The following is a 144,179-nucleotide window of genomic DNA, read 5'->3' on the forward strand; positions in this document are numbered from 1 at the left end:
GAGGCCTCATTATGGGCCCCCATTGCATATGCGTCACGCGCCATGACCCCCACGGAACATCGCTACGCGCAGATAGAAAAGGAGTGCCTGGGCCTTTTGACCGGTGTCGTCAAGTTTCATGATTATGTGTACGGCCTTCCCCAATTCACCGTCGAGACCGACCATCGCCCGCTGGTCAATATAATACAAAAAGACTTGAACGACATGACACCTCACGTCCAGCGCATTCTGCTCAAACTCCGGCGATACAACTTCCAACTCGTATAGACCCCGGGCAAAGACCTGATCATAGCCGACGCTCTGTCCAGGGCAGTCAACACCCCGTGTGACCCAGCGGGATCCGTCTGCCAGGTTGACGCCCATGTGGCCTCCAATCTACCGGCCATGGATGAACGCCTCATCCAAATTTGCCGCGAGACTGCGGCTGACCCCCTGCTACAGCGTGTCATGCGCCACCTAATAGACGGGTGGCTCAAGGGCCAATGCCCGCAGTTCTACAACATCAGAGACGATCTGGCGGTAGTTGATGGTGTCCTCCTGAAGCTGGACCACATTGTTATCCCGCACAGCACGCGCCAGCTCGTCTTGGAACAGCTACACGAGGGCCATCTTGGCGCGGAGAAGTGCCGCCGACGGGCCCGAGAGGCAGTGTACTGGCCCGGCATCAATGACGACATCGCCAACACAGTGCTCAACTGCCCCACCTGTCAGCGGTTCCAGCCGGCCCAACCACGTGAGACCCTACAACCCCATGAGTTGGTCACGTCCCCTTGGTCCAAGGTCGGCATCGACCTGTTCCACACGCTGGGCAGGGACTATGTTCTGATTGTAGACTATTTTTCAAACTACCCGGAGGTGGTACCTTTGCATGACATCACATCGTCTGCAGTCATCCGTGCCTGTAAGGACATCTTTGCTCGTCACGGCATCCCACTCACTGTGATGTCGAACAATGGCCCCTGCTTCGCAAGCCAGGAATGGTCCAACTTTGACAGGAGATACAACTTTGTGCCTGTGACATCCAGTCCCCTGTACCCCCAGTCCAATGGCAAAGCGGAGAAGGGCGTCCAAATAGTCAAACGGCTCCTCTGCAAGGCTGCCGATGCGGGATCCGACTTCTACCTCGCCCTATCGCTCGGCCCCACTGTCTACTGGCCTGTCGCCAGCCCAGCTGCTCATGGGTCGCACCCTGAGGACGACGGTGCCGTCCATTCACGTCTCAGACCTCGACCACGTTCCGGTCCTTCAACGAATGCACAACGAATGTCTCATGCACAGCACAAGGCGGCTCATGACTCCCGTGTAGCTGATCTCCCTGCTCTGGCTCCAGATGACAACATCCACATCCATCTTCCGGATGGTGGCTGGTCTGCAACCGCTGTGGTTCTTCGGAAGGTAGCTCCCCGCTCGTTCCTGGTTCGTCTACCGGATGGTTCCATTCTGCGCCGTAATCGACGTGCCCTTCGTCTCGTTCCACACTCGCTACGTGATCCTCCGCCAGTGCCACGCCCTCCTGTTGTCCCTGACCTGGACTATGCAGAGATTCCGGTTACTCTGCATCCTCCTCACTCTGATGCAGTCCAGCCCACTCCTCAGCTGGTGGCTCCTGACCCACCCTTGAGGCGGTCAACCAGAATTTGTCGCCCACCTCAGAGACCTAATTTGTGAACTTTGTGCACTCATGGACTCTCTGGTCTGTTCTGTTCTTCCGTTTAATCGTTCAAGTGGTTTGTATATAGTGTTCATCGCGTTATTCGTGTGGCACACTGTTTTTTCTGCACCAGGCACCTTCCCATATAAATAGCTTAGTTTTATGTACATAGTCCTGTAAATATTTTGCACACACATAGTCAGGAACATTCACCACACACTATTTATTGTCACGCAGGCACATTTTTGTTATATAAAAGGGGGAATGTCATAATATACACCAGTATATCATGGTGCAGACACACACTGATGGACACACAGTAGGACCAATCAACATACACAACACCGCAGCCAATCACCGTGAGAGCACACGCACTATAAAGACAGGGGGAATCAGAGTTCCCGTTCATTCGAGTAGCAGCTAGCTAGGAGCACAGAGCTCACAGCCTGCAACACAGACATTCACCATGTGCTGAGTGCATCAACTGGTTAGGACAAGGCAAAGGTCTTTAGTTAAAGCTGGTATCATATTTACCCACAGTTGAAGTATGTTTAAATAGTTAACCTTTTAATAAAATAGTGTTGCACTACTTCAAGTGTTGGTGACCTGTATGTGATCCAGAACACCCAACACATCAGGTATCAGCCATTTAGCTCACTTTATGTTTTGTGTGGGTGTGGCATGGATCATTGTTCAGAATGATGGTGCGAATACTCACATGGATTAATTGTGTCCAGGGTGCAGTTACTGTTCTTAATGAAAAACATACCAACTGTGTTCAAATTAATTCTAGTTTCTAAGTTTGATTGTTAATGCTCTGTATTTAAATCCTCAAGTCATGCGACAAGTTTTGCATTGACATAAAAATGGTTTTCGCAGAGCACTGTTGTTAAACTTGAGGGGTAGAAATCTGGAGATATTGCCAGAACTGAATCTGAGATAAGGTGGAACAAGACTTCCTCTCTTGTGTCAGGTTGACCGCTGACTTCAAATTAAGATTGAATTGGTGTAAAGTGGTTTATCGTATGGACCACGGCTCAGCGGCCGCACACTTGCCATTGAGTCAGAAGTTTCCTTTTGGAGATTTGGGCGCAAAACTAGGCTGATGCTTCAGTGCATTACTGAGGGAGTGCTGCACATTCGAAGATGCCACGTCTCAAATGAAATGCTAAACTGAGGCCCTTTGGGCTGGTTAGTGTTAGTAATAAATAACTTAGTTTATAAAGCAAAGTCTAATGTTCTTTGTTCTCACTACAATATCAAGATTCATCATCAGCCCAGCAAAGGACATTACAACAATCACATTGCTCTTTGTGTAGTCTTACTGTAAACAAATTTGACACCACCTTTTCGACATTACAACAATGATGGCGCTTCAAAAGCTCTTCATTGTTTTAAGTGCTTAGGATGGCCCTCAGTTTGTGAAGAATGCTGTATAAATGCAAGCCTATTTTCTTGCTTCAAGTCTTTCTTCTTGCATGCATCCACCATTCCACAACCATAATAAGAGGTCTTAGATATTCCCTGTTGCAAAATATGGATCATTCCACACTGCTGACAGCCCAGGGACTGCCTTTCTGTGTTGGCAGGTTTACCTGATATCTCGCTAAACGTACTGCAATGTACACTTATTTTGCTTGATGCAAAACCATTGCTTTATTCAAAATTAAAGCATTGTTGATGCATAAGGCCCTGCAATAAAACATTATAGTTGCCATAGATGTGAACTAACGCCTATCATCTGCTTAAGGCTGAGCAACCCCACATCCCGCTTTGAACTGTTGTATCAGGTGAAATGAAGATCACATGGGTGTTATTTCCACATGAAGTTTGGTCCTATGTTTACTGGCAGTGCTGTGGAACAATTTAAACCTTCACAGAGTAATGAACTTTTAAGTTATATCAAATATTGAAGTAAACACCCCACATCATAATCTTTCAAAAGTCATTTTAGCCTGGAGATAAGGGTCTAATGTGATGGATCATCCTCTCCCCTACAGTCATTTCAAAACATGCAAACATTTAAAATCTGAAAGTTCAAGGATCTTTCTTGACAAAAGCTAACACAGCTGCAGTTGTATGTCAGCACCAGTTTGGAGAAGGATCAGCATTGAGTAGGAGTGGATGATAAGTACAAACTTACGAAAGCATTCAGCACATGATTATTCAACGCAAAGTTCTATACACTTATTCGCCACCTAAAGGTGTTGTGCAAACGGTGGATACATCCGAGGTGGACGATTTCAGCTGTGAGCCCAAAAGAAAACAGGGTTAAAAGTGACAGAAACAGAAAATAATGACCAATCTCAGTTGTCAGAGGTTTGACTAAGAGTCATCCAGGCCCAAAACGTCTGAGATTGTCCAGTATTTTGTGCTTTTTTTTCAGAATCCAGCATCTGCCGTAATTTGCTTTTTAAAGTGACAAACTGTGCTCATCACACAGATCGCAAAGGGCAATATTTAATGTTTGCTCCTTGCCCTGCTACCATTCATATGGCTGGTCCGAGTCACTCATTCTCATAACTAACAGACTAACTGAGCTGCATCTCCTAGTAGCTATCACCCAATTACCTATCACTTAGAGGGGATGAACACAGTTGTAGTAGAAAGGAAACCTCTGTGGTGCAAGCAGGAATAATCTGGGGACTAATTTGCAGAGCGTTCTTTATGTATTAGAGAAATTGGTAATAGTTAAGTTGTTGATTTCTCCTCTTTTGACTCGGTTATTCTGAGGCCTGTAGTTTTCCTTCATTTGTTCTCTGTGATTACGCAGTGCTAGCAAGGTCCCATTTTACTGCTCATTCCTCATTGCCCTGAGAATGGTCCTTTTCCTTGAATCACTTCAGTGGGCTTCCACAATGATGTTGGATAGGCTTTTTAGAATTTGGTCCAATGACAATGAAGAAACCGCAATATACGATATATGATTTAGAGCGGAATTTACAGATGATGGTATATAAACTACAACTGTTGAGAAAAATACTTGTGTCGAGACTTTCTAAAATCTGACAGCTTAAATACTGAAAGCTTCTTCACAGAACAGAGCCTACAATATATCAGGTAATATAGGTGCAGGAACTGTAGGGGAAAGTAACCAAGTTGAAGTACCTGAGCATTATGCAATTATCAGTAAACATCCCCATTCCTGACTGTATCGCAACAATTACTCACTCAAGTCGAAAAGAGATGAAATCTATCGAGGCTTTATTAAGCAAGACTTGTTCCCCTGCAGCTCAGTTACAGAATGCGGCTGCTGGGAGAACCCAAGCTCTTATACTCCGCCTTCTGGGCGGAGCCAGCAGGCGGCAGATCCAACCAGGACCCGGGACCTGTCAGCCAATAGCCTCTTGGCTTCACAGGTACCGTACTACCCCGAATACATACCACCACATTCACCCCTTGTTAAAAAAGAACCCGGCGGGGTGGTGGTTCGCATGGTGGTAGGCATTTACAAGGCTGGTCCTGGAACTACTTTCGTACAGTGGCTATGCATTTAGCCCAACAGTTAACTATATACAGGTTGTCAGAATTATTTACAAGTTTTTTTTTGTGTCACGCGGATTCCACGAGTCGAGCGGGTGCCCTGGTCGTCCTTGTCGATCGCCTCAGCCCCGGTGGTGGTGCAGGTGCTGGCTCAGGCACTGTCGTCTCTGGGAGCGTTGCGCTGTTCGTCCCTGTTTCTTTACTCCTGGACGGGCACGGGAGGAGGACCGATCCACCCGGGAAGGGAGCGGTCGTGGGGTGCACCGGTGGCAGGGAGGGGGTGATCGGTGTTGGGGGGGTGTGTGTGTTGCCGGCGGGTGCCAGGTCCCGCAGGGAGACCGTGTCCTGTCGGCCGTCGGGGTACGCCACGTAGGCGTACTGAGGGTTTGCGTGGAGAAGGTGAACCCTCTCGACCAACGGGTCCGATTTGTGCGCCCGCACATGTTTTCGGAGCAAGATGGGTCCCGGGGCCGCCAGCCAGGTCGGCAGCGACGTTCCGGAGGAGGACTTCCTGGGGAAGACAAGGAGGCGCTCGTGAGGCGTTTGGTTAGTGATGGTACACAGCAGCGACTGGATGGAGAGGAGGGCATCCGGGAGGACTTCCTGCCACCGGGAAACTGGGAGATTTCTGGGCCGTAGGGCCAGTAGGACGGTCTTCCAGACAATACCATTCTCCCTCTCTACCTGACCATTCCTCCGGGGGTTGTAGCTGGTCGTCCTGCTCGAGGCAATGTCCTTGCTGAGCAGGAACTGACGCAGCTCGTCGCTCATGAAGGAGGACCCCCAGTCGCTATGGATATACGCGGAGAAACCGAACAGTGTAAAGATGGTGCCGAGGGCTTTAATAACTGTGGCCGCTGTCATGTCAGGGCAGGGGATGGCGAAGGGGAAACGGGAGTACTCGTCCACCACGTTCAGGAAGTATGCGTTGCGGTCGGTGGAGGGGAGGGGGCCTTTGAAATCCAAACTGAGGCTTTCAAAGGGACGGGAAGCCTTTATCAGGTGCGCTCTATCTGGCCTGAAAAAGTGCGGTTTGCACTCTGCGCAGATCTGGCAGTTCCTGGTGGCTGTACGGACCTCCTCCACAGAGTAGGGGAGGTTGCGGGACTTCACAAAATGGTAGAATCGAGTGACCCCCGGGTGGCAGAGGTCCTCGTGGAGGGCTAGGAGGTGGTCTACTTGTGCGTTGGCACATGTGCATCGGACGGCTCGTTCAGCTTTTTGGGACGATACAAGATCTCATAGTTATATGTGGAGAGCTCAATCCTCCACCTCAAGATCTTGTCATTCTTAATTTTGCCCCGCTGTGCATTATCGAACATAAAGGCTACCGACCATTGGTGAGTGAGGAGAGTGAATCTCCTGCCGGCCAGGTAATGCCTCCAATGTCGCACAGCTTCCACTATGGCTTGGGCTTCCTTTTCCACTGAGGAGTGGCGGATTTCTGAGGCGTGGAGGGTCCGGGAGAAAAAGGCCACGGGTCTGCCCGCTTGGTTGAGGGTGGCCGCCAGAGCTACATCAGTCACTCTCGACCTGAAAGGGGAGGGACTCGTCGATTGCGTGCATTGTGGCCTTTGCGATATCCGCTTTGATGCGGCTGAAGGCCTGGCGGGCCTCTGTCGACAGGGGGTTGGTAGTGGACTGGATTAACGGGCGGGCCTTGTCTGCGTACTGGGGAACCCACTGGGCGTAATACGAAAAGAAGCCCAGGCAGCGTTTCAGGGCTTTGGAGCAGCGGGGGAGGGGAAATTCCATAAGGGGGCGCATGCGTTCGGGGTCGGAGCCTATCACTCCATTGCGCACTACGTATCCCAGGATGGCCAGACGGTTGGTGCTAAAAACACATTTTTCCTCGTTATATGTGAGGTTCAGGGCGTTAGCGGTCTGGTGGAATTTGCGGAGGTTGGCGTCGTGGTCCTGCTGGTCATGGCCGCAGATGGTTACATTGTCGAGGTATGGGAACGTGGCCCGCAACCCGTGCTGGTCAACCATTTGGTCCATCTCCCGTTGGAAGACCGAGACTCCGTTCGTGACACCGAATGGGACCCTTAACAAGTGGTAGAGCCGCCCGTCTGCCTCGAAGGCCATATACTTGCGGTCACTCGGGCGGATGGGGAGTTGATGGTACGCGGACTTGAGGTCCACGATGGAAAAGACCTTGCACTGTGCAATCCGATTGACCATGTCGGATATGCGGGGGAGAGGGTACGCATCGAGCTGCGTGTACTTATTGATGGTCTGACTATAGTCTACGACCATTCTCTGCTTCTCCCCGGTCTTCACAACTACCACCTGGGCTCTCCGGGGACTATTGCTGGCCTGGATTATGCCTTCCTTCAGCAGCCGCTGGACTTCAGACCGGATAAACGTCCGATCCTGGGCGCTGTATCGTCTGCTCCTAGTGGCGACGGGTTTGCAATCCGGGGTGAGGTTTGCAAACAAGTAAGGCGGTTCAACCTTGAGGGTCGCGAGGCTGCAGATAGTGAGTGGGGTATTGGGCCGCCGAATTGGAACGTTAGGCTCTGGAGGTTACACTGGAAATCTAACCCCAATAGAGTGGTAGCGCAGAGTTGGGGAAGGACATAAAGCCTATAATTCTTAACCTCCCTCCCTTGCACTGTTAGGTTCGCGATGCAGAACCCTTTGATCTCTACGGAATGGGATCCCGCTGCCAGGAAAATCTTTTGGGTGCTCGGACGAATAGAAAGAAAACAGCGTCTTACCGTGTCCGGGTGGATAAAACTTTCCGTGCTCCCAGAGTCGATTAAGCATGGCGTCTCGTACCCGTTGACCAGCACCGTTGCCGTTGCCGTTTGGAGCGTCCGGGGCCGCGATTGGTCCAGGGTCACCGAAGCCAGTCTTAGTTGCTGCACCGTGGCGCTTTCTTCCGACCCCGTGGAGCCGTCTATGCTGGGGTCCTTGGCTATCAGCCAAGATGGCAGCGTCCATGGATCGCACGCGGTCGGGAGTGGACAAAATGGCCGCCCCTTGGATCGCACGTGGCCGGGGGGGGGTCACAAGGTGGCGGCGCCCACCCTCCCCTCGTGGTGTCCGGGATCCAAAATGGCGGCACCCGCGGGCCGCACATGGAGCGCGGGGGGGTTGAGTCTGCTGTCCCCGTTCTCCCCCGGAGATTGCGGCGACCCCCCGGGACTGGCACACCACTGCATAATGCCCCTTTTTGCCGCAGCTTTTACAAATAGCTGAGCGGGCCGGGCAGCGCTGCCGGGGGTGTTTCGCCTGCCCGCAAAAATAGCAGCGAGCCCCACCGGGATGGTCTGGTGCTCTAGCCGTGCATGCTTGCGGGGGGGTGGGGGGTGCCGGGGAGTCAGTCGCAACGGAGGTCCACAGAGCCCAAGGGGCTGCCGTGCAGTGGGGGTGGTATGCGTGGGCATTTTGTGAGGCCACGTCGAGGGAGGCCACAAGGGCCTGTGCCTCTGTGAGTCCTAGCGAGTCTCTCTCTAACAGTCTTTGGCGAATTTGAGAAGACGTCATACCTGCCACAAAAGCATCCCTGATTAGGAGCTCTGTGTGCTCGATCGCGCTCACCGACGGGTAGTTGCAGTTCCTCCCCAAAATCAACAGCGCGCTGTAGAACTCGTCGAGCGATTCTCCGGGGATTTGCCATCTCGTCGTGAGTTGGTGGCGTGCGTAGACCTGGTTTATGGGCCGAATGTAGACTCCTTTCAGCATGGCGAGCGCTGTCGGGAATTCCTCCCCGTCTCCGATGAGCGTGTAGATCTCCGGGCTCACCCTGGAATGCAGGACCTGCATTTTCTGATCTTCCGTGGTCCGGCCGGGGGCCGTTCGAAGGTAACCTTCGAAGTATGCTAGCCAGTGTTTAAACACGGCTGCCGAGTTTGCTGCATGGGGGCTGATTCGCAGACACTCCAGGGCGATCCGGAGCTCCATAGTCTTTTAAGCTTGCTTAATAAACTGTAGCGCAACAATTACTCACTCAAGTCGAGAAGAGGTTAAATCAATCGAGGCTTTATTAAGCAAGACTTGTTCCCCAGCAGCTCAGTTACAGAATGCGGTTGCTGGGAGAACTCAAGCTCTTATACTCCGCCTTCTGGGCGGAGCCAGCAGGCGGTAGATCCAACCAGGACCCGGGACCTGTCAGCCAATAGCCTCTCGGATTCACAGGTACCGTACTACCCTTAATACATACCACCACACTGACCTTGTGATTGATGAAGCAGCTGAAGATGGATGGGCCTAGGACACTACTCTGACAGAGTAGGGATAATGGGAAATATCCAACTGGTAGAAAATGATTAATGGTGACCTATAAAGTTTTATGTTGAGGCCTGAACTATTCACCCTATTTATTAACGACTTATATAATGGGATAGAAAGTCTCATATTCAAATTTGCAGTTAGCACAGAGATAGGCGGTATTATAAGTAGTATAAAGGAAAGCACAACATTACAAAGAAATACTGATAGGCTAAGTGTGTGGGAAAAACTGGTAAATGGATTTTAATGTAGGTAAATGTGGAGATGATGCCTTAGTGGTAATGTCACCAACTAGTAATTCAAAGACCCCGTATAATGCTTTGGGGACACGGGTTCAAATCCCACCATGGCAGCTGGTAGAATTTAAATGAAAATAATCTGAATTAAAGGTTAGTCTCAGTAATGGTGACTGTGAAACCATCATCGATTGGCGTAAAACCCATCAGGTTCACGATGCCCTTCGGAAAGGAAATCTGTTGTTCATACCCGGTCTGGCCGACATGTGACTCCAAACCCACAGCAATATGGTCGACTCTTAACTGCCCTCTGAAATGGACTTGCAAGACACTTAGTTCAAGGGACAATTAGGGATGGCAACAAATGCTGGCCTTGTCAGTGATGCCCATAACCCGTGATAAAATTAAAAAAAGTGAAGTAACCTACTTGAGGCAACCCCCTCGTCCCAGGGGCCAATTTAGTGAACCTTTGCTATATCGCATCCAATGCAAGTATATCTCTTCTTAAATGTGGAGACCAAAATTGCACACAGTACTCTTATCCCATTTCACCAAAACCTTGTACAACTGTAACAAGGCTTCTTTCTTCCTGAGTGCCAAACCTCTTGTAATAAAGGCAACATGCCATTTGCCTTCTAATTGCTCGCTGTACCTGCATGCTAAATTCCTGCATTCCTTATGCAAACACACCTAAGGTCCCTTTGAACTTCAATACTTCCAGGTTTCTCACCTTTTAAAACATATTCTGATTTTTTTTAACTTCTTATGATTAAAGTGAATTATTTTATATGTCCTTATATTAAACTTGTTGCCATTCACTTCACCTGTCTATCTCTTTACACCCTCTCTGTCCTCCCCACTGCTTACCTTTCCACCAACTTTGGCATCATCAACAAACTTAGATTGCTCTCGGTTTCTTCATCTAAGTCATGAATCTAAATAGTAAATAGTTGAGGCCCCAGCATTGATCCTTGTGGAACTTTACTATTCACAACCTGTTTAAAAGACACTGACAGCAATCAGATCTGTGAAGGAACCCTGTGGAGTGCCAGAGTGCAGGCAGTCTTTCCTTAGGTCTGTAACACTTTAAACCTTTGTCTGAATGGGTGGGAAAAGCCCAAACTTAAGAATCTGTCTGTAATATAGTGGAGTTTCCAGTGATTCCTCAGGTATAAAGCTGCAGTAATTTCTCAGGGAGACGGGAGCTTCATCTGGTCGTTAAAGGTCAGAATTGCACAAATCTGAACCTTTTGTGTGAAACTCCATACGGTGGTTGAAGGACGCAACTGCATTTACCTGACTCTTGGATATATTTATTTCTCAGAGGCCACAACCTCAGGAGCCAAGATTAATCTCAGACCCCCTTTTTTAAATCCTCTCCTACCCTTAGTGTGTCTGTCTTGTGTGTGCCTGGGTGGAGGGTGGTATGGGGTTTTGAGATTAGTTAGATTGGTAGACAATTGTCCTGTTATTTCTTTATATATTCATCTTTTACTCTTATTATTAATAAACAGTTTGTTAATGTTTTACTTATAAATCTGGTATCTGAAACTCATTGGAGCAATCAAATTCTTGGGAAAACACAAATTATTGTTTAATTCACTTACGTTGGGACTCCGGAGTCTGTGGGGCGGGAACTGACTGCGCACTCGCCCAGGGTGTCGTAACAATCCTCTGTTTTGGGAATGGGGTACCCATCTAGTTTCACAGCCTGATTTACCATCAGCTTGTAATCTCCACAGATACGGATTGTCTCGTCTGGTTTGATGACCAACATAATGGGCGCTGCCCACTTGACAAATTGTACGGGCCCAATGGTGCCCAAGCCTTCCAGTTATTTTAGCGCAGCACATCATTTACCATTTGTTGTGGTGGCCATGAAGGACATGGGAACCATCAATAGATCTCCCTCTGGGCTTCGTGGAATATGAATTTCCCTATTAAGCAGGTGGTAGCTCATCCAATAGGAACTGTATGGCAGGAACTTAAAACTCACTTCTCCAACCTGGCCCATTTTTTCTGTAGGTCTTAGGGCTTGGACGCATGTATTGTAAAGTGCGGCAACGGCCTTTCTTGTTATTTAAAGAACGAGCTTCCTGTTGAAAGAGTGGCCTTGGCAAAGTTATTACACCACTGTTTTCTTGGTTTCACTGGGAATAGCACTTTGGCCTGCCACTGGCTGACCAGCCATTGGCTGACCATCCACTTCATTCTTTGGACAAACAACAGCACTACTTGCTGTCACATGACAGTTCTGATGATCACCCCCTTAAAGAGGTGACCATTCCTGAATCTGAGGAATTTTGGAAAATCATAGCTACTATCTCTGCAACTAGCTCTTTTCAACACCTTGGATTAGGCTACCAGGTCTTGGGTATTTGTTGCGTTTTAATCCTTTAAGTTTCTCCAATACTGTTTCTCTGTTGATATTGATTTCCCTAATTTCCTCACCCTCTTTAGCTCCTCAGTTATCATCTATTTCTTGTATGGAACTTGTCTCTTCTACTGTGAACGTAAGAAAATAAGAACTAGGAGCAGGAGTAGGCCATCTGGCCCCTCGAGCCTGCTCTGCCATTCAATGAGATCATGGCTGATCTTTTGTGGACTCAGCTCCGCTTTCCGGCCCGAACACCATAACCGCTTATTCCTTTATTCTTAAAAACACTACCTATCTTTATCTTGAAAACATTTAAAGAAGGAGCCTCAACTGCTTCACTGGGCAGGGAATTCCCTAGATTCACAACCCTTTGGGTGAAGAAGTTCCTCCTAAACTCAGTCCTAAATCTACTTCCCCTTATTTTGAGGCTATGTCCCCTAGTTCTGCTTTCACCCACCCGTGGAAACAACCTGCCCGCATCTATCCTATCTATTCCCTTCATAATTTTATGTATTTCTATAAGATCCCTGCATCCCTCAAAATTCCAACAAGTATAGTCCCAGTCTACTCAACCTCTACTCGTACTCCAACCCCCTCAACTCTGGGATTAACCTAGTGAAGATAGGCACAAAATATTCTTTCAATGGGAGATGGATAGATTTTCACTTGGTTAACTAATCTTCTTAGGTCTGCTTTCCTGCAAATCAGTAAGAATGTTGATTTGCAGCCTATTGGCAAGGGAATGCCGTGCAATGCCAGTGGAAAATGATGCTATCTTTCATTCTAATTATACACTTACAACCCCTGTCTGCCCGGGCAGCAGAATGCAAGGGTGGCTTCAATAGATATGCTACCATGTTGCATTTAGCAGTTAGGTCTTAGCCTGAGCATCTCACGAGTCCTTGGAGAGTAACAGCAATCTACACTCCCAACGGTGCAGCCACTGAGAGCCTTAGTGGAGGCTGCAGGTAGCGGTGTCCTCGGGTGACGGATAGGTCTTTTTATAAATCACATGTCATTAAAACACCAATCCTATTTTAAATCTGTGTGCAGAGAATGTTCCAGAAGTGAAAAATGAAAAATGAAAATGTTGGTGATCTTGCAATATTTGATGACGTGAATCTCAATGTTAGGCATCTGCTGGTTGTGGACGGATTGGGACAGAGATTGGACATGAATGCAATGCAGGTGATCTGAGATTATAAAGGTAAAGTTCTCTCAGCGAAGTGCTACTGAACAGCTCTGGCTGCAGGTAACTGATAGGCACTACCTATCCTCAATGTCAGCTGTATTCCCCTTCATCATGTGGAGCCTCCCGTAGACTCTTTAAATAAAGATACCCCAAGATACCCCCTAAATAAAGTGACACCCGCAAGAGACCCCTTAAATAAAGAGTCCCTCCCTCCCGAGAGACCCCCTAAATAAAGAGACCCCCTCACAGATACCCTAGAAGAGAGACTCCTGTCAGGAAACCTCCTCAGAAGAGAGACCCCTGTCAAGAAGCCCCCCCCCCCAGAAGAGAGATTGATGTCAGAAACCCCCCAGAAGAGAGACCCCTGTCTTGAAACTAGAGAGCAGTCCAGACAGAGGCAGTGAAAAAAAATCACTTCTTTACCACTCACCTGGGCAATACACCTGCTGGCTCAGGCAGAGGAAGCAGCACCTGTCAATACCTGGAAAGAGAAAACAAGTCAGCTGGGGTTAAACCCCCTCAGATCTTTGATCTGCAAGCCATTCATTCATTTATCTATATTTATGATTTTACTAGGCTGTGACAGCTTCCACACACACCCTGCTGTCAGCATTGTTCCATTCGTCTCCCTTCACAGTTGAGTAACTTTGAAGTGATCAGCTGTGAAACTAACCGCAATGTCTATAAACATCAAGCTTCGATTGACAGTTCCTGGACCACTTCAAACAAAGTTAAGTAATTTCCATTAATCTACATTTATGATTGCGTGATTGTGAAGTGGTCAACTGTGAAACTAACTGCTAATTCCATAGAAAGGGAGTGTTTCTTACCTCTTTGCACCCCAGTTACTGCAAGCCATTGCATCAGGGGGCGCACTTCGCTGTTCTTGTCTGACCCAGCTTGAGAGAGCAATGTTGGGTGAGACAGGGGCTTCAGAATATAAGTGTAGAACTCTCAATCAAATGCATGCTGTACATGACCTGAAAACACTTGAGGAAGCAGTGCAAGAGTGAATTTTCTCCGTCAAGAAAAATGTGATGTATGTATACAATTATTTATAAATATGAAAAATGCCAATGAAAAGATATGTAAAAAAAAGAGTGAATTTACTCTTTAACTACTGCCGTGTTAATTTGATAGCAACATTGGACTTCTTTACTGTAGGTGGACAGAAACTTCAGATAAAATTGAATTAGCTCAGTCCAGCGGGGTTCCTCGCCATCGCTGACATACCCCAGGTTCAGGGGGTGACGATGGGATGCATGTTCCCCTACGAGCATCTGTAGATGACAGGGTGCTCGACACCAACCAAAAGGGTTCCACGCGATGATCATGCAGCTGATATGTGACCATCAGCTATGCATCAGGCTCCCCACGGTAGGCTATTGCAGAAAATACAGAGACAAGGGATTCAGGGTGATTTAGCAGTTTGGATCAGAAATTGGCTAGCTGGAAGAAGGCAAAGGGTGGTGGTTGATGGGAAATGTTCAGCCTGGAGTCCAGGTACTGGTGGTGTATCACAAGGATCTGTTATGGGGCCACTGCTGTTTGTCATTTTTATAAATGACCTGGAGTATGGCGTAGAAGGATGGGTGAATAAATTTGCCAATGACACTAAAGTCGGCGGAGTTGTGGACAGTGTGGAAGGATGTAACACGTTACAGAGGGACATAGATAAGCTGCAGAGCTGGGCTGAGAGGTGGCAAATGGAGTTTAATGCAGAAAAATGTGAGGTAATTCATTTTGGGAGAAATAATAGGAAGACAGAGTACTGGGCAAATGGTAAGATTCTTGGTAGTGTGGATGAGCAGAGAGATTTTGGTGTCCATCCACATAGATCCCTGAAAGTTGCCACCCAGGTTGAGAGGGTTGTTAAGGCGTACGGTATGTTAGCTTTTATTGGTAGAGGGATTGAGTTTCGGAGCCATGAGGTCATGTTGCAGCTGTATAAAACTCTGGTGCGGCCGCACTTGGAGTCTTGCGTGCAGTTCTGGTTGCCGCATTATAGGAAGGATGTGGAAGCATTGGAAAGGGTGCAGAGGAGATTTACCAGAATGTTGCCTGGTATAGAGGGAAGATCTTATGAGGAAAGGCTGAGGGACTTGAGGTTATTTTCTTTAGAAAGAAGAAGGTTGAGAGGTGACTTAATTGAGGCGTACAAGATGATCAGAGGATTAGATAGGGTGGACAGTGAGAGCCTTTTTCCTCGGATGGTGATGTCGAGCACGAGGGGACATAGCTTTAAATTGAGGGGTGATAGATGTAGGACAGATGTCAGAGGTAGGTTCTTTACTAAGAGAGTAGTAAGGGCGTGGAATGCCCTGCCTGCAACAGTAGTGGACTCACCAACACTAAGGGCATTTAAATGGACATTGGATAAACATATGGATGATAAGGGAATAGTGTAGATGGGCTTTAGAGTGGTTTCACAGGTCGGCGCAACATCGAGGGCCGAAGGGCCTGTACTGCGCTGTAATGTTCTATGTTCTATGTTCTATCAGTCACGTCGACGCCTATACCCAGGCGGTGTGCATGACCCCTTCATCCTGACACACTTGACATGTTCAAGACCCCCCCCCCCCCCAGGCTGGGGGGTTGGTGCCTGGGCGACAGGGGTTATCCACTGCAGTCGTGGCTGATGATGCCTATCCGGAGGCCACAGACCGACACTGACACCTAGTACAACGCCTCCCATGCAGCGGCCAGGGATGTGATTGAGGGTGCTTCGGCCTCCTGAAGATGCGGTTCAGGTGCCTGGACCGTTCTGGATGGGCCCTCCAGTATTATGGTGAGATGGTCACCCGCATCGTGGTGGCCTACTGCGTCCTCCACAACATCGCGCAGCTGGAGGAGGAGGATGAACGCTGCAATAAGACCATAAGACCATAAGACATAGGAGTGGAAGTAAGGCCATTCGGCCCATCGAGTCCACTCCACCATTCAATCATGGCTGATTTCAACTCCATTTACCCGCTCTCTCTCCATAGCCCTTAATTCCTCGAGAATCAAAAATTTATCAACTTCTGTCTTAAAGACACTCAACGTCCCGGCCTCCACCGCCCTCTGTGGCAATGAATTCCACAGACCCACCACTCTCTGGCTGAAGAAATTTCTCCTCATCTCTGTTCTAAAGTGACTCCCTTTTATTCTAAGGCTGTGCCCCCGGGTCCTAGTCTACCCTGTTAATAGAAACAACTTCCCTACATCCACCCTATCTAAGCCATTCATTATCTTGTAAGTTTCTATTAGATCTCCCCTCCTAAACTCCAATTAATATAATCCCAGGATCCTCAGACGTTCATCGTATGTTAGGCCTACCATTCCTGGGATCATCCGTGTGAATCTCCGCTGGACCCGCTCCAGTGCCAGTATGTCCTTCCTGAGGTGTGGGGCCCAAAATTGCTGACAGTATTCTAAATGGGGCCTAACTAATGCTTTATAAAGCTTCAGAAGTACATCCCTGCTTTTATATTCCAAGCCTCTTGAGATGAATGACAACATTGCATTTGCTTTCTTAATTACGGACTCAACCTGCAAGTTTACCTTTAGAGAATCCTGGACTAGGACTCCCAAGTCCCTTTGCACTTCAGCATTATGAATTTTGTCACTGTTTAGAAAATAGTCCACGCCTCTATTCTTTTTTCCAAAGTGCAAGACCTCGCACTTGCCCACGTTGAATTTCATCAGCCATTTCTTGGACCACTCTCCTAAACTGTCTAAATCTTTCTGAAGCCTCCCCACCTCCTCCATACTACCTGCCCCTCCACCTATCTTTGTATCATCGGCAAACTTAGCCAGAATGCCCTCAGTCCCGTCATCTAGATCGTTAATATATAAAGAGAACAGCTGTGGCCCCAACACTGAACCCTGCGGGACACCACTCGTCACCGGTTGCCATTCCGAAAAAGAACCTTTTATCCCAACTCCCTGCCTTCTGCCTGACAGCCAATCGTCAATCCATGTTAGTATCTTGCCTCGAATACCATGGGCCCTTATTTTACTCAGCAGTCTCCCGTGAGGCACCTTATCAAAGGCCTTTTGGAAGTCAAGATAGATAACATCCATTGGCTCTCCTTGGTCTAACCTATTTGTTATCTCTTCAAAGAACTCTAACAGGTTTGTCAGGCACGATCTCCCCTTACTAAATCCATGCTGACTTGTCCTAATCCGACCCTGCACTTCCAAGAATTTAGAAATCTCATCCTTAACAATGGATTCTAGAATCTTGCCAACAACCGAGGTTAGGCTAATTGGCCTATAATTTTCCATCTTTTTCCTTGTTCCCTTCTTGAACAGGGGGGTTACAACAGCGATTTTCCAATCCTCTGGGACTTTCCCTGACTCCAGTGACTTTTGAAACATCATCACCAACGCCTCCACTATTTCTTCAGCTATCTCCTTTAGAACTCTAGGATGTAGCCCATCTGGGCCCGGAGATTTATCAATTTTTAGACCTCTTAGTTTCTCTAGCACTTTCTCCTTTGTGATGGCTACCATATTCAACTCTGTCCCCTGACTCTCCGGAATTGTTGGGATATTACTCATGTCTTCTACTGTGAAGACTGACGCAAAGTACTTATTCTGTTCCTCGGCAATTTCCTTGTCTCCCATCACAAAATTACCAGCGTCATTTTGGAGCGGCCCAATGTCAACTTTTGCCTCCCGTTTGTTTTTAATGTATTTAAAGAAACTTTTACTATCATTCCTAATGTTACTGGCTAGCCTACCTTCAAATTTGATCCTCTCTTTCCTTGTCTCTCTCTTTGTTATCCTCTGTTTGTTTTTGTAGCCTTCCCAATCTTCTGACTTCCCACTACTCTTTGCCACATTATAGGCTTTCTCTTTTGCTTTGCTGCATTCCCTAACTTCCTTTGTCAGCCATGGCTGCCTAATCCCCCCTCTGATAACCTTTCTTTTCTTTGGGATGAACCTCTGTACTGTGTCCTCAATTACTCCCAGAAACTCCTGCCATTGCTGTTCTACTGTCTTTCCCACTAGGCTCTGCTCCCAGTCGATTTTTGTCTTGTTCTTCGTAATGTTCTTGTTGGATGGCCTGATTTATATTACAGGAACATTGGAAGCTAAAGCTATAAACGATTTATTAACATCAATTGTGGATCAAATATATAAAAAAACAACAGATGAATAACAGTATTAACATGCACAACCAGTACCTCGCTTCCAGTTTTCCAGTCAGTCTGAGGTCACTTGACTCTAACATTCACTTATATACTAATGAGACTCCTAGTGGTCAGTCAGTGAATTACAACATAACCACGATATCACGACAAACGTCAGTCCTCGTCCAATGAGGAGGATACGGGGGAGGTCAAGAATGGTCAGGAGCTGGGGCCCTAGCAGGCACGGGAGGCTACATGACATGTACGTCAAGGCCAAGGTGCATGGGACGGTCTAATCGCCTCCAGGTTCACTGACTACAAGGGAGTGGGGGGGGGAAACTGACCTGAAGCACGGACACCGCATCCTACCACCACATTCCCCCCACAACACTGGGAGACAATTTAGCATGGCCAGTCCACCTAAGCTGCACAAAACCGACACAGGGGGAAAGTACAAACTCCATACAGGCGATCAGTCGAGGCCTGAATTCAACCTGGATCGCTGGAGCTGTGAGGTAGTAGTGCTAAGCACTGTGCCACCGTGCCGTGCCTAAAAGATACATACCTGCCGCACTACAGGGTACGGACTCTGGGTTGGCAGTAACACCGGGTCTGGTCAGTGGGATGGTGGATGATGCCAACTTGCTCTGCGATGAGCTCTGGTGCTACGTATCATTTGGCAATGTCTGACTCCTGCCCACGGTAGCACTTTCCACCGTCCACCAGGGTGATCCTGCAAGCGAGCTGGCTATTCCACCACATGGTCGCATCAAATCCCTAGGTGGCGGTGGTGGATGGCTGGGGGGAGGGTGGAGACCCCTAGCCACCCACAGTGTCCGCCCATTCCCTCCCACACCCCCTCTGGCCAGCCCAGATTAGCCCACCCCTCACACCCATCTGACAGAGCACCGAGGCTGGTTGTAACAGTGTTAACAGGTGTTTAATGTGACAACATGTACACAGATTTGTGCCCGAGCCCCTGTAAATAAACTGTGCCCTGCATCCGTGCCAACTTAACTGGTGTCTAACTTAATTGCCTTACGGGCCCTAACGCTACATTTAGGTGAATCCCCAGATGGTACAGCATGAGTGGAGGCAGCCTGCTGTGATTCCCTGCAACCTGGGTCCATGTTCGCTGCCATCTTCTGAGGCGGCCTGGCCTGGATGGGCCCGGCTGCTGCTCGGATGTCCCAGGTGGTGGGTGCTGCCCTATTCTGCCCGCTGCCCACCAGATGCGGCAGGGACAGGAGTCTGAAGTGATGCGACGTTCTGGCACCTCCCCTGCGGGAGTCACTTGTACAGGGCCCGTCACCTCCTTCTCCCTCAGGGTGCCTGATGGCCCCAGGGGTGCGAGCGGAGCTACTCCCTGAGGATCCCCTGCCACTTAACACTGCCAGTCCTGGAGTCACGATCTGGTCTCAACCAGGATTTGTACGCTTGCGGCCCACAGGGGTGGACCATCTCCGTCTGGGGCTGCGCCACATCACTCATTGACTGTGCCACCCCTCTCTGGGTCTGTGTCACTGCAAGTGACTGTGTCATCTCCCTCTAAGACTGGGTGATGTCCCTCTATGTCTGCGTCATGTCGGCCAGCACTTGGGTAATGTCGCCGACAGCACGCCATGACTGGACCACGTTCCGACACGGCGCTGCGATGTCCAGGTGGCTCTGGCACATGGCTGACTGTGAGGTGGCAACCCTGCCCTGGGCCTCGGCCACCGCCTGCACAGAATGCCCCAAGCCTTGGACATGCTGATCCATAGCTAAAACTGTCACCGCCAATGCCTCCACTGCAGACACCACACGTGCGGTGTTGGCCTGGGTGTCACGCATTGCTGGCACCACCTCCTGCTCCTGCAAGTGGTTGGACTCCTCCAACTGAATCTGGATGCCCGCTGACAACCCCTCATGTAGTCCCTGGCTCTGCGACTGCATTTCCATGAGAAATGGGACTGTCCATTCCAGAAGCCCAAAAACCCCTCTGGACTGCAGCTAGTCCCTGGGGTTGGCATGCCCTCCGACCGTTCTTTTACGTGGGGTGTTCCTACCGCCACCTACTGTACTGGATCTGAGTGAGCACCAGATAGTGTCCCAGGAGCCTCCACTGAAGTGCTAACTGAGGTGAATGTCTCTGGGATGGTGGAGGGTGGTGGAGACAGCTGCGACGGGAAATCCGTGTCATCCTCAGAATCGAGCTTCTGGGTGTCCTGAGTCTCGGGTGGAGGGATGGTGTCTGAGCTGCTCTCGCTGTCAATGCTCGGCTCATGAGAGGGGTCCGGCTGTCCCACTGGCTGGGGGCAGGGTCACTGGGTGGACCCGTACCATCTCCAGCAGGTCCTACTCGACACACGATAAGATGCATGATTAGACCGAGAGCCGAGGGGGTGGGGGGGGGGGGGGGGGGGATGGTGGCGGTGCGTGTGGTATGGGGGTGTGTGTGGTGTGAGGGTGGTGTGAGGGTGAGGGTGGTGTGGGGTGAGGGTGGGGCTGAGGGGCTGGTGAGGGTGGTGTGTGGATGATGTTGGGGGGGGGGTCACGTGTCACAAGGAACCACAACTCGGCAGGGGCTCACTTCCTGACCCGCGGCCAAACTCCACACCGGCGACCTCCTTTTCCACCGGGCCGCCAACCACGGCCAGGGCCCTCTGCTCTGCCACGCTCAAGGGCTGCAGGCCCGGCGGCCCCCTCCAGTTTTCTCCCGTTGCCAGTAGGGGGTGGGCGGGCAAAGGAAAATGACAGAGTTAGACTGTCCAATGCATGCAGCCCAGGGTGGGTAGCTGGTGGCCTCAGTGGCCAGGGCACCCGGCCATGGCAGCCGGTATGGGTGCCAGCATATAGTGCAGGGTCGGGTTCCGCCGGGTTGGGAGGGGGAAGAGGGTAGGGTTACGGGTGTATGGGACTGGGTTAGTGTCAGGAGCATAGTGCTGCCCACTCACCCTGGCTGCCCTGAGGAGATCGGGAAGTTTTTTCCAGCACTGCTGGCCGGTTCGGACGGTGTTGCTGGTGGCGCTGATTGTCTCTGCCATCTGCGCATTGACATGACAATATGGTGGCGGCTGGCAGCCTCCTTCCCGGGCTGGGGTACAGGGTCAACCGCCTCTCCTCCACCGTGTCCAGGAGGGTCTCCAGCATCCGTGAAACGGGGTGTAGCTGTTCTCGCTGCCATCTTGTTGGCCGGGATGGTGTGTGTGGGGAGTGAAGTGTGTATATGTGGCTGCAGCTTGTCAGCCTCCTGAGTGTCAATCGCGAAACTGGAACTCCACGAGTCCTGCGCTGGCGTCAATACTTAGTCTCAGGAACGGAGAATTCAGCCCAAGGTTCACAGTGCCAGGGACCCTGGTTCGATTCCTGGCTTGGGTCACTGCCTGAGCGGAGTCTGCACGATCTCCCCATGTCTGTGTGAGTTTCCTCCGGGTGCTCTGGTTTCCTCCCACAAGACCCATTTGGTGAATTGGACATTCTGGCCGGGATTCTTCCTTCTGGGGGGTTAAGTCCTCATGCCAATGGGAGAACCGGTGCCAACCACTCCGGTGTCAACCGGCACCCGAAAGTGTGGAATTCTCCACACTTTCGGGGGCTAGGTGGACGCCGGAGGGGTTGGCACCACTCCAGCTGGCGCCGAAGGGACGGCGCGAGTTCGCACGTGCACCAAAGGGCCTGTGTGATCTTGCACATGCGCGGAACCGCTGGCGTGGTTCTGTGCATGCGCAGATCGGCTGGCGTATTTTGCCGCATGCGCGGGGATTTCTCTTCTCCGCGCCGGCCATGGCAGAGCCTTACAGGGGCCGGCGCAGATGAAAGGAGTCCCCCCATGGATCAGGCCTGCTCGCGGATCGGTGGGCCCCGATCGTGGGCCAGGCCACCGTGGGGGCACACCCCCGAGGACCGCCCCGACGACTTACCTGCCAGGTCCCGCCGGTGTCAGAGGTGAGTGATTCACGCCGGCGGGACTGGCCAAAAACGGACGGCCGCTCGGCTCATCGGGGCCCGGGGTATCGCCAGGGGGGCCGCTGCCAACAGCCCCCGACCGGTGTGGCGTGAATCCTGTCCCTAACTAGGACAGGATTAGTTAATCCTGAAAAGCCCGAAAAGCGGCGCTGGAGAATATGGCAGCCGGCGTCCGTGCGGCGGATCGGGATTCACGCCGCCCCCCCCCGGGCATTCTCCGACCCGGGGGGGCGGTCGGAGAATCCCGCCCTCTGAATTCTCACTCTGTAACCGAACAGGCGCCAGATTGTGGTTACTAAGGGATTCTCACAGTAACTTCATTGCAGTGTTAATATCAGCTTACTTGTGACACTGATAAACATTATTATGAGCATATCCTGTCTACAGTCACAGGGTTATTGCAAAACCTTCTAAAGAAAGAGAAAATAAAGAATCATTTAATTCACATTCCACAAGCAAGAGAAACTAAAGAAGCAAAAGCACAGACTTTGAAAGTAAACCCTAGCTAGACTCAGTGAACGAGACGGGGTGAATCATGAAGTTAATGCTGGTTAGTAAATACTTACTGGCATGTTGCAGTTCCATGCTTTCTGGTTTTGCAATATTTAATTGAGGATATATTGACCTTGTGGCAGCTGGGAAGTTGCGACAACCTGTGATAAAAGTTTCTAGATTTCTCTTTCTGCTTTTTGTAATCACTTTTTCAAGTCTTGCTCCAAGCGTATGTTAACCATTGATTCCTCTTTGTTGTGAATATGTTGTAATAACGAGTCATATTTGTTGGATCGAAAGAGAAAATGCTGAAAAATGTCAGCAAGTCTGGCAGCATCTGTAGGGAGAGAAAAGAGCTAACGTTTCGAGTCCGATGACTCTTTGTCAAAGCTCATGTAATGTTGGATGCTGAGCAAGCTACACCTACACAGCCTCGTCGCTGTCATTGGCAGCGGTCCCTCAAAATTGAGGATGGCATTGCCCCATTAAGCACTTCTGTGTCAGGCATATCACTAGTTAGTTCCAGCACAAAGCTGCCACCTTAAACACTTCCAAGTCAGGAACAGTTCTTTATTAATCCCTCCTGGACCAGTTGCAGCAATGTTTGATGCAGGTTGCAGGATTATATGGCAGCATCTCACCTCTGAGTCAGAAGGCTCTGGGTTCAAGCCCCATTTAAGGACAAATGGCAAGTCTGACACCCTAGTGCAGTAATGAAGGAGTGCTGCACCGTTGGAAGTGCTGTCTTTGGATGGGATGTTTGCGGCACGGTGGTGATGCACGATCAATGACTACTAAAGCGAGGTTGTCGTCCAACTGAAGGCTTTAATAAGCTAGATGTTTCCCCCAGCAGCTCAGGTACAGAAAGAAGGCTGCTGGGGCGGCATCTGCTCTTATACTCCGCCTTGCAGGGTGGAGCTACCATACATCTTGACCAATAGGAAACATACAATATCTACCAATGGTGTTCCAGCATTACCAGGTACCGTAATACCTCTACACAGACTACCACATTCACCCCTGTTAAAAAAGAGTCCGGCGGGGGTGGTGGCTTGATATTACAACATGGTAACGTGGTAGAAATTATAGTTATGGAGGTACCGTAATACCTCCGTACAGCGTTTTTTAACTATTTACGGATTCACAATTAACTATATACTTTAAAATGAAGCAATCAGTCGATCGGGGGCCCTGGTCGTCCTCTGTGATCGTCGAAGCTTTGGTGGTGACGCCGGTGGAGGCTCGGGCGTCTGTGACTCCGGGAGCGTGGCCTCGATCTCTGTGGCAGCTTCAACACCCCTAGACGGCGCTGGTGGGGAAAACGGTTGACCTGGGAACGGAGCGTCTGCAGGGTGCGTCGGTGGGTGGGGGGGCCTAGACAGGGACTGGCGGAAGGACCGATCCTCCTGTAAGGTGCACCGGTGGGAGGGAGGGTGGGACTGGTGGCTGGGGTGTGCGTGGGGATCCGGCGGGCGCCAGTTCTGGTAGGGAGACTGTATCTTGTCGGCCGTCGGGGTACGCCACGTAGGCGTACTGGGGGTTAGCGTGGAGAAGATGGACACTCTCGACCAACGGGTCCGACTTGTGCGCTCGCATGTGTTTTCGGAGCAGAATGGGTCCGGGAGCTGCCAGCCAGGTTGGGAGCGAGGTCCCAGAGGAGGACATCCTGGGGAATTCAAGGAGATGTTCGTGACGTGTTTGGTTGGTTGTGGTACAAAGCAGTGACCGGATGGAGTGGAGGGCATCCGGGAGGACCCCCTGCCAGCGGGAGACTGGGAGATTCCTGGACCGTAGGGCCAGTAGGACGGTCTTCCAGACCGTTCCGTTCTCCCTCTCTACCTGTCCGTTACCCTGGGGGTTGTAACTGGTCGTCCTGCTCGAGGCGATGCCCTTGCTGAGCAGGAATTGACGCAGTTCGTCGCTCATAAAGGAGGACCCCCTATCACTATGTATGTAAGCGGGGAACCCGAATAGTGTAAAGATGCTATGGAGGGCCTTGATGATGTGGTTGCGGTCATGTCGGGGCAGGGGATGGCGAATGGGAACCGGGAGTACTCGTCAATCACTTTCAGGAAGTAGGCGTTGCGGTCGGTGGAGGGGAGGGGGCCTTTGAAGTCCATGCTGAGGCGTTCAAAGGGACAGGAAACCTTTATCAGGTGCGCTTTCTCTAGCTGGTAGAAGTGCGGTTTGCACTCCGCGCAGATTTGGCAGTCCCTGGTAGCTATCCTGACCTCCTCGATGGAGTAGGGCAGGTTGTGGGTCTTGACGAAATGGAAAAAGCGAGTGACCCCCGGGTGGCAGAGGTCCTCGTGGAGGGCTCGGAGGCGGGCCACTTGTGCATTGGCACATGTGCCGCGGGACAGGGCATCAGGAGGCTCGTTTAGCTTCCCAAGACGATACAAGATCTCGTAGTTGGAGGTGGAGAGTTCGATCCTCCACCGCAAGATCTTATCGTTCTTTATCTTGCCCCGCTGTGCATTATCGAACATGAAAGCAACCGACCATTGGCCAGTGAGGAGAGTGAATCTCCTGCCGGCCAGGTAATGCCTCCAATGTCGCTCAGCTTCTACTATGCTCTGGGCCTCCTTTTCGACTGAGGAGTGGCGGATTTCGGAAGCATGGAGAGTACGTGAGAAGAAGGCCACGGGTCTGCCCGCTTGGTTGGGGGTGGCCGCCAGAGCTACGTCAAACGCGTCGCTCTCGACCTGGAAGGGGAGGGACTCGGCGATGACGTGCATCATGGCATTTGCAATGTCTGCTTTGATGCAGCTGAAGGCCTGGCGGGCCTCTATCGACAGGGGAAAAACTGTAGATTGGATCAGGGGACGGGCCTTGTCCGCATAGTTGGGGACCCACTAGGCATAGTAAGAGAAAAACCCTAGACTGCGCTTCAGGGCCTTGGAGCAGTGAGGGAGGGGGAACTCCATAAGGGGGCGCATGCGTTCTGGGTCGGGGCCAAAAACTCCATTTCGCACAACGTAGCCGAGGATGGCTAGGCGGTCGGTGCTAAACACGCATTTATCCTTGTTATACGTAAGGTTAAGGATCTTTGCGGTCTGGAGGAATTTTCGGAGGTTGGTGTCGTGGTCCTGCTGGTCGTGGCCGCAGATGGTAACACTATCGAGATACGGGAATGTTGCCCGTAAACCGTACCTGTCAACCATTCGGTCCATCTCGCACTGGAAGACCGAGACCCCGTTAGTGACACCGAACGAAAGGAACTCTTAAGAAGTGGTAGAGCCGCCCATCTGCCTCGAAGGCCGTGTATTTGCGGTCACTAGTGCGGATGGGGAGCTGGTGGTAGGCGGACTTAAGATCCACCATGGAGAAGACCTTGTAATGCGCGATCCTGTTTACCAGGTCGGATATGCGGGGGAGAGGGTACGCGTCCAGCTGCGTAAACCTGTTGATGGTCTGACTGTAGTTGATGACCACCCTATACTTCTCCCCGGTCTTTACCACCACTACTTGAGTTCTCCAGGGACTGTTGCTAGCTTCAATGACTCCTTCCCTCAGTAGCCTTTGGACCTCTGACCTAATAAAGATCCGGTCCTGGGCAGTGTACCATCTGCTCCTGGTGGTGACGGGTTTGCAATCCGGGGTGAGGTTCGCAAACAGGGAAGGCGGATCGACCTTGAGGGTCGCGAGGCCGCAGACAGTGAGGGTGGGTATAGGGCCGCCGAATTTGAAAGTTAGACTTTGGAGATGACCCTGGAAGTCTAAACCTAGGAGTGTGGCCGCGCAGAGGTGGGGAAGGGCATAGAGCTGGTAATTTTTAAACTCCCTTCCCTGGACCTTGAGGTTTGCTACACAAAACCTCCTTATCGCCACTGAGTGGGAACTGGAGGCCAGGGAGATTTTTTGATTAACGGGGTGGACGAGGAGAGAACAGCGCCGTACCGTGTCGGGGTGTATGAAGCTCTCCATTCTCCCAGGGTCGGTTAAGCAGGACGTCTCGTGCCCGTTGATTAGTACGGTTGTTGTAGCAGTTGAGAGTGTTCGAGTCCGGGACTGGACCAGGGTCACCGAGGCTAATCGCGGCAGCAGTTGAGTGTTCTCTTCGGACGGTTTGCGGTCAGCCGAGCTGGAGTCCTGGGAGTCCATCCAAGATGGCGGCTCCCATTGGTCGCATATGGCTGGGGGTGCACAAAATGGCAGCGCCCAACCATCGAACGTGGTGTCCGCGGGACAAGATGGCGATGCCCGGGGGCCGCACGTGGCCCTGGAGGAGGAAGATGGCAGCGCCCGCTGGATGCACGGAGACCATGGAGAGGTTTGTGGTGGCGGTCTGCGTTCGCTACTGGAGACCGCGGCGACCGCACGGGCCTGGCATACCACCCGAAGTGGCCCTTTTCCCCGCATCCCTTGCAGGTGGATGCGCGGGCCGGGCAGCGATGCCGGGGGTGCTTGCCCTGCCCGCAAAGGTAGCAACGGGGCCCCCCGGGGTTGCCAGGCCACCTTGCAGCTCAAGCTTGTGGGGGGTTGGGAGATGTCTCGGGGTCGGCTGCGGAGGGTTTCCACGCTACCCAGGGGGCTGCTGCACGGTCGGGAACGTAAGCGCGGGCGTTTCGGGAGGCCACATCCCGGGAGCCTGCAAGGGCCCGTGCCGCCTTGAGACCTAGGGTGTCTTTTTCCAGCAATCACTGGCGGATTTGGGAGGATAGCATACCTGCCACGAAAGCATCCCGGATCAAGAGTTCTGTGTGGTCGCTCGCCGAAACTCAACTAATACTTTTCCATATTAAATTTATCAACTGTTGCTCCCTCTTTTGCATTTAATGCCTGTGAATGTAACTATTACAAACCAAGCTGATCTTAAATGTAGGGGTATCCTAAAACCCAGAAGGGTAATTTGGAAACACCAGTTTGTAGTGGTGTATATGTTTTTTCTGGTACAATGTGAGGAACGGTGTCCAACACAGGGAGGAACAGTCCAATCATTGTGCGAACAATGAATAGTGAATATTTATTAACTTAAAAGGAAGACAAAACACACACGAAAACAACTATGATACGTTATGATACTTAAGTATGCTGATGTCTGTACATAATTTTGCATCAAACTATCCCTTGGTTCCCAACTATTAAGTTGACCTGAATTCTGAGACACCCCTTTTCCCAATCAACATCCAATTTTTAGTAACTTTATGAGCTAAATCTAGCAAGTAATTGCCACAGCCAGGTTATGGTGGCCACATCTGGGAAATAGTCTTCTGGTTCAGCGAAGGCGGAAAATGGCTGCTTCGTTCGGGAGACAACGGTCAGGATTCTCCGTTTCCCACTGTTAAGATTGGGAGTCCCAATCGGGTAGAGAATCCGCAGTGGGACAAAATTGGGATTTGCGCTGGGTGGCAAACCGGTCACAAGCTCCGTGCCCGCCCCTCCGGCCGTAGCAGGATTCTCGACGGCCCAGCGGGCTTCCTGCTCCAACTGGGCAGGACCATGCAAGGAGCTCATTAGAGCTATTTTGCGTATCATTGGCAGGCAGGACGCACCATTCACCTGCCAGGTGTGATGCTATGGACCCCCCTCCAGCCGAAAGTCCCGCTGGAGTTAATTGGTGCAAGTCCTGAGGAGTGTGGACTTGGTTGCGTGCTGTCCTAGGAGTGGCAACATGGTAAGCACCCTCCCAACAATTGCTGTCATGGTGCTGAGGGGATCCTTCCTGGGAGGTGGGGGTCAGAGGAGCTTGTGCTAGGCTCAAGGGGCTCAGGTCAGGGGTCTTCCCTGAGTCGGGGCTCCTTTGGCTGCTCTCACCAGCTCCAGCCATTAAACCAATTAAACATTCACTCTGTATATAAAAGTTCAAGCTTTTCCATAATACAGCGAAAATGTGCTCATCTGTACACCTATACCATTTAGACAGTCACTCAATACCTCATAAATACACATCCTTAACAATGAAGTGAAAATGTTCTCATCTGCATCTCTAAAGCCTTAAACAGCAAGTCAGTATGTATAATATAATAAAGTGAAAGTGATCCCATCTGTACCCCTAGACCCTTTAAGAACTGTCAGTGTGCCAGATTTAAAGGTCTGTGAGATGAAGGTGAAAGTTATGCCTGTATGTGGTGGAAACCTTTGAAGTGGTTTACACACAGACAATTTAATTTCCTTTTGATGTATTGAAGGCGGTGTGTATGGTTAGGAGGCTGAATGCTTTGAATTGGATTGTTTACATTGAAATTCTTACTCCTTTGCTTGCTAAAAGAATCGTGATTGACAGCTCACTGGAACTTCAAAGGGGTGAATCAGATTGTTTATTTTTAAAGTTTTGCAGGGATCCATTAACTCGGAGTAGCAGCTGTTTCTCTAACCGCATTCTTTCAATAAGGCTGCCTCTGTTCGTGAGGAAAAAGCAGCTGAGAGGGCTTCCCCTTCACTTTCTATGAAAACAAAGAAGCCTGCCTGCGATCTGGGGTGGGTGGGGGGGGGGGTTACTGCAGTTAATGGAGATCAGAGTGCTCTTTAAAAATTATGCTCTTATTTCAGAGGTGCGGAACCTGTTTGAGAAATTAAGTCCCACCCCTCTCAGTTACAGCGCAGATCCCGGCGTGCCAGGGAGTGGCACGGAAAACCCAATTTTCCAAACAAAATTTTCCAAGTGCCGTGTAATGACACGTGAGGGGTGGTCTTAACGGCAACATGACCAGTCCCAATTTTCCACTGGCGGGAGCACTTAAACTCTTGAATGGAGAAGCCCGGCCTATGTCTGCAACTTAATGCAATTCTGATGTTAACTCTCTCTCTCTCGCCCTCTTTCTTTAGTTAGCTCCATAAGTTATACTATTTCTTTCCTTTTGATGTTATTCCCCCTGTGGAGCTGGCTTTTGGCAGGCATGTGTCCATTTCCTTATCTCTCCAGTTTGTAGTTACCACCTCTGTAGCCCCATTTTTTTCTCTAATCACATATGTACAGTACTTGTTTTCTACAGATGGGCGAATTTGCATCTCATCATTTCACCAAACGTCTGCCTCTAATCCACTCCCTGGTTCACTTTGTTTTTTTCTCTTTTTTTTCTCTTAATTTTCCCCAATTCTTGACAGTAACCAACAGGTGTCACAACACTGATAACTCATGCAATGCATTCAGCATTCCCTACCCATTACTCTGACTTGATTAATACTGACTGTGTACTATCCTTTGGTCACTTTCTTAAAAAACCCACTGAAATACTCAAAAAAGACATTCACATTATAAATCAATAGAAAAAGTAAGAAAGCAATGACTATTAGAGGGAATAATCTGCTTTGCTATTGGATCAATGGTTAAATGCATTAAGTGGTGTTCTGAGCCATTCAAAAACTGAGTTGGTGCTCAGGCTCAAAAAGCTGGCTAGAGTTTCACACAATCTGAATATTTTTCAGTGGTGTCAGGCTTGAATGTGGAAGCGCAAGAAAGAGCAGAATAGTTTCCTGTAGTGCCCCATGATCAAATGGTAACACCGTCTGACCAATCTCATCCATGAGGACCCACTTGGAGAGCAATACCTTCCCGTTGTATTATCCTCCATTGTTGATAAGGGAGAAGGACAAGAAAGGTGAGCACAGAAAGTTGAAACAGATGGTAGCAAGAGGAGATGATGGAGGGAATGATGTGGAAAATGAGAAACAAATCAGATCTCAAAATTGATTAATAACTCCTAAACCCTTGACTGAATGAACCTTGAACAGATTGAAGATAGAGCAAAATTTAAAAATATAGGTACAAAGAATATTTGAATAAATTAAGCAAAAGAAAACTAAGGCCAATAAAAGAGTTCAGCTATAGGAAAAAAGCAGAGAGAGATGAGATACAGAAAATCAAATGATGGATCATATGCCCCAAATTATTCTTGTTCACATTCTGACGTGTCTGATTTCAAGCAGAGGTCGACAAAGGCCTTCTTCTCTCCCTGTAACCCTGCTTGTTTAAACAAAGGTTTATTTGAATATATCTGAAGTGGGCTGTGTTTTGGTAAGTCCTCTTGTGAAATAGAACCCAAACAGGCCAACGTCAGTCTTATCTATCATTCTGCTAAAGTAGTCAGTTCTGGACCTTATAAAGGCAAGAGCGAGCACAGAAGCCCTCTCACAAGCCTGCTGCTCAGGTTTGTGACCGAAGTCCCACTACTTCTCTGTTCTTCAATCCACAATTTGGCAAGATGACTTTACTGCATGCTGTTTTACTCTTGGGAATTATTTGTGAGTATTAAACTTAATTTCAGATACATTCACTTAAAACAGACATGTATCATGGATTCAAGTATATCTTCCATAAACATTTAGTTCATTACATGAGAAAAACACAATTTGCTCCAATTGTGCAGAATCAATATGGTGCAAGTGTAGAAGACCCTTGGTAAACTCATTAGAGATCTTTTAAAGTATCAAGAAAAAGAGCTCGCAACTGCGAGGTGAAGAGTTAAAATTTAAGGTTGAACAGTTAACTGCTTTCAAACTCAGCAGGAGAAAAGGAATTCAATGGGCTTCATTCTCTAATTTTTAACTCTCTTGATAATAAGTCCCAGGAAATATATTTATGGAATAGATTTTGCAGATTGAGACGGAAATTCTGTACAATGCAAACAGAATGCAAACCAACCAGAGCAGTGAATGAACGTGGTAGTGGGACGATCAGAAATGGTTATTTGTTCTGTATCAGAATAAATGGTTTGGACACAGATCTTTTCCCAGTTCTAATGAAGGGTTTACTACGCAGAAAACGTGACCTTTTTAGTTTTTTGGATGCCAACTGAACTTCCAAAATGTTCTTGTTTTAATTGCAGCATTTGTAGCGATTTTCCTGTTTGTCTCCACAGCTCGAATAGATCTTCTTGTTTCAATATCTGTATGCTTCAAAATTACTACCTCAAAGGAGGTGTTGGGATATCATTATGTTGGGGCTTTTGGACACCTCCCAGGGAAAAATACACCTTTATAACATTGGGAAGAATTACTTTATTATAAATCACTGATATGTTCTTGGAACAACGCATCAAAATTCCATAATGTCCATTTATTGTATTGCAATGCATTAAAAAAAGCTGTTACTCTGCTTAAACTGGGATGGTACAATGCAAGAATTTTCCACAGTCATACCTGTGACCAATTGAAAATAATGTTACGGGAAGGTCTGCAGTTTCAGATATGACTAAGGTTGAAAAGAGAGAAAGCAATGAAATTTATGATTAAGTGGTTCCAAGTTTGGGGTTTGAAAGCTTATATATTGCAGAAACAATGGAAGATTGAGGGAGGTAAAAAGATTTGTAGTTTGGAAATTCGACAAAGAAAACGAGCTAGGGAAGATAAACTTTGATTCCAAAGTTGAAGATTTTCCTTTTGTACTATGTATGTGCGACAAAATGTTGCACAGTGATAGGTTTACAAGTGTGGGAAATCTGTCTCAATAGATTGAATGAAGAGAGCTGGAAGTGAGTCTAACAGAATATATGGATCTTAGAATGAACAAGAGAGTTCAGAAGTGCACTGATGATAATGGTGGAGCAGTTGGAAATGCTTCACAGATTATCTACAAGGAACAGGAAAATAAACCGCAATAGATCTTCAACTTCTTGGAGTTTTTACCTGCAGTTGATCACTTCCCCCAAGTGATTGAATCATTTTGGTAGAGTCCTCAGTGGAACTGATTGTTTCAGAATTGGCAGGGGGGCCACGGTGGAACAGTGGTTAGCGCTGCTGCCTCACAGCTCCAGGGTCCCGGGTTCAATTCCGGCCTCAGGTGACTGTGTGGAGTATACACTTTCTCCCCATGTCTACATGGGTTTCCTCCGGGTGCTCTAGTTTCCTCCCACAGTCCAAAGATGTGCAGGTTAGGTGGATTGGCCATGCTAAAATTGCCCCTCAGTATCCAAAAGGTTAGGTGGTGTTACTGGGTTACGCGGATAGGGTGGAGGTATGGGTTTAAGTAGGTGCTCTTTCCAAGAGCCAGTGCAAACTCGATGGCCGAATGGCCTCTGTAAGGGCACTGTAAAGTCTATGATTCTATGAATGAACTTGAAGGGCCAATTAGCCCTTTTTGATTCAATTTCATATGAAAAAGTAATTACGTGACATGGGACAATTGGGCTGACAGATCTTTCGGTGACAGCTGACTAAAGATAATCTGATTTAGGCACAACATTTACATTACCGTCTTTAACCAATCTCAGTACCACATACAGCATTCAGCTAGTCTCTAAAGCTGAGGCATTTCATTATGAACAGACAATGAAACAATGGCAATGTTAGAAGTAGGAATGCAAGTTCATGAGGACGTAAAAGAAAAGGCACTGGAGCGCATTTCAAGAATGATGGAATTGAAAAGTAGGGACATTACATTAAACCGTGAAATTTGGTTAGACAACACTTAGAGAACTGTGAACATATTATAAATGTAACCATAAATTTAAAACATAGATATAAACCATATTATATGGTTTCCTTATAATTAACAGGATTCAGGCACAGGAGAAGTGTTTCCACTAGCGGGGCAGACCAGAGCTAGGGCCATAAATAGTCACCAGTAAATACAGAATTCAGGAGCAACTTCTTCATCTAGAAAGTGAGTAGAATGTGGATCTTGCTACCACAAGGAAAGGTTGAGGTGATGCAATAGATGTATTAAGGGGAGGCTAGATAAGTACAGGAGTGGGAATAGAACAGAAGGATATGATCATGTGCTTAGATGTAGAAGGGTAGGTTCATAACCTCCAGAGATTTGAGCATCTAAATTATGCTGTATGTAAAGTGCTACATTGTTCAAGTACTCCATTTTGGAATAGATTCCATTTGCTCTGAGATAAATGTGAAACATAGCATTCCACTATTCGTAGAATAGCAGGAGAGTTCTTCCAATCTCTCAAACAACATCACTTTTAAAACTTACCTCATTGCTGTTTGTGGAATAATTGATCATGATATATTACATTACTTACATTATAACCTCAAAAAGAATTAATTGGAGACTAGGTGGTATAAAATGTAAAATTTCATCCTTTCTTTCTGAGTTGAGTTTTATAAAAACATATATAAATAAATTCTACAGCCTACCACACACGAGAGAATATAGCCGAATATGCTACCTGAAGACTTGAATGCTCCCCAGCTTCATAAATGGATGTATTGAGTTCAAGAATAGGAAAGTTATACTGAACCTGCATAAAACTTTGGATAGGCCACTACTAGAGTATTGTATCCACTTCTGGTCAATAGCCTTTAGAGGATGTGAGAGACCTCGAGAGGGTGTAGAGGAAATTTACCTTAATCATTCCTGGGATAAGGGATTTGAAGTACAAAGTTAGGTTGGAGAAACTGTGGTTGTTCTCCTTGGAGCAAAGAAGTTTGATATTTGGTGTGAGGTTTGACAGAGGTATGCAAGCTTTTGTCAGGTTTGATAAAGAAGACAAAGGTAGCTGTTTCCATTAACTGATGCGTGTGTGTGTACGTATGCTGGTTTTGAGGAAGAACGTTTTTATACAGTGAATGGTAATGACCTAGAGCGTGCTGCCCACAAGGTGATCGAAGCAGAGATGATGAAAGAAGTAGATGGGCATTTGAGGGAAGTAAACTTTCAGGGCTGTGGGGACAGTGAGGTGGAATGGGATTGATTAGATTGCTTTTCAGAAAGTCGGCATGGACTCATTGGACTGAATGGTGTCTTTCCATGCCATAATAACTGCGAGACTATAAATCTGTATGTCATAACCTGGGGAGTTCCTTTACTATTTCAAATAAGCTCTGTCTTGGAAGGTTGCAGAACCCCTCTGACATGCTGTAAACTGCCTGTAGGCACAGCATTGCTTCAAGCTGCTGTCGCCAACCCAACAAATCCAAAGGATGATTTAGTTTGTCCAATTATCAGTTGAACTGCTGATGCATAAATCCCCATTTCAAACTGTTCTCATTTAAAGAGCATGAAACTACAGCCTCTGTAATTGTAACTGACCGTTTGTTTTTATGACTTTAGCATAAAGCTTAGTGATGATTACTTAAGTGCTATCCTCTCTCCTATGGTATTACACTGTTTCCTCTGAATATCACTATGCTCTTTCATTTTATGAAATGAAATGAAATGAAAATAGTTTATTGTCACAAGTAGGTTTCAAATGAAGTTACTGTGAAAAGCCCCTAGTCGCCACATTCCGGAAATTACATTTCTCTCTCTTTGATAATCACCACTCTTCTGGGAAATCTACTGTTTCCTTTCTCTCTCCAGTATAATCTGTCTCCTATCTCCTGAGTAACACTACCTCTACCACTCGTATCTTGCTGTCTTCTCTGTCTGTACAACTACCGTCTTATTCTCAATCTTTCCTTTATACTCACTGCTAGATTCCACTGTGTTTTCCCTCCTGCATAACTACTGCTTCTCTCTCTCTTATAAATACCGTCCACTTTCCAGGATAAACGTTGTGCTTCATTTCTCTTTCAGTCATATAATCACTAAAAAGGAAACTTACAGCAGTGTCAGCTGAGGCTCTGTTGGTAGCCCTCTTGCCTCTGAATCACAAGATGACTCACTGATAACACACGATCACAATGCATTTTCTCTCTGTATAATCAGTTTTTTATGCCCCTCTGTTTTGTGTGCATTTACCCATTTACTTTCTCATGTATATCGTTATCATTTCTCTTCTCTAATTATGATGCACTCTATACATAAATGCTATTCCTCTCCTCTGTCACATTTTGGCTCATCTTCTCTCCATCTTTTAGAACATAGAACATACAGTGCAGAAGGAGGCCATGCGGCCCATCGAGTCTGCACGGACCCACTTAAGCCCTCACTTCCACCCTATCCCCATATCCCAACAACCCTCCGAACCTTTTTGAACACTAAGGGCAATTTAGCATGGCCAATCCACCTAACCTGCACATCTTTGAACTGTTGTTTATATACTCTCCTTCTCTCTTCTGTGTTAATGTATGTTACCTTGTATTATCAATGCAATTGCTCTTCCTCCGTGCACTGCATAATAAGTGTGTTTTAGTTTTTCTGCTTTTGTACAAGTGCTGTCCTCTCTCTTGCTCTTGTATGATTGACCACGGTAGTGCAGTGGTTCGCACTGTGGCTTCACAGAGCCAGGGTCCCAGGTTCGATTCCCGGCTTGGGTCACTGTCTGTTTGGTGTCTGCACGTTCTCCTTATGTCTGCGTGGGTTTCGTCCGGGTGCTCTCGAAGACGTGCTGTTAGGTAATTTGGATATTCTGAATTCTCCCTCCGTGTACCCAAATAGGCGCCGGAATGTGGTGACTAGGGGCTTTTCACAGTAACTTTATTGCAGTGTTAATGTAAGCCTACTGGTGACAATAAAGATTATTATTATCATAATTTACTGTTTGTTTGCTCCTGTATAATTTATGCCCTTCCTCACTTACTGTATGATCACACTTATATTTCTCTGGTCAATCATTGTTTCCGCTTTCTCCTGTATAGTTTGTGACCTTCCTACCTCTTTCCTGTATTATTGATGTTTTCCCTCACTCACTCTTCCCTAGCCCTTCCACATGCTAATCTTTCTCCCTGCCCTCTACTGTACCATCACAATGCTCTCTCTTTTACAATCATTGTGCGCTCTCTCTCCTTTACAATCGTCATGCTCTCGACCCATTCAATCACTGTGTTCTCTCCCCTGTACACTGGTTGTCCTTACTCTTTGGACCTATAGAGCATGCTTCTTTCCCTCTTCGTGATTATTGTGCTTTCACTTCGCTATATTACAGCTGTGTTTGCTTCACCTGCTGTATAATTGCTGGCATCTCTCTCTCTTTCCCATTAACATCACTGTCCAGTATCTGTACAACTATCGTACCTCTGTTCCAGGATTGCTGCGCTCTTCTCTCCCCATACAATTGCTGACTGACGTTCATTTCCTTTTTCCTTAGCCCTTTCATTTGCTGCTGACCCAGCTATCAGATGGTGTACAGTTTCTATACACGAGCAACAAAAATGCAATGATTTGAAAAGTAAAATGGCCACAGACTACCCCGAATTCAGTTGCATAAGGAAGGAAAGCCATGAAAGCTGTGTGAATGCTATTAAGGTAGGCCTTGATTTTATTTAGACTTGGACATGGGCAGAATTTACCGGCCGTTCACGCTGACGGTGCGTCCCAGTTCCACTGACAGCGCACGAGTTTCCCAGCGACGAGGGGTGCAGTCAACAGGAAATTCCATTGACAACGGCGGGACCGGAAAATCCCGCTGGCCGCCGAAAACACACGGCGGGTTGATCGGTAAATCCCGCCCAGAGATTGTAAACAAATTATTTTATTGCAAGATTGTCAGTCTAATCTGAACAATTAACCTGGTGGATGTAAGTCAATAGAAAGATCATAAATCCTGGAAAAATTGCACACTTGCCTCCATCACATGATTTGTGCCACATTTTGCTCTGGGGATCCTACCTAATTAACTGGGTTACTGGTATAAATAAAGCTTTGGTGCTGGCTTTAAAACATTTGATTGGTACAACCAAATTCCAGTGATGCAGCAGCAGCTGGAGCAGACAACAGTCCATTCGATGAATTGTTCACACAAGAACCTAAAAGTTGGAGCAGTAGTCAACCATACAGCCCATCAAGCCTGATCCATCATTAAATACAATCATGGCTGACCTTGGGCTCCAACTCCACTTTCCTGTCTATTCCCCGTATCCCTAGATTTCCTGAGGAATCAAAAATCTTTCCATCAACAGTGAAGCATGCACAACCCTCTGCAGTAGAGAATGCCAAAGATTCGCAACCGGTTGAGTGAAGTAATTTCTCGTCACTCTGTCCTAAATGATTGGCCCTTTATCTTGAGATTGTGTCCTCATGTCTTAGATCCCTGACCAGGGGGAACAGTCTCTCAGCGTCTAACCTATCAAGCCCTTGGATAATTTGTCTGTTTCAAGGAGATTGCCTCTCATTCTTCTAAATTTGCTTCGGCTCTCATCATAAGACAAGCCTCTAATTCCAGTGGCCAACTGGGTGGATTTCGTCAGCCTCCCCAATAGTTATCTGCTGCCCACTTCTACCAATACTTTCATGGGCAAGTGCTTCTGTGACATGTAATTTGGTAAGAAAGAGGTCAAGTACATTTCTTCCATAGAATCTAGAGATCCCAACAGTGCAGAAGGAGACCATCGGCCTATTTAGTCTGCTCTTCAAAAGAGCATTTTACCTAGGTCCACTGCCTCAGCCACCGTGCCCCATCTCCATAACCTAACATGCGAATCCCTGGACTCTAAGGGGCAATTTAGCATGGTCAATCCTCCTAACCTGCACATAGAGTCCTGGTGGTCTACAGCGCAGAACAGATCCTTTCGCCCATCGTGTCTGTACTGGTCAAAACAACTGCCGACGTATTCTAACCCCATTTCACAGCACTTGGCCCACAGCCTTGTTTACTTTGGCATCGCAAGTGCACATCTAAATACTTCTTAAATGTTATGAGGGTCTCTGCCTCCACCACCCATTCAAGCAGCGAGTTCCAGATTCCCACCACCCTTTGGGTGGAAAGGTTTTTCCTCACATCCCCTCCTGCCTCTTACCTTAAATCTATGGACTGTCTTTGGATTGTGGGAGGAAACTGGAGCACCTGGAGGAAACCCACACAGACACAGGAATAATGAGCAAACTCTACAGAGACAAGGCTGGAATTGAACCCGGATACCAGGCGTTGTGAGGTAGCAGTGCTAACCACTGTGCCATCATGTCCCACTTGTTAGTTCCCTCACCACTTGCTGCAGTCCCAGTCTGGCAGATATGTTCTTCAGGATATGATTAGCTTGGTCAGTAGTGGTACTGCCGAGCCAAGCGTGACGATGGACATTGAAATCCTCCCACTCAGAGGTCATGCTGTACATTTGCTACTCTCAGTGCCTCCTTCAACTGCTTTTCAAATTGAAGGAATATTGTTTCCATCAGCTGAGGAAGTGTGGTACCTGGTAATCAGCAGCATGCGCTCATGCCCAGAGAGTTCATAGGTTCCAGAGACAACGTTTAGACTTCCAGTGATGCTTCCTCCTGAAGGATATCACTGTGCTGCCTCCTCTGGTGGCTTCGCCCAGCTGATATTACAGGCCAAGTCCAGCAATGGCGGAGCTGTCTGTGATCTTGGTTGTAAGATTCAGTGAGTTTGACTACATCAGGCTGTTACTTGACTAGTCAGTGGGTAGCTCTCCATATTTTGGCAAAAGACCCTACTGCCACTATCATTAGTAAAGAGGGCTGACTGGTCCTTGTGTGTCGTTCATAAATTCCGTGCCTATGTCCATGTTCGGTGATCCATGTGGTTTTGTTATTGTAGCCAGTGTATGGGAACATCATCAAATGCACGTTCCCCTCCAGGTCACGCCCTATCCCCACTTGGAATGATATGTAATTCTCACTAGGCCGAAACTCTGAAACTCTCTCCCTAACAGCACTGTGGGTGTGCCTGCGCCACATGGATTGCAGCAGTTCAAAAAGGCAGTTCACCACCATCTTCTCAAGGGCCGGTAATAAATGCTGGTCTTTCCAGTGACACCCACACTTCATGAACGAATTAAAAAATTTAAAACATTTAACCAACATAAGGGCATTTCTAAAGTCGTAAAGAAAAAAACACCATTTAATGAAGAACAGCAAGAAATTAAAAACAGGCATCAATGTTTTGAATGTTAAGTTTAAAAAATAAAATCAGAGATTGGGCAGCACTTCACCCCAGGAGGATTCTTAGTACAGCATGAGGTAACTTTAAAAAAAAGATGGATGAAAGTTTGAATGGGGTAATAGCCCAAATAAATAAATTTACAAGGAGAAGAAGTGAGTAAAGTGAAACAAGAATAGCAACAAAGCTGAATATGCTATGGTGTGTTCACATTTAAAAACAAAGGTTGAAAAATCAGAGATATGTTTCTCAAGAAGCTCATTATAGGGTTATGATCAAATAGGAGAGGATGCAAGAACTCACAGAAGCAGTCAAAGGAATGGGGTTAACGTACCAGTCAATCGATATATCTCAGTGAAAAGGACAAGTTTGTGGAAACCTGAGAGTGAATTATCGTGGATTATAGGAGGAGACCAATATAATAATGTTCAAGGTTACTGGAGACCCAGGAAAGGGAGGGTGGTGACAAGATCAGTGCCGATGGCACAAAGGAAATGCAGCAATGAATGGGTTCTAGTTGGATAAAATATTAGAAAGGGTGCAGCAGCTTTTGAAGTTACACAGAGAGTACAGGAATGAGAAGATACCAGGCACTGGTCCATAGTGCAGAAATAGAGGTCGCAAAAGAACAGAGCAAAGCTGTTTCCCAACTGAAAGGCATATGGTCACTGCAGCTGTCAAAAAGGTGGACACCCATGTATATGATGATGACAATAGCTGTAGAATGGTGAACTTGAAGCAAAACAGTTCACGCTGAAAGTGTGAATTCTGAAAGTGGGCTTTTTCTGTACTATGAAGAGTTTGCACACGTAACTTACACTGCCTTGTGTAAGTTACACTGTCTTGCACAACTCAAATCAACATGTCAATTTGGAAGATATATAAATATTGCTATCTCACTGGACTTGGATCAATACATCTCATTATTGAGGATTTCAGGATAAAATTAGAGGGAAAAACAGGTAAAATCCTCGGTAATTGCACTCTTTGAAAAGAAGGAGACTTTCTATTAATAAAACACATATTTCTCATTCTCAGTCTGATCAAGCAGATGCTACAACTTTGGATGGTGGCGATATATACAAGGGAGGTCTTTTGCCATCACGACTGAAACCAATTGCAGCTGAAAATATCACAGGTAAATCGCTCATGAAGTCAACAAAACTGTTCAAAAAAAGGGAGTGCTATCACTTTATTTATAATGGACCAGTTACTCAATGTTCATCTCAGCTATGAATCTGCTACCATTATCTGTTGTATACATTGCCCTGGCCACGCTTAATGCATTGTCACTGGCTGATTACACAAAAAGATACAAATGTCATAGAATCATTGAACCCTCCAGCGCAGAAGGAGGCCATTTGGCCCACCGAGTCTGCACTGACCATCTGAAAGAACACCCTGCCCAGGCCCAATCTCTCATGGTACAGTCTAAATTTTGCATACATCGGAACCGCAACTCACCCAACCTTTGGACACTAAGGGGTAATTTGGCATGACCAATCCAACTAATCTGCACATCTTTGGACTGTGGGAGGAAACCAGAGCACTCGGAGGAAACCCACGCTGACACTGGGAGAATGTGCAAACTCCACACAGACAGTTACCCGAGGTTGGATTCGAACCCAGGTCCCTGGCGCTGTGAGGCCGCAATGCTAATCACTGTGCCACTGTGCCGTCTGTTCTGGATGTTTTGCAGCTTTCCCAGCAAGAAATATTCTGATTGGAAGTAGCATCTCCAATTAAAGATGTATCCACCATTTGGTGTGTCAAATAATTATTACTTCTGGAACTTATTCTGTTAAAATATTTCGCATCGATTCAGATTCTGATATGAAGTGCGTGGCTTCTGATCCCAGTCTTTCATAGAATGTACAGTGCAGAAGGAGGCCATTAGGCCCATCGAGTCTGCACCGGCCCTTACAAAGAGACCCTACTCAAGCCCGCACCTCTACCCTATCCCCATAACCCAGTAACCCCCACTTTATGTTTATTAACAATACTATTGTATTTTGGATTGGTGGGCTTGGGTCAAAGTTTCCTCGAAGATTTGTACATCTATAGAATGTCTGATGCACCCTGATCCAGTCCCTGCACTTGGAATGTGATCTGATTGGTGCCCTAATATGGACTTCTTCAGCTGAAGACAACTTACAGGTCTCTGGCTGTGTCATTCCAAGAGTTTCAGTTGGTTTATCGTAAAGGGTAGGCTCCATTTTAGCAACCCGATTCCTTTAAGAATCTCTCATGGTACAGTCTAAATTTTGCATATATCGGAACATGCTTCACAAATTACTGGTCCCACTAAGGGCACTACATCTAGAGGGACTGAACAAGAACATTAACCACAATCACCTTCTCATAAGACATGTCGACAGTTGGGTTGCTTTTCAGAGTAACATTTCAAAATTGTAGCTCTGTCGGGCCTTAGAGCCTTTGAACAAACAACTGGAAAATGATAGAACCTTATTTTGAGTGACCTGTGAGTATTTAGTATTGAGAGGCGTTTCTAAAATGAGCTCAACATCTTGTGATTAGCCCCTCTCCTGTGTGAAAGTTTGCTCCACAGTTGCCTCAGTCACCTGAGATAACAGCGCCCTCCCCCACCCACAGCAATCCAGCATATAATAAGTTTGCCCCTGTAATCATCTAAATAAACTATGATGCACCCCTCTCTATTGCAATCCTAATAACCTGTGCTAATAAGAACACAAGAACTAGGAGCAGGAGTAGGCATCCCCACTAATTAAATCTTGCCAACCAGAAAAAGAACCATTTGTCCTGACTCTTTGCCTTCTGTCGGTTAGCCAGCCTTCTATCCAAGTTAATAAATTCCCCTTAATACCATTAGATCTTACCTTGTGTATTAATCTTCTGTGTGGCACCTTATCAAATGCCTCCTGGAAATACAGATATCTTACATCTACAGGATCCCCATTATCCACTTGGATTGCTGCATCTTCGAAGAACTCTCGCAAATTAGTCATTTTTTAAAAAATGCTTTCATAGATTTTCACATTTTTAGGCTACACATTTTAATTTATACGTTAAATGACCAGCTTCTTAACTGCACCAAGCAAAGCAACCAAGGAAAAGTTAAAATTACAAAAGAGAGATAAACCAAAGAACGAGAAAAGAAACACAAACAAGCAAGGATCACTATAATATTCAGATCTACATGTTTCCCCCCCGTTCTGTGGCTGTGGACTCCATTTGGCTGATCTGTCTCAGTTTCACTGCCCAGTGTTGGCCCTAGCGTGTATTACCTGGCATATTGCTACTCTCTCTGGTTTTCTGCTTACCTCCGGGCCCATCCTCTCCGTTTTAATTGCATCCCTTGAACTCCTGAAGTTCCTGTGTAAGGAACTCCCTCTATTCGTTTGTCAGGGGAGGGAGCTTTGTGTGCGGCCTGGTGGTCCATCTCATTCAGGTGTGACCGAAGCCTCGCCGCCCCATGTGCTTGCCATCTCCTTGTTCCTTCTTTCCAGGTTTTTGCTGCTTTTGCTGTCTTTTTGGCCCTTGCTGCTGCTTGGCATGTCTTGTCCTGATGGTGTTGGAGGTGGGTGAGGGGTGTTTCCTCCCAATTTTAGTGGGCTATTTTGGATTTACAGTGCCTAGTTCCAAGTTTTCAGGAGGAGAGACACTTTTTGTGCATCCGCTCAGCGCATCCCCGTCACCAGAAGTCAACCTCTTTGGTGTAATTCTGCTGGAAGTTGGTGCAATGTTTTAAAAGTGCAAATTAATCAAACACGATTACCCTTCATAAAACCATGCTGACTCTGATGGATTGCGTTTTGACTTTCCAAATCTCCTGTTATTCCTTCCTTAATAATGGATTCTAACAATTGTCCAATGACAGATGTTAAACTAACTGGTCTACAGTTTCCTACTTTCTGCCTCCCTCTCTTTTTGAATAAGGGCGTTACATTACATTTTTACAACCCACCGGAACCTTTACCACATTGAGGGAATTTTGAATATTATAACCAATGGATCCACTATCACCACTGCCACTTCCTTTTAGACCCTAGGATGTAGCTCGTCAGGGCCTGGGGACCTGTCTGCCTTCAATCCGAATAGTTTGTATAGCACTTTTTCCCTATTGATGATGATTGTTCAAAGTTCCTCCCTTTCTATTACCTCTGCATTTCTTGTTACTTTTGGGATGATACCAGTGTCTTCCACCGTGAAAACTGAGGCAAAATATTGATTTAGCGTCATTTTTATGTTCCCCACTATTAACTTCCCAGCCTCATCCGCCAGGGGACCAACATTCACTGTAGCTACTCCCTTCTCTTTAATATACTTACAGAAGCTTTTGCTGTCCTTTTTTATATATTGTGCTAGATTTCTTTCATAATTTACCTTTGCTCATTTTATTACTTCTTTTAGTCACCCTTTGTTGATTTTTAGAAGTTTCCCAATCTTCCAGCCTGCCACTGGCAGGGGCGCTGCCCTGCAGCCATTATAATAATCGATGATGACACTTCTCTGTAGGAATCCCAATAATTGTGATAGATATCCTTCAACAATGATCTAAGCACCTGATGACTCTTGGTAGTGGCCTCAACATGCAATAGACCCCTCACCACAACTATTTCAATGTCCATGAGAAACTGTGCTCCACAAGAATTTCAATGTGTGTGATAGACCTGACTCCAAAGTGGTCTCAATAACTTGTGTATCTTATTCTACTTTCCATTACTTAAGACATTTGAAAAGCATTATTGCCTCAGGGCCATCTGCAGGAACTGAACTTATTCCATTAACAAGTTACCATTAAGATTAAAGCAATTGATGCAGATGCGTAAGGTATGAAATGGAAACGCGATTTCTATGGAGTCTAATAATCGGCAATGTGCTGTGTATTACAGGGGAGTCATGCTACTATGCTGTAGCAGTGGTAAAGAAAAGCAGCAGTATTACGATCAATAACCTGAAAGGCAAGAAATCCTGTCACACTGGTCTGGGTAAATCTGCAGGTTGGATTATCCCGATTGGAACCATTGTACAGCGGACGCGAGATGAATGGAACAGAGAGGACCCTATTGAAAAATGTACTGTACTGTTTTGCTTTCTTTTGTCAGAAAACTTTAAATGGCTGTGGTTAAACTAGATCAGTGAAGATCAAAAGGTTACTGAAAAGTTATCTGGAAATTGATTACTAATACCAGACAGACCACATCTACCACAGGCCTGTTGGGCAGCCCCTCAGGGTCGAGGATGACTTGTTCCACTCTGGGGAAGTGGGTTCTGCGGTGGCTGCATAGTCCGATCCTGGATCCGCAGACTCTGCTGCAGGTTTGACAGGTGGTGTTTGATGCGGTGGGTGGGTGGGAAGCTCTGGATTCTGCGCTCTCTTTCCGCTGTTCACGCTTGGCCTCCGAGTGCTCCACCCACGACGCTCGAGGTGATTGGCGTCTTCGCGGATGCTTTTCCTCCAGTTTGTGCGTTCTGAGGCATGCGAGTCCCACGTGTTGATGGGGATATTGCATTTATTTAGGGAGGCTTTCAGAGTGTCCTTGTAGAATTTCCTCTGCCTTCCGAGTGATCGCTTGCCATTGCTGAGCTCGGAGTAGAGCACTTGTTTTGGGACTATACTGTTTTGCATTCTTTTGTCAGGAACATTTAAATGGCTGTGTTTAAACTAGATCAGTGAAGGCATCAAAAGATTACTGAAAGTTTAGCCAGAAATCGATTACTAATACCAGGCAGACCAGATCTGCCACTGGTATTTGATGAATGGACGAGGTCTGTCTGATGGGCGGGAGGGGAGCAGATACCAAAGGGCTTTTGAAAGCAGGCCAACAATGGGCTAGAGTATTTTTATAGGGCTTGGAGGAACATATTTGATTCCGCAAACATCATAAAAAAAACCTCAAAAGATTGACCGTTTTGAAGATTCGGCCAATGATCTCTTTGAAATTTGCAGCTGAAGCTTCTCAATGAGAGGAAAATTGCGACAAACATCTAGGACTGAATTTTTAAGATGGCGAGGACACCCCCGGCACTCTCTGCCGACGCCAACATCCCCAATGCTATATTACGCTGTAATGAACAATCAGATTGGCCGGTAAATCGGCAGTCCCTCCAAGCACAGTGCTGCAGTGGGTGGAAGAGGCACTGCAGGGAGCTGCCTAGAATTAAGTCTGGATCAGAGGGGGTCTGGAGGTCACAGGGCCTTAAGGGGAGGGGATGCCTTCATGTTCTGATGGAAATGTCCACTCCCCTCCCCCTTTCCACCAGAGATTGAACTTCCTTTACTTCCAACCTTCTCTCCCTCTGAAATATCTTTAGTCATCAACCTAAAAATTGAGGCAGGATAGGAAAATGCCTTAATTGGGACAAGGACGGGCTTCCTGTCCGCGACCCTACCTGCCTCAGCGTAAACTCTCAACCATGTTCGGTCTGATCAGGAAGCCGGGGGGAATCCTGTCCTGCAATTCCATGCTCTTCTGGCCTCAAAACCCACCAGGGGTAGGAGACGTAAAGTTCTGGCCCACCTGATGTGTAAGTGTGGTAGTCAGTATTAGAGGTATTATGGTACCCTGGAATGCTGTAAGACCATTGGTGTAGGAGGTACTGTTTTCATTGGTTAAGCCTGCCTGCTGGTTCCACCCAGTAAGGCGGTGTATAAGAGCCCGTGTCTCCCCAGCAGCTGCCTTCTGTACCTGCGCTGCTGGGGGAAACAGCTAGTGTAATAAAGCCTTCAATAGCCTCCAATCTAGCTTCTGGAGTTATTGATCGTGCATCAATTTATTACACTAAATTATCAAGAATGGAGCTCCGAATCAAGCTGGAGTGTCTGCAACTCAGCCCGCACGCGGCAAACTCAGCGGAACTTCAAGCACTGGCTGGCGTGTTTCAATGGATATCTCAGGACGGCCACAACTACAACCACGGAGGACCAGAAAATGCAGGTTCTGCACTCGAGGGTGAGCCCAAAGATCTACACTCTCATCGAGGACGCGGACGATTTCGAGGCCGCAATGAATCTACTGAAAGGACACTATATTTGCCCTGTAAACCAATTCTACGCCCGACATCTACTAGCGACGAGGCGACAAATTCTTGGGGAATCGCTGGAGGAGTTCTACCGTGCGCTCCTGGTGTTGGGGAGGAACTGTAACTGCCCGCAAGTTTCGGCCAGCGACCACACAGAACTTTTGAGCCGGGACGCATTTGTTGCAGATATGCTGTCCTCCCAAATCCGCCAGCGATTGCTGGAGAAAGAGACACTAGGCCTCAAGGAGGCACTGCCCCTTGCTAGCTCCCTGGATATAGCCTCCCAAAATGCCCGCGCTTACATCCCCGACCACACGGCAGCCCTTTGGGCAGCGTGGAACCCCCCCGCGACCGACTCCGATGCATCCCCCATCCCCCTACAAGCTGGTGCTGCAAGACTGCTAGGCAACCCTGGGGGGCCCCGCTGCTATTTTTGCGGGCAAGCCAAGCACCCCCGACAGCGCTGTCCGGCCCGCTCATTCCTCTGCAAAGGATGCGGCAAAAAGGGCCACTTTGTGGTGGTATGCCAGGCCCGGGCGGTCGCTCCGGTCTCCGGAGGCGAATCGGGACCGCCACCACAACCCTCTCCATGGGCCATGTGCGGCCTCCGGGCGCCGCCATCTTGTCTCTCGGACACCACATGTGATGGATGGGCGCCACCATCTTATGCACCCCCAGCCATGTGCGACCAGTGGGCGCTGCCATCTTGGCTGGACTCTCAGGACCCCGACTCGGATGACCACACACCGCCCGAGGAGAACATCCAACTTCTGCCACGACTAGCCTCGGTGAACCTGGACCAGTTTCGGCCCCGAACACTCTCGACCGTGCTCATTAATGGGCATGAAACATCCTGTCTGACCGACTCTGGGAGCACGGAGAGCTTCATACACCCCAACAAGGTAAGGCACTGTTCTCTCCCCGTTCACCCAGTTAACAAAAAAACCGCCCTGGCTTCCGGGTCTCATTCAGTGGAGATCAAAGGATTCTGCATAGCGAACCTCACGGTCCAGGGAAGGGAGTTTAAAAATTACCGGCTCTACGTCCTTCCCCACCTCTGCGCTGCCACGCTCCTAGGGTTAGATTTTCAATGCAACCTCCAAAGCCTAACCTTTAAATTCGGCGGTCCTATACCCCCCTCACTGTCTGTAGCCTCGCAACCCTCAAGGTCGATCCGCCTTCCCTGTTTGCGAACCTCACCCCGGATTGCAAACCCGTCGCCACCAGGAGCAGACAGTACAGTGCCCAGGACCGGACCTTTATTAGCTCTGAGGTCCAGTGATTACTGAGGGAAGGTGTCATTGAGGCTAGCAACAGTCCCTGGAGAGCTCAAGTAGTGGTTGTAAAGACTGAGAGAAGCATAGGATGATCATCGATTATAGCCAGACCATCAACAGGTATACGCAGCTTGACGCGTACCCTCTCCCCCGCATATCCGATCTGGTCAACAGGATCGCACAAAGAAGGTCTTTTCCACGGTGGATCTAAAGTCCGCCTACAACCAACTCCCAATCCGCCCTAGCGACCGCAAATACACTGCTTTCGAAGCAGATGGGCGGCTCTACCACTTCCTAAAGGTTCCCTTCGGTGTCACTAATAGAGTCTCGGTCTTCCAATGAGAGATGGACCGAATGGTTGACCGGTACGGTTTGCGGGCAACATTCCCGTATCTCGATAATGTCACCATCTGCGGCCACGACCAGCAGGGCCATGACACCAACCTCCGAAAATTCCTCCATACCGCAAAAATCCTTAATCTCACATATAACAAGGATAAATGCGTGTTCAGCACCGACCATCTAGCCATCCTCGGCTACATAGCGCATGATGGAGTTATTGGTCCAGACCCTGAACGCATGCGCCCCCTCATGGAGTTCCCCCTTCCTCACTGCTCCAAGGCTCTGAAACACTGCCTGGGATTTTTCTCTTATGCCCAGTGGGTCTCCAACTATGCGGTCAAGGCCCGCCCGCTAATCCAATCCATGGTTTTTCCCCTGTCGACAGAGGCCCGCCAGGCCACGATGCACACCATTGACGAGTCCCTCCCCTTCCAAGTCGAGAGCGACGTGTCCGACGTAGCTCTGGCGGCCACCCTCAACCAAGCGGGCAGACCCGTGGCCTCCTTCTCACGCACCCTCCACGCTTCAGAAATCCGCCATTCCTCAGTTGAAAAGGAGGCCCAGGCCATAGTAGAAGCTGTGCGGCATTGGAGGCATTACCTGGCCGGCAGGAGATTCATTCTCCTCACTGACCAATGGTCGGCGGCCTTCATTTTCGATAATGCACAGCGGGGCAAGATAAAGAACGACAAGATCTTACGGTGGAGGATCGAACTCTCCACCTACAACTATGAGATCTTATATCGTCCTGGGAAGCTAAACAAGCCTCCTGATGCCCTATCCCGCGGCACATGTGCCAACGCACAAGTGGACCGCCTCCAAGCCCTCCACGAAGACCTCTGCCACCCGGGGGTCACTCGAATTTTCCATTTAATTAAAATCCGCAACCTGCCCTACTCCATCGAGGAGGTCAGGACAGCCACCAGGAACTGCCAAATCTGCGCGGAGTGCAAGCCGCACTTCTACAGGCAGAGAAAGCGCACCTGATAAAGGCTTCCCGTGCCTTTGAACGCCTCAGTATGGACTTCAAAGGGCCCCTCCCCTCCACCGACCGCAACACGTACTTCCTGAATGTGATTGACGAGTACTCCCGATTCCCATTCGCCATTCCCTGCCCCGACATGACCGCAGCCACCTTCATAAAAGCCCTCCACAGTATCTTTACCCTGTTCGGTTTCCCCGCCTACATACACAGCGATAGTGGGTCCTCCTTTATGAGCGACGAACTGCATCAATTCCAGCTCAGCAAGGGCATTGCCTCGAGCAGGATGACCAGTTACAACCCCCGGGGAAACGGACAGGTAGAGAGGGAGTACGGAACGGTCTGGAAGACCGTCCTACTGGCCCTATGGTTCAGGAATCTCCCAGTCTCCTGCTGGCAGGAGATCCTACCGGATGCCCTCCACTCCATCCGGTCACTGCTGTGTACCATGACCAACCAAACACCTCACGAACATCTCCTTGTCTTCCCTAGGAAGTCCTCCTCTGGGACCTCGCTCCCAACCTGGCTGGCAGATCCTGGACCCATCCTGCTCCGCAAACACGTGCGAGCACACAAGTCGGACCCGTTGGTCGAGAGGGTCCATCTCCTCCACGCTAACCTTCAGTACGCCTACGTGGCGTACCCCGACGGCCGACAGGATACGGTCTCCCTACGGGACCTGGCACCCGCTGGATCCCCACACACACCCCCACCACCAATCCCACCCTCCCTGCCACCGGCGCACCCTACAGCCACCCCCTTCCCAGGTGAATCGGTCTTCCCACCAGTCCCGTCTAGGGGTGATGAAGCTGCCGAAGAAGCCGAAGCCACGCTCCCGGAGCCACAGATGCCCGAGCCGGTGCCTGCATCACCACTGGAGCTACGACGATCGCAGAGGATGACCAGGGCCCCCGATCGACTAATTGCTTCAATCTGAAATGTCAATAAACTTTGTAAATATTTGCGATGTAATGAGGCAAAACCACTGTACTGATGTATACTGGGTACCTCCATAACCTTTAACCTCTACCACTGTGTAATGCGAGGCCATCACCCCCGCCGGACTCTTTTTTAACAGGGGGTGAATGTGATAGTCGGTATTAGAGGTATTATGGTACCCTGTAATGCTGTAGGAGGTACTGTTTTCATTGGTTAAGCCTGCCTGCTGGTTCCGCCCAGTAAGGCGGAGTATAAGAGCCCGTGTCTCCCCAGCAGCTGCCTCCTGTACCTGCGCTGCTGGGGGAAACATTTAGTGTAATGAAGCCTTCAGTTGTCTTCAATCTTGCTTCTGGAGTTATTGATCGAGCATCAGTAAGTTCTGCCCATTTCTCTTTCAAGATTGCAACTGGGGTCCCACAACAAACATAGGATGTCCATTCTTCCCATTTGTACATTTAAACAGCCTCCTTCCAGCTTTGAGAGCTTGAATGACCCTGTCAAGCAGACTTAAAGTTAATTCAGGCTGGCACCTGGGCACAAAAGATCTCCAGCTGTCCTTCAACAACCACTTGTCCAGTTTACAAGTTAGAAGCGGAACTCCCATAATTCCTATTTCTATAAGAGGGGAAAATCTGACCTAGGAGACTACAGGCCATGTCTATAACCATTAAATTAATGGAAATAAGAGCTGGGAGCTGAAGTATCAAATAGACAAATTCTCACATTGCAGTTCATTAGATACTTCAGAAAGCTTTTGACCTAATTTCACATGAAAGACTTCTAAAGTTATGAGGAATGAGAATCTAGATTAGTGCATGGCATAGGAGAAGGTGCCCATAAAAAGAAAGATAAAGAAAATGTTCTGTGAGGGGATTTGATCAATCATGCCGTTGGGTACATGACATATTCAATTTAATCCTGATAAATGTAAAGTTTACACAATAGGATAAGATGTGTCATGAGTATATGATGAATGGAACACCATTACTAAAAGGAAATGCAGAATGAGCTGGAAGTAACAGTACACCTGTCATTTGCAATGTGTGGATGTATTGATCAATGATAAAGTTAATACAACAGGGATGTGGAAACCGTGCAGTCCAAAGATAATTTTACAAACTGACACTGAAAGGAAGCAAGCCTTGCCAGCTGTCAGGTCTTCCTAGAAATTTGAACACCTGCTACCCTTGTTTTTGTGACCAAAGTACTGGGGTCAGCATGCTCCTAAATTTCTATTGTGCCCGTCAATGCTCTGCCTGTATGGTGTCTCCCTCCTTCCTCTCTTTGCCTAGAATTCTCTCTCTTTTGACTCCTTCTGTTTTCTGTTTCTCAATCCTGCCCCCGCCCCCCCAACCCCCCCCCACCCCCACCATCACCACCACCACCTTTCATTTTGATTCCCTTCTGTATCTCTCTCTCTTTCTCTCTCTGATCTTGTGGGTGTATTTTACAAGCCATCCGCACGCAGATGGGCCTGTAAAATAGGGCACTGTGCCATTGGCGGTGTGTCTCTCTTTGCCTGGCCCACATCTGCTGCTATTTTCCGAGTGGTGGGCGAAATGTCTGGTGGGCCTTAGCTGGACCTGAACCGGCTGCTGCTCAGCAGGAGAGGCCCGCCCAATTAAAAGAAATCTGCCTGATTATCTTCCATCCATTTCCAGGGACGGAAAATCAGGTGGGTTCCTTTAGAGGCATTGCTCCCAACCTTTCAATATTCACTGTGCCCAAATAATCCTGCGTCGTTGGATGTCGACTCGGGAAAATCTCTGTTATGGATTTATATCCTTCTGTTATTGCACATTAATTTCCACTTTTCTTTCCCCCCTAGTTGTGGAAAAGTTCTTTTCCTCTAGCTGTGTTCCAGGAGCCGGTAGTCAGTTCCCTGGGCTATGTAAGCTGTGCAAAGGATCTGGAGCAAATAAATGCCAACGATCACACCACGAACCCTACTACGATTATTCAGGTGCATTTCAGTAAGTATTCCGTGGTTCTCGAGTCTGAAGTTAACAAATCTTTATTAAGAACCGCAAGGTCCACCCAATTCCCTTTCTGCCAGGGAGCAAGTTCCACTGGTTAGTGGGTGCAGTTCAGTTACAAATGAATTGTCATATCTTCACCCGAATACTGATGATGTCTTGAGCACAATGTATAACTGGAAATGAGGGATCAATGCACTTGAGCTTATCCATCCAGGATTTTCCTTTTAACCAGATGGGAAACTAGTCACCCACGTTATTCTGAAACGGGTAAGAGACTATTCACCATGTATTTACATAAGAACATAAGAATTAAGAGCAGGAGCAGGCCATCTGGCCCGTCGAGACTGCTCCGCCATTCAATGAGATCATGGCTGATCTTTTGTGGACTCAGCTCCGCTTTCCGGCCCGACCACCATAACCCTTAATACCTTTATTCTTCAAAAAACTATCTATCTTTATCTTAAAAACATTTAAAGAAGGAGCCTCAACTGCTTCACTGGGCAAGGAATTCCATAGAGTCACAACCCTTTGGGTTACGAAGTTCCTCATAAGCTCAGTCCTAAATCTACTTCCCTTTATTTTGAGGCTATGCCCCCTAGTTCTGCTTTCACCCGCCAGTAGAGACAACCTCCCTGCATCTATCCTGTCTATTCCCTTCATAATTTTATATGTTTCTATAAGATTCCTCGCCCCCCCCCACAGCCTTCTAAATTCCAACGAGTACAGTCCCAGTCTACTCAACCTCTCCTCGTAATCCAACCCCTTCAGCTCTGGGATTAACCTCGTGAATCTCCTCTGCACACCCTCCAGCACCAGTACGTCCATTCTCAGGTAAGGAGACCAAAACTGAACACAATACTTCAGGTGTGGCCTCACTATCACCTTATACAATTGCAGTATAACCTCCCTAGTCTTAAACTCCATCCCTCTAGCAATGAAGGACAAAACTCCTTCTTACGCCTTCTTAATCACCTCTTGCACCTGTAAACCAACTTTTTGTGACTCATGCACTAGCACACCCAGGTCTCTCTGCACAGCAGCATGTTTTAATATTTTATCATTTAAATAAGAATCCCTTTTGCTGTTATTCCTACCAAAATGGATAACCTCACATTTGTCAACATTGTATTCCATCTGCCAGACCCTAGCCCATTCACTTAACCTATCTAAATCCCTCTGCAGACTTCTGGTATCCTCTACACGTTTTGCTTTACCATTCATCTTAGTGTCGTCTGCAAACTTGGACACATTGCACTTGGTCTCCAACTCCAAATCATCTATGTAAATTGTGAACAATTGGGGGCCCAACACTGATCCCTGAGGGACACCACTAGCTACTGATTGCCAATCAGAAAACCACTCAATAATCCCCACTCTTTGCTTTCTATTAATTAACTAATCCTCTATCCATGCTACTACTTTACCCTTAATGCCATGCATCTTTATCTTGTGCAGCAACCTTTTGTGTGGCACCTTGTCAAAGGCTTTCTGGAAATCCAGATATACCACATCCATTGGCTCCCCATTATCTACCACACTGGTAATGTCCTCAAAACATTCTACTGAATTAGTTAGGCACGACCTGCCCTTTATGAACCCATGCTGCGTCTGCCCAATGGGACAATTTCCATCCAGATGCCTCACTATTTCTTCCTTGATGATAGATTTCAGCATCTTCCCTACCACCGAAGTTAAGCTAACTGGCCTATAATTACCTGCTTTCTGCCTACCTCCTTTTTTAAACAGTGGTGTCATGTTTGCTAATTTCCATTCCGCCGGGACCACCCCAGAGTCCAGTGAATTTTGGTAAATTATCACTAGTGCATTGCAATTTCCATACCCATCTCTTTTAGCACTCTATCAGGGCCAGGAGACTTTTCTACCTTTAGCCCCATTAGCTTGCCCATCACTACCTCCTTAGTGATAACAATCCTCTCAAGGTCCTCACCTGTCATAGCCTCATTTCCATCAGTCACTGGCATGTTATTTGTGTCTTCCACTGTGAAGACTGACCCAAAAAACCTGTTCAGTTTCTCAGCCATTTCCTCATCTCCAATTATTAAATCTCGCTTCTCGTCCTCTAAAGGACTCTTTTTTGTTTTACATATTTGTAGAAACTTTTACTATCTGTTTTTATATTCTGAGCAAGTTTACTCTCATAATCTACCACATCTCTTCTTTATAGCTTTTTTAGTAGCTTTCTGTTGCCCCCTAAAGATTTCCCAGTCCTCTAGTCTCCCACTAATCTTTGCTACTTTGTATGCTTTTTCCTTCAATTTGATACTCTCCCTTATTTCCTCAGATATCCACGGTCGATTTTCCCTCTTTCTACCGTCCTTCCTTTTTGTTGGTACAAACCTTTGCTGAGCACTGTGAAAAATTGCTTGGAAGGTTCTCCACTGTTCCTCAACTGTTTCACCATAAAGCCTTTGCTCCCAGTCTACCTTAGCTAGCTCTTCTCTCATCCCAATGTAATCTCCTTTGTTTAAGCACAAAACACTAGTGCTTGATTTTACCTTCTCACCCTCCATCTGTATTTTAAATTATTTCAGAGGGCTTTTGAAATAAGTGAAAGACTATTCAACTTGTATTTCAAGGTGCTCCTGAACCAAGTGGAAAAGAGTAAGTATTTGAAATTGTAAAGCACCATTCATGACTTCAAAATGTTCCAACTTGTTTCACAGCCAAGGTATGTTTGAAGTATCGGCAATTCAGTTCAACTCACCTGTAGTATTGGGCGGGATTCTCCCAATGGGAGTCTAAGTGCCGACGCCGGAGTAACAACCGGATTGTTTTACTCCGCTGACGGCGCCCGTTCCCAGACCTCTATTCGCCACCCTCCGTTGGGCTAGCAGGGGCATTGTGCGATTTACGGGGTCAGGGCCTCAGCATGGCGTCAGAGACCCAGCGCCGCGTAAAAGACACGGCGCCTTGGGTCCCGCGCATGCGCAGTTGGACCGGCGCCAACGAACGCATGCGCAATGGCTCCGGTGCCAACTGACGCATGCGCGGTAACCTCGCGGAGCGCTCCGGCCCCTCACCAGCATGGCGCCGGGGTTCTGGGGCCGGTCGCGCAAGGAAGTAGGCCCGGGGAGGAGAGGCTGGCCCGCTGATCGGTGAGCCCCGATTGCGGGCCAGACCCCATCAGAGCCCCCCCCCCCCGGGAACGGATCCCCCCCCCCACCGCCCCACAGGCCGCCCCCCAAGCCTTTGCGATGAGTACCCGCTGGCAGCGACCAGGGGGGAAATTCTCCTAATCGGCGCGATGTCCGCCGACCGGCGCCAAAAACGGCACAAATCAGTCCGGCATCGCGCCGCCCCAAAGGTGCGGAATCCTCCGCATCTTGAGCGGCCGAGCCCTAACCTTGAGGGGCTCGGCCCGCGCCGGACTGATTTCTGCCCCGCCAGCTGGCGGGAAAGGCCTTTAGTGCCCCGCCAGCTGCCGCGGAAATGACATCGCTGGGCAGCGCATGCGCGGGAGCGTCAGCGGCCACTCACGGCATCCCCGCGCATGCGCAGTGGAGGGGGTCTCTTCCTCCTCCGCCATGGTGGAGACCATGGTGAAGGCGGAAGGAAAGGAGTGCCCCCACGGCACAGGCCCGTCCACGGATCGGTGGGCCCCGATCGCGGGCCAGGCCACCGTGGGGGCACCCCCCGGGGCCAGATCGCCCCGCGCCCCCCCCAGGACCCCGGAGCCCGCTCGCACCGCCTTGTCCCGCCGGTAAGAGAGGTGGTTTAATCCACGCCGGCAGGACAGGCATTCTAGCAGCGGGACTTCGGCCCATCCGGGCCGGAGAATCGCCGGGGGGGGGCCCGACATCCGGCGCGGCGCGATTCCCGCCCCCGCCGAATATCCGGTGCCGGAGAATTCGGCAACCAGAGGGGGCAGGATTCATGCCAGCCCCCAGCGTCCCGCACCAGGCGTGGACGGCGCTGGCGGGACTAGGCCATTTACACGCGGCCGCTCGGCCCACCCGGGCTGGAAAATCGGCGCTCGCCGTTTGCGGCAATTCTCCGAGCAGCCCGGCGCGATTCTCGCGCGCTGGTTTTTGGGGGGTGGGAGAATCGTGTGCGGGGGTCGGGGCAGCGTGGTGCGATTCGCACGGCACCCCGGCGATTCTCCCACCCAGCGGGGGGGGGGGGGGGGCGGGGGGGAGAATAACCCCCATTATGTACTGTTTTGGCCTTGTTATCTAAGGGCAAAGGAATGAAGATTAACCAGACTGATTCCCGGGATGGTGGGATTGGCCATGAAAAGAGATTTAGGAGAACTGGCCTGTATTCTATAGCGTTTTGAAGAATGAGAGGCGACCTCTGTGAGACATACAAAATTCTTACAGTGGTTAGCACTGCTGCCTCACGGCGCCAGAGATTTTGATTCAAATCCGGCTTTCGGACACTGTCTGTGTGGAGTTTGCACATCTCCCCATTTCTGCATGGGTTTCCTCCAGGTGCTCCGGTTTCCTCCCATAGTCCAAAGATGTGCAGTTAGGTGGAATGGCCATGCTAAATTGTCCATTAGTGTCTAAAAAAGATGTGTAGTGGTTATTAGGAAGGGCAGGGGAGTGGGTTTGGATGGAGTGCCCTTTTAGAAGGTCGGTGCAAATTCGATGGGCTGAATGACTGTAGGGATTCTATGATACTCGATAGGGTGGACAGATGTGCAGGTTAGGTGGATTGACCACGCTAAATTACTCCTTAGTGTCCAAAGATATGCAGGTTAGGTGGATTGGCTGTGATCAATGAGTTGAATAACTGTGATGGGGTGGGTGAGTGGGCCTAGGTCAGGTGCTCTTTCAGAGGGTTGGTGCAGACTTGATCAGCCAAAGTCCATGCATGGGTTTGGATGGAGTGCTCTTTCAGAGGGTCAGTGCAAACCCGATGGGCTGAATGGCCTCCTTCTGCACTGGAGGGATTCTATGGAACTCTGTGGATGTTTTCCTGGTTGGTTGGCAGTTAAGAACCAAGGTATGCAGTCTCATATTAAGAGGTAGATCATATAAGACTTTTGATGTGGAGGAATTTCTTCACTCGAAGGCTTGTGAATTTTCTGCCCTGAGGGATGTGGAAACTCAACGTATGTTCAAGACAGTGATTGTTAGATTTCTAGGTCTTAAAGATATCGGGATAGTGCCGGAAAATAGTATTGAGATATCGTAGCCATGATCTAGTTGAATGACAGAGCCAGCTCGAGGGGTCAAGTGGCTTACTCCTGCAAAGTAACATGTTTCCCATATCCTCATGGAATTTCGCTGTGGGGACAATTGCTTATGCAAATGAGGAAGAAAAAAATTGCATAGTAATGTGACAATCCATGTCACTACAGCACAGCATCAACATCACAACCAAGAGAATAAAAAAGATAAATATCGAAAAACGTTTTAGGTCTTCATGCTACAATTGGGGCGGGATTCTGTTCTACTGAAGCTAACTGTTGACGCCGTCGAAAACGCCGTTGTGTTTCTCTTCAGCGTCCACACGGCCTCAGGATCAGCAAATCTGGCCCCTACATGGGGCCAGCATGGCACTGGAGCGGTTCACACCGCTCCCGCTGCTGATCCTGGCGTCAACTGGGCACCGCGGGATCCGCGAACGCGCAGTGGCACCGGCGTCAACGCGCGCATGCGCAGTGCCTTCCTTCAATGCGCCGGCCCCGACACAACGTGGCGCAGGACTACAGGGGCAAAGAAAGGAGGCCCCCAGCCAGGGAGGCCGATCAGTGGACCCCCCCGGGGTCGGACCCCCCTCCCCCCACACAGGCCGCCCCCCGACCCTTCCACGGCGGGTTCCCGCCGGCTGAGAGCAGGTGTGGACGGCGCCGGCGGGACTCGGCCTTTTTACGACGGCCGCTCGGCCCATCCCAGGCTGAGAATCGGTGGGCCGGCCACATAGAGTGGCTCCCAACCGCGTCAGCCATGCCGGCGCCAATGGCGCTGATTCTCCGCTCTACGGAGAATCGCGTGCCGGCGATGGGGCGTCATGGCACGATTCGCGCCGCTCGCGGGGATTCTCCGGCCCGGCCCCGGCCTGAGAGAATCCCGCCCCTGATAACTATATCTAACTCGGTGTTATGACTGTGTCCTTCAGACTGTCTGCTGCACCAGGCATCGGTGGTGTACTGGGGGAATAGAAATGAGGGAAATACGCAGTTTTAAGAAACTCTCTGATTCTGGGTAGTCCGGTCCTTTGGTAGACATTCAGAAATCCTTCATATCCTGCTGTCTCAACGCTAACAATTTTTGCTGGCCCTACCCAAAATCTCCCTGTCCCGATGCAGCCAAACCAGGCCACTCCTGCATGCCACTTTACTGGGAGCACCAACTCCCCATCCACACTGAGAATATTTTGAAACAACCGCCATCTTAATATATTAATAGCTTATAGTCACAAGTAGGCTTCAATGAAGTTACTGTGAAAAGCCCCTAGTCGCATATTCGGGCACCTGTTTGGGGAGGCCGGTACGGGAATTGAACCTGTACTGCTGGCGTGGTTCTGCATTGCAAGCCAGCTATTTAGCCCGGGAACCGAATCTCATCCAGAAAGGGTGAGAAAGATATTTAAATGATTTTGAATGAATTTCAATCTCATTAACGAGATTAAAGTCAGATCTTCTTGCCTCATGGAATCTTCCCACCCAATAGCGGGATGCCAGCCAGATGCGAATCACTATGTGTCCTTGTAAGCATGGACCGGGTACGATGGACTCAGAGAGGGAGGAAGGAGATGAGTACCCCTCTCGACTTGCCCCCGGGAAGCACAAGGGCACAGCAGATGCCATGAAGAGGGGGTTGGGGTGGGACATCATTCAAGGGAGCTGGGCTTTTAGAGGCTCGGGGTGGGCTGGAGGGGCCAGGTCAGGGTCTCCCCTGGGATAGGGTCGCTTTGTGTCTGGGAAGCTTTGACACCTTCTTTCTTTCATATTTAACACCCCATAACAGCGCAAAGTACAGCTGCAACCTATTGGTCCTACAATCCTCTTACAGGACAGAGCAACTCTGCAGCTTATTTTTAGGAGAAGTATTTCACTCCCCTTGAAGTTTCAATAGGCTCTGTGGTTTCACTGTTGTAGTATGCCTGTTATATTCCTTTGTACTTGGTTGTATACATTGAATTTCACACCCCATTAACTTTTACAATCCTTTTAATTGACACCGTGGGCTCTCTCAAAGGAGGGTTAGCTTTGGTTTTATAGCACTTCATGGTCCATTAACTATGAAGTGCTTCCTCTTTTGAGCAGGTGTTCTGCCTGACTGCATTTTCTATAGTGGACTTTTTCTACTCTGAAGTGTGTCTTAGAAAGAGCAAGTGCTCTGTCTCACAGCAATTTTTTTTAGATTCGATATTTAAAAACGTTTGATGCCTGAATACCATAGAAGCAGTTGGCACTACTTAGATATTAAAGTGCAAGGGTTCCTCACAACCACTCTTGAATTCTCTGGATAGAGATGGTGACCACGTCAGGTGGGGGGGGGAGGGGTGCTTGGAGGTCTTGGTAGCCTCCGGTTGGGCAGGAACATGACTGGACAGTGCCATGGCATTGCCCTGTCACCCTGGTTGGCACTGATAAGTTGGCACTGCCAAGGGGCAGGGCCTGAAGGGAGGATGAGGTGGCTAAAGGGGAGGGGGACCTTTGGCAATTCCATGGTGTGGTCTCACTTACTTGGGGGGGGTCTTTGCCGGCGACTGGGGATGGTCTTTGCTGGTGACTAGGGCCAGGCCTTTGTTGGCGAGAAGTGTGAGGTCTTTGCTGGCAAGAAGGGTGGGGGCTGTCGGGTTATTCTGAGATCAGGGATCTCTGAGGGCCTAGCTTTGCCGGTATCTTCAAGTCCCACACATCACATTTCAGCACAATTCACCCTGGGTGTAAAAAAATGACCGTGTGGGAAGATCGTGATAAGGATCACGCCGGAACACAGCTTTTCCCACCCAACATGACACTTGAGTCATTTTTGGGGGGAAATTCCGCCTGTGGCATCAGAGAAAGTGAGAGTTGTTCTTAATGCAGCTGGTGTCAGATAACTCTTTCAACATTTCTAAATAGAGAGGCAGCCTAAAATAAGTTTTGACATGCAAACTGAATAGAGAGCAAAGTTAAATTGGAATTCTGTACCCCAGAGGATTATGGTTGAGTTTGTTCAAGACTGGGATCGATGGATTTCTACATTTTAAAAATACGAACGATACAGGGATAGTATAGGAAAATGACTTTGATCGATTGGTGGAAGGGGCTCGAAGGGCTGAATGGCCCACTCATGCTCCTGTTTCTTATGTTCTTAAAACAGAATCATGTTGGGATTGACAATTCCCCAAAATGTTCGGTTCATTTGCCAATCATTATTGTGGGAATACATTGGGATTTTGCTTTTTTAATAGGACTTTTTTGTAGATGCTATCGCAGAGACTTTGAGAAACATCAAAATGTGTAAGCTTATTCCATCTTACATTATTTATTAATATTTTCTATTTTCTACAAAAGTATCTAAACTTCAGTAACTGGGCGTTACCGGGAAGCTCATTCGCTCTTTATAGGTCTTGTACCCGCGACAAGGGCCTTTCTTCTTCACAATTGTTCAGTACTTTGAATAAAAAATAAAAATAAATAGTAATAACGAATTGTTGCCCAATATGTAACTTGAACATAGAACATAACAGCGCAGTACAGGCCCTTCGGCCCTCGATGTTGCGCCGACCTGTGAAACCAATCTAAAGCCCATCTACACTATTCCCTTATCATCCATATGTTTATCCAATGACCATTTGAATGCCCTTAATGTTGGCGCGTCCACTACTGTTGCAGGCAGGGCATTCCACGCCCTTACTACTCTCTGAGTAAAGAACCTACCTCTGACATCTGTCCTATATCTATCTCCCCTCAATTTAAAGCTATGTCCCCTCGTGCTAGCCATCACCATCTGAGGAAAAAGGCTCTCACTGTCCACCCTATCTAATCTTCTGATCATCTTGTATGCCTCTATTAAGTCAGCTCTAAACCTTCTTCTCTCTAACGAAAACAGCCTCCAGTCCCTCAGCCTTTCCTCATAAGATCTCCCCTCCATACCAGGCAACACCCTGGTAAATCTCCTCTGCACCCTTTCCAATGTTTCCACATCCTTCCTATAATCCGGCGACCAGAACTGCTCGCAAAACTCCAAATGCGGCCGCCCCAGAGTTTTGTACAGCTACAACATGAGACAATGGGTGGAATATTACCAAGGGGTGGGGTGGGGGTGTCTTGGATGGATTGTCCCCCCCCCGGTCCCCAGAAGCAAGGTCAGCGTGGAGCCCACCCACTCCATGCCATCCCGCCCCGCAACCATAGTGCATTGCGTTATTGGGAATTCTCCCACCCTCACTGGGGAGGAGGTCCCACCCTCAGGAATGTTGGCCGATTTGATTGCTGACGTGGGATTTCTATGCTGCAGTGACTGTATGATTTAGACATGGATTTGCTTATGTTGCGTCAGGATGGAACAAGAGAGGAAGCATTGTGAACAGCACGGTAGCACAAGTGGCTTGCACTGTGGCTTCACAGCGCCAGGGTCCCAGGTTCGATTCCCTGCTGGGTCACTGTCTATGTGGAGTCTGCTCATTCTTTGTGGGTTTCCTCTGGGTTCCTCCCACAGTCCAAAGACGTGCAGGATTGGCCTTGCTAAATTGCCCTTAGTCCAAACATTTTTTGGAGGGGTTATTGGGTTACGGGGATAGGGTGGAAGGCTTAAGTGGGTCGGTGCAGACCCGATGGGCTGAATGGCTTCCTTCTGCACTGAATGTTCTATGTTCTATATTCATTGCTTATAGTGCACTGTGTTCGCTTGCAGCACCTATCTATGGTTTAAAAAAGTTTGTACAAAGAAGATTTGTTTATGGTGCTTGGGTCCGATTGTGCAGAGAGTCAGTCAGAGTGTTAATTTTTGAAATCATATTTCTTTTTATTGTGCTATTCCATTGGAAGTAAATCTAAAATGTGTAACATTCGATATTATGTCCTGGTTGCATATTGTTCTATGTCCAAACCTTCAGTAGGCTCCTTTAAAGGGTTTGCCAGGTCACAAAGCCCCCATGGCAGTTTCCATTAGGGTATGACAATGGCACTGTATGATGATTTGACTGGTATGATTTTTTTTTGTCTAGATGTTTGAAGGATGATGCTGGAGAAGTGGCCTTTGTGAAACACACCACTGTGCCAGGTAGGTGAATGTGTGCAATCAATTTGTAACTCAATAAAACCTTATTGCACACCTTTGAGTCAACTTTGGCCAGAAAAGAGAGACTTAATAGCACAGTGGGTTAAACAGCTGACTTGCAATACAGAACAAGGCCAGCAGCGCCGGTTCAATTCCCGTACCGGCCTCCCCGAACAGGCGCCGGAATGTGGCGACTAGGGGCTTTTCACAGTAACGTCATTTGAAGCCTACTTATGACAATGAGTGATTTTCATTCATTTTTCATTTCATTTTCATTTACCATGAGTGGTGCCAATCTAACCCCATCACACTGTAATTGTATAATTTGTCCACACATTTCTTAAAATGCTCTCTGAAAGTTTGTCATCTGAAAAATTTGAGCTGCCATCTTTCGTCAGTAAGTGAAATTTCTAATGTCCAAAATGAGGGTTGAAACAATTGTTCTTATAAAATACAAAATAGTGTTCATTTCCTAAACGTATAACAAACAATTCCATTAATAAATTAATCATGTGCTTTCCTCTGTGCGTTGAACTTTTTATTGGAAGACTTCAGTCTTTCTCGAAAGCTTGGTCTTGATATTTTTTCATAACATCTAATAGCCTTTCTCATTTGGCTTTTTTCAAATAACTTTGAAAAGCAACATTGAGGTTCCCATTTACACCTGATAGTCCCCCCACGCCCCCATTAGAGCATCCATTCACCTCAACGTCAGGGCATGCCGAAGTGAGTCACGACAGGTCTCCCACAACGAAGAGTTAGGGTGAGTGCTCGGAGAGAATCATGCTCAAGCACTGACCCCTGGGTGTTCTGTGTGGAGGGGCTGGGGGTGGTTCTGTTGGTTGGAGTTCTGTGGTGTGGGGGAAGCTGTTCGGGGTGAGAGTACCGGGATGGGTGGAGGGCAGACTATTCCCTTCTTGCATTGGGAGCCAATATTTTAAAATCAATGTTGCTGGCGGGGCAGGCTCAATCAGACCCCGTTCCACCAGCGTGATTTCATGGGACCTGCCCCTTCATTTATTTTTTGACTCTTTGCCGAACAATTCGACGGGGCAAGGCGCCTCTGGGCTGGCGGCTTCCTCACTCTTTTCCCCGCCCGCTGCGCCACTTTGCAAACGTATGAGTGTGTGTGAGTTTATGACCTAAGAACAATTGAAGAAATAGATGGCTTATTAAAAGCCAAGGGGCTGGATGTTTCTGCAGGTTTTGGGACCCGATGGTGGCAACAGATAGGAATGCCAAGCCCGCACTTGCTAGTTATGAGACAGGCACAGCAACCTTCCAAGAGGCAGCTTCACAATTAGCTGCCTCAGCATCCTGCTGTCCGATTAAGAACCACAAGGAGGTTTCCAATACTGCAAGCCCCATCAGAGGAACAGCAGCTCTGGTGTCATACGTCCTACCAGGAGTGATCAACATGCCGAGACAGGTCAAGTCCTGTGAGGGAACCCCAATATGATAGTGCTTTTGCTGGCCAGAACCACAGTGACGACATAAATAAGATTTAGGCTAGTAGACCCCGAGGGGATGGAAGGGAAATCCTTATGCTGGATCAGTATCGATTGCAACTTCGACTCTTCATGCTTGCAGAGCTGTCAATAGGGCATAGAGACTCCAGCTCTGATAACCCTCGCATTCCGATGGCTCCTCCCAGCTGTAGGTAGATCCTTTCCATTGAGCTGTTGGCCTCCTCAAACAACAAGGTGGGAAAATGCCAGCAAGGTCACAAAATCATCCCTCCTTGGCGTATAAACCAGCATAATTGTTTGACCGTCTCTGCAGAGTGGAATGGAAATATATACAGCTCTGTCAGCACACGGGTTTACAGATAAACAGGGATAAACTTTAACTTAACCCATATCTCCTGGTTTGGCCCGTAAGTTATTTCAGGGCCCCTGCACAGATTTCTGGGTTGGAAATCATTATACATACACTGGGTTCCCACAACATGTTGGGGAGCGGGGGGGGGGGGGGGGGGCGGGGTGCGGAGGATGGTGGCTGATCCCAGTGCTTTCCAATGAAGATGAAAATCTACCATATCAGCTCTGTGCCTGCACACACAATATAACTTTTTGGGTTTCTGATACACTTTCCCTTTGTTGAACCTGCAATCATTGTGCCATTATTCCACTGATAAATTTACATTATGAATTTATGTTTATCAAATTCTGATATACACTTGTCTTTCCATGATTGGGACTAAGACAAGGATTGAGAGGAGTGCACACACTTGTCTGATAATGTATCTCTTTGGATTGTTGTTCCCAGCTGCTGAGAGGCAAAACTATAAGCTCCTGTGCCTAGATGGTACTACACAGCCAATCAATAATTACAAGGCCTGTCACTGGGCAAAAGTGCCAGCTCATGCGGTGGTGGTGAGAAGCAGAAATGTGGATGATGCCAAGAATGACGCAATTTGGAGATTCCTTTCATTAGCTCAGGTACGCCCGAATCTGCAGAAAGGAACTTTTCGCTCAATGTCAACATTCCTCGTTAATAAATTTCACGGGGGACACTAAAAAGATAGATTTATAATTTGCACTGGCTCAGAAATTCTCGCAAACATCCTGATTCATTTTACATGGAATTAAGTGCAATTATTGTTGTTTATACAGGCAAACACGGTTGCCAGTTTGTTCATGTCAAGATCTGGGAAACACTAATTGGATCATTAATTAGTTAATCGGTCACCAGTGCTGCTGGGATAAATGTTGATAAGGGAGTTTCTAATTATAGACAACAAAACATCCTTTGGCAAAGGGCTTTGGGTAACGTACCTCATGGTCACTGGCCTCTTTAGAGGTTGGTTTGTACCCCTGAATTTCCCATTACTTTCTCCCCTAAGGTTCTTTTTCTGGGTTTTTTTCACCTCTCCCGGACCATGTAGCAAACAGTGGATATGATGATGTTCCACTGCACCATGAAAATATGGGGCGGCCTTAATGGGCCAATTCACATTTACTCGTCTGTTGTTTTTGTATGCATACTCGCTGAGATCAAATACAACCCAAAATTCACAAATACTGAGAGTATGTATTTGATTCTTGCCCATGAAACTATCTTTGCAACTTGTGGTTATTTCTATGAGATTATTTTTAAGGACAGGAGAAAATAATACATCTTGCCAACCATCACTTGTTGGCATTGCTGTTTGTAAGGTAGGGCAATTTATGTTCGGAACACCCACCCACCATGCTAAATGCCCATGCTAAATTTGCTGAAGTTGCAAAGATAGGTACAAAAATAAGTTGTGAAGAGTAAATAAAGAGGTTACAAAGAGAAATGGATAGGTTAAGTGAGTGGGAAAAGATCTGGCAATGGAGTATAATGTGAGAAAATGTGAAATTGTCCATTTTGGCAGGAAAAATAAAAAAGAAGCATGTTCTCTAAATGGTGAGAGATTGTGGAGCTCTGAGGTGCAGAGGGACCTGGGTGTCCCAGAGCATGAATTGCAAAAGGCTAATATGTAGGTACATCAAGTAATTAGGAAAGCTAATAGAATATTATTATTTATTGCAAGGGGAATTGATTACAAAAGTAGGGATGTTGTGCTTCAGTTAATAATAACAATAATCTTTTATTGTCACAAGTATGAAGTTACTGTGAAAAGCCCCTAGTCACCACATTCCGGCGCCTGTTCGGGTAAGCTGGTATGGGAATTGAACCCGCACTGCTGGCCTTGTTCTGCATTACAAACTAGCTGCCTATCCCACTGAGCGAGACCACACTGGACTACTGTGTTCGGTGTTGGTCTCCTTATTTAAGGAAGGATGCAAATGTGTTGAAAGCAATTCAGAGAAGGTTCATTACACTAAAACCTGGAATAGTTGGGCGTTCTTATGAGGAAAGGTTGGACAATCTAGTCTTGTATTCACTGGAGTGTGGAAGAGTAAGAGGTGACTTAATTGAAACGTATAAGATCCTGAGGGTCTTGGCAGGGTAGATGTGGAGAAGATGTTTCCCCTTGTGGTGGAAAATAGGTGGTCACTGTTTAAAAATAAGGGGTCTCTCATTTAAGACAGATATGTGAAAAATCTTTTCTCTCACACGGTCGTGAGTCTCTGGAACTCTCTTCCTCAAAAGGCAGTGGAAGCAGAGTCTTTGAATATTTTTAAGGCAGAGGTAGATAAATTATCTTTTAAATATAAATTTAAAGTACCCAATTCATTTTTTTTTTCAATTAAGGGGCAATTTAGCGTGGCCAATCCACCTAACCTGCACATCTTTGGGTTGTGGGGGTGAGGCCAATGCAGACCCGGGGAGAATGTGCAAACTCCACACGGGCAGTGACCCGGGGCCGGGATCGAACCCGGGTCCTCGGTGCTGTGAAGCAGTAGTGCTAACCACTGCCCCACCGTGCCGCCCTGGGTAGCTAGATTCTTGATAAGCAAGGAGGTGAAAGGTTACTGGGGTAGGCTGGAATGTGGAGTTGAGGTTACAATCAGATCGGCCATGATCTTATTGCATCGTGGGGCAGGCAAGAGGGGCCAAATGGCCTACTCTTGCTCCTAATTCATATGTTTGTGTGTTCATGCTCAATTTATATAGCCCCAACTTGGAGTTCAGAGAGGAGATTTTCACCTCCCTAGTATGAGCTGGATCAGAACACAGATTTGAAAAGATAAGGCTCACCCTCTCTGGTCAAAGTAATTCCGCTGATATGACACTGTAACAAAATACACTGGCATGATTCTGAACGGCAATTACTTAAAGATTTTTGAAAGCTATTTGCTAACATGACTGGAAATAACAACACATCAGAACTATTCCATAGTGAACTTGTGGCATTAGTCCCAGCTCAACTAACTTTCTTTTTGAGCCGCAAACAATTTCTCTAAAACCTGTTAAACGTTATTGCGGCAGTAGGTTTTGGCTTGCGAAAATGTTGTCCGTCACCAAACATGAGTCAGTGTTGCGTGCTTTGGTCGGAGTATGTTGCAGACCAAGTTTGTAGCACAGTCTTAATGGAGATCGAACCAAACACCTGGATGTGCTGGTATCAAATGATAACATTGAAAATGTGGCAGAGTGAAATATTCCAGCCGCTTGTTGATGGCCGAGGTTGTGTTCAGATATTCCAGCCAATGTGTTAACTTGAATGATAATTGATAGTCTTAAATTTGAAAATGGTTAGTTTAATGGATGTTGCCTGGGCTGGAGTGTTTCAGCTATGAAGAGAGGCTTGATAGGCTGGGGTTGTTTTCCTTAGAGCAGAGGAGGCTGAGGGGAGAACCTAATAATAATAATCGCTTATTGTCACAAGCAGGCTTCAGTGAAGTTACTGTGAAAAGCCCCTAGTCGCCACATTCCGGTGCCTGTTCGGGCAGTCCGGTATGGGAATTGAACCAGCGCTGCAGGCATTGTTCTGCATTACAAGCCAGCTGTTTAGCCCACTGTTCTAATAGATAGAGTAGATAGGAAGAAAACTTTCCCCTTAGTAGAGGGGTCAATAACCATGGTGTATAGTTTTAAGGTAAGGGGCAGAACATTTAGAGGGGATTTTAGGAATAAGCTTTTCAGCTACAGGGTGGTGCGGATCTGGAACTCACTGCCTGGAAGGGTGGTAGAGGCGGGAACCCTCACAACATTTAAGAAGTATTTAGGTGAACACTTGAAACACCGCAGCATACAAGGTTACTGACCAAGTGCAGGAAAATGGGATTGGAATAGATATGTGTTTGGGCCGAAGGGCCTCTTTCTGTGCTGTAATGACTCTATGACTCTATGACTCCAATAGTTGAGATTAATGAGGATTTGTGTAAACACCACTTGTTCTCCTAACATCATGTTTTACAGAAAAGATTTGGACCACACACTCAGGGACAATTTAAACTCTTCAGTTCAGGAACATATCAACGAAAGGATTTGATGTTTAAAGACGCAACAGAAGAGCTGATTCACCTTCCCAAAGAAACTGATTACCTTCTGTACCTTGGCACTAACTACGCAAATGCTCTAAAGTATATTCGCAAAGGTAGGAATGTGTACTCGTGAGAATCAAGAGTAACTGATAACTTGTTTGAACTAGCATTACCCATTTTCCTCTTGGTTCCATCCCATTCCAGGATTTGTTATGTGATATTTTTAGCTGAGGAAGCTGGGCAACTCTCTACATCTGGTAGAAGACTGCTGGATGCCTATTCAGAGAGCCTAAGATCAAATCTCAGCCTCAAATGACCTCTGACTGTGACTAAACTTTGTGAGCACAATCCATTAATGGGGACGCTTTTCCATCAATTAATCTGTCACCCCAAAGATATGTGGCGTCATTCTCCAGCCCGCCGCACACTTTTTCTGGTGTGCGGTGCGCCACCGCCGGCAGCAGGATCCTCTGTCCCAGCAGTCGGCCAATGGGGTTTGCCATTGTGGGCACCCCCATGCCGCCTGGAGATCCATTGGCGTGAGTGCGCTGCCAGCGAAGTGGAGGATCCCACCAAAGGAGAATCCAGCCCATGAGGCCCAGCCTAAACAAGGGATGGAATCCAAAACTGAAGCACTATGGCTACTTCTTTGTCACCTAACACCAATCAAAAGTGGATTGGACTTGAGGCATGATCCTAGGCCACATTGACTGATATGGTCAAGTGGCTTTATGGGGTGTCAACTCCAAGTTGAATTCATAGAGGCTAGATTAAAAACTGTTGGCATCATCATTAAAGGGGAGTTGAGGAGAAATATTTTGATCCAGGGATTGGCGGTGGTCTGGAACTCACTGTCTGAAAGCGTAGCAGAGGCCGAATCCCTCACTGTATTAAAAAAAATAACTACTTGGATAAACACATGAGGTGTTGTAACCTACAGCTGGGCTATGGAGCAAGAGCTGGAAATTGGGATTGGGCTGGATAGCTCTTTTTCAGCTAGCACAGACTTTATGGTCTCTTTCTGTGCTATAGGGAAGGCAGTGGTGCAGTGGTATTGTCGCTGGGATAGTAATCCAGAAAACCAGAATGATGCTCTGGGGACCGGGTTCAAATCTCATCATGGCAGATGGTGAAATTTGAATTCAGTAAAAACCTGGAATTAAAGTTCCAATGATGACCATGAAACCAGTGTCGAATGTCCTAAAAACCCATGTGGTTCACTAATGCCCTTTAGGGAGGAAATCCATCGTCCTTACCTGGTCTGACCTATATGTGAAAACACAGAAAAATACTCTGCCCTTGAATTCGACTTCAGAATAAAAGTAGCAATGTGATAATTGTGCAAGTCATTCAGTGCACATATTTCACGGGACTTTAATTTTATCGAGCAGCTAAAATTGTCAGAAACACATGTTACAAGACTTGATGGACATCCTCACCCTCTCTCCACAGATGCTGCCAGACCTGCTGAGTTTTTCCAGCATTTCCTGTTTTTATTTCTGAACGTTTCATTGTCTATTTTCCAAAAAAATGGGAGCTGGTGATGAAGGCTCATCGCATTCATGATATCAGTGACACCGTGTGTTAAAGTTCACTCAGCACAAATCTTGGGTAGGAAGGGAACGCTCAATTGGGATTTTTCAAGGAAACTCCATGGGCACTGCCATGAAGACAGTCATGGAATCATAGAATCCCTACAGTGCAGAAGGAGGCCATTTGGCCCATCACGTCTACACCACACTCCAAAAGAGCGCCCTACCTAGGCCAAGCCCCCACCCTTATCCCGGAAAGCGGAGCACCCGGAGGAATCCCATGCACCCACGGGGAGAAAGTACAAACTGCACAGAAACAGTCACCCAAGGCCGGAATTGAACCCGGGTCCCGGGCACCGTGACGCAACAGTAATAACCATTGTGCCACCATGCTGCCCCAAAGTAATTGAATGTTTTAACGTCCTCCAGCTGCCAAAGTAGGATTTGAACTCATGTTCACAAGATTACTAATCTAGTGACAGCATCACTACACCACCATCTTCCTATTCTGTATAAAGCAACAAACAGTCTTTCATTCCTGGTTAGATGAATTGCAATGGCATTCGAACACTGCCACAATGATCACATTGATAGAACCAAAAAGACAATTACACAGTGAACTGTTCACCTTCAAATAATTTACAACAATTATTAATCCTTTGTCCTCGTGGCGGATGAGTGGCCAGGCCAAAATCATAAATATTGGGCACGATTGGGCTTTGTTTTTCTGCTGTGCCCGCCTGAGACCGGAAATTCTCACCTGAGGTCAACAGACCTTTAAATGGTCCCTTTCCCACCCGTGACAGTTCTTGCAGCAGGCACGGCCAAAACATTCTGCCCCAGCTGTCATTTTGGGCAGGTTTGGCAGGGTGTTTTCCCCTCAGCTTTTTGGGTGAGATCCAGACCTAGATTCACCCACACTTAATAGTTTTTCGGGGTTTGGGGGAGTTTCTCGCCAGTCTAACCCACTCTTAGAATTTTTTTCAGCAGTGGGGAGCTGAACTCGCCGGTGAGACCAGCTCCTCAGAGGTTGGGCCATTTTGAAAGGGTGTCCGTCTCTAAGTGAGCTTGAAGGTCCCTTCCCCCCCACCCATGGGCAGACATGGGCATTAACCCCACCCCAAATGATAGCACCCCGTTATGGTATCGCTAAGACCTCTACCCCTTTCAGGCATTCCCACCCCTCCCTTTCAGTACCCCCCCCCCCTCCCCCCCTTTCAGGACTCTCCCTTCACCTCTCAACCTTTATCAAGTTCCTTCATACCCCTCTTTCACTCCCCCTACCCTCATACCCCTTTCACCCTCCTTTCATGGGCATTGCTCACCATGTTCTCCAACCCTTGGCAGTGCCAACCTGGCACCCAGGCACTGCCTAATGGCTCATTTAAATATGATTATCTAGATCACACCCAGTGAGGGCATGATCCAGATTGCACCGGGCACCGTGGGTCGGGTGACCCACAGCGCCCGTGGTTTTGCGCATGTGCGAAGTCTGATTTGGGACTCTCTCGCTATGCTCCTGGCGAGCCCAGATTGGCCCCGGGGGCAACATGGTGGGAAAATCGCTTTCATTGTTTTAAACATTTTGGTTAGATTTAATTTCAAACACATCTGTCTGATTATGAGATCCATGAAGGTGGTAGCTTCATGTGAAGCTTCATGTTAGTAAGAACTGTGAAAATAATTGTTCATTATCATTCAGCACGATTTTTCAGTCTTTTGCTTGCTTCTGAGTTTTAGTGATTTTCCAAGTGGTAGCTTTTTACTTTTTTTCAAAATTTACTCTTCAATTATCCTTATGTATACCTAACAGAAACCTGTCCTCAGTTTATATTCAGAGTCTTTACTGTCCTTGTGCTGTTCAAATTGTACCCCATTCCCTGGAGTGAGATGGCTGGGAGTATGCCTTTTCTTCAGTCACATGCTAATCTCAAGCTACACCACTGCCAGGAGCTATACGCAGTTCAGGCACCATCCTGTCTGACTACAAGTGTGTGGATAGTAGAAAGGAACTAAAAATGAAGATGTGTTATCCTGTCTGAAACAGATTGCAGTTGAGTCCCACTGTAGTTGCTATCCTGCTCAGAACATGACCCTGCCTATTCTCTCTCCTACATGCAACATAAACCTACGCATTAGCTGTGAATATTGCACATCGCAGTGATTGTATGTAAAGCCATTGTAACATGTCTTGACTATTATCCAATGTACCATTGTTAGTTGATTGTGCACAGACAAAGTATGCAGCAAGCCCTTGAGATTCGGATTTGGATTTTCATCCTCGGGACAGGAATTACAAATTGGGTGATTTCTTGACGTCCTGATCCTGACTTCTGAAACACGGAATTTTCAACTTCCAGAACTGGGATGGGGCTGAAGTCATGGCAGCCAATTCCTGAAGCAGGCCTGAGGGGGCAATAGAGGCAGGCAGAAGCTGAGATAGGCAGGTTAGAAAGCCAGCCTCTGTTTGTTGGGATTTAGCCCAGTTTCCCACATAGTTGTTCATTTTCCTCACCACCCTCAACTCCCAAAACTCTATAAATCCTCAAACCCTGTTCACATTCTCCATGACCCATGCATCCTCCAAACCCACTCACCTAGTATCCACATATATACAGAAATTCTGAGCTATTTTAAAACACTGGGAAGTCTGTGAAATGCTCATGTTGGGATTCTATTGCGCAGCTGAATAAGCAAACCCTGCAGAGCTTAATACAATAGAATCTTTAAAGTTTCCTGACCAGGTGTTCAGCTATCTGTTCCTTTTTTTTCCAAAAGCTCATTAGATGCAGTATCAAGCAAAGAAGTTGGCATTAATTCAATTTTTTCAGAGACTTTTCTGATGTCAGGACTTGAAATCAATGTAAAACTCAAAGCAGTGTCCAGATGACCCATTCAAATCAAATTCTCAATGCTAATGAATGCATAAGAGTAATTTTTCCACTTCAGAACTGAAGAAGAGCTGTGTTTGACTTGAACTACTAACTCTAATTCTCTTTCCAATGACTGAAAGAGCAAGAGACAATAAAGGTTCCTATTCCTTCACTATGTGGAGCTTTGAGGTTGTTACTTTTTGTAGTCTTTCCAGACTTTTATGTAGTATTACCAGACTGTTTATATAGGGGCTCGCAGATTGAAAGTTGCTCCAGTCTGCCAATTATAGTTTATGGGAGGATAACAACCCTTTGGAATTCTTGTGTTGTAGAGACTGGTACCTCAAGTAATACGTTGCGCTGGTGTACCATTGGGGATCCTGAAAGGAGGAAGTGCGACACATGGACAGCAGTAAACTGCGTCGGGGGCACTAACGCTGAGGACTGCATCAAACAGATCATGGTAAATGACAGCAGTGTGTTACAAAACATTTTAATCATGTTCATCAGGTTAAGGTTAGCAATGGCACAGTTTTCCATTTCATTTTACCTCAGGTTCAAGTGCAACAGGAGAATAGTTACAGAGCAAAGCTGCCTCAAAATACTTGGTGCCAAAACTGGTTAGGTACAGAGTATATTCTTTCTACACTGAGGCAGTGGGAAAGAAAATATCCACTTGAATTATACTAGACCTGATGGGGGCGATTTTGAGCCCGCGCTCACCGCCTGGGGGCAAGTACCGCAAGAATCGGGGATCGTGGTTCTCGCCGGCAAGATCGCATTTCCCGATTTTCATTGGCCCTCGCCGGTGGCGTCACAAGATTCAGGAACATTATTATAGTAAATATCAATACATTTCAATACTGTTAACTGCCCCCCCTCCCCACCAAATTCTGCCTGCTCATGAGATTTTCAAACCTCACCAACGTGACGTCACGTCGGCAAGGTTTACAACAGGTTTGGCCAGACATGAGGCAGTCAAAGGGATCCTTCCAGGGACGTAGCGGCAAGTATGGCCCCTGGGATGGGAAGGTGAGGGGAGGAGAGAGGGACATGCCTGGGCATTGCCCTGGCACAGGTTAGCACTGCCAGATGGTACTGCCTGACAATTCCAACCTGGCAGTACCATTATGTGCCGGCGACAGTGACAAGGGCGACCCCCATGGGAAACGGGGTACATTGGCGTGTGGTTGGGGGAGGGGGGGAGGAGATCGGACATTGGGGAGAGGCGATGGTGGGGTGAGGGTGAGGGGGCGATGCCACGATGATGATCGGGGGGGGGGGGAAAGACTGCGGCGTTGTGGCGGGGGATGGGGGGAGAACTCTCAAAAGCTCCGTGTTGGGTATGTGGGCCGTTTGGCTACTGCACTGAGGGTAGAGCCTTTTAAAATGGGCACCTCGATCACTGTGGAGCCAGTTGCCAGCTCCAAGTGTCCCCGCCCACCTCACCAGAGTGACGGCGTAAACCACAGCCACTAATTTATTTTCGGCATAGAGGCTCAAGATTTGGAGAGAAAACCGGTCTGTGTAACTGGAGAGTTACTCGCCAGTTTTCAGAATGACCTGATACTTTGCCATTTTGTTACAAGATTCCACCCGATAAGTTACACCTATTAGGAAGAATTGAATTGACTGCATCTGCTTCTCTACAAAAGAGAAAACTGTGCGGTGACTGGTTTTTAAGATTATGCAATAGTTTGAAAAGGTAAGATGCAGCGAAGATGTTTTCACTTGTGAGTAATACCAGAGCTAAGAATCATAAATTTAAGATAGCGACTAGTGAATCCAGGAAGCAACTCAAAAAAAACGTATTTATCCAAAGAGCACTTAGAAGGTTAAACCTGCCACCACAAAGAGTAGTTGAGTAACCGGCATAGGTGCATTAAAAGGGAGGCTGATTAAACAGAGGGAGAAAGAGTAAACAGATCTGTTGAAGGGGTTGCACTGAGTGAACGGAGGCTTGTGTAGAGTATGAACACCAGCTAATGCTGCTGTGTTTCTGTGCTGCAAATATTGTTTAGTACACTGCCTTATAAAACATTCCCAGGTCAAGTGTAGGATGGACTAGATACAGAGAAGCCAAACACTCCTCCAGTCAGGTACGGTACGTGTTAGGCACACTGTCCCATCAAACACTCCCAGGGCAGGCAGAGCATGGGTTAGATAAAGAGCAACGTTTCCTCTACCAAGAGCCATCAAACATTCCAGAGCGGGTGCAGCATGAGTTAGATAATGAGTTAAATCCTCTCCACATTAAAGACTAAAATATATAGGGCTTTTCATGACCAGCAGTTATCTCAAATTGCTTTGCAGCTAATGAAGTATCTTTTTGGGGACATGATCTAACTGAATCAGAACAGAGTCCCGATACGAGCACGTTTAGCCAGGCGGTTCCTGCCGCTCGTGTATCTGTGCTGTCCCAGTACAGAGACAGACTGTATATCTGTGCAGTCCCAATGTAGAGACAGACTGTATCCGTGCTATCTCAATGCAGAGACACGTGTATCTGTGCTGTCCCAATGTAGAGACAGACTGTGCATCTGCTATCTCAATGCGCAGAGAGAGACTGTGTACCTGTGCTATCTCAATGCAGAGACAGATTGTGTATCTGTGCTATCTCAATGCAGAGAGAGACTGTGTGTGGTAGTCTGTGTAGAGGTATTATGGTACCTAGTAATGCTGGAACACCATTGGTAGATAATGTATGTTTCCCATTGGTCAAGCTGTATGGTAGCTCCGCCCTGCAAGGCGGGGTATAAGAGCCCGTGCCACCCCAGCAGCTTTCTTTCTGTACCTGAGCTGCTGGGGGAAACATCTAGCTTATTAAAGCCTTCAGTCGGACTACAACCTCGCTTTAGTAGTCATTGATCGTGCATCAATTTAATAAGCTAGATTTAAAGAATGGAGCTCCGAATCAAGCTGGAGTGTCTGCAACTCAGTCCCCACGCAGTAAACCCGGTGGCGACTTTCAAGCACTGGCTGGCGTGCTTCAACAGTTACCTCGGAACGGCAGAAAACACACCCACAGGAGAACAGAAACTGCAGATCCTGTACTCTAGGGTAAGCCCAGAAGTCTACACCCTCATCTAGGACACGGGCGACTTTGATGCCCCGATGGAGTTGCTGAAAGGACATTACATTCACCCTGTAAATCAGGTCTACGCCCGGCATCTACTAGCGACGAGATGACAAATTCCTGGTGAGTCACTGGAAGAATTCTACCGTGCGCTCCCGGTCTTGGGGAGAAACTGCAGCTGCCCGCAAGTTTCAGCAAACGACCACATTGAACTGTTGATTCGGGACGCTTTTGTTGCGGGTATGCTGTCCTCTCAAATCCGCCAGCGTTTGCTGGAAAAAGAGACTCTTGGCCTCATGGAGGCAAGGGCCCTTGCCGGCTCCCTGGATGTGGCCTCCCGAAACGCCCGCGCCTACGCCCCCGACCGCGCGGCAGCCCTCTGGGCAGCGTGGAACACCCCTGCAGCCGACTCCGAGGCAACCCACATCCACCCACAAGCTTGCGCTGCAAGACGGCCCGGCAACCCCGGGGGGCCCCGCTGCTATTTTTGCGGGCAAACCAAACACCCCGACAGCGCTGCCCAGCCCGTTTGTCCACATGAAAAGGGTGCGGCAAAATCGCTGCGGTCACCGGAAGCAAATGCGGGCCGCCACCACAACCCTCTCCACGGACCCCGTGCGGCCAGTGAGCACCACCATCTTCCTCCCCCAGGGCCATGTCTGGCCTCCGGGCGCCGCCATTTTGTCCCACTAATGCCACGTGTGATAGATGGGCGCCGCCATTTTGTGCAGCCACAGCCATGTGCGACCAGTGGGCGCCGCCATCTTGGATGGACTCCCAGGACCTCGGTGCCGATGACCACACACCGCCCGGCGAGAACACCCAGCTGCTGCCGCGATTAGCTTCGGTGACCCTGGACCAGTCTCGGCCTCGAACACTCTCAACTGCAACAACAACAGTACTAATCAACGGGCACGAGACGTCCTGCTTAATCAACTCTGGGAGCAAGGAGAGCTTCATACACCCCGACATGGTAAGGCGCTGTTCTCTCCCCGTCCAACCCGTTAATCAAAAAATCTCCGTGACCTCCGGTTCCCACTCACGGTCCAGGGATGGGAGTTTACAAATTACCGGCTCTACGTACTTCCCCACCTCTGCGCGGCCACACTCCTAGGGTTTAGACTTCCAGTGCAATCTCCAAAGTCTAACTTTCAAATTCGGCGGCCCTATACCCCCTCTCAGTGTCTGCAGCCTCGCGACCTTCAAGGTCGATCCGCCTTCCCTGTTTACGAACCTCACTCCGGATTGCAAACCCGTTGCTACCAGGAGCAGATGGTACAGTGCCCAGGATCGGATCTTTATTAGGTCAGAGGTCGAATGGCTACTGAGGGAAGGAGTCATTGAAGCCAGCAACAGTCCCTGGAGAGCTCAAGTAGTGGTGGTAAAGACCGGGGAGAAGAATAGGATGGTCATCGACTACAGTCAGACCATCAACAGGTTTACGCAGCTGGTTGCGTACCCTCTCCCCTGCATATCCGACCTGGTAAACAGGATCACGCATTACAAGGTCTTCTCCATGGTGGATCTTAAGTCCGCCTACCACCAGCTCCCCATCCCCACTAGTGACCGCAAATACACTGCTTTCGAGGCAGATGGGCGGCTCTACCACTTTTTAAGGGTTCCCTTCGGTGTCACTAACGGGGTCTCGGTCTTCCAGCGCGAGATGGACCGAAGGGTTGACCTGTACGGTTTACGGGCAACATTCACGGATCTCGATAATGTCACCATCTGCGGCCATGACCAGCAGGACCACAACAGCAACCTCTGAAAATTCCTCTAGACCGCAAAGATCCTTAACCTTACGTATAACAAGGATAAATGCGTGTTTAGCACTGACCGCCTAGCCATCCTCGGCTACATAGTGCGAAATGGAGTTATAGGCCCCGACACTGAACGCATGCGCCCCCTTATGGAGTTCCCCCTCCCTCACTGCTCCAAAGCCCTGAAGCGCTGCCAAGGCTTTTTTTCTTACTATGCCCAGTGGGTCCCCAACTATGTGGACAAGGCCCGTCCCCTGATCCAGTCCACAGTTTTCCCCCTGTCGATAGAGGCCCGCCAGGCCTTCAGCCGCATCAAAGCAGACATTGGAAAGGCCACGATGCGTGCCATCGATGAGTCCCTCCCCTTCCAGGTCGAGAGCGATGCGTCCGACGTAGCTCTGGCGGCCACCCTCAACCAAGCGGGCAGACCCGTGGCCTTCTTCTCACATACCCTCCATGCTTCCGAAATCCGCCACTCCTCAGTCGAAAAGGAGGCCCAGGCCATAGTAGAAGCTGTGAGACATTGGAGGCATTACCTGGCCGGCAGGAGATTCACTCTCCTCACTGACCAATGGTCGGTCGCCTTCATGTTCGATAATGCACAGCGGGGCAAGATAAAAAAACGATAAGATCTTACGGTGGAGGATCAAACTCTCCACCTATAACTACGAGATCTTGTATCGTCCCGGGAAGCTAAACGAGCCTCCTGATGCCCTGCCAACGCACAAGTGGACCGCCTCCGAGCCCTCCACGAGGACCTCTGCCACCCGGGGGTCACTCGCTTCTTTCATTTTATCAAGACCCACAACCTGCCCTACTCCATCGAGGAGGTCAGGATAGCTACCAGGGACTGCCAAATCTGCGCGGAGTGCAAACCGCACTTCTACCGGCCTGAGAAAGCGCACCTGATAAAGGCTTCCTGTCCCTTTGAACGCCTCAGTATGGACTTCAAAGGCCCCCTCCCCTCCACTGACCGCCACACGTACTTCCTGAACGTGATTGGCGAGTACTCCCGATTCCCATTCGCCATCCCCTGCCCCGACATGACCGCAACCACCGTCATAAAGGCCCTCCATAGCATCTTTACGCTGTTCGGTTTCCCCACCTACATACACAGTGATAGGGGGTCCTCCTTTATGAACGACGAACTGCATCAATTCCTGCTCAGCAAGGGCATTGCCTCGAGCAGGACGACCAGTTACAACTGCCGGGGTAACGGACAGGTAGAGAGGGAAAACGGAACGGTCTGGAAGACCGTCCTACTGGCCCTACGGTCCAGGGATATCCCAGTCTCCCGCTGGCAGGAAGTCCTCCCGGATGCCCTCCACTCCATCCGGTCACTGCTGTGTACCACGACCAACCAAACACCTCACGAACGTCTCCTTGTCTTCCCCAGGAAGTCCTCCTCTGGGACCTCGTACCCAACCTGGCTGGCAGCTCCCGGACCCATCCAGCTCCGAAAACATGTGCGGGCGCACAAGTCGGACCTGTTGGTTGAGAGGGTCCATCTTCTCCACGCTAACCCTCAGTGTGCCTACGTGGCGTACCCCGACGGCCAACAAGATACGGTCTCCCTACGAGACCTGGCGCCCGTCGGATCCCCACGCACACCATAGCCACCAGTCCCACCCTCCCTCCCACCGGTGCACCTTACAGCCGCCCCCCTTCCCAGCAGGATCGGTTCTTCCGCCGGCCCTGTCTAGGCCCCCCCACCCACCGACGCACCCCGCAGACGCTCCCTTCCCAGGTCAATCGGCTTCCCCATCAGCGCCGTCTAGGGGTGTTGAAGCTGCCACAGAGATCGAAACCACGGTCCCGGAGTCACAGACGCCCGAACCTCCACCGGAGTCACAGACGCCCAAACCTCCACCAACGTCACCACCAAAGCTTCGACGATCACAGAGGACGACCAGGGCCCCCGATCGACTGATTGCTTCATTTTAAAGTGTATATAGTTAATTGTGAAATTGTAAATCGTTACGATAATAAGACAAAATGCTGGACGGAGGTATTACGGTACCTCCATAACTATATAACTTCTACCACGTTACCATGTTGTAATACCAAGCCACCATCCCCGCCGGACTCCTTTTTAACAGGGGGTGAATGTGGTAGTCTGTGTAGAGGTGTTACAGTACCTAGTAATGCTGGAACACCATTGGTAGATAATGTGTTTCCCATTGGTCAAGCTGTATGGTATCTCCGCCCTGCAAGGCGGGGTATAAGAGCCCGTGCTGCCCCAGCAGCTTTCTTTCTGTACCTGAGCTGCTGGGGGAAACATCTAGCTTATTAAAGCCTTCAGTCGGACTACAACCTCGCTTTAGTTGTCATTGATCGTGCATCACTGTGTACCTGTGCTATCTCAATGTAGAGAGAGAGACTGTGTACCTGTCCTATCTCAATGCAGAGACAGATTGTGTGTCTGTGCTAACTCAATGCAGAGACAGACTGTGTATCTGTGCTATCTCAATGCAGAGACAGATTGTGCCTGTGCTTTCCCAATGTAGAGGCAGATTGTGTATCTGTGCTGTCTCAATGTAGAGACAGACTGTGTATCTGTGCTATCTCAATGCAGAGGCAGATTGTGTCTCTGTGCTTTCCCAATGTAGAGACAGACTGTGTATCTGTGCTATCTCAATGCAGAGACAGATTGTGTCTGTGCTTTCCCAATGTAGAGGCAGACTGTGTATCTGTGCTATCTTACTGCAGAGACAGACTGTATCTGTACTATCTCAATGCAGAGACAGATTGTCTATCTGTCCTGTCTCTATGCAGAGACCGATTGTGTCTCTGTGCTGTCCCAGTGCAGAGGCAGACTGTGTATCTGTGCTATCTCAATGCAGGGACACATTGTGTATCTGTGCTGTCCCATTGTAAAGACAGACCGTGTATCTGTTATCTCAATGCAGAGAGAGACCATTGCAGCTGTGCTATCTCAATGCAGAGACAGATTGTGTGTCTGTGCTATCTCAATGCAGAGAGAGAGACTGTGTATCTGTCCTATCTCAATGCAGAGACAGATTGTGTATCTGTGCTATGTCAATGCAGAGGCAAATTGTGTGTCTGTGTTATCTCAATGCAGAGAGAGACTGTGTACCTGTGCTATCTCAATCCAGAGACAGGCAATTTCAAGTAAACCATTTAGCCTCTTTAAACATATGGAAATCACTGACTCACTCCCAGAAGTGAGGTCTGAGTTTCTGGGAAAAGAGGAAGAATTTTTAGTCTCACCATTGCTAACAAAGAAGTGTGGTTAGCACTGCCACAGTGCCAGGGTCCTGGGTTCGATTCCAACTTCAGGTCACTGCCTGGCTCCCCAATCCTTTAATACAATTTAAAATTCAATCCTTTTTGAAGATTCCCATCAGAATTTGACCAGTTTCCTCAGAAATTACTTGAAGGGATTCTTGTTACCTGAACCCTGAATGTTTCTGCTCACAGAATTGTTACAGTGCCGACAAAAGCCATTCGGCCCATCGGGCCTACACCAAACCTCCGAAAGAGCACCCTACCTAGGCCTAATCCACCGCTGTTGTAATGATGTAATCTAAACCATGATATAATTCATCAACTGACCACTAGGAGTCTCATTAATATATAAGTGAATGTTAGAGTCAGGTGACCTCGGACTTACTGGAGAGCAGGGGGGGGGAGGTTGCTTGTGCATGATCATTCATCTGTTGTTTTGTATATAGTTGACCCACAGTTAATGTTAATAAATTGTTTGTAGCATTAGCTCCAAGTGATCTTGTAATATAAATCAGGACATCCGACAAGAACATTACAGCTCTATCCCTGTAACCACGTAACCCCACCTAATCTTAGGACACCAACTGGTAATTTAGAACGGTCAATCCACCGAACCTGCACATCTTTGGAATGTGGGAGAATGTGCAAACTCCACACAGACAGTCACCCGAGGTTGGACTCAAACCCGTGTCCCTGACGGTGTGAAGCAGCAGTGCTAACCACACTGTTTTTGGTGCGACTAAAAGTTCTTCCTCTTTTTCCAGAAACTCAACCCTCACTTACATAAGAACTAGGAACAGGAGTAGGCCATCTGGCCCATCGAGCCTGCTCCGCCATTCAATGAGATCATGGCTGATCTTCTGGGGGTTTGTCAGTGACTTCCTTCATGAATAGTAAAGCTGTTCAGGTTATCTGGCAATTCATTGTTTCACATTTCAATCTACCCATTTGTGTATTTCCTCACCAAACTTTGATTGTTGATGCATTTAAAGAAAGTTTTTACATTACTTTTATGTTTACTGCAGTCTTAACCCTGCTGTCCAACCAGCTTTTTAAACAATTTTTGCCATGTTTGTATACTCCCTGAGCATCCACCACTCAACCTGCAAGGCTGGGAAATAGCGCCTTGTGAGTGTCAGCCTGGGAAATCCCACTTTAGAGACAGACTGTGTATCTGTGCTGTCTCAATGCAGAGACAGATTGTGTACCTGTGCTGTCCCAGTGCAGAGACCGACTGTGTATCTGTGCTATCTCAATGCAGAAACAGATATTGAATCTATGCTGTCTCAATGTAGAGACAGACTGTGTATCTGTGCTATCTCAATGCAGAGACATGATTGTGTGTCTGTGCTATCCCAGTTTCCGAGATGGACTTTATTCAAAACGGGTTCAATCATTTTGCAGACAAGCCTCCTGTAAAGGGTAAGCTTCTGTGGACTGTTTTGAATGCTCTCAATGGCTGATAAGGAAAAGCAATAGGCCTCTTGGCAAATCTAGACAGGTCAAGGTCTGGAGCATTAATGCAGCAGAGAGGAAGACCCCTCAGAAAAGAATCTCTGCTGACTGCCCATACCTAATGCTTGCTTCATGCATTGGGTGCAAATTTGAAGGGAAATCTATGGGTTTATGTTTTGGGAGGAAAGGAGATAGAGACAGAAATGCACACCCGCACACTAAACAAATTCTCTTTTGCAGTCTGGTGTCGCTGATGCAGTAAGCCTTGATGGTGGGCAAGTCTATGTTGGAGGAAAATGTGGCCTCGTCCCTGTCATGGCAGAGTATTACAACAAAGGTAGGTGTTCTGTACAAACTTTAAATCGTCACCTTCATTGCATGGATCTCGGGTTTAAATGACATATGGCCTCATGTAGAGATAAGGACATTAGGACCTGGGCTTCATTTCATATTGGCCGGTGCAAATTTATCGCCTTTGGGACTGTGTTGCCTTTGAAAAGTAGAGACGTGCACCATAGGTGATTGTTGATTTGGAAGGATGTAACCTGTAACAGGCTCGTCTGATATCATTATACTGTAAACCAGAACTTAATCTTCAAGACCTCTGGTTGGGTTTTCCCATCCTAAACAATGTCTCTATCTCTCTCCTTGGGGCTATAAGGTTTTTATAAAGTCTTATATAGGGGGCTGGATTCCCCACCCCGCCACGTCACATTTTTGCCTCGATCCGCCAGTGGGATTCTCCGTTACGCCGGCCGGTCAATGGGGTTTCCCATTGTGGGGCAGCCCCACGCCGTCGGGAAACCCCCGGGCGCCGGCAAAACTGAGAATCCCGCTGGCGGAGAATCCCATCCAGGATTTTTAAAACCGTGCAAAGTCAGTGAATCATAGAATTTTACTGCCCATGTAGAACATTTTTATAAGATAGTTCAGATGTCTCTGCAGAGCTTCAGGAGCATCACATTAGAAGAAACTCTTTTTGAAACATAAAATCACAATTCGTAGTATCGTTCAAAGGTTTCACCCAAAAATTAAGAGACTGTTGAAATGTTGAGGGATTGGACAGGTCTCCCACAGTAAAACATATGCCTTTGCTCCATTATTGATTTCTGTGTGGAGGCGAAGCTCTGCGATTTAGTCGACATGCATGCGGTGTTATTGGGATGAAGGATACTTGATTTGGTCAATGTGTTGGGCTGGGTGCCTTTATTTCTGTGTACACAGTATGTGTAGAGCTGGAGGAGGTAGAAGCTTATATGTGTTGCAGGCTATGAGCTTGTGATTATTTTAATTTTAAATTATACTTCTTCCATTCCACTCTGCAGGAGATCGTAGTCCATGCAGAACAAGAAGTAACATAATACGTAAGTGTTAAAGCACTTATTACATTGACAAGTCTCTCTGAATTTATGTAATCATTTGGCAGACCTTTGGGGCAGCACGGTAACATAGTGGTTAGCACTGAGGCTTCACAGCATCAGGGTCCCAGGTTCGATTCCCGGCTTGGGTCACTGTCTGTGCGGAATCTGCACGTTCTCCCCACGTCTGCGTGGGTTTCCTCCGGGTGCTCCAGTTTCCTCCCACAAGTCCGGAAGACGTGCTGTTAGGTAATTTGGACATTCTGAATTCTCCCTCTGTGTACCCGAATAGGCACCGGAGTGTGGCGACTCGGGGATTTTCACAGGAATTTCATTGCAGTGTTAATGTAAGCCTACTTATGACAATAAAGATTATTATAAATATACGTTCAAGAAGAAACACTGTCACACCAGGAATGAACTCCACACGCAGTGAACATTAAGGCTGCTTTCCCCGGAAAAGTTTTATGTTTAATGGTTACTGGAACAGGCAGATCAGGCCTTGGTTAAACATCACTGGTAATGGACAGCATCTCCTGCATTGGAGGGACAAATCATGTCAGGGGTGTGATGGAATATTTTCCACTTGCCTGGATGAGTGCAGCTCCAACAGCACTCAAGAGGCTTAACACCATCCAGGACAAAGCAGCCCAATTGTATGGTACCCCATCCATTGCCTTTAAATTAGCTTTGCGGTAGCATGTATACCATCTACACGATCCACTGAGTATCACTCCTTTGACAGCACATTCCAAACACATATCCTCTGCCTTGTAGAAGGACAAGGGTAGAAGACGCGTGGAACACCACCACCTGGAGGTTCCCCTTTAAGCCACATATCATCTTGACTTGGTAAACTGTCACTGAGTCGAAATCCTGCACTCCCTAACAGCATCGTGGGTGTGCTGACAGCAAATGAACTACAACGACTCAAGAAGGCAGGTTACTACTGCATTCTCAAGGGCAATTAGGAATGGGTGAAAGTTGAGCTTTCTCAGGACATCCCATGAACGAATAAAATTAAAAGTACAACCTGAGATGGATCACCTTATCTCTTCCTGGCAATATTTCAGTATAATCTGAACAGCAGTGGATCAGGCACAGATACTTTTATGTCTGGGCTGTTTTTACGCACTCTGATTTGCATCTGGATGTAATGGGTGCTCTTCAGGAATTCTGTACTCAGATGGGATGACATGTTTTAATATTCGTGTAATGGAAATATGTTGAGCAACATGCATTCTGTCACAGTAATGTCAGATACAAGGGATCTCTGATCATTACTGGATTCCAGCATTGCTATGGGGAGGCAAAGTAGGGACGGGAGAACGTCACAATTCTAATTGTTTTGCAGAGGTTTTACCAACAGCGCAGCAGCTGCTGGTCATGACGTGCAGTCCAAACCTTTTCCACCCTTCCAGACAGACTGGCTAGTCCCCCACTCCTGCAATCTACTGTTCTCTGCTTCCTTAGGTGGTGCTGTCTGAATTAGAGACACCCAAATTAATTTAATCCAAGGCCAGAGGGTATCTTTGATATAGGGAAAAAATATCCATGGAACAGTACAGCCATTGTCTGAGAGCATTGCACCAAAGGGTCAAATTAGATTGTGATCAATAATTGGAGTTTGAACCAAGTTTTGGAGGAAAATTGTCCTGCTGGAACTTGGTATTGATGGAACAATAGAACAAAGAAGCTTAGTGCATAAAAGAAAGCCATCCAGCCTAACAGGTCAACGACCACTCAATACAGGAGCAATCTCAAACCAACACGCTTCCCACTGCCCTTAATCCTGTTCTTCTTCAAATGTTTGTCAATTTTTTCACTGAAAATGTTACATTTGTATGTATTTCTCTCACAGCGTCTTACTATGCCGTGGCGGTTGTGAAGAATCCACAAGCGACCTGGGAATCACTCAGAGGGAAGAAATCCTGTCACACAGGTGTCGGCCGGACAGCTGGCTGGAATGTTCCCATGGGATTCCTGATTAAAAATAACAAAATCAGAGCTTGTGATGTTTATAATTGTAAGTATCATTCCACATTTCTCTCCCCTTGTACAATATTAAATTGTTCAAGCTAATGCTTCTGTTAAAATGCTCAAGCGCATGTGAGTATCTGTCTCTTGCTCCAATTTTTCCTGTTTCTTTACTCTATTTTTCTCTTTCTTATCCCTTTTCCTCTTTGTATGCTGATCAAACACTTTATTTCTTAGTATTTGCTGCCTATTGCCTTTGATTCTTGGTGCGCGATAAGTTACACAGATCCTTTATTCTATTATCCTCTCTTCCCAGCAGACTCCCACTGCTGGTACAAGTGCTTAGTTATGAACTTTTTTATTTTGTTGACCAGGAAAATTAATGTGTTTTCTTTTTTGAATAAAGCAACCTATTTCAGTGACAGTTGTGCTCCTGGGGCAGATAAGACTCTTCATCCCCATCTGTGCTCCCTGTGTATTGGTACCGGAAAAACCCTGCATTCAGAAAACAAATGTGATGCCAACAGCAACGAACGATACTTCAGCTACAGCGGTGCCTTCAGGTACAATGCAGAATCCTCATCTGGCTTAAATCCAGCTGTACAATATTAGTGATAAAATGTTATGTGCTCATATGAAATTCCCCTCTTTCTTGCTTAAATCATGCCATTGTTATATCAAACAACCAAAACAAAAAGGTTTTGATCTATTTACTCTTGTGAAGTGCCATTCTCTCTTGGCATCTCAACCTTTCTAACCTATTCTCGTCATATCTCACAATCCTCACCCTCTCTTATTTGCTCTGTCTCTTCTCTTGCATGCAAGAGTGCTGAACATTCATCTACAAAGAGTCAAATTTTAAATTATTCTGTTTTTCCCTTTACCTAACTCATCTCTTAGCTTGTCTTTTGCCAAAATAGACCTTTATCTTCCTCTTTTGTGTATATTCCTTGTTACTTGGTGTTGTATTTTTCTTTAAGTCAAGGCTGATTTACCTGATCAATAAAACTGCCTGGAATCTGTAAGACAGGTTTTAAAGGCTCTCACCTTAGTGGGGCCAGGAAGGGCAGGACATGGCTTTAAAACTCTGCACTTCTGCTCCCGAGGGCCTTCTCCCAGCTCCCAAACTTGCGCAACGATTGTCCTCCTGAACCACTTTGATGTCAGCTGTCCTTTGTTGGGACTAATGCCCAATCCTCATTCTCCTTCCTTGGACAATATCTGTACAAAAATTGGTCCGGCAACATTCAGATCAGACGACTATTCCCATTGAGAGTATAAAGCCCTCTATTGTTAGGAAGGGGGATAGTGCGGTTGACAAAATCTCAATCCGATTTGCTACTCTGATCAGCAGCCAGTGTCCAACTGTGAGGTGAATGAGTGGTTGGGACTGAAGATAAAGTTGGACTCAGCTGTGACGAACCATACGGTTAAATAGTCTTGTGGCATTCACTGGGAGGGGGGCAGAGAAAATTGAAGAAGGGGGGAAATATCGAATGCAGTTAATTTTGTAATTGTGCTTGGTGAATTAACTTGCTTAAATTTCCTTCAGGTGCCTGGCGGAAGCGGGTGATGTGGCTTTCGTTAAACATATCACTATTATCGAGAACACTTTCCGTACGTGTAACTTTCTCAATTAATTTGATTTGTACTGTCCAGGACTGTAAAAAAAAATCTAGTTTCCAACGTAAACTTCTGCTCTGTCCTGAATCTGCTGATTATTGTGAGAGGGAGCTGGTCACACCAGGCAGATTTTCCGGTCCTGCCGATGGTGCACCCCCACCGCGCATGGGTTTCCTGCCGGCATGGGGTGGATTCAATGGGAAATCCCATTGACAGCGGCGGGACCTGAAGATCCTGCTGTCGGCCAATGGCGGGCCATCTCCCACTGCCGGGAAACACGCACCGGGGAGGCCAGGGAACCTTGCACAAGAAGTCTCTGCTTCCTGAGGAAACCCATCGGTATTTATCACTGTTTGCTGCCACCTGACTGGTTGTGGCTGTAAGAGTATCCACTGCAATGTCACAGGCTCAATCCAAGTGATAACAAAGCTTATTTCTCAGATTGCTGCCTATGGTATGTCAGTATGTTGATATTATATATGAGTAAGTAAGCCAGTTTTACAGCTTCCTCATCATTCCCTCGCATCAACGTGGGAAGGTCATACAATTTTATCATAGAGTTATAGAATTTACATTGCAGAAGGAAGCCATTTGGCCCATCGAGTTTGCACCGGCCCATGGAAAGAGCGCTGTACTTAAGTCCACGACTCCACCCTATCCCCGTACCCCAGTAACCCCACTTAACCTTTTTGGACATTAAGGGCAATTTAGCATGGCCAATCCACCTAACCTGCACATCTTTGGACTGTGGGAGGAAACCGGAGCACCCAGAGGAAACACACGCAGACATGGGGAGAATGTGCAGACTCTGCACAAACAGTGACCCAAGCCGGGAACTGAACCTGGGATCTTGGAGCTGTGAAACAACTGTGCTAACTATTGTGCCACCATGCTGGCCTTATCCAGTGGCTGGACTCCCCAAGGATCAATGTTCTATAGGACAACAGTAGTTATATATTATGGTAACACTTGCTTGCCTCATCTACCTTAAATGCTTAAGCCAACAAGAAAGGCTACTACCCTGTTAAGGCCAGGTGATCAGTCATCATCAACATTGCGTGAATGTTTGTTTTCCGGAAAATTGCTCCAAGTATTTTATATTGGGGCAACCTATCATACTGTCATTCTTTGAAACCAAAAAATATACTTGGTTGAGTTCTGGCAGACAGATTAGCAGTAATAATTACTGGAATAATTTTTACTCATAGCGCTTGGACAGCTCGATTGGAACCGGAATCTGCAGTCTTCTGATTATCGCCTCTTGTGTAAGGATGGCACCACAGCTCCAATCGTAAATTACGAAACATGCAACTTGGCCATGGTCCCAGCCCATGCTGTTATGACACGACCAAATATGAAACAACAAGTTCTCGAACTGCTGAAAAATGAACAGGTGAGTGTGTGAACATATTACAAAATTCAGAGGAGTCATTCCAGGTTTCATTGGTGAATTATGACCAGCTAGAAACCAACAAAACAGCAAATCATAACTAAAATTCCAAGTCTGCCACATCACTCTGCAACCATTATATTCCACAGAACCCCTCCAGTTGACCAATTAGAGTTGGCAATTCAAGCCACTGTTTGCTAATAATTAAATTTCATGCTTCGACTACTGGAGTGTGACCACTATGGAAAGACAGGACAGGCGAGAGACAAAAGCATAGCTCTGACCCCGTACATAGGTTTATGTGCTGCCAATTGGCTCATCAAGTTGGCAGATAGTATTACCTTTTGAATAAGGACTCCAATCTTGATGTGGGAGCTCTGAACAGCTATTTTGTCTGTTTAACTAAACCCACTTGCCTCAAGTGTTGAATGAAAATCCATTCTAATCCCAGCGTGCGAACTGCACTGGGTACAGTCCTAAAACCCCAACTTCAGGACTTTTACCGCTGTGAACAAATTCACATTTTCAGGGCAGAAGCACAACCGACACAATGTTATTTTCCACTCCAGATGAACCGACAGCCTTGTGCTCCACCCTCTCCCTTCAACTAACTCAAAAACGATTTTCTCATGGGTAATTATCATCTGTGATCCTGCCTCAATCCGGTCTCAGCCTCCCACTATTCGGCAGCACCATGTTCCCTCGGTGCCACTTACTAGATTTGAACGGGTTACTCAGGCACTCCTTTCGACACCTCAACGCCAACATCAGCTTTCCGATTAGTTGAAAACACATAACCAACATTTTTAATTGACCAGTGTTGCCAATTCCCCATCCATACTGAATAGACACTATCTTTTAAACAATAGCGCACCAGGGGTGGCATAATGGCACAGTGGTTAGCACTGCTGCCTCACAGCGCCAAGGACCCGGGTTCGAACCTGGCCCCTGGTCACTGTCCGTGTGGAGTTTACACATTCTCCCCATGTCTGCGTGGGTCTCATCCCCACAACCCAAAGGTGTGCAGTGCAGGTGGATTGGCCACGCTAAATTGCTCTTTAATTGGAAAAAAAAGAATTGGGTACTTTAAAAAAAATAATTAAAAAACAATACCACGCCAGTGACCGATGAAGCAATCTTGTATTTAAAGAGAGTGACGACTACCAGATTCGAGAAAAGTGCTGAATGAACTGAACCGCTCTGAACTGAACCACCACATCTCCTAAAGGTGGCGCAGTAGCAATGTCACTGGACTCGTAATCAAGAGACACAGGTAATGATCTGGGGACCTGGGTTCAAACCCCACAATGGCACCTTGTGAAATTTAAATTCAGTTAATCAAATCTGGAATGGTGACCGTGAAATCTGGAACAGTGACCGTGAAGCTATCATTAATTGTTGTAATAACCCATCTGGTTCACTAATGTCCTTTTGGGGAAGGAAATCTGCCAGCCTTACCGTGTCCAGCCTGCTTGTCACTCCAGATCCACAGCCAATGTCGCTGACGCTTAACTGCCCCTCTGAAATGGCTTAGAATGCCACCCAATTTAAAGACAATTTGGGATGGGACACAAATGCAGCAACACCCACGAAATAATAAAGAAAAGAAAATCCAAGCTGTATCAAGATCTTGGAGGAAAATAATGAGACAACTGGGATGGGCAGATACATGACGCTTTATAAGTCTTATTTGCAGGAATGGCGATGAATTTTCTGGGCGGAAATGTGGAGATGAATTTATCGTTGTTATGGGTAATGTTTGACCTTTGCTTGGCAGACTGTGTCAGTTGTTAGTGCACCCATGATCTTCACAGACCCATTGATGTTCCAACCTCATCATAACTCTGTGTTTAATTATAAATCAAATGGCTAACACAGGAAAATCAAACCCAACCTTAAAAATATTAGAAAACAAGAACACAGCAAGGCATGGTAAGTAACCTCAGTAGGGTGATGCCCATAGAGTTTCAAATCTTATCATAAACACAGGCATACGAATTATGAGCAGGAGAAGGCCATTTGGCCCCTTGAACCTGCTCCCCCATTTAATAAAATCATGGTGATCTGCTTGTGGCCTCAGCTCTACATTCTGCCTACCCACGATAACCTTTGTACCTCAGAATGGTGACATCTACTGACATGACATTCCTGCCAAGAAAACAGGCAGGTGGCTCTCCAGTGATCTAAACAGTGTTCTACCTCCATCCTAGTTCATCCTATTTAACCAGAGAATATATGAATCATAAACCAGGGAGACCACCGAATCGACCAGGGGGTCTTGTGCCGAGCAAGCAGATGCCAAGGAAGTGAATGGAGAAGCGCCGCTATTTGTGTCAGGGTCCTGACTCAGCGACAAAAAAATTAAGCAAGCTTTCCAGCTCTCCATCTCCAAATATTGTTCCTTGTTGAAATGATGTGTGTGAAGATCAGATGAACATGGAATTTGGCTTGGGTATCAGGTCTCTGACCCATTAGTCCGCTGACACCGTCAAGGACGCCGCCTGAATAATGGCCCCTTGAATGTGGCTAGCAGAGGTCCTGGGCAACTGCATTCTAGAAGGGAAATAATGGTTCCACTAAAAGAGATGCGCTAATGACATATCGATAAATTTGAATCATTCCCTGAAATGAAGCACCTCATAAAAATATAAGCACATTGAGAAAGACTGAATCATTCCCACCTGAAGATGAAGATTGGATGGGGAGAGGAGATTGCCTACATTGAGTAATAATTAAGGAAGCATAGTCATTCAGTACCCCTTTTACTAGAAGTCTCATATTTGACCTGGAGGGTGGAGGCAGGATTCTGAGCACCGAATTCCAGCAATTGAATTTGATTAGATAAAGAAGTTGAAATATCCAAACAGAATTCTTATAAGGAAGTGGGAGCACCAAAGAAGGTGTAGGCGAGGAAAAGGTGGCTATTAAAAAGTTGTGAATCCTGGATGAACGTAAAGCTTCGGGATATCACTACTTATTTTCATGTTACTGCTCTGCCTGAAGTGAAGCTAACTTTGGGGGGATAAAAAGTTGTTATATGGCCTGTTGGTTTTAAGTTTGTTTACTTTTACTGGTGTCAGACCATTTCAGAGGGCGTGACTAGCTGACTGCAGTTGTGCAACAGTCTGCAATCCGAATCAGGTTCACTTCATTGAGTACCAACAGTAGCGATATAGCAACATGCTTGGTAAAAACATTCCTTCTAAATTGAAACAAAAGTAAAATACTGTAGATGCTTGAAATATGATATAAAAGTAGAACATTTCACAATATACATTAATGATCTGGAAGAAGGAACTGAAGGCACTGTTGCTAAGTTTACAGATGAGGGACAGGCAGAGGGACAGGTAGTATTGAGGAAGCAAGGGGGCTGCAGAAGGATTTGGACAGGCTAGGAGAATGGGCAATAAGTGGCAAATGAAATACAATGTTGGAAAGTGTGAGGTTATGCACTTTGGAAGGAGGAATTTAGGCATAGTCTATTTTCTAAGTGGGGAACTGCTTAGGAAATCAGAAGCACAAAGGGACTTGGGAGACCTTGCTCACGATTCTCTTAAGGTTAATGTGCAGGTTCAGTCGGCAGTTAAGAAGGCAAATGCAATGTAAGCATTCATGTCAAGAGGGCTAGAATACAAGACCAGGGATGTACTTCTGAGGCTGTATAAGGCTCTGGTCAGACCCCATTTGAAGTATTGTGAGCAGTTTTGGGCCCCGTATCTAAGAAAGGATGTCTGGCCTTGAAAAGGGTCCGGAGGAGGTTCACAAGAGTGATCCTTGGAATGAAGAACTTTCGTATGAGGAACGGTTGAGGACTCTGGGTCTGTACTCGGAGTTTAGAAGGATGAGGCGGGATCTTATTGAAACTTACAGGATACTGCGAGGCCTGGATAGAGTGGACGTGGAGAGGATGTTTCCACTTGCAGGAAAAACTAGAATCAGAGGACATCATCTCAGACTAAAGGGATGATCCTTTAAAACCGAGTTGAGGAGGAATTTCTTCAGCCAGAGGGCGGTGAATCTGTGGAACTCTTTGCCGCAGAAGGCTGTGGAGGCCAAATCACTGAGTGTCTTTAAGACAGAGATAGATAGGTTCTTGATTAATAAGGTTATCAGGAGTTATGGGGAGAAGGCAGGAGAATGGAGATGAGAAAATATCAGCCATGATTGAATGTTGGAGGAGACTCGATGGGCCGAGTGGCCTACTTCTGCTCCTATGTCTTATGCTGGAAATACCCATCAGAGGTGAAAGGTCATCAAAATCTGAATTGTTAACTCTCCTTCCCTCCACAGATGCAAGGGTCTGGTCGGCTGAATATTCCAACATTTTTTGTATTTATTTATTTTTTATTGGCTTATTTTCTGTTTTCTACCCTCGTGGTTATCCTGAATGCCAGAACATTAAGGCCAGTAGATCTCAGATGTACCCTTGCTTCTACTTTGTATATTGGGCGAGATTCTCCGGTCCCCAGGAGGCAGGATTCTATCTTCACGCCATTTGCAAATGGGATTTCCCATTATATCCACTTTACACTGTCGCGTAACCCACAGGTGGGGGTGCGCTGCTGGTGGGAAAAGTGAATCGCAACGCCCGGAGAGTTCTGACCATTGTCTCCTCCTCGTTCAGTACAAGTAAATCCAATATTGCATTATTCCCACTGGGTTCTTCAATGCACTGTTTTAGAAATGAGCCCTTCATAATTTTAAGTTTCTGCCTCCATGCAGACTGCCCCCATTTTAATTGTGAGGACTATTGGAACCCCCAGGATTACAATTGAAGCTTTGCTCATGCATCTTATTCTTTGCCACAAAGCTGTAGTGCTGTAGTGTATTCCTGTTCCTAACGTTTTCCCTTTCAGTGTAGTTAATTAAGTCTATCCAAACTCAGCACTACTTCCAAAATTCAGCTCTGTCCTATCTAGTACTTCTCTAACAAATAATGCACCTACCGCCACCTTCACAACTACCGCAAGTTAATTACCCAATCACCATTTGATTCAACTAGGTTTCAGTTACTCCTCAACACTTATTTTCTCCTGACCTATCAGCGTTTTCCGCTCCCCCATTTCAAAGAAAAACAGAGAACAAAAAAAGTATAGCACAGGAACAGGACCTCCAGCCCTCCAAGCCTGTGCGGACCATGGTGCCCGTCAAACTAAAATCTTCTACACTTCCTGGGTCCGTATTCCTCTATTCCCATCCTATTCATGTATTTGTCAAGATGCCCCTTAAATGTCACTATCGTCCCTGCTTCCACCACCTCCTCCGGCAGCGAGTTCCAGGCACCCACTACCCTCTGCATAAAAAAACTTGCCTTGTACATCTACTCTAAACCTTGCCCCTCTCACCTTAAACCTATGCCCCCTAGCGATTGATCCCTCTACCCTGGGAAAAAACCTCTGACTAGCCACTCTGTCTATGCCCCTCATAATTTTGTAGACCTCTATCAAGTCGCCCCTCAACCTCCGTCGTTCCAGTGAGAATAAACCGAGTTTATTCAACCTCTCCTCATAGCTAATGCCCTCCATACCAGGCAACGTCCTGGTAAATCTCTTCTGCACCCTCTCTAAAGCCTCCACATCCTTCTGGTAGTGTGGCGACCAGAATTGAACGCTATACTCCAAGTGTGGCCTAACTAAGGTTCTATACAGCTGCAACATGACTTGCCAATTCTTATACTCAATGCCCCGGCCAATGAAGGCAAGCATGCCGTATGGCTTCTTGACTACCTTCTCTACCTGTTTTGCCCCTTCAGTGACCTGTGGACCTGTACACCTAGATCGCTCTGACTTTCAATACTCTTGAGGGTTCTACCATTCACTGTATATTCCCTATCTGCATAGACCTTTGAAAATGCATTACCTCACATTTGTCCGGATTAAACTCCATCTGCCATCCCTCCGCCCAAGTCTCCAAACGATCTAAATCCTGCTGTGTCCTCTGACAGTCCTTATCGCTATCCGCAATTCCACCAACCTTTGTGTCGTCTGCAAACGTACTAATCAGACCAGTTACATTTTCCTCCAAATCATTTATATATACTACGAACAGCAAAGGTCCCAGCACTGATCCCTGCGGAACACCACTAGTCACAGTCCTCCAATTAGAAAAGCACCCTTCCATTGCTACTCTCTGCCTTCTATGACCTAGCCAGTTCTGTATCCATCTTGCCAGCTCACCCCTGATCCCGTGTGACTTCACCTTTTGTACCAGTCTACCATGAGGGACCTTGTCAAAGGCCTTACTGAAGTCCATATAGACAACATCCACTGCCCTACCTGCATCAATCATCTTTGTAACCTCTTCAAAAAACTCCATCAAGTTAGTGAGACACGTCCTCCCCTTCATAAAATCATGCTGCCTCTCGCTAATATGTCCATTTGCTTCCAAATGGGAGTAGATCCTGTCTCGAAGAATTCTCTCCAGTAATTTGCCTACCACTGACGTAAGGCTCACCGGCCTGTAGTCCCCTGGATTATCCTTGCTACCCTTCTTAAACAAAGGAACACATTGGCTATTCTCCAGTCCTCCGGGACATCTTCTGAAGACAGTGTGGATCCAAAGATTTCTGTCAAGGCCTCAGCAATTTCCTCTCTAGCCTCATAGAATTTCATAGAATTTACAGTGCAGAAGGAGGCCATTCGGCCCATCGAGTCTGCACCGGCTCTTGGAAAGAGCACCCTACCCAAGGTCAACATCTCCACCCTATCCCCATAACCCAGTAACCCCATCCAACACTAAGGGCAATTTTGGACACTAAGGGCAATTTACCATGGCCAATCCACCTAACCTGCACATCTTTGGACTGTGGAAGGAAACCGGAGCACCCGGAGGAAACCCACGCACACACGGGGAGGATGTGCAGACTCCGCACAGACAGAGACCCAAGCCGGAATCGAACCTGGGACCCTGGAGCTGTGAAGCAATTGTGCTATCCACAATGCTACCGTGCTGCCTCCTTCAGTATTCTGGGGTAGATCCCATCAGGCCCTGGGGACTTATCTACCTTAATATTTTTCAAGACGCCCAACACCTCGTCTTTTTGGATCTCAATGTGACCCAGGCTATCTACACACCCTTCTCCAGACTCAAAATCCACCAATTCCTTCTCGTTGGTGAATACTGATGCAAAGTATTAATTTAGTACCTCGCCCATTTCCTCTGGCTCCACACATAGATTCCCTTGCCTATCCTTCAGTGGGCCAACCCTTTCCCTGGCTACCCTCTTGCTTTTTATGTACGTGGAAAAAGTCTTGGGATTTTCCTTAACCCTATTTGCCAATGACTTGGTTGTGATCCTCCAAAATGCCCTAGATTCTGGAAAGGTCCCAGTGATTGGAAAACCACAAATGTAACACCACTTTCAAGAAAGGAGGGAGACAGGAATCTGTAGGCCAGCTAGTCTAACATGTATCATTGGAGATATGCTGTGATCCATTATTAAGGAACTAGTAACATTTAGAAAATCATATTATGATCAGGCAGAGTCAACATGGTTTTGTGAAAGTGAAATCATGTGTGACACATTTATTAAAGTTCTTTGAGGATGTAAAAGCAAGGTGGATTGTAGACAGACCTGAAACGTTAACTTTGTTTTTCTCTCCACAAATGTTGCCTTACGTGACTACAATAGCAAATTTTGCAACATTACATTGCAACAGCCTGATTGAAAACTTTGACTGCTTAACTCTATTTGCATATTGATTCAGTTTTAAAAGGACAAAGTCGTATTTTGTCACAGCCGTGGATATGTTGCAATGCAGAGTGACAGTATGCCATAAACCTTAAGTATGCTTGACACAAGCAGGATCTGCTCTTCTGTATAATGCTAATGGACTGTGTTAGTGGGTGATGCTGACAAAGCTTCATTTATTGTCAATCCTTAGTTGCGTTCAGGAGATGCCAGTTTCCATTTCCTAAGATAATTCACAAACAGACCATTGGCGTGTTTTTGCTGTCACCACTGTAAGAGGTTTGCTTTTTATTACAGCTGAAACACGGCCGTGAAGGATCCGAGAAAACCACATTCAACATGTTCGACTCAGCGACTTTTTCGGGGAAGGACCTCCTTTTTAAGGACTCCACTCAGTGCCTCATTGACGTTACTGCTACTGATTACAAAGGCTTCCTGGGTCAGAGTTATATTGCCACATTGGAAGGGCTCCACTCCTGTAAAACCCCTGGTAAATATCATTTGAGAATAATGGACTTCAATCAATGTGATGTTTCTTGAACAATGTTGGATATGTTTGTGATTATGTGTTTCAGACAGGAAATGTCCAGTTTCTGTTCAAGCACTTACTTCCTGCATTCCACAAGGTGGTCATGGTGTTTGGCTGGGCAGTTGAGGCAGTTTAGGGGGAGGTGGTGGCGTAGTGGTAGTGTCACTGGACTAGTAAACCAGAGACCAAGAGTAATGCTCTGGAGACCCAGATTCAAACCCCACAAGAAAGGTACGGTGATTTTCATATGCACATAGACTGGAGGAATCAAATTGGCAAGAGTACGTTGGAGGCAGAGTTCATTGAATGATTAGAGATTGTTTCCTGGAACAGTATGTTGGGGAACGAACCAGGGAGGAACCAACCAAGGAGGAGGCCACTCCTCCTTATTCCACACGCTGGGATTCAAATTTCACTCCCAGCTTTGTTGGAACTTCACTGAATGCAGCCTTTTATACCTCTGTGGATCATAATAGCTGAGATCAGGGGGTCAGTGCATCATGATGGCCATTGATGCGAGAATACAGCAAGGCACTGCTGTTGAGACATTATTGATCTTGATGAATTTACTGAAGACTTTGCTGGCATAGTCCTGCTCTGTAATTGACGCGAGCCAATGGAATGTGAAGATTTCATACATGGCTGTAAATTGTTGCAGTACTTTTCCCCAGTCTCCTGATACAGGACCTGGCTTATGTCTAGTTGAGGTCAGGCTTTCTTCAATGCGACAGCTCCAGTATCAGAATTCTAGCTCTTCTATTCTGCCTTCTTGGCCTTTCTAAATTTTTAGCATTTGGCAATTACTGACCACAATATTATCAATTAAAACATTGAAACATTGTTCCCTCTAAGATGCATGAGTATACAGCTGTGCAGTAGTTCAGTGCCGTGGACAGCCAGGCAATGTACAGGAAGCAGTCTCTTTAAGATTTACGCAATTGTGGTTGCACAATTCTTAAGGAACTGCACAGAATTGCAATAAATATGCCAGTCAGAGTGAAGGAAAATTAGAGGGAACTTTGCCTTGAGAATTACTTTAGCATCCTCCAAAGCATCAGCTGGGATCATATAATTTACAGTGCAGAAGGTGGCCATTCGAAAAGGTCACCCTACTTAAGCCCACGTCTCCACCCTATCACTGTAACCCAGTAAATCACCTAACCTTTTGGACACTAAGGGCAATTTAGCCAATTTGGCCAATCCACCTAAGCTGTACATCTTTGGACTGTGGGAGGAAACCAGAGCACATGGAGGAAACCCATGCAGACACAAGGACAAAGTGCAAACTCCACACAGACAGTCACACAAGACTGGAATTGAACTTGGGTCCCTGGAGCTGGCAGCAGGCAACATATTTCGTATGTTGGCATGGTTCTTCAGCCTTCATGAACTCATTCTATGCACTATTGCTGTAAATTTGGTTTGCCTCGTCTACATGGAGATCAAAGTACCGTGTGATTACTGTATACCCTTTCTTTATATTCTTCTCTACAGTACAGTGACTATTAGAGACCTATACATAATTACCATCAAAGTTTCCTATCCCTTGTTTCCTACCTCTACCCAAACTGATCTTTTTTTTCATTTGTTCCTGAGATCACCCATAGACTCAGTGCAGTTTAGAAATAATTGGAACAAATAATTTAAAAATCTGTACCAAGGTGTAATCAGGGGGAGTAGGGTTCTATAAAATCTTCTCGGAGTCCTGAGAAGGTTACACAAACAAAGGTTTATTTGGCAAACAACAGATAAGGCCGCAGCATTTCAGTCCCAGCCGGGACTACCTATCCGGCCTGTCCCAATTATAACCGGTTTTTAAGCACTAGATTCATGGGCCCGGCTGCTAGGCCTTCGCTCCTCAGCGGGGGAGCTCATATTCCACGAGCCCCATAGGGAGATCAATTGGCTCATCCCCGTGGGTTTCATGAGGGTTATTACTACGGGTACTTTCGATTATTGTTCAGTCTGATGATATGGGTGGTTGAGATAGCTGTCTCAATCTACTTGCTAGGGTGTGTTCTTCTGAGGTGGGGAGCTGAGTCACATTATTGTGACATTGTATTTAAAAATGCTGTACCTGACGGAGCAATTCATACCTAAAATGAAATATTGCATGCCTCACTACAGCGGCCCTCAAATACATGAGCAGAAAAGTTCATGAAATAAACTGTGACTCAGAAAATCTACAGGTGTCTGGCCCCCACCGGCGAGCCTCACATGGAAGTTACATGGTCAGTGAAAGGCCGATTGATTTAAATAAGCTTTGCACTCACCTGCCATGGGGAGGGGAGAGTCTGTCCGGGCAGAGACATCTTCCAACTCCCCCCCCCCCCCCCCACTCCCCCACCCGCCACATCCCCACTCCCTACGGTCACCCCAACTCCACCATCCCCCACCCGCTCCCAGCCATTGTTCCCCAATTGAGCATTTCATATTTTGGTCCATTTTACAAAAGACCTGAATATTGCTGTTACTTCTCAATATTTGATCCATAACCATCTTGGACCCTAGATCTGCTGAGTGGCAGATCGATATGCTTGCTCACAATTAGAGTGCTGACCTGTTGCTTTTCGGCTCGACCGAGAAGGAGGAACTTGCCAGTTGGGTCTCCTTCCAAGAGTGCTTCAGAAGGGTCACATGTTTCCAGCTCCCACATCTAACCACCTGTTGCTGAAATCTATATTGACTTTCTCCAAACGTAAAAGGTTTCAGTCCTATCTCCCACTCTCCCTTTGACCTCCTTCACTGTGTGCATTCATAGTCCTCTCTCAGTCCTGGCCCATTTATACCCTATCCTCCACTCCTGTTTCACCTATATATTGCACTTGGCTTTGACTATCTGTGTATAATGCCATGGTTCAAAACCCATTGCTGAAGGAGATTTACAGTGAGAACCATTATAGTTATATTCTAAGCACCTGTTCTTCTCTATTCCAGAGCTCCTGGAAGCTTGTTCCTTTGTTACTTGCTAAACCCCACAGCAGTGATCTGATGAGGATTCACGCACCAGAGGACCTGGAATGATCCAATCTCTCCATCTGATACCTATCTGATTACAACACTGTCCACACCATGCCTGCCTGAATTCACATTTTGTATTCATCAGTTTTCAACAGAAATGATACATGATTCACCTCACCACAGTAGAAGTAGAAAAGTTGGGACTCGATTGTATTTCTGTAACACAAAATAAATTTTTCCTTCTTCCGTGATGTCAAGTTTTCCGAGTTTTATTTCTTACCATGGCATTACCTCGATTATCATAGATTATCATAGAATTTACAGTGCAGAAGGAGGCCATTCGGCCCATCGAGTCCTCACCGGTTCTTGGAAAGAGCACCCTACCCAAGGTCAACACCGCCACCCTATCCCCATAACCCAGCAACCCCACCCAACACTAAGGGCAATTTTGGACACTAAGGGCAATTTATCATGGCCAATCCACCTAACCTGCACATCTTTGGAATGTGGGAGGAAACCGGAGCACCCGGAGGAAACCCACGCACACACGGGGAGGATGTGCAGACTCCGCACAGACAGTGACCCAAGCCGGAATCGAACCTGGGATCCTGGAGCTGTGAAGCAATTGTGCTCTCCAATTATTAGTAATAATTAGATTATTAGTAATTAAGAAATGATGGCAGAGGTTCAATCAAATTTTTTTTAAATGTAAAGGTTTTGATATGGTGAATAGGGAAAACTATTTCCCTTCAATGAGATGCTTGGGTGATGGGTTATCAATTCAATGTGTTCATCAGAGAGTGAAGGAAGAGCAATGGGAAAAATCTCTTAATGTATGGGTTTGTTACATATAAAATACTGTGTCACAGGGAATATTTGAGGCAGACACTATTGCACCTTTTGAAGAAAGATTAAATAATCATTTGAAGCATGAGATTGTTGTGGAAAGAGGACAAGCTAATGGAATTAGTTCTGGAACCTTGTAGAAAAGACACAACAAAAATATGAGGGGCCAAATAGCCTTCTATAGTGTAAGTATCTACAATTCCAGTCAGGCTTTTATAGGCGACACAGTGACACAGCGGTTAGTATTGCTGCCTCACAGTGCCAGGTTCGATTTTGACCTTGGACGATAGTCCACATGGAGTTTGCACGTTCTCCCCATGCCTGTGTAAGTTTCCTCCGGGTGCTCGGGTCTCCTCCAACACTCCAAAGATGTGCAGGTTAGGTGGATTGGCCATGAAAAATTGTCCCTTAGTGTGTACAAAGATTAGGTGGAGTTACGGGAATAGGGCAGGAGAGTGGGCCTAGTATGCTCTTTTGTAGTGTCACAGCCTCGATGGCCCAAATGGCCTCCTTCTGCATTGATTCTAAGATCCTATGAACACTGAGTTTTAGCACAATTGTAAATTATTCCTGGGTTTTGTGCAAACTTTTATCATTCATTCTTTGCACATGCCTGTTGCTGATAGTATGGCATTTTGTACCCATTGCAAATGTTGGGCAGACTTCATCTTGAGCCACTGCTGTCCATGAACTTACACCAAGAGTGGTTTTAGGTAGAGAATTCCAATGTTGGAAGGATAATGACCCAAGTTGGTATGGTATATGACTTGGAGGGGATTTTGGAGGTGATGGTATTCCCATGCAGTGGCTGCCTTTGTCCTGGGTAATGGGGACACTGCAGGTTTGAGAGTGCTGTATGTTTGGCAAGTTGCTACCATGCAGCCTGTGGATAGTATACACTACAGCCATAGTACACTGTTAGTGGAGGTGGATGTTTAAGCCGGTACATAGGCTGCCGATCAAGTGGACTGCTTTAACCTTGGTGGTGTCAAATTACTCGCATGATATTGCAGTTGTATCTATTCAGGCAAATGAAAAGTAGTCTATCTCTCTTCTGATATTTACCATGGAGAGACTTTGGTAAGTTCTGAGGTGACCTACCTGCTGCAGAATCACTGTAATATCTCAACTTATTCCAAATCTCAGTCATCCATTGGTCTTGTGCTTACTGATGTTCACTAGCTCTCCATCTGACAATGCCTCAATTATAAAATTGCCATCCTTGTTTTCAGATCTACCCATGGCCTATCTGTTCCCAACTCTGAAACCTTCACTGTCTGTGCGGAGTCTGCACGTTCTCCCCGTGTCTGCATGGGTTTCCTCCGGGTGCTCCGGTTTCCTCCCACAGTCCAAAGATGTGCAGGTTAGGTGGATTAGCCATGATAAATTGTCCTTAGTGTCCAAAAAGGATAAGTGGGGTTCCTGGGTTACGGGGATAAGGTGGAGGCATGGGCAGAAGTCGGGTGCTCTTTCCAAGAGCCAGTGCAGACTCGAGGGTCCGAATGGCCTCTTCACTGTAAATTCTATGATTCTCCAACTCCATAAGCTTTCAAGATCCTGTTGTTCCTTCAAATCTGAGCTTCTGTGTATCCCTGATTTTAATTGCTCCAGCAATGCTTTCAACTGCCTTGATTCTAAGTTCTGGAATTCCTGCCGTAAAACTGCCTGGCTCTCTGTCCTTTTATGGTGCTCCTTAAAATCTACCTCTTTGATCAAGCTTTGGGTCATCTGTCCTGATTTCTCTTTCTATGACATGGTGTCAAAAATACTAAAAATGTCTTTATTGGGATAACTTTAATTAAACGCATTTTATGACTTTAACCGAGAGCCGTTGTTGCTTCTGCACTTGTGCGCTGGGCTCTGCCATCGAGACAACAGAATTGTTCAGAGAAACATATAAAATAGGAGCAGGAAGGGGGTATTCGGCTCTTTGAGCGTGTTCCGCCATTCATTATGATCATGGCCGATCATCCAATGCAATAGCCTGATCCCGCCTTCCCCCTCGCCCATATCCTTAGATCCCTATAGCCTCAAGTGACATATCTAACCCTTCTTGAAAAATACACAATGTTTTGGCTTCAACTACATTCTGTAGTTGCAAATCCCACAGGCTGACCAGTCTCTGGGTGAAGGAATTCCTCCTCATCTCTGTCCTGAATGGTCTGCCCCATATCCTCAGACTGTGACCCTGCTTCTGGATACCCCCACCATCGGAAACATCCTTCCTGCATCTACCGTCTGGTTCTGTTCAAATTTGATAGATTTCTATGAGATCTCCCCTCATTCTGCTGAATTCCAGCGAATACTATCGTAAACGACTCAGTTTCTCCTCATGCGTCAGTCTGTCATTCCGGGACTAGGTCTGGTAAACCTTCTCTGCGCTCTCTCTAGAGCAAGAATATTCTTCCTCAGATGAGACCAACATGGCACACAATATTCTAGGTGTGGCCTCACCAAGGCCCTGTATAATTACATCAAGACATCCCTGCTCCTGTACTCAAATCCTCTCGCTATGAAGACCAACATTTGCTTTCTTTACTGCCTACTTACCTTCAGTGACTGGTGTACGAGGAGACCCAGGTCTCATTGCACATTCCCCTCTCCTAATTTATGGCCATTCAAATAATAATCTGCCTTCCTGCTTTTGCTACCAAAGTGGATAACCTTATGTTTATCCAAAGTATACTGCACCTGCCATTCATTTTCCCACTCACTCAACTTGTCCAAATCACACTGAAACATCTCCGCATCCTCCTCACAGTTCACCCTCCCATCCAGTGTTGTGTCATTTGTTAATTTGGAGATATTACATTTAGTTCCATCATCTAAATCATTAATTTTTATTGTGACTAGCTTGGGTCCTAGCACGATCCCCGCGGTGCCCCACTAATCACTGCCTGCCATTTGGGAAAAGACCCGTTTATTCTTACTCTTTGTTTCCTGTCTGCCAAACGGTTTTCCATCCATCTCAATACACTACCCCTAATCCCATGTGCTTTAATTTTACACGCTAATCTCTTACATGGGATTTTGTCGAAAGCCTTCTGAAAGTCCAAATAAACCACGTTTACTTGCTCCCCCTCATCAACCCTACTATTTACATCCTCCAATGGCATGAATTCTAATAGTATGATTTCCCTTTCAGAAATCCATGCTGACTCTGTCCAATCCTTCCACTGTTTTCCAAGTGCTCTACTATGAAATCTTTGATAATGGATTCTAGAATTTACCCCACAATAACATCAGGCGTTCTGGTCTATAATACCCATTTTTCCCTCTACCTCCCTTTTTAAACATTAGCTCCCCTCCAATCTGCAGGAACTGTTCCTGAATCTATAGAATCCTGGAAGATGACCACCAATGCATCCACTATTTCTCGGGCCACTTCCTTAAGTCCGAGATGTAGAATATCAGGCCCTGTGAGTTTATCAGCCTTCAAACCCATTAGTTTCCTCAACACCATTTCTCTATGAATACTGATCTCCTTCAGTACCTCCCCCTCATTAAATCCTGTGCTCCCCAACATTTATGGTATCTTATTTGTGTCCTCCTTTGTGAAGACAGAACCAAAGTATAAATTTAGTTGGTCAGCCATTTCTTTGTTCTCCATTATAAATTCCCCTGTTTCTGACCCCTTGGTGTTTCACAGCTTCACCCATGCAGATTCCATACCGTCGGAGCTAATACCCTTCCTCACTATCGCGTTAATTTCCTCTTATCTGTCCTTCCTATTTGATTCTGGCTCTTGGTTTCTCTGCCTATCACTTGTCTTATTCCCCTTTCTATCTTTTGTTTTTGTCCTTGATTCCACCTCCTCTGACTACTTGCATAGGTTCCCATCCCCCTGCCATTTTGGTTGAAACCCTCTTCAGCCACTCCAGCAAATACTCCTTCTAGGACATCAGTCCCGGTCCTGCTCAAGTGTAACCTGCCTAATTTGTACTGATCCTACCTCCCCCAGAACCGGTTTCAATACTCCAGGAATCTCTCTCTCCCCCACACCATTTTTCAGCCACGTATTCATCTGATATATCCTGCTATTTCTATTCTGACTAGCACGTGACACTGGTACTAATCCTGAGATCACTACCTTTGAGGTCCGACCTCTCAACTTTCTTCATAACTCCTTATATTCTGCTTTTAGGACCTCATCCCTTTTTTTTACCTATGTTGTTTGTACCAATGTGCACCACGACCACTGGCTGGTCACCATCCAACTCCAGAATGTCCTGTAACCGCTCCAAGACATCCTTGACCCTAACACCAGGAAGGTAACATACTATTCTGGAGTCTTGTTTGTGGCCACAGAATTGCCTTTCTATTCCCCTTACAAGTTAATACTGTATAATTATTGCATTTTACCCATCCCCTCTGCAGCAGAACCAGCTGGTTCATCAAATTTGGCTGTTGCTGTTTTCCCCTGAGATGACGTTCCCCTCAACAGTATCCAGATCAGTATATCTGTTTTGCAGGGGAATAGCCACAGAAGATTCCTGCACTCTCTGCTTCACCCTCTTGCTCTACCTGGTGGTTTGTTAACGTTTGGTTGGTTCAATTGGCTCTGTTTTATAACCATTGCTCTCGAGTCGCCAGGTATCTTTATGATACCGCCACGAGGTTCAAGTCCAAATAATGATCAATAACTCAAGACACCGATTAGTAAGATTCAAATCAAAGCACATTTATTATACACAGTAATCGCTACTCATGCACAAATTCTACGTCTAAGCTACTTCTACAACTAACAGGCCTATACTTAACTTCGGACTGGCCCACCAGGTCAGGGGAACAAATGGTCTTTCGTTCAGGTTCTGAGTCTGCGGGATTCGAAGTTGGTACGGACTGGTAGCTAGGAGCGCCTATCTCGTAGCGAGCGTTGACTTAAGACTTACGGTCTCTCGGCGGCAACTGCACCGGTCACAGTCAATGTTGGTTCGCGTTGCTGGGTGACCCGGTCAAGAAGAGCAATTTGAACTTGGGGCTTAACTAACTCCCCAGGGGCTTCCCGCCTTTCGGGGCGGACCCTGTACCTGGTTCTAGGTGATTGGACTTTGTTCCAATCGCTTGGTTCGATTTCTCCAATACTGAAGCGGTTTCCTGATCGATGGGTGGTCTTGGGGTGTTCGTTAACCTCTTTTGTGTTGGCTTCTGCTGGCGCCGGGGAGTCTGGCTTAGTTTTGTGTGTCCCAAATGTTGTTATTGTTCCAGGGGATTGCCCATTAGTATGTAGATGGCTGCTCCATTATTATGCTGATGGTCGCTGGTATTGATGCTGTCTGGGCTTTTGCAGTGTTAAATACACAGCAAACCTGCACCTGCTGGTTTCTGCCTGTGTTGGCTGAATTTCCCTTCAGCCTTTGCCGTTCGCCATTTTAAATCGGGACTTGGCCAACTCAGGTGGCTACACACCCTCCCTGTGATCCTAACGCGAAGCGTGAAGGATCACATAACTGCATTGTCTTCATTCCCTGACCCGGTGAGCACTCTTCTATGGCCTCTACACTGACCATAACTATGCAAAAAATTTTTAACTAACAATTCTGAGGGGCGCTATGTCAAACAGGGACATGCATTACAAAACAAGAAAATGGGAACCTCTAACTATCCTTAATAAACTACACTCACTCAAATATTTCATCACACTAACTTCCTAAACCATACAAACAAAATCATAGCAGTTTTATACACATTTTCCTGGCTTGGCAGTCAAGCTCAGGATCGTACAATTGCTCATGAACATTTCTTTATTTACAGCAAATCGCAAATGAATGCTCTTTATTATAGATCGCGGGGGTCGGGGGTCTGGTGGTATCCGAAAATAGGGGATCTTATTCTATATACCGAGGTGCGAGCGCGGTAGGCTCTCCTTCTCCATTTTCTCAGACGAATATTCTGCACGATGCAGCAGAGTATCGCCAATACCAATAGGGATTCTATCAAGTAGGACAGGTAGTACCAGGTTATAAACCTGTCACAGCAAGATGGTGTGGTGTCGCTTGTGACTGGGTTCTGGGTACTGTGGCGAAGTGAATCATTAACGGCTGGTGGGGGGGGGGGTGGGGTTGAGGTCAGGGGGTTCGCGTTCATGCGCAACCAAATGTCCATTATAACGATGAGCAACGCAGAGGATGTCCTCATGGTTCTTCTTCCTTCACTTCTCTTCTCTTCTCTTCGGTCCTGGAGCTTCTGTGGAATCAAGCATAGTGTCTGTTACTATCTTGGTTTAATATCTCGTATAATAGCCTGTCTGTCCTTTAGTGCCAAATACTCCCTTTATAATTGGTCACTATGTGTAACTCCCTTATTTTTTTTTCAAAAACCGAATTTCAGGACAAGACGCACTTACAACTAATGGACCAGTGCGAGCCGTCTCGCAGACTGTGTGATTTACCATGCAAATGTTTGAGGATGTAAATAGCAGAGGGTTGGCAACCTAAGGGTTACCTGAAACAAAACAAAACTTTTTGAACCAAATTTTCCGAAATGAGGTGCGTATGGGCCGCGACGGGTACGAGTTGGATGGAGTCCCCGGGTAGGACGGCGGCCAATGCCGTGTGTGCCCTACCCGAGCGGAGCTGACCAGAGGGTGGCTCCCAGGCAGGGCGGGTCCCAAGCCGTTTCTCCACTGCCTGAGCAACCGACAGGAACGGGCAAGAAATGTAGTCATCGTGGGGGGTTGCCATATTGGTTCTACCTTCGAACCAGAAGGGCAGTTATGAACAGGCGTCTGTGTTTCTGTCGGCAGACGAGTTCCGCTGAACTGGCGTCTGGGACATTTACAAGTCTCTGCGGACAAATTCTCAGAGGTTTCGGCCGAAAAGGCGTGGGGCCGTGGAAATTTTTTTTTCCGGTCTGACATACAACATTTCACAAAACACTACAAACAACATAAAACATGCTGCAGGTTCCATCAGAAAGGACACCGTTTTCTCCCAAGCGGTTCCTTTAAAAAAATTATCTGGACACCTCAGTTATCGGTTGCGAACAGGGTCGCAAAGGGGTTCTCGTTTTAGGAGTCAGACTCAAGGTCGTCATCTTCTCCCGGATGCCAAACTCTCGAGTGTATCAGGGCTGATAGGGCTGCTTGGTATGACCTGGGATCGCTCTCGTCATTCCGGACGAGTCTGTACAAATTATCTCTGTGTCAATAGGTGGTGTCTAGTTGTGTGGGGACGGAATCGGGGTCGTCATTGTAGGTCGGTGGTCGGTGGTGGGGTTTGTTTGGGAAAGTGATCGTGAAGGGATCACTCGAATCGTGGTCAGATTCGCTGGGTGTGGGTCCTGTTGCATGGGGATAGTAGGGAGGCGTGTTGTGGCTATCGTCCGAGTCACAGTCGCTGTCTCTGCTGCTGCAGTCTGTGGGCGTTCCGGGCCGGAGTGTATATTTCGGGGATGGAGTCGAGGTTGAGTCCGTGGCTGGGCTGGATGTGTTGGGGGATGGTAGGGTTACGTTGGCTGTGGGCGGGGTGTGGTGTGCTGCGTCGAGCATGACGTGGTGTGCGTGGTTAGACTGTGTTCCATATGCCTTCAGCTGGTTGATGTGGAACCACGCAGGCTTTCCATTGGGGTACTTGTAGGGAAGTTGTTTCCATTAGCAGGGGAGACTAGGATCCGGGGGCACAGCCTTAGAATAAAAGGGAGTCACTGTAGAACAGAGGTGTGGAGAAATTTCTTCAGCCAGAGAGCGATGGGTCTGTGGAATTCATTGCCACAGAGGGCGGTGGAGGCCGGGACGTTGAGTGTCTTTAAGACAGAAGTTGATAAATTCTTGATTTCTCGAGGAATTAAGGGCTATGGAGGGAGAGCGGGTAAATGGAGTTGAAATCAGCCATGATTGAATGGTGGAGTGGACTCGATGGGCCGAATGGCCTTACTTCCGCTCCTATGTCTTATGGTCTTATGGTCTTTATTTTGTAGACGGAAGGGCTTACCTTGTCCGCAATGGAGTACGGACCCGAGTACTTAGGTGACAGGAATGTGCTGGGGTTGTATACGGAGAGCATGACTTGCTGTCCTACACTGAACTCAGTCGCATGCACTGTTTTATCGAAACAGGCCTTGCTCTGTTTCTTTCTTGTGCCCAATTTCACTGCGGCTGCTAGCTGAGCCGTTTTTACATTTTCCACTAATTGTTTGACTGCGTTCTTGTGTGTGAGGGCCGTCACTTAGGGGCTGGTCAAGTCTAAATCTAATAAAAATTCTGTGCCTTTCATGGGGCGTCCGGTCATGAGGATGTGTGGGGTGTAACCTGTAGAAGTTGAAACTGTATTTCGCAAAAACATCAGCGCAAAAGGGAGGACTGAGTCCCAAGTGGTGTTGTTTTGCTGGACCATTTTTCTGAGGGTGGATTTTAGGGTCCGATTCATGCGCTCCACGATACCACTCGACTGTGGGTGGTATGCAATGTGGAAGTTTTGGGTAATGCCAAATATCGTGAGGACGTTCTTCATGACACGTCCCGTAAAATGGGAACCTTGGTCGGATTCAATGCTGCGGGGGAGTCCCCATCTTGTAAGATGTGGTGGGTCAAAATCTTGGCTGTGGTCTTTGCCGTGTTTGTTCTGGATGGGAATGCCTCCACCCATTTGGTAAACGTGTCTATCACCACGAGTACCTATTTATAACCATTCCTGCAAGGGGACAATGGACCTATAAAATCAATCTGGAGGTTAGTCCAGGGGCCTTTTTGGCATATCTGTCCAGATTATTCTGGGCACAGATAAGACAATTCTCAACGTAGTGAGTAACATCTTCTTTTAAACTCGGCCACCAGCAGAGCTGCCTGAGGTGGGCTGTAGTGGGATCGATTACCTGATGTCCATGACCATCATGGAACAAACAAATCAGTTTATTCCTGTCCTGTTCAGGAACCACAGAAAGGGTGTCTTTTAACACCACACCATCATGTGTGGTCAGTAAACCTCTCGTAGGGTGCTGGATAGTTTCCTTTTAAAATCTCCCTGAGATTGCTGTCCTGCTTCTGGGCCTGCACTAAATCCTCGATCTTAGTCTGCAAGACCTGAACTGCATTCATTGGTGCGCTTTCGGGGGGTGTCCAAAAATATCCGTGCCTGGAGCCTGCTTTAGCTAGTGCGTCGGCTTTTACATTTCCAGGGGGGAAGGAACGATGGTGACTTCGAACTTTGACTATTCCAAAAGTCCTGTTCTGGGCTCTCTCTAAAATGTGACGGAGCAATGGGGCTGAGGGGAGAGGTTTTCCGTCTGTGGAAACAAATCCTTTTGCTTTCCTCAGGGGCAGGAATTCCACGAGGCTGTTGCAGACATAGAGGCTATCTGAGTATATGTCTGCTGGGCTGGGGAAAGAATAAGACCATAAGACCATAAGACATAGGAGCGGATGTAAGGCCATTCGGCCCATCGAGTCCACTCCACCATTCAATCATGGCTGATTTCAACTCCATTTACCCGCTCTCTCTCCATAGCCCATAATTCCTCGAGAAATCAAGAATTTATCAACTTCTGTCTTAAAGACACTCAACGTCCCGGCCTCCACCGCCCTCTGTGGCAATGAATTCCACAGACCCACCACTCTCTGGCTGAAGAAATTTCTCCTCATCTCTGTTCTAAAGTGACTCCCTTTTATTCTAAGGCTGTGCCCCCGGGTCCTAGTCTCCCCTGCTAATGGAAACAACTTCCCTACATCTACCCTATCTAAGCCATTCATTATCTTGTAAGTTTCTATTAGATCTCCCCTCAACCTCCTAAACTCCAATGAATATAATCCCAGGATCCTCAGACGTTCATCGTATGTTAGGCCTACCATTCCTGGGATCATCCGTGTGAATCTCCGCTGGACCCGCTCCAGTGCCAGTATGTCCTTCCTGAGGTGTGGGGCCCAAAATTGCTGATAGTATTCTAAATGGGGTCTAACTAATGCTTTATAAAGCTTCAGAAGTACATCCCTGCTTTTATATTCCAAGCCTCTTGAGATGAATGACAACATTGCATTTGCTTTCTTAATTACGGACTCAACCTGCAAGTTACCTTTAGAGAATCCTGGACTAGGACTCCCAAGTCCCTTTGCACTTCAGCATTATGAATTTTGTCACCGTTTAGAAAATAGTCCATGCCTCTATTCTTTTTTCCAAAGTGCAAGACCTCGCACTTGCCCACGTTGAATTTCATCAGCCATTTCTTGGACCACTCTCCTAAACTGTCTAAATCTTTCTGCAGCCTCCCCACCTCCTCCATACTACCTGCCCCTCCACCTATCTTTGTATCATCGGCAAACTTAGCCAGAATGCCCCCAGTCCCGTCATCTAGATCGTTAATATATAAAGAGAACAGCTGTGGCCCCAACACTGAACCCTGCGGGACACCACTCGTCACCGGTTGCCATTCCGAAAAAGAACCTTTTATCCCAACTCTCTGCCTTCTGCCTGACAGCCAATCGTCAATCCATGTTAGTACATTGCCTCGAATACCATGGGCTCTTATTTTACTCAGCAGTCTCCCGTGAGGCACCTTATCAAAGGCCTTTTGGAAGTCAAGATAGATAACATCCATTGGCTCTCCTTGGTCTAACCTATTTGTTATCTCTTCAAAGAACTCTAACAGGTTTGTCAGGCACGACCTCCCCTTACTAAATCCATGCTGACTTGTCCTAATCCGACCCTGCACTTCCAAGAATTTAGAAATCTCATCCTTAACAATGGATTCTAGAATCTTGCCAACAACCGAGGTTAGGCTAATTGGCCTATAATTTTCCATCTTTTTCCTTGTTCTCTTCTTGAACAGGGGGGTTACAACAGCGATTTTCCAATTCTCTGGGACTTTCCCTGACTCCAGTGACTGTTGAAACATCATCACCAATGCCTCCACTATTTCTTCAGCTATCTCCTTTAGAACTCTAGGATGTAGCCCATCTGGGCCCGGAGATTTATCAATTTTTAGACCTCTTAGTTTCTCTAGCACTTTCTCCTTTGTGATGGCTACCATATTCAACTCTGCCCCCTGGCTCTCCGGAATTGTTGGGATATTACTCATGTCTTCTACTGTGAAGGCTGACACAAAGTACTTATTCAGTTCCTCGGCTATTTCCTTGTCTCCCATCACAAAATTACCAGCGTCATTTTGGAGTGGCCCAATGTCAACTTTTGCCTCCCGTTTGTTTTTAATGTATTTAAAGAAACTTTTACTATCATTCCTAATGTTACTGGCTAGCCTACCTTCATATTTGATCCTCTCTTTCCTTATTTCTCTCTTTGTTATCCTGTTTGCTTTTGTAGCCTTCCCAATCTTCTGACTTCCCACTACTCTTTGCCACATTATAGGCTTTCTCTTTTGCTTTGATGCATTCCCTAACTTCCTTTGTCAGCCATGGCTGCCTAATCCCCCCTCTGATAACCTTTATTTTCTTTGGGATGAACCTCTGTACTGTGTCCTCAATTACTCCCAGAAACTCCTGCCATTGCTGTTCTACTGTCTTTCCCACTAGGCTCTGTTCCCAGTCAATTTTCGTCAGTTCCTCCCTCATGCCCCTGTAGTTACCTTTATTTAACTGTAACACCTTTACATCTGATTCTACCTTCTTTCTTTCAAATTGGAGATTGAATTCTACCATATTATGATCACTGCCTCCTAAGTGCTCCCTTACTTTAAGATCTTTAATCAAGTCTGGCTCATTACATAACACTAAGTCCAGAATGACCTGTTCCCTCGTGGGCTCCATCACAAGCTGTTCCAAAAAGCCCTCCTGTAAACATTCAATGAATTCCCTTTCCTTGGGTCCACTGGCAGCATTATTTACCCAGTCCACCTGCATATTGAAGTCCCCCATGATTACTGTGACCTTGCCTTTCTGACATGCGCTTTCTATTTTGTGGTGCATTTTGTGCCCCCGGTCCTGACCACTGTTAGGAGGCCTGTACATAACTCCCATTATGGTTTTTTTGCCTTTGTGGTTCCTCACCTCTACCCACACAGACTCCACATCATCTGACCCTATGTCGTTTAGTGCTATTGATTTAATTTCATTCCTAATTAACAAGGCAACCCTGCCCTCTCTGCCCACCTCTCTGTCTTTTCGATAGGTTGTGAATCCCTGGATGTTTAAATGCCAGTCCTGAACCCCCTGCAACCATGTCTCTGTGATGCCTACCACATCATACCTGCCAGTCACAATCTGGGCCACAAGCTCATCTACCTTGTTCCGTACACTGCGCGCATTTAAATATAGCACCTTTAATTCTCTATTGACCGTCCCTTTTTGTTTTCTTAGTGTGGTGGACCTTGGCTTACTGAGCCTTTCCATACACTGTGTCATATTTTGTGGGATGGGGACTATCGTAACCTCTCCTGAGTTTTGTCTTTTCGTGCTTTTTTGTATTCCTAAGCAGCTACGCTTCCCACTGATTACTTCACCTCTTGGTTCCCTGACTTTCCCTTCCCCCCCAATCTTTAGTTTAAAGTCCTATTGACCACCCTATTTACTCTTTTCGCCAGAACACTGGTCCCAGCTCGGTTCAGGTGGAGACCATCCCAACGGTATAGGTCCCCCCTGTCCCAAAACTGATGCCAGTGTCCCATGAAAAGGAACCCCTCTTCCCACACCACTCTTTCAGCCACGTGTTAACTTCCCTTATTCTTGCCTCCCTATGCCAATTTGCATGTGGCTCGGGCAGTAATCCGGAGATTATGACCCTTGAGGACCTGTTTTTTAATTTGAATCCTCGCTCTTTATAATCTCTAAACAGGTCCTCTTTCCTAGACTTACCTATGTTGTTGGTACCGACATGGACCACAATAACTGGATCCTCCCCCTCCCTCTCCAGTATCCTTTCAAGCCGGTCAGCGATGTCCCGCACCCTAGCACCGGGCAGGCAACATACCATGTGGGACTCTTTATCCTGCTCACAAAGGATACTATCTATCCCCCTGATAATAGAATCCCCTACAACTACAACTTGCCTATTTACTCCCTCCCCTTGAATGGCCTGCTGAACCATGGTGCCTTGGTCAGCTGACTCATCCTTCCTGCAGCCTTGTTCGCCATCCACACAGGGAGCAAGTGCCTCATACCTGTTGGACAGGGTCAAGGGCTGAGGCTCCTGAGAATCTGGGTGTTCCACTATGTATGCGATGGCTGCAAGTTCTGCTGCCTGCGCGCCTAAGTGTCCCGGATGTTTTATTGCTATTTCTTCTAGGGCGCGTCCCTGCGCGTCTTCGACATAAACACCGCATCCTGTTATGCGCTTCCCTTCTAATATTGTGGAAGATCCATCCACATATATCTTTATGGGTTCGCACATGTCTGTGTGCTTGGGGCTCTGGGGTGAACTACCTATCTTACTGGGGGGTGTTTTAGCAATAAGGTGGCCTGTGTTGTGGTGTGGAGAGATAAATTCACATTCATGGGGGGTGCCTGGGTACTGAAGTTTATCGGCTAAAAGTGTGGGTCTTTGTCCATTTAACAGTGATGTCCTGTCCCTGCAAAAGAAGGGTCCATCTAGCTGATCTTATTTGACTGACTGTACCGTCCTTGAGTCGTCCGTCCAGTAAAAGTTGGGTGGGGGGGTGTTCTGTGAGGATTGTGATGGGGTTGAGTCCGGTTATGTAAGAGAAATACTGTACTGCCCATAACACTGCGAGCAGGTGCCTCTCGCAGGCTGAAAATCCCTGCTCCACAGCATCCAAAACTCTGGAGGCGTAAGCCATGGGCCTTAACTGTTCGTGCTGTTCCTGAAGGAGCACGACCGAAAGGGTGCGGTCTGTGCTTGCTACCTCTATCGCATAGGGGGAAAGCGGGTCTGGAACTTGTAGTGCGGAGGCTGCTATGAGTGCCTGTTTTAAAGAGTCCACAGCATCCTTATGCTGCGGAAGCCATTCCCAGGGGGCTCCTTTCTTTAGGAGGTCTGAGAGGGGTGCTGCCTTGCTGGCGAAACCGTCAATGTGGTTTCGGCAGTAGCCAACCAGTCCTAAAAACGACCGGAGGGCTGAAACATTCTGGGGAAGGGGCAATTTAGCAATCGAGTCAATGCTTTTATGCTCGCTCTCGCGTTTACCATGAGTGTTAATTGTTCCCAAATATATCACCTTATCTTCCAAAATCTGGGCCTTTTTGGGGTTAACTTTACAACCAATTGAATGTAAGAGTTCGGACAGAAGCTCGATGTGCTCTTTCTTGGTGTCTGTCTGCAGTAATAGGTCGTCTACATACTGGACCCGTCATTCGGGTCGAGAAAACTTGGCTAAACCATTTGCCAGCTGTCGGTGGAAAATGGAGGGGGAGTTGTGGAATCCTTGTGGAAGGCATGTCCACGTGTCCTGTTGATTTTTAAAGGTGAAGGCAAATTTGTACTGGCACGCCTTTGCCAATGGAATGGACCAGAATCCATTATTGATATCCAAAACCGTGAAGTATCGGGAATGGAGTCCCTGTTTGAGCATGGTCTCGGGACTTATTGCTACGGTGGGGGCTGCTGCGGGGGTGATTTTGTTGCGTTCCCGGTAATCGATGGTCAGTCGCCATGATCCATCGGGCTTTCTCACTGGCCAAATAGTGGAGGCTACTGATCTAAGTACGCCCTGCTCTAATAAGCTGTCGATAACTTTTGCGATTTCTCTCTCTGCCTCTTGGGGAAATCCATACTGTTTTTTGGGGTCTAGGGTCAGGTCCTGTGATTTGTACGGAGCCAGTCATCCGGCCACAGTCGTGTTTGTGGGTCGCGAATGCTGTCCTGTTCTTTTGCAGAACTGCCCTAACCTGCTTGTCCGTGCTAAACGTGGTCGGGTTAAACCAAAATTCGCCTACTGCACTAATTTTGTTTGCATATTCACCTATTGTGAGCGTTGCGGGGGCTCTCGCGGATTTTGCCATTTTCCAGACAGACTGGTTGACTGGATCAAATGATAGGTTGTGGGAATTCATAAAATCGATTCCCAGAATGTGTTCTGCTGTGTGGGGCAGATCGACTAAGACTACGGGGTGCTACGGGGTAAAAAGCCTTGAACACCTGGTTTATCCCCTCCGGATCTGACACCACATCCGCCCCCCCCCCCCCAACCCCCACCCCTCCGCCCTGAAGAATTTCCTTCGATGGTGCCATTCACCACAGCTGGTGGCCCAGCATGAGACTCGCCTTCTCATCATACCCACACTGCACCCGCCGTAGTTGATCCGCCTCCCCATCGTCAACCGGTCAAGCTGCAACCTCTTCCCTTCCGCAAACAATTCTGTGGGGACCACAGAATACCTCCTATCCACCTCAACTATCTCGTCCAACAGTCGCAGATGCTCCTCTCTCCTCATCCTATCCTTATAGGCCTTGAACAAAATAATTTCGCCCCGGACCAGCGCTTTCAAGGCCTCCCAAAATGTGGCTGCCGATACCCCCCCATTCTGATTGAGCTCAACGTAATTCTTAATCGCCACCGTCAAGTTCCCACAAAACACCTTGTCGGCTAAAAGCCCCGAATCCAATCTCCACCCAAGCCTCTGACCCGAACAAAGCCTCACGTCTAGCAAGTGCAGAACATTGTCCAAAATCACTCCTGCACCATATTCTGACCATTCCACCCCCATCTGCACCACCTGGCACACCAGTAAGCAATCAATTCTGGGATAAACCCTATACACATGCGAGAAGAAGGAAAACTCCTCTTCCGAGTGCCCAAACCTCCACGGATCCACCATCCCCATCCTCTTCATAATCCCTCCCAGCTCTCGCACCATTCTCGACCATCCCATCAACTTAGGGCTCGACCTATCCATCCTCAGCTCTATTATGCAATTAAAATCCTCCCCTAGAAATCAGCTGGTGAAAGTCTAAGTCCGGGGTCACCCCCAATAGCCTCTTCATGAATCTGACATCATCGCAATTGACTGCATACACATTCACCAACACCACCAGAATCCCCACTTGCACTCCACTTGCTATCACAAATCTCACCCCTGGATCCTGCACTTCCCCCGTAAACCCTGTTTTCTTGCTCAACAATATGACAACCTGCCTCGACTTTGAGTCAAACCCCGAGTGCAACACCTGCCTCACCCATCCCTTCCTCAACCTCATCTGATCTGTCACCCACGCAGAGATGCATCTCCTGCAGGAAAATCACCTCTGCTCTCAAACTCTTCAAGTGCGTGAACACACGGGCCTGTTTAACCGGCCCATTTAGCCTGTACGATTCTCACCGGAGGTTTCCGCCACCCCTCCCCCCTAGAGTCCACCATCACCACCTTAGGCCCCCCCCCCCCCCCATCCCCAATCTGAATCGGGCCCACCCAAGATGGCCCCCGCCCCGTCCATGACCAAACCCATCCTCCAAAACTGCTACATCGCTCCTGTTGGCTACCTCACCCTGGATTCCGTGAGATTTAACCTTTTGCAAAAATCAACCATGCGATACCTTGTCAAAGGCTTTGCTAAAGTCCATGTAGTCCTTAGGTCAGATGTAACACTATAGGGACTAGTTAGTGGTGCATGATGTATTGGGTATGCCGGGTCTGCGAGGACTGCGTTTGCTGCAGCAGTGAGAGAGACAGGCTTCCAACATTTGAAGAAATGCAACTTGATTTTATTGAACTCTTAACTATCATACATACTTTAACTGTGGGTTGACACTATGCTGACTTGACTGGAGACCTGAGACTAACCTTACCAGACTATCTTACTACCACATGGTGTATGTTCTAGTTGCTGCTCATGGGCTCTGACTGTCTCAGAGGCTGGATCCCAAGAGAGCGGGAAAACTAGTGCCCTCTGGCTTTATAGTGATCGTGTCCTGTCTGGTGATTGGCTGCTGTGTTCTGTGTGTTCATTGGATATCCTGTGTGTCAATCACTGCCTGTCTGTGCACCATCATATACCTGTGTGTATATTATGACAGTGCATTAGCCACAACTGTAGGAAAGCACTTCATGCCACATCAGTGTGCTACTTCCCACTTTCGCATTTTCTACTTCCATTGGCCTCACTAATGACAAAGTTAACCTGAGCCAGTTGATGCAGCAACACGTAGGATCTGTACATTTGGGACTGGTTTAGCACACTGGGCTAAATCGCTGGCTTTCAAGCAGACCAAGGCAGGCCAGCAGCACGGTTCAATTCCTGTACCAGCCTCCCCGAACAGGCGCCGGAATGTGACGACTAGGGGCTTTTCACAGCAACTTCATTTGAAGCCTACTTGTGACAATAAGCGATTTCCATTTTCATGTGTGGTGGGCTGACACCTACAGGGAAATTGTCTGCGACCATGACAGGTTCATTTCCAGCATTTTCATCGCACAATCTCATTTGCAACGTGTCGGGTTTTGTGCGACCGTTTCAATACTTGAGAATCACAAGGATCGAAGTGAGAAGAGTTAATCACCAAACTGTTCACAAAATTATAAAATGGTAGTCGGTGTATTTTGCAGTGGACCCATAAAGTACTGGAGAGCGTGGGCTGAGATAGATCAGTATCCAGGTCATAAGCAGAATGGATAATGTTCCTGCTCAATGGTCAATCCAGTACACCCCAAACAAAGTACTATCTGTTCATCCAAAGCTGTAACCAAAACCCAACTACACACCTTTAATTCAAATCAGAAACTGAGTCTCGAGCTATGTTTTGGCAGGAAGGGTGTTTCAGGGTTAGATGATCTCAACTCTGCTGTGTTTACAGAAAAATGTGTTTTCTTTGAGCAAAGTCTCTTATGGACTGAAGCCAATGATTCTACATGTGTGGTAAAGGGGTACATGAGCAATTACTCCCCAAATATGCTATCAAGCATTGGAGGTCATGTGGGAGGCCCAACACTGATTTAAAAGATGGAACATCCAATGACCAGAAGCCGTGAATGAGTGAGAATTACCTACAATTTCATCAGACAACCAAGAAGGCTTGTTTAAAAATAAACAAGAAAAGACACTGATCAAAATATGGCTGTCATGGGTCACCTGATCTGATACAGTAAAGTTTACCACTTTTCAGGAAAGTTTTTACATGAATTGCACTGCAGACATGGGCCGGGATTCTCTGAGCATGTGCCGGGTCGGAGAATCGCCGGGGGGATGCGCAATCCCGTCATTCCGCTCCGATGCCGAGCTGCTGATTCTCTGGCGACCGGAGAATCGGCGCCAATCGCGCCAGCGGGTTCGCCGCTGCGCTGGTCGGGGGGCCACTGAAAGCAGCCCCTGCGGCAATTCTGCGCGCTCAACGGGCCGAGCGCCCGCCGAGTCCTGCTGTCGTCGTATGGTCCTACCCGGCGGGACCTTGGCGTTCTGGCTGCGGGGGCTGTCTTGGTGGGGGGGGGGGCGGGGGGAGCCAACTCCGGGGTGGGTCTCCACGGTGGCCAGGCCCGCGATTGGGGACAACCGATCGATGGGCGCGCTAATCCGGGGGGGGGGTTATGTTCCTTCGCGCCGGGTCCCTGTAGGGCTCCGCCATGTTGACCGCGGGCCGGCACGGAGATGGCCGTGGCGCACATGTGCGGACCTGCGCCGGCCATGGCGCGCATGCGTGGACTTATGCTGGCTGTGGAATGCCGACTTTCGACACGGTGCAGCGCACAGCACTCCGGCGCCGTTCTAGCCCCCGAGGAAGGTGAGAATGACTGGTCCTGGAAGCCCATTGACGTCGCGTCGCTCGCGCTGGTTTTGACGCCGGCGTCAACACATGGCCGGGATTTCGGAGAATCCCGGCCATGGGATCCCACACCTGGGGTGTAAAGGTCCACTTCAACAGACACCTTCTTGAAGGAAGGGCATTAAAAATCAAAGTTCTAAACTTAGATTAGCCCTAGTTTCATCAAAACAATGGAGCCTCTATCTAGCCAGATACTTATCAGACATTCAAAACCACCTGTGGAAGATAAAATAACCTCTATTTACTGTTTATTTATATCTTGACATGTGTCAAATGTTTTGGTGATTAAACTATCAAAAAATTGGGTTAGTTGGGGCCTGTGACAAGGATCCCAAGACATGTTAATTGACTTCCTTTTCTGGGAATATACTGTCAAGAGTTTTAAAATTTGTTCTGCCAAGCAGAATTTGAGAAAGAAGAAGCAGCAGGAAAATAAAGATGCCAGACACCTAAGCCAATGCTGGAAATTGCAGGAATTGTCTCTCTCTGAAGTTAAAAGTGTCTCTTCAACAATGTCCGGACCTGAACAAAGTCAACTCCGGAATTTTACAATAAACCAACTAACTTCAAACAGCTGCTTTGGGTAACAATCTATGCCTCAAAGGCAAGTATAGGATATACTTGTACAATCTTTTATCTTTTATTAGACTCTGTCATAATTTACACACAGGTATATGATGGTGCACAGACAGGCAGTAATTGACATACAGGGTGACCAGTGAACACACAGAACACAGCAGCCAATCACCAGACAGGACACAACCACTATAAAGCCAGAGGGCACTAGTTTTCCCGCTCTCTTGGGATCCAGCCTCTGAGACAGTCAGAGCCCGTGAGCAGCAATTAGAACATACACCATGTGGTAGTAAGATAGTCTGGTCAGGTTAGCCTCAGGTCTCCAGTCAAGTCAGCATAGTGTCAACCCACAGTTAAAGTATGTATGATAGTTAAGAGTTCAATAAAATCGAGTTGCATTTCTTCAAGTGTTGGAAGCCTGTCTCTCTCACTGCTGCAGCAAACGCAGTCCTTGCAGACCCAGAATACCCAACACATCAGCCTCTAAGTTTCTTACATGTTCGTGTGTGTGTGTGTCATTGCAACTTAATTTTTTTCTCTTGGGCGAATAACTAATAAAGATACTCCTCCTTTGATTCAAGAATAACTGGTTTGATTGACTCACCAGTAAAAAAATGCATTCGGATTGGAAAAGGCATTTACGTGGAAAGACATTTTAAAATCTTTGTTGCAAACTAAGTGGTCCGAATAGAAAGGGAGCCAGCTCACTCCTCCTCATCTGGTTACAACACTAATCGCAACAGATCAGTATTCTTAAGCAATGAGACCCAGCAATATTGAATCATGGGATTTTATAATAGAGGAGGCCATTCCGCCTGCCAAACTTGTCATGCATCTCTGAAACACGTTTGCACTGTTCACTTCAAATACCTTTGAATTTTCTTCCCAAAGAAGTGACCTACTTTCAACTTCTGCTGCTTTTCCTGTTTGTGGCCTCTTTTGTCCTGGCAACCTTCCATATCATAATATATCTCTCGAGCCATTTGCTCTTTTGCCATTTTGCTCTTTTGCATGCCTTTTTAAAATTTGAACTTACTTCTGTCACCTGGAAAATTGTCCACTGCAAATGTCATTCAAAGGCCACGGAATTCACACTTGTCATTCCCGGTTAAGAATGTAAATTCCGACTCGAGTATTTTTTTAATAACCAAGAAGCATGGCATAATTGATGACTCTCATTGTAAAAGCTGTGTATTGTTCATTCAAGTGCATTGTGTAAATTACTCACATTTGGTTTAAAGTGTTGCCAAGTCTTGACAGAGTATCTTCCAGTAAAAGTTAAAAAAACTATTTTTTATTGGTTTTACAATTATTTACGGTAACATTTGCTGTGGATAACATACAATAATAAAAAAGAAAAAGAAGGAAAAACAGGAATCTACAAAATGGGTATTCAAAAGGAAACATTGAAGGACAAATACACCTTTATACATTCGAGAAAAGGAACCTATGTACAGATGTGGGGGGCCCCCAGATGTCAGCTGCCTCAACCATACTGTTCAACTTATGTTCTTGCTGCCACCTGGTACTAAAACGTACCGGGGGGCGGGGCGTGTGTTTGGCATTGGCCGTGTTGCTGTGGTCGCCCCATATGTGCCCTCCCCCTTTGTCCATTCTGGCCCCCCTGCCCTACTCCCCCCCCCCCCCCCCCCCCCCTCCCTATCCTCTTCCCTCCCACCTTCCTAACAACCCCCCCTTCATCTCTCCCTCAATTGCCAAATTTGGTCCTCCCTCCATCCCTCTTCCCCTCCCCCTTACCTATTGGTTGCTGGTCACGTACAGATCTTGGAACAGACTGGGAATAGCTTCCACGTGTTGTCGATACCTTCCTCCGATTCCCAAATGGCGTATTTTATTTTTTCCAATTTGAGAAACTCTGCCAAGTCAGACAGCCAGTCAGCGGCCTAGGGTGGTGCTGCTGATCACCAGCCGAGCAGGAGACTTCGGCGGGCGATAAGGGAGGCAAAGGCTAGGGCATCCGCCCCTCTCCCCATAAAGAGCTCTGTCTGCCCCGAAACCCTGACGATCGCCACTAGAGGGCATGGTGTTGCTAACTTTGGTTGGCTCTTAATGGTCAGTTGCTCATTGTGTCTTTACTTAATTTGCTCTGCTTCTATAACCTTTGCTCTAGAGTCGCCAGGTATCTTTATGATACCGCCATGAGGTTCAAGTTCAAATACTGATCAATAACTCGACACACCAATTAGTAAGATTCAAATCAAAACGCATTTATTATACACAGTCAATCACTACTCATGCATAAAACACTACTTACTAGACTATCTCTAACACTAAAAGGCCTATACTTAGCTTCGGAACTGGCCCACCAGGTCAGGGGAACAAATGGCCTTTCGTTCGTGTTCTGAATCTGCAGGCTTCAAAGCTGGTATGGACTGGTAGCTAGGAGGGCCTATCTCGTAGCGTGCGTTGACTGGAGACTTACTTGGTTGGTGCGGCAGCTAGGCAGGTCACTGTCAAGGGTTGGTTCACGCTGCTGAGTGACCCTGCCAAGAAGGACGAATTTTATAGTCCCCAGGGGCTTCATGCCCTTTTGGGCGGACCCTGTACCTGGTTCCAAGTGATTGGACTACGTTCCGATCACTTGGATCGATTTCTCCAATACTGGAGCCGTTCCCTGATCGCTGGGCGGTCCCTGAGTGTCCGTTGGCTTTCCTTTGTCTTGGCTCCTGCTGGCGCTGAGGAGTCTGGCTTGGCCTTATTCACCTTAAATGTTTCAATTGTTCCCGGGGATCGCTCATTAATATGCAGATGGCTGTGAGTTTCAGTGCTGTCTGGGTTTCTGCAAGTTTTAATCCACAGGAACTTTGCACCTGCTAGCTTTTGCCTGTGTTGGCTGAATTTCCCTGTAGTCTTTGCGGATCTCCATTTTAAGTCGGGACGTGGCCAACCCAGGTGGCTACACACCCTCCTTGTGATCCCTAACGCGAAGCGTGAAGGATCACATAACTGCGTTGTCTTCACTTCCTGACCCAGCGAGCACTCTTCCATGGCCTCTACACTGACCATAACTATGTATGAAAATTTTTAACTAACAATTCTAAGTGGCGCTATGTCACAACAGGGACATGCATTACAACATAAAAAAAACAGTACCTCTAACTATCCTCAATAAACTATCCTCACTTCAAACAATCAAAAATAATCTACAAAACTTTAAATGTGCAAATAGCAGCAACACAAGTTTGTCTGGCTTGGCAGTCAAGCACAGAGGTTTACATTCTCTCAGTTGTCTTTATTCACAAAATGACGCCGAACGAATGTCCTTTTTTGTAGATCAAGGGGTTTGGGGGCCTGGTGAAAACCGAAAATAGGGGATCTCATCCTGTATGCCGGGGTGCGAGAGCGATAGGCTCTCCTTCACCATTTCCTCATGCGGATAGTCAGCACGATGCTGCAGAATATCGCCAGTACTAGAAGGGATTCAATTACGTATGATAGTGAATACCAGGTTATAAACATATCACACCATGATGGTGTGTTTTTATATAAGGCGGGAACCGGAAGTTCGACCCGCGGACCTCTGGCAAGACCCCCCCCCAACCAATAAATTCTGGTGGAGAGGAAACCTGAGACACTACACGTGTAGTGTCTCCCACCCGCCCTCCTCCTCTAACCTAATAATAAGACCCATTGGTGTAAGGTAAGTGCCATATTATATTATTATATTATTAGCATTGTGCAGGTCAAGGTTCGGAGGTGGAGGAGCAGTCTCTGTCAGCGAGAGAACCTGAGAACATCTAAGACACTCAGAAGGTAAGTAAGTGATTTTTACTTATTTTTACTTTTATACCTTTTTTCAAAATTGTGTGTGTCGGGGGGAAACTGAAGTGACATCACAGAAAAGCTGTGGCCAGAGTGGCTGGTTGGGATTCTAACCTAAATTTAAAAATTTTTTTGAGTATTTGGTAACTAATTAAACACAATAACTTAATTATAATTTAGAGGATATCTAAGCCAGAGATCGGAGAGTATTATAGTTAGCTATCGCATTTCTATTAGAAATCTAGTGCTAGGAAACAGATAGTTTCAACAAAAGTATTTAAAAAAAAAGACAAATTTTAATTTTAATTTTAATTAATTGACGCAATGTCAGTTAGAGGGGTGCTGTGCTCTGACGGTGAGATGTGGCAGGTCCGGGAGGCTTCCAGCGTCCCGGATGGCTTCATCTGCAGAAAGTGCACCCAACTGGAGCTCCTCACAGACCGCATGGTTCGGTTGGAGCAGCAATTGGATGCACTTAGGAGCATGCAGGTGGCGGAAAGTGTCATAGATCGCAGTTATGTAAATGTGGTCACACCCAACGTGCAGGCAGAGAAATGGGTGACCACCAGAAAGGGCAGGCAGTCAGTGCAGGAATCCCCTGTGGTTGTCCCCCTCTCGAACAGATATACCCCTTTGGATACTGTCGGGGGGTATAGCCTATCAGGGGAAAACAGCAGCAGCCAGAGCAGTGGCACCACGGCTGGCTCTGATGTTCAGAAGGGAGGGTCAAAGCGCAGAAGTGTAATAGTAATAGGGGACTCTATAGTCAGGGGCACAGATAGGCGCTTCTGTGGACGTGAAAGAGACTCCAGGATGGTATGTTGCCTCCCTGGTGCCAGGGTCCAGGATGTCTCCGAACGGGTAGAGGGAATCCTGAAGGGGGAGGGCAAACAGGCAGAGGTCGTTGTACATATTGGTACTAACGACATAGGCAGGAAGGGGCATGAGGTCCTGCAGCAGGAGTTCAGGGAGCTAGGCAGAAAGTTAAAAGACAGGACCTCGAGGGTTGTAATCTCGGGATTACTCCCTGTGCCACGTGCCAGTGAGGCTAGAAATAGGAAGATAGAGCAGATAAACACATGGCTAAACAGCTGGTGTAGGAGGGAGGGTTTCTGTTATCTGGACCACTGGGAGCTCTTCCGGGGCAGGTGTGACCTGTATAAGAAGGACGGGTTGCATCTAAACCGGAGAGGCATAAATATCCTGGCCGCGAGGTTTGCTAGTGTCACACGGGAGGGTCTAAAATGGTATGGCAGGGGGGTGGGCATGGGAGCAATAGGTCAGAAGGTGAGAGCATTGAGGGAGAACTAGGGAATAGGGACAGTGTGGCTCTGAGGCAGAGCAGACGGGGAGAAGTTGCTGAACACAGCGGGTCTGGTGGCCTGAAGTGCATATGTTTTAATGCAAGGAGCATTACGGGTAAGGCAGATGAACTTAGAGCTTGGATTAGTACTTGGAACTATGATGTTGTTGCCATTACAGAGACCTGGTTGAGGGAAGGGCAGGATTGGCAGCTAAACGTTCCAGGATTTAGATGTTTCAGGCGGGATAGAGGGGGATGTAAAAGGGGAGGCGGAGTTGCGCTACTTGTTCGGGAGAATATCACAGCTATACTGCGAGAGGACACCTCAGAGGGCAGTGAGGCTATATGGGTAGAGATCAGGAATAAGAAGGGTGCAGTCACAATGTTGGGGGTATACTACAGGCCTCCCAACAGCCAGCGGGAGATAGAGGAGCAGATAGGTAGACAGATTTTGGAAAAGAGTAAAAACAATAGGGTTGTGGTGATGGGAGACTTCAACTTCCCCAATATTGACTGGGACTCACTTAGTGCCAGGGGCTTAGACGGGGCGGAGTTTGTAAGGAGCATCCAGGAGGGCTTCTTAAAACAATATGTAAACAGTCCAACTAGGGAAGGGGCGGTACTGGACCTGGTATTGGGGCATGAGCCCGGCCAGGTGGTAGATGTTTCAGTAGGGGAGCATTTCGGTAACAGTGACCACAATTCAGTAAGTTTTAAAGTACTGGTGGACAAGGATAAGAGTGGTCCGAGGATGAATGTGCTAAATTGGGGGAAGGCTAATTATAACAATATTAGGCGGGAACTGAAGAACATAGATTGGGGGCGGATGTTTGAGGGCAAATCAACATCTGACATGTGGGAGGCTTTCAAGTGTCAGTTGAAAGGAATACAGGACCGGCATGTTCCTGTGAGGAAGAAAGATAAATACGGCAATTTTCGGGAACCTTGGATGACGAGTGATATTGTAGGCCTCGTCAAAAAGAAAAAGGAGGCATTTGTCAGGGCTAAAAGGCTGGGAACAGACAAAGCCTGTGTGGCATATAAGGAAAGTAGGAAGGAACTTAAGCAAGGAGTCAGGAGGGCTAGAAGGGGTCACGAAAAGTCATTGGCAAATAGGGTTAAGGAAAATCCCAAGGCTTTTTACACGTACATAAAAAGCAAGAGGGTAGCCAGGGAAAGGGTTGGCCCACTGAAGGATAGGCAAGGGAATCTATGTGTGGAGCCAGAGGAAATGGGCGAGGTACTAAATGAATACTTTGCATCAGTATTCACCAAAGAGAAGGAATTGGTAGATGTTGAGTCTGGAGAAGGAGGTGTAGATAGCCTGGGTCACATTGTGATCCAAAAAGACGAGGTGTTGGGTGTCTTAAAAAATATTAAGGTAGATAAGTCCCCAGGGCCTGATGGGATCTACCCCAGAATACTGAAGGAGGCTGGAGAGGAAATTGCTGAGGCCTTGACAGAAATCTTTGGATCCTCGCTGTCTTCAGGGGATGTCCCGGAGGACTGGAGAATAGCCAATGTTGTTCCTCTGTTTAAGAAGGGTAGCAAGGATAATCCCGGGAACTACAGGCCGGTGAGCCTTACTTCAGTGGTAGGGAAATTACTGGAGAGAATTCTTCGAGACAGGATCTACTCCCATTTGGAAGCAAATGGACGTATTAGTGAGAGGCAGCACGGTTTTGTGAAGGGGAGGTCGTGTCTCACTAACTTGATAGAGTTTTTCGAGGAGGTCACTAAGATGATTGATGCAGGTAGGGCAGTAGATGTTGTCTATATGGACTTCAGTAAGGCCTTTGACAAGGTCCCTCATGGTAGACTAGTACAAAAGGTGAAGTCACATGGGATCAGGGGTGAGCTGGCAAGGTGGATACAGAACTGGCTAGGCCATAGAAGGCAGAGAGTAGCAATGGAGGGATGCTTTTCTAATTGGAGGGCTGTGACCAGTGGTGTTCCACAGGGATCAGTGCTGGGACCTTTGCTCTTTGTAGTATATATAAATGATTTGGAGGAAAATGTAACTGGTCTGATTAGTAAGTTTGCAGACGACACAAAGGTTGGTGGAATTGCGGATAGCGATGAGGACTGTCTGAGGATACAGCAGGATTTAGATTGTCTGGAGACTTGGGCGGAGAGATGGCAGATGGAGTTTAATCCGGACAAATGTGAGGTAATGCATTTTGGAAGGTCTAATGCAGGTAGGGAATATACAGTGAATGGTAGAACCCTCAAGAGTATTGAAAGTCAAAGAGATCTAGGAGTACAGGTCCACAGGTCATTGAAAGGGGCAACACAGGTGGAGAAGGTAGTCAAGAAGGCATACGGCATGCTTGCCTTCATTGGCCGGGGCATTGAGTATAAGAATTGGCAAGTCATGTTGCAGCTGTATAGAACCTTAGTTAGGCCACACTTGGAGTATAGTGTTGAATTCTGGTCGCCACACTACCAGAAGGATGTGGAGGCTTTAGAGAGGGTGCAGAAGAGATTTACCAGAATGTTGCCTGGTATGGAGGGCATAAGCTATGAGGAGCGATTGAATAAACTCGGCTTGTTCTCACTGGAACGAAGGAGGTTGAGGGGCGACCTGATAGAGGTATACAAAATTATGAGGGTCATAGACAGAGTGGATAGTCAGAGGCTTTTCCCCAGGGTAGAGGGGTCAATTACTAGGGGGCATAGGTTTAAGGTGAGAGGGGCAAGGTTTAGAGTAGATGTACGAGGCAAGTTTTTTACGCAGAGGGTAGTGGGTGCCTGGAACTCGCTACCGGAGGAGGTAGTGGAAGCAGGGACGATAGGGACATTTAAGGGGCACCTTGACAAATACATGAATAGGATGGGAAAGAGGGATATGGACCCAGGAAGTGTAGAAGATTGTAGTTTAGTCGGGGAGCATGGTCGGCACGGGCTTGGAGCTCCGAAGGGCCTGTTCCTGTGCTGTACATTTCTTTGTTCTTTGTTCTTTGTTGTTACTTGTCACTGGACTCTGGGTGCTATGGAGAAGTGAATCATTGACGGCCGGGGGGGTTGGGGTCATGGGGTTCGCGTCCTCGCGTAATCGAATATACATTATAACGAAAAACACGTATGCCGTCTTCATTGTTCTCTTCTTTTCCTTTTGTCTCTTCCTTTTTGTCTCTTCCTTCTCCTGGAGCTTCTGGAATTCTGGGGATCAAGCATAGTTTCTGTTACCATCTTGTTTAATATCTTGTACATTAGCATGTCTGTCTCTTAGTGCCAATTTCCCTTTATAATTGGTCACCATGTGTGACTCCCTCATTTTCTTTTTAAACCGAATATTTGGACAAGACATCTAAGAAAATACTGCCGTACTGCGAGCCGTCTCGCAGCCTGTATGATTTACCATCCCAGTGTTTGAGGATGTAAATAGCTTAGGGGAGCAATCCTAAGGTTTCTAAAACCAAACAAAAGAATTTTGAACGTAATGGAGCCAAAATGGGGTGCGTATGGGCCGCGGCGGGTAAAATTTGGATGGAATCCCCGGGTCGGACGGTGATCAATGCCTAGCTCCTCTGAACTATTGTCTGGGACAAACTTGTTCCATTAACAGTCATTGGGCGTCAAAAGGGGGTGGTGACGTGGGGCCGTGAAAAACTTTCCGAGTTTACACACAACACTTAACGATAACACTAACGAACAAACATTCAACAAACATGGTGCAGGTTCCATCAGAAAGGACTTCGTAAATCACATTTGGACTGGGGTGGAACTAGCATATGGAGGTAGTGTAGCGTGGCCGAAGAAGAGAGGAAGGAGGAGTGAAACAACAATGAAGTGGCCTTGCTGAGGTGTCCCTGCCATGAGAAGTGGTGGGTAAGTGCTCACAGTTTGCATGGGACATCTGGGACCGTGTAGCTGCTGTGGGTGGTGTTCTCTTTCATATCTGGGGGCTAGTCTAGCTGGTGGGGGTCTCCTGCAATCTCGGGCGAAGTGTCCTGGCTGCCGACAGTTGTAACATGACCCCTGGGGCACATAAGGTGGAGCAGGCTCTCTGGTGCATTGTTCCCTTGGGTATGGTTCCCTGGGTGGGGGGTCGGGGCTGTTGGTGTCTTTGCTGGTTCGGGGGGCATTTGTGGACAGATTCCGTTTCTGTTTCAGGGGGGCTTGACATTCTCGTGCGCAATGTCCTAATTGTCCGCAATTGTAACATTCTTGAGCTTTGGGCTGGGGTTGGCTGTTCCTGCCCTCATTTATCCATGCAGGGTTCTGGTGTGCTTTAACTGGGTTCATTTCTACCTGCTCTTCATCGGGTGCTATAAATGCGGTTTTGCCTACAATTGATTGCTCCCAAGCGTGGGACAATCTTTTTAAAACCCACTTTTCGTTGTGCGTTTCTTCCGAGGGGTCATAATTGGTACAGGCTTTTTGCCCTGCCTTTGTGGCATGGGAGATAAGGGTGCGGGTCCATTTGGTCATGTTGTCTGGGGACAAATGGGCGCGGTCTAAGTTGCCGAAAACGGCTGTAAAATGGATCCACAGGCATCCAGAAAACGCTGTGGGATGTTCTGTCTTCTTCTGCCTGCACTTATTCAGGCCTTCTACTGGGTCACCTCTGTTGTAGCCGATCGCGTCTAGGATCGCCGTGTGCATCTCTGCAAGGGTGCCTCCTCATACATTCTGTGGGCCGGGAACGGCTGCTACAACAGAAGGGTCTAAGCTTAAAACTGTGAGCTTCACTTGCTCTTTCTCATCCAGGCCGTACATGGTCGCCTGCTGCTTCACTCTAGCAAAGAAGTGGTGGGGGTCTGAGGTGGGGATGAACGGTGTGATCTTTTCACACGCGTCCCGTAATTGGGTCACGGTTAAGGGGGTGGTTAAAGGAATTCTGCGTCTCCTTCCGATATGACTGTGCGGTGGGTGGTTACTGGATTCATGGGTGCCTGACCTATCTGTTCTGTGGGGGGTTGGGGTGCTTTTCTCTTTTGGTGCTTTCCTTGCGCACATGTTCCCTGAACATACCTATGCGCGGTTTTGTTTAATTCTTGCCAATCAGGGCCGTCTTCCTCATCTAATTGGGATCCAAAGGTGCTCTGAAACCCATTTTGCACTGAAAGCAAAGACTGCAGTTCCGCAATCTGCTTCCTGCATTTTGCATGATCCACTGAGCTTTGCCTGTGCTCCGTGGTGGCAGCATGGAATGCTCTTGATGCTGCTTTTAAATCGCTGCACTGCCTTTGCAATGCCTCTCCCTGTTTCTCTGTCTCTTCTCTTACCAGGACTGCACGTTGCGTGTCCTGATAGGCCTTATTGTATTGGGTTTGGAAGCTGCTCAGATGTGCTAGACAAGACTGGTGTACCCACTTGGCATCATCCACCTCTCCGTCCTTTGCTGCCAACTTCCTTCTTAATTCTATATTCTCACTCTCGATCTCACTAAAATCGACCTTGCTCATTCGATGTCTCTCTTCTATCGCTTTGCGGAGAATCCGAACGACCTCCTCTGTGCCTCGCAATTGTGCCAGACAGGACACGATTGCCATCGGCTTGCGAGCTTTCCCTAAGTTTTTCTTATGGATCTCTGACAGGTTCTCCCACCAAGTATGTCCTATACTCCCGGGTCCTGTTTCCTCATTATCACAGAATTCACTCCAAAGGGGCCACACTTTCCCTTCGAGATATTTTCTGATCTCTTCTTCCCAAACGGGACACTGTCCTACTCTGCTGGTCGCTGCGACCACGAATTCCTGGGAGTTCATAAGGCGTTCCATTGCCTTCATTGCCATTTTTCCTATCTGAATGCTCTTTTAAAATTTGGAACGAGGGGTACTAAGGCGGTGCTTGTGGTAGTATGTATTGGGGGTCATGTGGGACTGGAAGCCCTAATGTCATTGGCTGACAGATCCCGGGTCCTGGTTGGTCGTTGACCTCAAGCTCCGCCCTGAAGGCGGAGTATAAGAAGCCGGAGTCTTCCCCCGCAGGCCAGTTTACTATCGAGCTGCGGGGGAACAGACACGCTTAATAAAGCCTCATCGACTTCACTCTATTCGTCTCATGGAGTCTTTGTGCGCCACAATTTATTAAGCGTGCCTAAAAAGGACTATGGAGCTCAGGATCATTCCGGAATGCCTGAGGATCAGCCCCCACGCAGTGAACGCGGCAGCAGCCTTCAAGCACTGGCAGACTTGCTTCGAGGCCTACCTCAGAACGACCACCTACCGAGTCTCAGAAGACCAAAAACTGCAGGTCCTGCACTCGAGGGTGAGCACGGAGATTTTCTCCCTCATCGAAGACTCGGACGATTTCCAGACGGCGTTCACAGCACTGAGAAGTCACTACGTTCGCCCAGTTAACCAAATCTACGCTCGCTACCAGCTCGCGACGAGACGGCAAGCTCCCGGAGAATCGATAGACGAGTTCTACACCGCGCTGCTGATTTTGGGACGAGCCTGCAGCTGTCCGTCGGTGAACGCAAACGAACACACGGACATGTTAATGCGCGATGCTTTTGTGGCAGGTATGCAATCCTCCCAAATCCGCCAAAGACTTCTAGAAAAAGAGTCGCTAGGACTCTCAGAGGCACGGGCCTTAGCAGCCTCCCTAGACGTGGCCGCGCGTAATACCCACGCCTACGGCCCCGACTGGGCGGCAACCCATTGGGCCCCGTACGTACCCGTCGCGGCAAACCCCCTACCCCCCCCCCCCCGGACACCCCACAGGCTTGCGCGGTCCAAACGCCGAGTCGCACCGGGGGCACCCGCTGTTATTTCTGCGGCCAGGCGAAACACCCCCGACAGCGCTGCCCGCGCAGCTATCTGCAAAAGCTGCGGGAAAAAGGGCCATTATGCGGTTGTGTGCCGGTCCCGCGAGGTCGCCACCGTCCCGGGAGCACAGGGAGCCCTGCAAGCAGTTTACGCGCCCCAACCCCCCCAGCACGCCATGTACGACCCGCAGGCGCAGCCGCTCTGGGTCCCGGCCACCACGGTCCCGAGAGAACTGGGAGCCCTGCACGCCGCCTACGCTCCCCAACCCCCCTCCCCGCAGCCCATGCATGACCCGCCGCCGGCGCTACCGCTTTGGGTCCCGGCCAACACTCTCCACGGAGAGGAGGGAGTTTTCCGCGTCCCTAACGCCACCCTAACCCCCACCCCGCGCCCCACACCTGACCCGCCGGCGCCACCTACTTGGGCCCCGACCACCGCTGTCCCCGGTGAGGGAGCTCCGCACGGTCCCAGCGCTCGCGGCCCCACGCCTGACCCGCCGGCGCCGCCGACTTGGGCCCCGACCACCGTTGTCCCCGGTGAGGGAGCTCCGCGCGGTCCTAGCGCTCACGGTGAGGGAGCTCTGCGCGGTCCTAGCACTCGCGGTCCTAGCGCTCCCCAGCCCCTCCATGTGCGACCCGCAGACGCCGCCATTTTGTGTCCCAGCCACCACGAGGGGAGGCGGGGCGCCGATGTGCGACCCGCAGACGCCGCCATTTTGGGTCCCGGCCACCACGAGGGGAGGAGGGGCGCCGCCATCTTGGACCGCCCCAGACCTGTACGACGCATGGGGGCGGCCATTTTGTCCGCCCCGCCGCCATCTTGTGACCCCCCAGCCACGTGCGATGTATGGGGGCGGACATTTTGTTCATCCCCGCCGCCATCTTGGACGGCAACAACGGACCCCACTCCACTACTACAACCACGGCTCGCTTCGATTACGCTCGATCAAGCCCGGCCCCGGACACTCCAGACGACGACGACAACGGTACTAATAAACGGCCACGAGACGCCATGCCTATTCGACTCCGGGAGCACGGAAAGCTTTATACACCCCGACACGGTAAGACGCTGTTCCTTGACCACCTATCCCAGCGCACAAAAGATTTGCCTAGCTGCAGGATCCCACTCCGTACAGATCCGGGGATTCTGCATAGTTACCCTAACGGTGCAGGGGAGGGAGTTCAAAAACTACAAACTAAACGTCCTTCCCCAACTCTGTGCCCCCACCTTGCTGGGATTAGATGTCCAATGCAATCTACAGAGCCTTACGTTCAAATTTGGCGGCCCCATACCCCCACTCACTATCTGCGGCCTCGCAACCCTCAAGGTGCAACCCCCGTCCTTGTTTGCGAACCTCACCCCGGATTGCAAACCCGTCGCCACTAGGAGCAGACGGTACAGCGCCCAGGACCGGACCTTCATTCGGTCCGAAGTCCAGCGGCTACTAAAGGAGGGCATAATTCAGGCCAGTAATAGTCCCTGGAGAGCGCAGGTGGTAGTAGTGAAGACAGGGGAGAAACAAAGGATGGTCATTGACTATAGCCAGACCATCAACAGGTACACACAACTAGACGCGTACCCTCTCCCCCGCATATCCGACATGGTCAATCGGATTGCCCAATATAAAGTCTTCTCCACCGTGGACCTCAAGTCCGCCTACCATCAGCTCCCCATCCGCCCAAGTGACCGCAAGTACACAGCCTTCGAGGCAGACGGGCGATTATACCATTTCCTACGGGTCCCTTTTGGCGTCACAAACGGGGTCTCGGTCTTCCAACGGGAGATGGACCGAATGGTTGATCAACATGGGTTGCGGGCCACGTTCCCGTATCTCGACAATGTAACCATCTGCGGCCACGATCAGCAGGACCACGACGCCAACCTCCAGAAATTCCTCCAGACCGCCAAAGCCTTGAACCTCACGTACAACGAGGACAAGTGCGTTTTTAGCACCGACCGGCTAGCCATTCTGGGCTATGTAGTGCGCAATGGGATAATAGGCCCCGACCCCGAACGCATGCGCGCACTCATGGAATTTCCCCTCCCACACTGCCCAAAAGCCCTGAAACGCTGCTTGGGGTTCTTTTCGTACTACGCCCAGTGGGTCCCCCAGTACGCAGACAAGGCCCGCCCCCTAATACAGACCACGAACTTCCCTCTGTCGACACAGGCTTGCCAGGCCTTCAGCCGCATCAAAGCGGATATCGCAAAGGCCACGATGCGCGCCATCGACGAGTCCCTCCCCTTCCAGGTCGAGAGCGACGCCTCCGACGTAGCTCTAGCGGCCACCCTTAACCAAGCGGGCAGACCCGTGGCCTTTTTCTCCCGGACCCTCCACGCCTCAGAAATCCGCCACTCTTCAGTAGAAAAGGAAGCCCAAGCCACAGTGGAAGCTGTGCGACATTGGAGGCATTACCTGGCCGGCAGGAGATTCACTCTCCTCACCGACCAACAGTCGGTAGCCTTCATGTTCGATAGTGCACAGCGGGGCAAAATCAAAAACAACAAAATCTTAAGGTGGAGGATCGAGCTCTCCACCTTCAACTATGAAATTTTGTATCGTCCCAGAAAGCTGAACGAGCCGTCCGATGCCCTATCCCGCGGCACATGTGCCAACGCACAAATTAACCGCCTCCAAACCCTCCACGAGGACCTCTGCCACCCGGGGGTCACTCGGTTTTACCACTTCATCAAGTCCCGCAATCTCCCATACTCTTTAGAGGAGGTCCGTACAGTCACAAGGGACTGCCACATCTGCGCGGAATGCAAGCCGCATTTTTTCAGGCCAGATGGAGCGCACCTGATTAAGGCTTCCCGCCCCTTTGAACGCCTCAGTCTCGATTTCAAAGGGCCCCTCCCCTCCACCGACCGCAACGCATATTTTCTTAATGTAGTGGACGAATACTCCCGCTTCCCTTTTGCCATTCCCTGCTCTGACATGACCGCGGCCACAGTCATTAAAGCCCTGAACAGCATCTTCACACTGTTCGGTTACCCCGCATACGTCCACAGCGACAGGGGGTCCTCTTTCATGAGTGACGAGCTGCGCCAGTTCCTGCTCAGCAAGGGCATAGCCTCAAGCAGGACGACCAGCTACAACCCCCGGGGGAACGGGCAAGTAGAAAGGGAGAACGGCACGGTCTGGAAGGCCGTCCTACTGGCCCTACGGTCCAGGGATCTCCCAGTTTCAAGGTGGCAGGAGGTCCTCCCAGACGCTCTCCATTCCAACCGGTCGTTATTATGTACGAGCACTAATCAAACGCCTCATGAGCGTCTCCTTGTCTTCCCTAGGAGGTCCTCCTCTGGAACGTCGCTGCCGACCTGGCTGGCGGCCCCAGGACCCATCCTGCTCCGAAAGCATGTGCGGGCCCATAAGGCGGACCCGTTGGTCGAAAGGGTTCACCTCCTCCACGCGAACCCCCAGTACGCCTATGTGGAGTACCCCGACGGCCGACAGGACACGGTCTCCCTGCAGGATCTGGCGCCCGCCGGCAACACGCACACCCCCCCGACACCATCAACCCAACCCCCCCCCTTCCTGCCACCGCCGCACCCCGCGACCGCCCCCTTCCCAGGAGGATCGGTTCTCCTCCCCTCAGCACCAACCAAGAATCAAACCCGAGCTGAAACCGTAAGGCTCCTGGAGGCGGCAACACTAGTACAAGCACCACCACCACCGCCGGGGCCGACCAGACCTCCCGACCGACTTGTGGCGTCGATGTAAAACAAATATGGACTGTTCACAAGAACATGTTGCTTTTCTCCCTATACCCTCTGTAAATAGTTGCAACAGGACGAAATTGTCCAATACTGTATTGCCATGTGAATGTTTTGTCCTCCCAGGACCAGCCCTGTAAACCCTTACCACCATACGAAGCATCACCCCGCCGGGTTCATTTTTGACAAGGGGTGAATGTGGTAGTATGTATTGGGGGTCATGTGGGACTGGAAGCCCTAATGTCATTGGCTGACAGATCCCGGGTCCTGGTTGGCCGTTGACCTCAAGCTCCGCCCTGAAGGCGGAGTATAAGAAGCCGGAGTCTTCCCCCGCAGGCCAGTTTACTATCGAGCTGCGGGGGAACAGACACGCTTAATAAAGCCTCATCGACTTCACTCTATTTGTCTCATGGAGTCTTTGTGCGCTACAGTGCTGTAAACACGGGTACGGCGTTTGCTAATTTCCGGAATACAAACTCCCGACAGTTTTCGCAACAAAAATCTATCAGTTTGACCTTATAACCCTGTTAGTTACGCATGCATTAACATGCTTCTGAATTATGAGGATTGATCAGAACTGGTTGAACACTTGTGGTTTTTCTGTTCCCAATTGGATTCTCAATTCAAATTTTGGGTTCTCCCGGAGTGGTTAGGCCACTTCTAAGTCGGGTCCCGTCAGGATGTTGCCAGTAAATGTTGCTAACTTTGGTTGGCTCTTAATTCGTTGCTCGTTGTGTCTTTACTTAATTTGCTCTGTTTCTATAACCTTTGCTCTAGAGTCGCCAGGTATCTTTATGATACCGCCACGAGGTTCAAGTTCAAGTACTGATCAATAACTTGACACACCAATTAATAAGATTCAAATCAAAACACATTTATTATACACAGTCAATCACTACTTATGCATAAAACACTACTTACTATACTATCTCTCACACTAAAAGGCCTATACTTAGCTTTGGGACTGGTCCACCAGGTCAGGAGAACAAATGACCTTTCGTTCGTGTTCTGAATCTGCAGGCTTCAAAGCTGGTATGGACTGGTAGCTAGGAGCACCTATATCGTAGCGTGCGTTGACTGGAGACTTACTTGGTTGGTGCGGCAGCTAGGCAGGTCACTGTCAAGGGTTGGTTCGCGCTGCTGAGTGACCCTGCCAAGAAGGACGAATTGAACTTGGGGACTCTATTTTATAGTCCCCAGGGGCTTCACGCCCTTTTGGGCGGACCCCGTACCTGAAGGACAACCTGTCCAGAAATTTGGTTGTATCTGACAACCCCTCTGACAGCTTTGATCTGGGTACAGCACGAAGTCTTACAACACCAGGTTAAAGTCCAACAGGTTAGTTTTGATGTCACTAGCTTTCGGAGCGCTGCTCCTTCCTCAGGTGAATGAAGAGGTATGTTCCAGAAACACATATATAGACAAATTCAAAGATGCCAAACAATGCATGGAATGCGACCATTAGCAGCTTTGATCTGGACAGATTCCTCTAGAACACCTCAAAAGCAGTATTAACTTCGGCTTTAACTCTCGGTACTGTCACTAAACCACCCCTCAAGTTCTTGCATAATCTCCCAAGGGGCACCTGCCTCCTCAGTTGGTGCACCAGAGAACATAGAACATAGAACATTACAGCGTAGTACAGGCCTTTCGGCCCTCGATGTTGCGCCGACCTGTGAAACCAATCTAAAGCCCATCAACATTATTCCCTTATCATCCATATGTTTATCCAATGACCATTTAAATGCCCTTAGTGTTAGCGAGTCCACTACTGTTGCAGGCAGGGCATTCCACGCCATTACTACTCTCTGAGTAAAGAACCTACCTCTGCCATCTGTCCTATATCTATCTCCCCTCAATTTAAAGCTATGTCCCCTCGTGCTAGCCATCACCATCCGAGGAAAAAGGCTCTCACTGTCCACCTATCTAATCCTCTGATCATCTTGTATGCCTCAATTAAGTCACCTCTTAACTTTCTTCTCTCTAACGAAAACAGCCTTAAGTCCCTCAGCCTTTCCTCATAAGGTCTTCCCTCCATACCAGGCAACATCCTGGTAAATCTCCTCTGCACCCTTTCCAATGCTTCCACATCCTTCCTATAATGCGGCGACCAGAACTGCACGCAATACTCCAAATGCGGCCGCACCAGAGTTTTGTATAGCTGCAACATGACCTCATGGCTCCGAAACTCAATCCCTCTACCAATAAAAGCAAACACACCGTACGCTTTCTTAACAACCCTGTCAACCTGGGTGGCAACTTTCAGGGATCTATGTACATGGACATCAAGATCTCTCTGCTCATCCACACCACCAAGAATCTTACCATTTGCCTAGTACTCTGTATTCTTGTTACTCCTTCCAAAATAAATCACCTCACACTTTTCTGCATTAAACTCCATTTGCCACCTCTCAGCCCAGCTCTGCAGCTTATCTATGTCCCTCTGTAACGTGTTACATCCTTCCGCACTGTCCACAACTCCACCGACTTTAGTGTCATCTGCAAATTTATTCACCCATCCTTCCACGCCCTCCTCCAGGTCATTATAAAAATGACAAACAGCAGTGGCCCCAAACAGATCCTTGTGGTACACCGCTAGTAACTGAACTCCAGGCTGAACATTTCCCATCAACCACCACCCTCTGTCTTCTTACAGCTAGCCAATTTCTGATCCAAACTGCTAAATCACCCTGAATCCCATGCCTCCGTATTTTTTGCAATAGCCTACCATGGGGAATCTTATCAAACGTTTTACAAATCCATATACACCACATCAACTGCTTTACCCTCGTCTGCCTGTTTGGTCACCTTCTCAAAGAACTCAATAAGGTTTGTGAGGCACAACCTACCCTTCACAAAACTGTGTTGACTATCTCTAATCAAATTATTCCTTTCTAGATGATTATAAATCCTATCTCCGATAAACCTTTCTAAGACTTTGCCCACAACAGAAGTAAGGCTCACTGGTCTATAGTTACCTGGGTTGTCTGTACTCCCCTTCTTGAACAAGGGGACAACATTTGCTATCCTCCAGTCTTCTGGCACTATTCCTGTAGACAATGACGACATAAAGATCAAAGCCAAAGGCTCAGCAATCTCCTCCCTAGCTTCCCAGAGAATTCGCGGATAAATCCCATCCGGCCCAGGGGACTTATCTATTTTTACACTTTCCAGAATTGCTAACAACTCCTCCTTATGAACCTCAAGCCCTTCTAGTCTAGTAGCCTGTATCTCAGTGTTCTCCTCGACAACATTGTCTTTCTCCTGTGTGAATACTACAAAAAATATTCATTTAGCATCTCTCCTATCTCCTCGGACTCCACGCACAACTTCCCGCTACTGTCCTTGACTGGCCCTACCCTTACCCTAGTCATTCTTTTATTCCTGACATACCTATAGAAAGCTTCAGGGTTATCCTTGATCCTACCTGCCAAAGACTTCTCATGTCCCCTCCTGGCTCTTCTCAGCTCTCTCTTTAGGTCCTTCCTAGCTAACTTGTAACTCTCGAGCGCCCTAACTGAAACTTCATGTCTCATCTTTACATAAGCCTCCTTCTTCCTCTTGGCAAGTGATTCAACTACTTTAGTAAACTACGGTTCCCTTGCTCGACCACTTCCTCCCTGCCTGACAGGTACATACTTATCAAGGATACGCAGTAGCTGTTCCTTCAACAAGCTCCACATTTCAATTGTGCCCATCCACTGCAGTTTCCTTCCCCATCCTATGCATCCTAAGTCTTGCCTCATCGCATCATGATTGCCTTTTTCCACAGATATAACTCTTGCCCTGCGGTATATACCTATCCCTTTCCATCACTAAAGTAAACGTAATCGAATTGTGGTCACTATCACCAAAGTGCTCACCTACCTCCAAATCTAACACCTGACCTGGTTCCAGTACCAAATCCAATATGGCCTCGCCTCGCGTTGGCCTATCTACATACTGTGTCAGGAAACCCTCCTGCACACATTGGACAAAAACGGACCCATCTAAAGTACTCGAACTGTAGCGTTTCCAGTCAATATTTGGAAAGTTAAAGTCCCCCATAACAACTCCCCTGTTACTTTCGCTCCTATCCAGAATCATCTTTACAATCCTTTCCTCTACATCTCTGGAACCTTTCGGAGGCCTGTAGAAAACTCCCAACAGGGTGACCTCTCCTTTTCTGTTTCTAACCTCAGCCCATACTACCTCAGTAGATGAGTCCTCATCAAACGTCCTGTCTGCCACCGTAATACTGTCCTTGACTAACAATGCCACACCTCCCCCTCTTTTACCACCTTCCCTGAGCTTACTGAAATATCTAAACCCCGGAACCTGCAGCAACCATTCCTGTCCCTGCTCTATCCATGTCTCCGAAATGGCCACAACATCGAAGTCCCAGGTAGCAACCCATGCTGCAAGTTCACCAACCTTATTCCGGACGCTCCTGGCATTGAAGTAGACACACTTTAAACCACCTTCCTGCCTGCCGGTACACTCCTGCAACCTTGAAACCTTACTCATGACCTCACTACTCTCAACCTCCTGTATACTGGAGCTACAATTCAGGTTCCCAACCTCCTCAACCAACAGATGACCTGCCTCCCCTCCCCCCACTGTGCACATATACAACACCCTCGCACATCATAGCTGCTTCACCGCCCTTCCAATGGATACCAAGTCAAACTGTGCTTGAAGCCGCTTCCTGGTTTCAAACAACTCCAGGCTAGGGCCTCCGAGTGGCGGTGGTTTGTTTCCAAGATCTCTCCTACCAAATGCACCGTTCCTCCCTCACTGCCTTATCTAAGTGTGCTTTATATGAGATAATCTCTCCTCTTATCACCGGCTTAAGAGCCTCCCATAGTGCTGAGGGAGAGACTGATCCATTGCCGTTAAACCTGATGTACTCCTCAATGACCGTAGCTATTCAATCGCAGAACCCCTCCTCAGCCAGTAGAGCCCCATGCAATCTCCATGGTGACTGCTGGATAGGATCTGTCTCCAGCTCAAGATCGCCCAAACGTGGAGCGTGATCAGAGATCACTATTCCCAAATATTCCACTTTTCTGACTCCCAGGAGCAGAGACTTAACAAACAAAAAATAGTCTATTCTTGAGCAGACCTTATGTACATGTGAGAAAAATGAGGGACGGGTTTTTTCGTCCCGCGCACCAGATTTCTGGTTCAGCATGCCGTCTGGATTCTCCGTTTCGCCGGCTGGTCAATGGGGTTTCCCACTGTAGGGCACTCCCACCCCGTCGGGAAAATCCCGGGTTGCCGGCAAAACATAAACATTCACATAACTACCAGAGTACCTGCAAGGAACCCACTCACTATTACATACCTAACGTGAGGGTCGGCCACAATCCCTGTGGTCGAAAAAGGCACTCGCTAATTAATCCAAATCGCTGTGTCTCGGGCTTTACCATCGAAGCCCGAGTGGAGCATGTGCCCCGCCCACTCCTTCCGGAGTCTGGTCTGATTCCTCATCCGAAAGTGGGTGTCCTACAGAAACACCACATTGGCGTTAAACTTCTTTAGATTGGAAAAGACTCTTGCTCTCTTCACTGGACCACCCAATCTCCTTACGCTCCAGGTGACCAGTCAAATCAGGGGTGTGTGTCCCCCCCACTCTGCTCCCATTCCCCCCCCCCCCCCCCTTCTGGAATAAGCAATTTCCACCATCCGGGACAAGCAAATAAACCATAAAGAGGTATTGATCACAGGATTCCCCCAAGATGACAGCCATTCCCGCCCCCAGAAAAACACAAAGAATGTTCTCGAACAACCGTCAGCCAGCTATCCCCTCCCCACTCCTTATTTCCCCCCTAAATGGAACCTGTTCCACAGTTTCAGCCCCCTCCCCCCCAACCCAGACACTGAGCATGCCAAACCAGTTCATGCTGGTTTTCTGGCTGCAGCTGCTCCCCCCACCTCACTCCCATTCACCACTATTCGGTAGCTCCCACCAGGACAATGAAAAAGACAAGATCATTGCCCAACATGAGGATAAACTATTTCTAGGAAGAGAAAAGATAAAGATCCATCAACGATGCAACATATAAGTTCCTTCAACGAGAAAAAAAATCTTCACGACCGATTGACAAGGACAATACAGGGCTCGATTTGTAAGTGTGGTAGCGAGCAGGAACCGGCCCGGTGAGAACGTCACCGCGATGAAACGTTAATTGGTTCACTTAAGGCCCCATGGGCTTCTCGCTGCAAGCGATGGTCCCACCAGCTGATTCACCGGGACCGCACTCGCCAAGCCCCTCGTTAACAAGGGAAAGCAGCACTTCAACCGATCCTGCACAACCAGCCGCACTCAGCTCACAGACTGAGAGTGACCTCTCCGGTCTCTTCAACGCGCGTAAAATTCCACATCCAGTGACTGCTGAAGCCAATCTGGCACGACTGTTTGAAAACCAGCTGTCCCTACCAGCAAAATAGCTTAATGGTAACTTAATGCCACTGAGGAGACCAGCCCCACGATTCGGAGATGGCGACCTGGGCTGACTACTGGAAGCGGTCGAGGCCAGACGGGATACACTGTTTCCCCGAGGGTCTCGGAGGGCCAGCCACAGGGCAGCCAGTGCCGCCTGGGAGGAAGTGGCAGCAGCGGTCAGTTCAGGTAGTGTAACCAGGAGGTCTGGCACCCAGTGCCGCAAGATGGTCAACAACGTCCACTGGGACCCCCACCAGAGACTGCTCCTGGCACCACACCACACCCAGCACTATTCCCTGCCTTGGCCCACCCATGCCATGCAGTGCCGTCCACATCGCCGCGTTCCATCCCCAACCCCAACCCCTATCCATACACGCCATCCCCCCATTTGACCCATCTCCCCAAATCCCCTCCCCAGCCGCTGAGCACGCCCCAGTTCCCACGATGAACCATGCCTGTGGCTAACGATACCCCCTCTGCCCCCCCCGCAGGAGAAGGTGGTCCACAACAGACAAAAGAGGGTCCAGATGGGCGGTGGGGTGCAGGACATCAGAGTCCTCAACCCCTATGAGAAACGGACCCTGGGTGTCGCTGGTTGGCCGAAGACAGATCAGTGACCATCGTAGAGCTCAGTGCACGCGCAGAGGTGAGGATCCACTGGCCCCCACCCAGATGACCTGTTGTTAATGCCATGCAGACTGACCTATCCTCCCTCTGAGCACATCTCCATTCTCCTGCTGGACCTGCAGCCGAAGGCACTGGCCCATCTGGGGTGGGTCCAGTCGGTGACAGTCATGGCTGTGGGCCTTGGCAGCATGTCCCAGTCACTAGAGGAATTGACCCAGTACCAGGTGGACCTTGATGAGACACTGTTGGGCATGTCCCAGGTGTTGGGAGATGTGTTCCAGCCACAGGTGGGCATTGCCAGGACAGTTCAGAGCATGTCCCAGTCACTGAGGAGCATCACCAAGGGCATCGACACCATGCTGCAGACATTGGGGAGCCGCCAGGGCTGGCAGAGCCAGATGACGCAGGGGCAGCCGGGCTCAATCCAGCTGCCCCTTCGTCCGAGGTGAACCCCAGGGCCCTATGGGCACGGACCAGGAGGAGGGGGCACTGGGTGTCATCCCGGAGCCATCCTACGGAGTGGCAGCGGCAGCCACCAGCTCCCCAGAGTTCCACCCCGCCTGACAACGGTGCTTCTCGGTGTCAGCCCGGACCAGGGTGGCATGGCGGGCCATATGTGGCCGGCAAGTGCGCCAGGGCCCTCCAGCCCCATCGATGGCAACAGGACACGGTAAGCAGCAGTCTGCCTCCACTCTGATGTGCATCCTGGGGACACATTTAGAAGCAGCGGTAGAGCACGGAAGGCATGTTGAGGATTACTGAGCGGGCACTGGGGGAGGGGGTAGGGGTAAGGGGGGTAGGGGGTAAGGGGACAGGATACATTGGGGGGGGGAAGGGGGGGAAAGGTCTGGGAGGAGTGGGGAGAGTAGGGCGGCACCATAATGGGGCACTTGATGGCACTTCTGTAAATGATTAAAATCTGTTGACCTTGATCAATATGATGACTCTGGCACTTTGCTCCGCTATGCAGGCCAAGCACCAATCCCAAACCCCATCTTCGCGGACATGGAGGTCCTGGTATCCTCTCCCTCCACTCCACCCACTCTGCCCGGCACACCGCGTGCAGGTGATGTGTATGAGCAAGCACTCAGCAGACAGACGGGGTCAGACTATGCAATAGACTGAGGAGCACCAACGCTCAGCTCTCAGCGGGTTATCATCACCCCTTGCCCTCGACCGTGACTCACTGACAGTGCCAATAGACTCCCAGCACCCTGGAGTGATGTTACACAGACCCTGGGAGGGTAGGAAATGGGGGGAAGCAGGGGGGTGGATTGGTAGGCTGGTGAAGGGGGGAGGGGGAAGGAAGAGGGATGGGGCGAGGGGACGGGAAGGGGAGGGTGGAGTTGGAAAGATGGGGAATGATGGACAAAGCCACGTCCTCTGTGAAGCGGGTGGGTGTGGGCCTCACTGGCTCTCCTGGCTTGCCGGACCCTCGCCGTTCCCTCCATCCTCAGGTTGGTCCTGTGGGTCCTCCTCAGGCTAGTCCTCCAGCCCCTCCTGGTACAGCGCCTCTTCGCCTCGTGCTCCTTCTCGGAGATGGCCACATATTCCTCCCCCTCCACCTCCAGCACCTCGCTCCCACTACAGTGTCAGGTTGTGGAGGACACAGCAGACCACCACAAAGTGGGTGATTCTCTGAAGGGTACACTGCAGTGCCCAGTCCCTCAGTGTTTGGATGTTGGCCGCTGTGTCCATGGTGTTGCATCCTGCAGTGTCCAGGCTTAGTGTATGGCATCATGGTCAGATTGGGTTGCTAGGTGATAACCCCCACATGCTACATGACACGCCTAGCCACGGGAATCCACTTGGCAGGTGTGAAGTGCTCACTTGACTACGATTGCCAGTTCCCTTAGTAAAAGCCTTCTGCCGCATTGCCAGAGGCCTCCGCAGCCATTGGGAGTTATGGGTGGTCGCTGGTGCAGGCTGGCTGGGACTGAGGTTGCCCCTGGAATGGCACCACACGGTCCAGGGGTTGGCATGTTGGACCCGCAGGTGCTGTGACACCCTCCCCCATCCCCCACCCACACACCTCCCCAGCCAAGGTCATGGGCGGCCACCCCCCTCACTCCACAACCCTCCAGCCCCCCCCCCCACCCGCTCCACAACCCTCCACCCCCCCCCCCCCCCCCCCAGGTGGCGGCCTATCCCGATCGAGGCTGTTTCCTCAGGGGCTCCCCCTCCAAGCACAGGGGCA

General features: G+C 48.0%; 1 protein-coding gene across 1 annotated transcript; it reads left to right on the top strand.

Annotated features, from left to right (window-relative positions):
- The first annotated feature begins 30,744 nt into the window (after positions 1–30,744).
- Positions 30,745–99,644, top strand: LOC140390004 (serotransferrin-1-like). Its single transcript, XM_072474770.1, has 17 exons — positions 30,745–30,922; positions 36,604–36,761; positions 40,390–40,489; positions 44,226–44,408; positions 51,725–51,869; positions 62,007–62,062; positions 64,328–64,500; positions 67,856–68,033; positions 72,658–72,788; positions 82,106–82,202; positions 83,191–83,229; positions 85,085–85,249; positions 85,607–85,763; positions 86,753–86,817; positions 88,032–88,216; positions 96,201–96,393; positions 99,370–99,644. The coding sequence occupies exons 1-17, from the start codon at positions 30,883–30,885 to the stop codon at positions 99,402–99,404; spliced, it is 2,100 nt and encodes a 699-aa protein (XP_072330871.1). The 5' UTR covers positions 30,745–30,882; the 3' UTR covers positions 99,405–99,644.
- Positions 99,645–144,179: the final 44,535 nt, after the last annotated feature.

This window comes from Scyliorhinus torazame, chromosome 14 (assembly GCF_047496885.1).
Source record: "Scyliorhinus torazame isolate Kashiwa2021f chromosome 14, sScyTor2.1, whole genome shotgun sequence".
Lineage (NCBI taxonomy): Eukaryota > Metazoa > Chordata > Chondrichthyes > Carcharhiniformes > Scyliorhinidae > Scyliorhinus > Scyliorhinus torazame.

Excerpts from the sequence above, each read along its gene's own strand:
- LOC140390004 (XM_072474770.1), top strand. The coding sequence starts at position 30,883 with ATGACTTTACTGCATGCTGTTTTACTCTTGGGAATTATTT. Across the intron at positions 51,870-62,006 it reads GATTATTCAGGTGCATTTCA|ATGTTTGAAGGATGATGCTG; the intron begins GTAAGTATTCCG and ends TTTTTTGTCTAG. Across the intron at positions 85,764-86,752 it reads AGCTACAGCGGTGCCTTCAG|GTGCCTGGCGGAAGCGGGTG; the intron begins GTACAATGCAGA and ends AATTTCCTTCAG.